General features: G+C 32.1%; 5 protein-coding genes across 8 annotated transcripts; 3 read left to right on the top strand and 2 right to left on the bottom strand.

Annotated features, from left to right (window-relative positions):
- The first annotated feature begins 24,943 nt into the window (after window positions 1-24,943).
- LOC139499926 (thiol S-methyltransferase TMT1A-like) lies at window positions 24,944-33,572 on the top strand. The gene is made up of 2 exons (XM_071288571.1): window positions 24,944-25,539; window positions 32,897-33,572. The coding sequence occupies exons 1-2, from the start codon at window positions 25,012-25,014 to the stop codon at window positions 33,131-33,133; spliced, it is 765 nt and encodes a 254-aa protein (XP_071144672.1). The 5' UTR covers window positions 24,944-25,011; the 3' UTR covers window positions 33,134-33,572.
- Window positions 33,573-36,104: 2,532 nt separating this feature from the next.
- LOC139499918 (uncharacterized) lies at window positions 36,105-46,708 on the bottom strand. The gene is made up of 4 exons (XM_071288558.1): window positions 46,596-46,708; window positions 40,823-41,000; window positions 39,416-39,583; window positions 36,105-38,499 (listed from the first exon to the last, which is right to left on the bottom strand). Exons 2-4 carry the CDS (start codon window positions 40,986-40,988, stop codon window positions 37,502-37,504), a joined length of 1,332 nt encoding a protein of 443 aa, XP_071144659.1. The 5' UTR covers window positions 40,989-41,000; window positions 46,596-46,708; the 3' UTR covers window positions 36,105-37,501.
- Window positions 46,709-54,478: 7,770 nt separating this feature from the next.
- Window positions 54,479-56,221, bottom strand: LOC139499911 (transcription factor Jun-like). Its single transcript, XM_071288548.1, has one exon. It carries the CDS (start codon window positions 55,695-55,697, stop codon window positions 54,822-54,824), a length of 876 nt encoding a protein of 291 aa, XP_071144649.1. The 5' UTR covers window positions 55,698-56,221; the 3' UTR covers window positions 54,479-54,821.
- Window positions 56,186-95,118, top strand: LOC139499885 (mutS protein homolog 5-like). Of its 4 annotated transcripts, none has more exons than XM_071288529.1 (28): window positions 56,186-56,273; window positions 61,698-61,899; window positions 67,689-67,812; window positions 69,575-69,655; window positions 72,168-72,230; window positions 72,722-72,843; window positions 73,365-73,474; window positions 73,742-73,777; window positions 74,303-74,388; window positions 75,084-75,129; window positions 76,342-76,480; window positions 77,471-77,533; window positions 78,058-78,129; window positions 81,715-81,771; window positions 82,247-82,319; window positions 83,058-83,167; window positions 83,691-83,768; window positions 84,388-84,433; window positions 85,768-85,809; window positions 87,044-87,140; window positions 88,091-88,180; window positions 88,641-88,767; window positions 89,301-89,450; window positions 89,964-90,038; window positions 90,331-90,474; window positions 91,780-91,917; window positions 92,485-92,558; window positions 93,584-95,118. In XM_071288529.1, exons 2-28 carry the CDS (start codon window positions 61,708-61,710, stop codon window positions 93,687-93,689), a joined length of 2,541 nt encoding a protein of 846 aa, XP_071144630.1. In that variant the 5' UTR covers window positions 56,186-56,273; window positions 61,698-61,707; the 3' UTR covers window positions 93,690-95,118. The 4 variants fall into 4 exon arrangements, with proteins under 4 accessions (XP_071144630.1, XP_071144624.1, XP_071144617.1 ...); XM_071288523.1 differs by lacking the exon at window positions 56,186-56,273 and adding an exon at window positions 56,298-56,431 and having other exon boundaries at window positions 61,701-61,899; XM_071288516.1 differs by lacking the exon at window positions 56,186-56,273 and adding an exon at window positions 56,300-56,431.
- Window positions 95,119-105,853: 10,735 nt separating this feature from the next.
- On the top strand, window positions 105,854-132,215 carry LOC139518458 (hippocampus abundant transcript 1 protein-like). Its single transcript, XM_071309993.1, has 13 exons — window positions 105,854-106,033; window positions 110,782-110,877; window positions 111,157-111,219; window positions 112,570-112,697; window positions 113,231-113,345; window positions 115,781-115,999; window positions 117,538-117,651; window positions 120,351-120,422; window positions 120,891-121,003; window positions 121,657-121,754; window positions 125,046-125,200; window positions 127,104-127,257; window positions 128,094-132,215. Exons 1-13 carry the CDS (start codon window positions 105,962-105,964, stop codon window positions 128,144-128,146), a joined length of 1,452 nt encoding a protein of 483 aa, XP_071166094.1. The 5' UTR covers window positions 105,854-105,961; the 3' UTR covers window positions 128,147-132,215.
- Window positions 132,216-144,179: the final 11,964 nt, after the last annotated feature.

Here is a 144,179-nt window from a genome sequence, read left to right as displayed (position 1 = left end):
AACCATCAAGAAGTGCTTACGAATCTTGAATATTAATTTTCAAAGTCTGAGGAAGAAAGGAAAACTATTATATTATGAGCTTATCATTATAGATACAGATCCCGATATCATACTGGGAACAGAAACTTGGCTAGACGACACCATATCATCAAGCGAAATACTATCAAATGACCTTGATTATATTATCCAACGCAGAGATAGACCAACCGATCGACATGGGGGTGTTCTCATCGCAGCCAAAAAACATCGACAATAACAAAATGTATATAAAAGTAAAAATATTGAAATGATCAGTGGAGTAATAACAACTAACTCGAAGAAAAAAACATTGGCATCATACTATAGACCGCCAAATAGAACAGACAATGAGTACCTAGAATATACCCAAAATGAATTCAACTGCCTTAAAAATAGCACCAAAAAGAACATCCTTATTATTGGTGGAGACTTTAACATTCCAGACATCACTAGTAATTGGGAACACAATATCCAACCAAAGTGAACCAAACCTTCTTGGACATAGTAGCAGGCATTAATCTTAAGCAAATATTGGACTTTCCTTCAAGAAAAGAAAAAAAACTCTAGATTTAATCTCGACTAGCCACCTAAGTTCTAAGCAGAGATGTAAACCGATTCCAGATATTGGTAACAGCGACCATGACATTGTCCTTCTTGATACCTCAATTAAAGCACAGAAACCTAAACCGGTTAAACTTGAAATACAACTATGTAAAATAACCAACATAGATGAAATACAAAATGAGGTGAGGTTATTTGCTGAAATTTTTAACCAGAAGACCTTCAGTAATACTGAAAACATGTGGAAATATTTCAAAGAAATCATAAAAATTATTGATCAGAAAGTACCAACAAAGATGACAACTACAAAATTCACCCGTCCTTGGATCAATACCAACATCAAGCGTCTAATAAGAAGGAAACAAAAAGCTTACAAGAAATCAAGGAAAACAAGGAAAAAGAGAGACAGAGATAGATATAAATACCTCCAACAACAAACACAAATGGAAATAAGAAAAGCACGCAAAGTGTATGAATGACATCATTAGTCTCAGTTACACTGAGAAACCGAAAGATTTTGGTCATTCTTGAAGAGCAAAGGACATGACTCTGTTGGAGTTGCACCACTCAAAAACAAGGAAGGCTTCCTTAAAAGCGACAGCGAGAGAAAAGCCAATATCTTAAATGAGTTTTCACCAAAGAAAATGGAAGCACCATTCCCGATAAAGGTCCCAGTAACATCAATTCAATGAATGACATCAAAGTAACTGAAAATGGGGTATTCAAACTGCTAAAAACCTTATCACCATCAAAGCAGCAGGACCAGATGAAATACCAACCAAAATACTGCAAATAACTGCTGCAGAATTATCACCAATTCTGACAAGAATCTTTTAGCTTTCACTTGACACAGGAGAAATTCCACAAGATTGGAGAGATGCCAACATAGTACCACTATACAAGAAAGGGGATAATCACCTAGCGGCCAATTATCGTCCAGTCTCCCTTACCATCCATCACGTGTAAGCTGTTAGAGAATATAGTTCACATCAGCATAATGAAACATTTTGGTCAACAAAATACACTCTGTGACAGCCAACATGGTTTCAGGGAACGCAGATCATGCGAAAGCCAGCTTATCATCACCATCGATCATATAGCCAAATACATTTCAAATGGAACCCAGATTGACATCATACTCCTGGACTTTGAAAAGGTATTTGACAAGGTTCCTCATTCAAGACTACTGTACAAACTCCAATTTTATGGAGTTAGGGGCCGGACAAACTCCTGAATCAGTTCATTCCTATCAAACAGGAAACAACCGGTAGTATTGGAAGGGGTTAGATCTCAACAAGACGATGTTCTGTCAGGAGTGCCACAGGGCACAGTGCTAGGTCCTTTATTGTTCCTAACATACATCAATGACATGCCCGGTTATACTAATTAGTTATCTAAGATACCAGGATTATAATTTAGTACGCCAGACGCGCGTTTCGTCTACATAAGACTCATCAGTGACGCTCATATCAAAATAGTTATAAGGCCAAACAAGTATAAAGTTGAAGAGCATTGAGGATTCAAAATTACAAAAAGTTGTGCCAAATACGGCTAAGGTAATCTATTCCTGGGATAAGAAAATCCTTAGTTTTTACGATAAATTCAAAGTTTTGTATACAGGAAATTTATAAAAATGACCATATAATTGATATTCATGTCAACACCGAAGTGCTGACTACTGGGCTGGTGATACCCTCGGGGACGAAACGTCCACCAGCAGTGGCATCGACCCAGTGGTGTAAATAGTTATCAAAGGTACCAGGATTATAATTTAGTGCGCCATACTAAATCAGACTTCCGCCTCTTTGCTGATGACAGTCTACTGTACAGGGAAATAAGTAACGCCAAAGATACAGATCAACTGCAGAAAGACCTAGAAGCGTTAGAAAATTGGGAAAAATATGGATGATGAGATTCAATCCAACAAAATGCAATGGTATCCGCATACCACCAAAGAACAAAGAACCTATGCAATACCCATACACTCTACATGGACACATACTCGAACCAGTAGATAGTGCCAAGTACTTGGGAGTTTAAATATCAAAAAAACTCTCATGGAACAAACAGCGTTACAGCAAAGGGTAACCGAACACTTGGGTTTGTTAGACGAAACCTAAAAGAATGTTCAAGGAAAGTAAAGGCCGCTGGTTATACAACTCTCGTGCGACCTGTCATAGACAATACTTCTACTACTAGAATATGGGACCCAACTAACCAAGCTAGCATAAACACACTACAACTCATACAGAGGAGAGCTGCTAGATTTGTCTGTAATGACTACACATCACGCACACCAGGGTGTGTCACTACAATGTTAGAAGATCTAAAATGGGACACATTGAAGACAAGACGCCGTGACAACAGGCTATACATGCTCTATCGTATCCAGAATGAGCTGATAGACATCAACAAGAGTACTTACCTCAAAGGTGGCGACAGTATAACTCGTGGAGGACACAAGTTTTACCAACAGAGGGTCACCAGTGATGTCTACAGGAACTCCTTCTTTCCATCTGAGAACAATCATGGAATAGAATAGAATACATGACCTGCCAAGGTTGTTGAAATGGGATCAGTTGAATATTTCCGCTCAGGGCTCCAGACAACACATTAATACCAGACTGAACGATTGCACATAATTTTAACCGTAACAACCTGATTTTATTGTAAATACTGTATATAACCTTTAATAGTGGACTAGATATGTAATGTAACCATGCAAAGTCCTGAAGAGTTTAAACGTTTCATTCAAGGAACCCAACTCTTACATGGAAGATGATACACAGTGGGGGATCCAGGGGGGGGGGGGGGGGTCAACTATAATGCTTTTGAATGGTGAATTGTTGAACCCCCCTCCCTTGTGACCTGTGACCTGTGGGTGGTATCCCCTTTTAATTGCTGGTTATGCGCCTGATATAAGGAATTCGGTTTTATATATTATGATGACTGTCTATCCTGCCACCATGCATATTTAGACGCAAAGTGAGCGATACCACTCGCACGAGATTTTTTGTTTGTTGAGCAATAAAAGTTCCAATCGCTCAAAATTCAACATGAATTAATATATGAATAAAATATAAATCCAAATATTTTAAATCACGGTTAACGAGTATGTAAAAAGGTCATACAAGGAAAAAGTAATGTTAAATTTCAATTAAATCTGTAAAGTTAGCGAAACGAAAATTTTATTTGAATGTTGAGTGTATACGTCTTTATACCTTAGATAAATTTATTGGTCGATTAAAGAAACATATAAATATATTTCTTTAAGGGTATACCTGATTCTATTTACATTTTAACTATATTTTACTTCCAGATGAAAATATCACAATTAAAATTTTAAAGATAAAATAAATCATTGGCACCCATACCACATCTTCTTATATCTACTTATATATTTAAATCATGACTGTCACGAGTAGGAATTATATAGTAACAAATGTATAAATACATGTAACATAAAATTATTCAGGTTGAGGCTAAGAATAACAATCGTTATAACCCATACTGTTATGACTAATACTAAGGTCCGTATGAAAGAAGGCTAAAATGACAGTCCTCATAGCTATTACCCATGCTGATTATTCCATGAATAAAAATCGTTATAGCAAGTGCATATGCTGTTAATGTCTAAGAGTAACAGTCGTTTTAGCAGGTATTTATGAAGTTAATAACTAGGAATCATAGCAGTTATAGCAGATATTCCTACTGGTTATGACTAAGAATCATAGTTGTTATAGCAGATATTCCAACTGGTTATGACTAAGAATCATAGTTGTTATAGCAGCTATTCCTATTGGTTATGACTAAGAATCATAGTTGTTATAGCAGCTATTCCTATTGGTTATGACTAAGAATCATATTTGTTATACGATATTCCTACTGATCATGGCTAAGAATCATAGTTGTTCTAGCAACTATTTCTATTGGTTATGACTAAGAATCATAGTTGTTATACGATATTCCTACTGGTCATGGCTAAGAATCATAGTTGTTGTAGCAGCTATTTCTCCTTGCTATGACTAAGAATCATAGTTGGTATAGCAGATATTCATACTGATTATGACTAAGAATCATATTTGTTTCAGCTGATATTCCTACTGTTTATGACTAAGAATGACAGTCGTTGTGGTAGATAGTCCTCCCAGTTATTCAGTCGTCATTGCAGATACTCATGCTGGATATGGCTAAGAATGACAATCGTTATGATAGATACTCATGCTGGCTATGACTAAGAATGACAGTCATTATAACAGATACTCATGCAGGTAAGGAATAAGAATGAAAGTTGTTATGACAGATACTCGTGTTCATCTTTGCTAGCAAAGGGTTACGATCCACTCCCAAGAGCGGGAGTGGATCGTAACCCTTGGCTAGCGAAGATGACTCGTGCTGGATATGACTAAGAATAACAGTCGGTATGACAGATGTTCATGCTGGTTAGGACCAAGAATGACAGTCGTTATGACAGATACTCATGCTGATTAGGACTAAGAATGCCAGTGGAAATGACAGATATTTTTGCTGGTTATGGCTAAGAATGACAGTTGTTATGACAGATAGTCTTACTGGTTATGATTAAGGATGTCAGTCGTTATGACAGATAGTCCTAGACGTTATGACTAAGAATGTCAGTGGTCATGACGGATATTTATGCTGGTTATGGCTAAGAATGAAAGTCGTCATGACAAATGTTCATACTGGTTAGGACCAAGAATGACAGTCGTTATGACAGATACTCATGCTGGTTAGGACTAAGAATGACAGTAGTTATGAGACTCTCATACTGGTTAGGACTAAGAATGACAATCGTTCTGAAAGATATGCATGCTGGGTATGACTAAGAATGACAGCCGTTTTGATAGATATTCCTCCCGGGTATGACTAATAAAATTGAGAATGGAAATGGGGAATGTGCCAAAGAGACAACAACCCGACCATAGAGCAGACAACAGCAGAAGGTCACCAACAGGTCTTCAATGCAACGAGAAATTCTCGCACCCGGAGGCGTCCTTCAGCTGGCAGAATGCCAGTGGTCATGACATATATTTATGCTGGTTATGGCTAAGAATGACAGTCGTTAAGACAGATACTCATGCTAAGTATGGCTAAGAATGACAGTCGTTTTAACCGATACTCATGCTGGTTATGGCTAAGAATGACAGTCTTTTTAACTGATACTCATGCTGGTTATGGCTAAGAATGACAGTCGTTATAAATGATACTCATGCTGGTTATGGCTTAGAATGACAGTCGTCATGGCAGATACTCATGCTGGTTATGACTAAGAATGACAGTCGTTATGACAGATACTCATGCTGGTTATGACTAAGAATCATCAGTGGGCTGTAAATGTGACATTTTATCGGACGACATAAAACCATATAAACGAAAGGAAGTAGACAGTTTTAACTGTGAAAATCAATTTTACTAATGGGTTCTGTGTTTTATTTCTTTTTCGTTGACTTTATAAAACGATAGAAATATTAATTGAAAGTGAATAACTTTGGTTACCCATTAATTATAATGAAGGGAATGCGTTTCTGCTAGAGGCAATTGGTGTAGGTAAATAATGTCGTAATGAAGGGGACCCTTTTGTTAACTACAAGCTTTGGTATAGTTAAACCACTATAATGTAGACCTAATTATTAAAAGGAAATATTAAATATTGATCTTTCATTTCATGTTATGTCTTAATAGCATTATCTGCTATATGAAATTTTCTACTGTTTATTGTGGGTCATTTAAATGTAACGAATGTTGATCATGTACTTCTTGAAACATAATTATGTACTATACAGATCTATACAAGTACGAAATCGAAAGTTCATTTCACAACAAATTCCAAATGTCGTTTAACAGGATCAAAATAATACCAGTGATAGTTTCTTTGCCCTTTTAATCAAATCTATGTCTTTTGCAGTGCTCTATTGCGACGTCAACCTTGTCTGAAAATATACAGAGATGGGAAAATATGGGATATTTCTGATTCATTACATAAAACCATATATCAAATAAACATGATAAAGAAACGGTGGGTACGTTTTATTGTTGGTCTTCTTTACATGTATTGCCACACTTATCCATAGGGTAAACTCCAGCCCCTACCCAATTTCAAGTGTAAAGTGTCCGTTTATATTTTTGGCAGTTAATGGTGTAATCTCGGGTGTAATACTTAATCTCTGGAACAAAGCAGCAGTGGTGTTGTCCCCTATATAAAGTCATTTTGAAATATGTGTTATAGGTTAAATATATTCGTTTTAGTGTAACTCAAATGGCTTTATATACGTTTTCATAAGTTATTATAGTATATCTTTCTAATTGGCTTTCTTATCTAGTTTATTTTTTTATTTGTTTGATATTAACAAATATAGGTAAGCTTATTATATAAACTTGACAATGGAACGTTGGTCGGTGTTGATATTCACTTGATTATGATACAATATATCACCATCCACCACTGAATTTTAAATTTAAATGTACATATGATAGGATATTTTCTCATAATGACATTGATACCAATTCAAACATCCTTCTTTACAAAGTTCGATCTCCCATGTCATGCGCAGAAATGTTTTTAATATCAGAATACAATATTACCCATTTGTCAGCTACCCAGTGATAAGGTAACAAGTCCTAACCTAGATATGAAGGATTTATAGACTTTTAACACAGAAGCCAAGGTGGAAAGTAAATATTTAAACCGATCTTTACCGCAATATGAGACGACGGACTTTTAAATTAAATTTCAAATTTAAACTGTAAGTGGCATTAGATTACTACAGGATTCAATTTGTCTGTATCAATTAGTTTAGTATATATCTCGCTATTGTATGGGATAGTGTAAAGTTTGTTTTTATTGATACTTAAATGTCGCACAAGATATATGGATCTGGATGATATGGACAATTGTCTTTGAAACAGTCGTTTATTGGAATAGCTATAAATGTGGATACTGACAGACTATAAAAGTAGTGATTTATAAGTATGGAGTATCAGAAACAGTTGTGATATAAAAGCGTTTTCCAAAGAGGAAGGATGGAAAAGGTATATATTAGGATATATAAATAGTGATATTTTAATCCAAATGAGATTCTCTGATTTAGACGTTTTAAGTTCATTGGATGTTGGTAAACCAAATACCATGGGTGATTCTCAACAAACAAAGAATTGGGTAGATGTAAACTGCAATGAAGACGGTGATGTAATAGATAATTTTTCTATGAGTGACGGGGAGTGTAGTACAGAAAGGAGCGATAACTCTGTTTATAACATCAAAACAAAAGACCATCAAAGAACTAACAAGCCCAAGAAACGGGTAATGTTCAAATGTGGTGACAATTTAGTAATGATTCGGGAAATACCTCCTCGGGATCCTTCACCAGACTTGATAAACACGGAAGAATCATCTTCGTATTCCGAAAGTGAATCAACAGATTCCGAAAGTGAAGATAGCGATGAAGACAGCAATAACAAAGTAAATATAAATACCGAGATAAAACCTGTAAAGAGACCAAATTCAAGAGTTGCAAGAATAATTCGTGAAGCTCCTATTGACTTCAGACCGAAAGACGCACCTGTCAGAAAACCGACCAAAAAACGTGTTATCAGAAAACCTAAGAGAGAATCTATTCCGAAAGAGAGCTCGATTAATAAAAGTGTGGAAAAAATCAGCATTAAACCGAAACAAATTCAATTGAAAGCACCAGAGAAAGAAGTCCCAAAAGTGCAGGAAACTAAACATAACAAATCTCACATCAAAAGAAAAAAGATCACCATTAACAGAACAGAAAGTCCAGCACCAAAGACAAATTTAGATTGTAGAAACTCTAAAATAATTCTGTCAGAACGTTCGAAACAAAAACCGAATAAAGTTTTATTAGATAAACGAGAAAAACAGACAGGTTCGCCTGGAATTTTTACTAATACTGAAAATTGTTCAGAGCATTGTGTTATTACAGACATTTATCAAGGTACGGACCAAAGACCAACTTCTCAAAGTGATAAACGATTATATAGTTGGTTACTGGCTAATGGTCGAATACCCGGCCCCGAACAACAGTCTCCTTGTATATCACCAATGTATGACACAAAGCAAGTAGGATTTACAATATGGGAAAATAAACAAACAGAATTTTCGAACAAAAGTGTAGTTAAAGCGCCAACATAGTAAGGTAGCTTTTACCTTAAGTACTTATATATATAATCCGTAGTTGTCATAAATGAAATCAGTGCAATTAAAAATTTTGTTATTGTTATACTTACATCATTATTTTGAATCCAACTTTTGGACTCTTTATGTCTAATTGACAGGTTTAAAAAAAATACTAAGTAATTTAAAGCGTGAATTGTATACGAAATATTTGAACATGTTGTATACAGAAATTAAGGACAAGGTTCTTTTGTTACCAAAATGTGGCCTTGAATTTCAACTTTATCCTCAATTATCAAAAAGGTTATAATTTGGATCTAACATTTTTTTTAAAGCTCGGAATAATAAGTTTCTTTTGGCTCTAAAGTTTGCACATTTGTTAAAATACGATGATTTCGTGCATTTTTGGACCTAAACCGTGTAGAAAAACTTTAGCCACAACATGCCATCCAAATTGTTCGTTAATCAGAAGGTAACAATAATTGATTGTTGGTGTTTCTACGCCACTTTTAAGCGCCACGTTTGACTGTTTCGTGGCAGCTAGTTCTTCTTGGTGAAGGAAGTCGGAGTGCCCGATGAAAACCACCGACCTTCGATAGGAAAACTGACCAATGACCGGGGTTTTGTATTGTATTGTATCCCTGGACACAAACATTGTATCAGAAGTTGCGGTCAAAGTAAATTATGCTGAAAACTGTACAATTGGACCAACACTGACGTTACAACTCCTAAAGTATGCATACTTCATGGGTCATTACTCGTTATTTATAATGTGCCAAAAAGTAGTGATTTTCTACAAAAAAAATATATAACAACTATTGTTGTTTGTTTGTATTTTTAGCTGATTTGAAAAAAACAATTAAAATCTAAGGGTCGATTTTTACCCTGCGTTAACCTGCTCCTTTTGCATGGTTTGTACTGTCTGGTGATTTTGGAATGAATCCTCCTTTGTTTTCGGAAATATTATGAAATGCATTTTTTTCTGAAATTGAACTGTATTTCATTTATAAAAAAGATAGTGTAAAAGTATAATCAATAAAATTAATTCCTCGCCTTTCCTTCTTACCCTTTTTTTTCCGTCTTGGAGACATGAATCATATAGTTGGTGTTTTTCAAATTCCATGAATGTTTGACAAATATAAATGATGACTGAAAATTGTATCTAAATGTTAAATATATCAGAAATACAGGGAAAGTAAAATGATTATTTTCATTATTTTGCTCTGGAAACAATATGTTTGTCATAAAAAGCTTCAGTCAGGATAATGTTCCATGAAAAGAAGACTGCATGAAACCCTTAAGCTTAAGCTGTGTCAAATCTATGTTTATATATCAGTAAAATATGGAATAGACAAATAAGTGTCATCTTTTGATCATAAAAAAGCTTTTGTCAAAATTTCATAAATATTCCATAAATGCATGCTTGACCAACTTGGCAAGTTATTGATGTCTAAAAAAAAACTTTCTGACTGAACATAAATGTTGACGATGTCCGGCGATGACGGAATCAAGAATTGCTATATGTCTCGCTTCCAAGACTCGAAAAAAAAAGAGACACGAAAGGTAAAAGGTGGTGTGCGACATTTGGTGAGACAAAGGTATGATGAGAGATTCAATTGTACCGGAAAACGATAGGTCAGGCGGGAAATTCATGTGGAGAATGACATCAAAAAGTGAACAATTTGATTTGCCTATGCTTATAACTTCGTGTTACAAGTATGCGAGTCAAGCTTAATTTTAATCAGATTGGTGAAATATATGCATCCTTTAATATCATTCTCGCTCATAGTACTAAAACTTGTATTTATATGTAAATTTCAAAGAAAAGAGTGTTAAAATACCACGCAATAGATGACGTCTTATTCAGGTGATCTTTCATATATGAGTTAATTAATCATGTTCTCTGCCTTATTAGTTTGAATCGATACCTAGATTGTTGTTTATCTAACAACGGAACTATTAACTTTGTATAAGGTGCGACTTCAGACTACAAATTATCACAGGATTCCAGAAATATGGATTTTTAAACGTTAATTCACACAGTCAACAAGTTTTTGACGAAATAAACGGTATTGCTGCGGCATTAATCTTTAGACATGAAGGAATAATCGATTAACACTCTGGACCCGTTTTTAGAATAGATTGGTTTTCTAAATAACAAATATTATTTTGCAGCATTTTGAAATTAACAAATAAGTTGACAATCTGACAGGTTGACAATACATGTGTATGGTAGAGGCGACTCGTAGTGACATCTTTTAGCGATTCTAAGTAAGTGACTATTATGAAATGGCTGGTCACATATTTTCCTCTATGATAGATGCTTATGTGAGTTATCTCCCTTGTGTGTTATTTCTAAGATTTCTTTGTACAAAAGATTTACAACACACAAATGTGAAAGAAGATTTTTTTTTATTAGTGTATATGAAGAGAAAGTTTGAATTGAATCGTAATATCTCTTAACTCGAGCCCTGTATAATTTCTATTAATCTTGTCTCACAGAAAAACTGTATGCAGCTACTAGTGATAATGCTTGAATGATGTGCGTGTTTCTAATGTTTTATTTGATTTATCCAATCAGCCAAATTTTTGTATTAAGTTCGAAGATCACTAAATGTTTGTTTCCTAGCTGTATAGGGAGGTATGTTGTGGTTGTAAACTGAAAACCCATCACTAAACATAGCTTCTCTCGATAAGTCGTGCTCATGTTGCTGCTCATTTGAAAAAAAGAGGCAAAATATACTAAATGGACATTCAAACTCATAAGTCGAAAATAAACGGACAATGCCAGGCTAAAAAGATAAGGACGAACAGGCAAGCACGAAACACAACATAGAGTTAACAAAACTAAAGACCGAGCAATACGAACTCCATGCAGGTGCCCAGGAAGGGTAAGCAGTTATGATATATATACTGCGCCACCGAGGATCATTGGTCACCCGCCGTGTTGTCCATGATAATAAAAACCCGGTTATATGTCTATTATGTAGGTCACATTCGTAGAAAGGGGAATGGGATTGTAGTTATCACATGCACATTTGAAACATATTCGCTATCATCTGCGAAACGGATATTCCATCGCTGTCATCTGCGAAACGGATATTCCGTCGTATATCAACCACTTGGAATTCTGAGCAGCTACCTTTTACCACGTGCGGAAATCATGATTGGAAATACAAGCCAAATCATCACACATATGATTATGATATTGATAGACTATACATGCAATTGGTTGACTGGTCAAATCAGTTTCACGACTACTCATATTAATATTCCCTTTTTATATGCTAAACAGATCGCTTATCCGTAAAATATAAGAAATTGAAATACATAGTTTTGAAAACTTAAGAAAACTAGTTCTCATGGACTGTCAACATTAAACACCCTTTTCTTGCGGGCATGAACTTCCTAAGTAAAAACATGCAAGTAATCGGATTATTGTAATTGGGTTAAACTTTTAATACTGTGTGTATTCCTATATCTAGCCACAGATTATGAACAGTTAGGTTGAAGCTATAACATAGATGTATTACATCTATGGCTATAGATAATATTATTTAAATTCGATATAATTTTTTGAGACTTTAGAACAGGCTTTTCCTAGTGGGACATCTCATTATCCTAAACTGTGCTTAATACCCTGACATCGGTAAAATTTAAGTAGTCGTGATGTGGTGTCCACGTACATTCGAAGCTTCTCTTGAATCTTTGTTATAAATAATTGTATAAATGGAACACATTATATACCCTTTATCAATTTTTTTTAGGAGAAATACTGTAATGTTTCTTCCAGTGAAAATAAATTTCCAGAATATATTTCTGCCATTTGAACCTTCTTTATAATTAAACTTCTATTCCATGACGGAGTAGAGGGATGGAAATCTCGTGTCTAAAATTTGTGACAGTAGTGGGGATCACTTAAATGAGATATTTTTCGTCGTTAATAGTTATTTAAGTCTTTAAGGTAGAGGATGAACTGATAAGTGACTGTTAAACTCAATCATTTATGAAATTAACACAGTTTCTCTTCTGTCATTCCAGCTTCCTTAACCAATAAAAACTGAACGCCACGAAGTAGCACCATAGTCGTTACACACAAATCAAACAATCAATCAATCCACCTATCGCAATCTACTAACTAACTGACTGTTACCAAAACTTGTATAGCTTGCTATGCGGTATGGATTTTGCTCATTGTTGAAGACTGTATGGTGAAATATAGTTGTTTTTTAATGTCTTTTGGTCTCTAGTCTATGTAGTTACCCCATTGTCAATCATACCACAACTTCCTTTTTTATACTGACTGGCTCATATGGACATATAAGGACGTTTGTTTGTGGTAAAGGCTAAAACTTTGCAATTACGTTCATCTATATTGTATACTATATGAAATTATATTGCAATGTAAAAATATTCTGTAATAAATTGTTTGTTTTTCTTTTTATTGTTTCACAGTTAAAAAAGGTAAAGCCACTTCTTTCTGAATTTATTTCACGCCAGGTCCAGTTTCTATTTTCTAAATGTTCTTCATTTTTTTCTAACAAAACTCAGAGTTTCTTAGATTCAAATGTGTACATGCACCTAAAAGATTTGTGAACACAACATTTTGTTGAGATTTTGAGCATGTGACACCTACAGATGACTTTTATTGCAACGTTGTCATATTTTGGCAAATTTTATGTATTTATCAAAACCAAAACATAAGATAGATACCCTTTACCGAAACTAAAAGTCTGTGGGGGAATGTGCTGTTTATTGTTCTGCAGTATGTTTTGACACACAATGAAATAAAACGTTTATATTTTTTGGAATATTGCTTTCAACAGCAATGTGTATCGCTGAACTACATATCTATTTAATTTAGATATGGTTTGTATGAAATACATCAACTCTTTAATATTCAAATACCAGTAGGGTTTAGAGTTCAACATTCAACTATCAGTTTTTGACCCTATGAGGAACAAATCAGAGGAAATTGGAACTGATCTCAGTCTTTTAAAAAATAAAATAAATGGCCGGTTTAAATACTTATGCTACAATTTAATATTGCAATACTTTACCAGTAGATACTAGAAAATCAAACTGTTTTTGCTATTTAAAACATGTTACAATGATAATTCGCGCCTATTGTATTGTTAAGCAACTGACAATGAATAAATCATTTACGAGGAAATGGTTTAAACATAAAGCATATTTTTTTTATAAGACAACACTAAATTGATTTTCTTCTATTCGCACTTGTTGCTCCTGAGATTTCTTAATTATATAAAGTTTAAAATGTTTTTAAAGTTATTTTTTTTTCAATAGGCCTTTTTTTAAAATACTCACGGTATTTTTTTCAGGAATTTTAACCACCCACTACAATCGAGATTTTTTCCAGGGAAGGCTTTCACTCATAATTATTAGTTATTCAGAGAAATATAAAATATTGCCAAATTTCGCCGATAAACATAGCAAGAAAAAGAACTGTGCATGGGTTCGTTGGTGATCACTACTTTAAATTGGGTTACAATGAATCTTCCTTGTCAACGGTTTTCAATATTCGCGTTTTATATATATATATATATATCCCAGATAAATTGTCTTAGAACAGGGACACAATGATTATTTGAGAATTCAGTGAATGTGCGAAACCAGCCCATGCAGACAGAATCTTATTCAATATGCATAACATTCATTCAGTTGGAATGTTGCAGATACAAAATCAATTTCAATGTTGTTTTCAAATTATTAATTTCACACATCGTCGGACTTATACATGTGCTAATACCTTATGTAGAAACTTCTTTGTTCCATAAGTTAGCTATAATCATTTTATATTTGCATAAACTTTTTTTTTCTTTTATGGGTTTAATTTGATAAACTTGAATGACATATGCTTGAAAATATTATTCTGTTTTTTATAGGTTAGGTACACAAAGACTGTTATATGTATAAATCGTCTTTTATGATAGGATTTTATTTTTTTTAAATCAATATAAAGTTGGATGTAATACTTATAACTTTTTGAAAGAATTACAATACCTAATAGATCATGTATGTGTGCCTAACTAAACAAACTCTTAGATAGTTGTGGGTGTGTTTAATGTCCTACACACCAACTCAAAGCTTTAATTTAGGAGGGTTAATCGATCAGGATGTTCGCTAGCTTGTACATTCTCGGAAACTTTATCCAACTATAGGAAAAGTTTAGAAGAATAGGCTTTGAGGTGGAGACATCAGGAGGATAACAACGCATTAAACCCCACATGATAACTTAAATGACAGCGGAAAAGTAATAAATTCGGATCAGTGGCGGATCAAAGGGGGTATGGAACCCCCACTTTTAACGATCAATGTTTTTGAATGGGGACATATGGTTCGAACCCCCTTTATCCTGGGTCGGAACCCCCTCCCCCACCGTTTTATATCGCTTGATCCGCCTCTGCGTAGGACATAACATAATAAAAAAAAGTCTAAACAAAGAGCAACCAGTTTTGTTATCTGAGTAGACCATCAACAGCAGCATATAATAACTAGTCAACCAGATCATGGAACGAGTATCAAAAAGATTATTAAATGAAACTCTTATGTGATTTAGTAGTCTGAGATAAATCATAGTTTACCGAAATAACCAACAAAATAAACTTTCAAATACAAAGAGAAGTATTCACTTTCGAAGAGTTCAGCTGCATGTAAAGGGTATATACAGAAGGGTATAAATTGATTAGTGACTTCCGTAAAGAAATGGTCAGGAAAAACCAACAAGCAAAATTGTATTAAGTATGGTTTAATACAACAACTGTTCGTTATCTGTATATATCAATTTTACAATTTAACTAATAAATCATAACAAAACCCCTTTCACGAATCTAAGACATGGAAAGCATCATCAAAGAAAATCTGTTTTTATTTTGACTATAAGTATTATTAATCTTGGGAAATATCCAAACTGTAGACTTGCTACAAGTTCCGTTCTTTATTTTTTTTTCACTTATCTATCTTATCTTCATATAATCTCTTTAATACAAATGTATACACTAAAAACTGCTGTCCCACTGCTTGAGTCGATATAATGGCAAATACTTGGTTAAAATATTACATTTTTTGAAGTGGTTTATAAGAACTAAAAAACTTGATAATATGAAATAAAGCCGTCCTACCCTTAATATCAGTAACTGTTCTTCGTAGATTATTTTACACAGCAGCATCATTAACAGTTAGGAAGACATGATAGATATATTGTACAATGACCAAAACATACTAAACTTTACCATGCATATGTTGCTAAACTCAACGTACTTTAGTCTCTGGTGCACGAATCATAGAATATCGCGAGCTCTTTGGCAATAATATGTAAAGACAAATAAAGAAACTTCAGTGTGGCTTCAGACTATAAATATAACCGAATTAATATTTGTCAACTAAGATTTCCAGTTAGTTTTTTGTTTGCATCTTATGTGAGACTATATTAGCACAGTATTTTAGAATAAGGAATGGAACGGGGAATATTTCAAAGAGACAACAACCCGACCAAAGAGCAGAACGAGGCAACCAATTAGTCTTCAATGCAGCGTGAAAATGCCGCACCCAGGGGCGGGCTTTACAAGAATAGTCTCAGATCCAGTTATCTACAAAATTTGACAATTTCAAATTATTTTAAAGTATATTTTGTTTTAATTTGTAAAGGACATAGTTCACATTTGTAAATTATTTTGTAATAATCCTCATTAATATTCTTGAAGTTAATTTTGACAAAAAATTCTGAAAGCAGTTTTAAAAAGTTGAAAAGTCATTGATGATGAAATCTAATATTTAAAAACTACGTGTTTAACACGGATATTGATCACTTTTCCCACGGTCATTAATTGGTACTTAAATATTTAACTTACCTGCTTTTATCATCGCTTTTACATGTAATGTTTTCCATATATAAACAAAGTTTGCCTTTCAATATTCATTTATTATTTTTACGTGTGTTTTTGTGTGTGTGTCAACGATATAGGTCCTCTTATATGAAAAGTAAAATCACAAAAATACTGAACTCCGAGGAAAATTCAAAACGGAAAGTCGCTAATCAAATGGCAAAATCAAAAGCTCAAACGCAAAAAAACAAAAAACAAATGGATACCAACTGCATGTCATATTCCTGACTTGGTACAGGCATTTTCTGATGTAGAAAATGGTGGATTAAACCTGGTTTTTTTTAGCTAGCTTAACCTCTTATTGTATGACAGTCGCATCAAATTCCATTATATTGACAACAATGTGTGGATAAAACAAACTGAATTAGTGGCGGATCCAGAGGGGGCGTAGAGGACGTACGCCCCGCCCCCCCTTTGCTTGGACTTTTTGATTTTGTAAAATGATTAATCAGACTAGACTTTGTGAACTTTGCCATTTCCCGTGTATTCATTTTTTATCCGACAATTCTTTACTTATAATGATATTTTTATGGTATTTACGGATTATATCAAAGTCATGTGATTCGCTATGGTGGAGTTGACCAGTTCGCCGAAAAAACGTCACTCGGTCATATTGAAATTCAAATTACAGTAACATGTGTTCCACAGCAATATTTTTTACCTACAAAAACATGTTTAACCACCAACGCCCCAGCCTATATTAACTAGAAATAACATAGCTGAATAATGGTCCCCAGTCAGTATTAATAGCTCTAGATAGATTTTAAAGTCTACGTACGTATCCATTTTCAATATTCAACATTCGATTTCAACTTTCAACATTCAACATTCAAATTTGTTTTTTTTTTTTTTTTTTTTTTTGTATCCATTTTCAACATTCAACATTCGATTTCAATATTCAACATTCAAATTTTTTTTTTTTTTTTTTTATCTTGCATCCATTTTCAACATTCAACATTGGATTTCAACATTCAACATTGCATTTTTTTTATTTTTTTTTCTTGCATCCATTTTCAACATTCAACATTCGTTTTCAACATTCAACATTCGTTTTCAACATTCAACATTCGTTTTCAACATTCGATTTACAACTTTCAACATTCGTTTTCAACATTCGATTTACAACTTTCAACATTCGTTTTTAACATACAACATTCGTTTTCAATATTCAACATTCGTTTTTAACATACAACATTCGTTTTCAATATTCAACATTCGTTTTCTACATTCAACAGATGTTTTCAACATTCAACATTCGTTTTCAACATTCAACATTCGTTTTCAACATTCAACATTCGTTTTCAACATACGATTTTCAACTTTCAACATTAATGTTGAAAACGAATGTTGAATGTTGAAAACGAATGTTGAAAGTTGAAAATCGAATGTTGAAAACGAATGTTGAATGTTGAAAACGAATGTTGAAAGTTGAAAATCGAATGTTGAAAACGAATGTTGAATGTTGAAAACGAATGTTGAAAGTTGAAAATCGAATGTTGAAAACGAATGTTGAATGTTGAAAACGAATGTTGAAAGTTGAAAATCGAATGTTGAAAACGAATGTTGAATGTTGAAAATAAACTCATGATAGATACCAGATTGAAAATGGATATACAATAAAAAAAAAAAAAAAAAAATTTGAATGCTGAATGTTGAATATTGACATCCGTAACTCAACCGACACATGTACAACAAACGAGAATTTTCCATGTCTTTTCTTTACTGACAAGTCCCACATCAAATATATCAGTACATAGTTTTGGATCCATACTATCATTTTATGATATTAGACAATTAATAGGGAGAATACAGCATAAAAATGTCCAACCCTTACACTTTGCAGCAACTATAAAATATACATGTCCCACGTCAGGAATCGTTTAAAATGTGCATTTTACACTTATTTTATGTTTTTTAGCCCCTAAAAGGTCCCAAACTTTTTTCGCCTGGCTCCGCTCGGCGATCTTTACAAAACTTCGCCCCCCCCCCCCCCCCTTTACAAAATCCTGGATCCGCCCCTGTACATAATAGGTAACAACAAATTAAAAATCGGGATAGAGCAGTCAACATTGTGTTAGAATCTTAATCGCTATAAACATAATAAAAACAAACAAATATGTATTAATTTAAATACTCAAAGAAGCGCAAAAAGGCATATAGACAAAGAACGTTAGCAAAAATGAAAGACAAAAATACAAAAATTTACAATTGAACAATAACATAACGACGGGATGTAAAAGAGCCACGTTCTATGTATCAAAGAAACACAAGAAGGCATAGAGACAACGCACAAAATAAATTCACTAACGGACGTTTTGAGTAATAAATCCAGTCCATTAATTGAATACCGTACTCAGTAGCTCCATTATAAACTTTATTTTTTTAAAGGCGACAATTGTAGAAGTTTAACACTAGATGTAATAGTGTTTTCCGTTAAATAAAGGGGTTTCCCGAATGGATTTTTCTACGTTGTAAATGGTAACGGGAACAAAAACCAACCACGGCTTCAATTTCTAAGTACTATATATACCATTGTTTTTACGAGTTAACATATTTAAACAAACGAATCCGAAGGATGAGTTTGTATAAATATGTTAATGAGTAAGACACATGGTATAAAAAAATTGTAATATAAATAAAATGATTGACAGCTTCAAGACCTTCAACTAATATTGGAAATTGATCACGTTACAGTTTTATCCAATGAAATGGAAGCTCGCGCAAGTCACTTTTGCGCTTCGTGTATCATCGTCTGTGTATTTCATGTAGTAGAAACCCTGAATTTGCAGAAAGTAAAGAAAATGTCGGATTTTCCCGATTTTTTTTTTTTTTTTTTTTGCCCCGTGTATGATTGTAGGCGCAGGTAATTTCATAATGTCGTCAGACTGAGGTAAACAAAAATGTTGGATTCCAGCGACAAGGATTAAATAATTATTCTAACGACGGTAAGAATTGTTTTTTTTTTTTTTTTCAATGTATCATACAAATTAATCATATTTTACAGAATTTTCATCTAATTGAAAAAGGCTTTTCTTCCGTTTTTTTATTAGATTATTTATTAAAACGCAATTTTAATGATAAAACAATATTTTAACAGTGGCGGATCCAGGGTCGTAGATAGTGTACGTCCCCTAATCATGTTTTTCACAGATATTTGTAGCCGATATTTATCACTTTTTGTATAGGTACCCCCTTTTTAAATCGAAATTTAATTGAATTTTCGCAAAAGAAATGATAGTTTTACATTTTATTTTTTTCAAAACTGAAAAAAGAAACATTTAGTAATTGTTTCCAAAATTAAGGGAATTCGTAACAATCCTATATAGTTTGAAAAGGGTTTCTTGAAATGTGGTACACATAATTCGTTGCTTTTTCTTATAAAATGAAAACAAATGAAGATCTTGACCTTTTAGTACGTTTTACAGTTTCCTAAATATTTAAGAGGCGGATACATTTGAAAAAAGGTGTAGCTTCAGCCATGGAATAACATGAAAATGAATATGTTATACCATGGCTGAAGCTCCGCCTTTTTTCCTTTGGATTCTAGTCGAGTTGCATATTTAATTAGCAAAGTATGGTACAACATAAATTTGCATATCATATACCATGGTTTTCCCTCACCACACTTTTTAAGCAAATTATTTCATAAAAACATCAAAGGAAAAAATCCAATTTATGTTACAATAATGTTTTAAGACATATATTGTATCACATGTCACTAATATTGCATCAATTATTACCGGAACTTTTATCGATTCAGTGTTGTATTGTTTACTTATTTTAGCAAAATTGTATATAAAATGCTTTTTCTTACAATTGATGTGCTCCAGACTTATTCTTGGTAGTCACTTGATTTGTGGATACTTTATTTCAAATGCCAAGAACAGTATTATTCCATTTCGAGTACTGGGACATTGTTCATTATTGTTCCATTGCAAGTCCTGGGATGAGATCGCAACACTCGCGTAACGGGCACTGAGTCTAGAAACAAATCGACTTTTACAAATGTATAGTTGTTAAAGTAGTTATAAATTATACATGTTGTATGTTAGTGTGTTAGGTGATTTTTTACTACAGTTGTCAGTTGAGACAATTTTAGTGGTAAGTATTCTAATACAAGTGTTTTGGAACAAAATATTCAATTTCTTGCATTAACTTGCCGAAGCGTGCAGTGCTAATTTTCATGTCCAGGTGAAACAACTTCTAATATTGTGTTCTGTGAGCAGTTCATTTTTAAATAGTGTCAAAAGTTTTAATGTGAATAAATAGAAGAATCATGACTTGATAAATACAGTAGCAGCATGTTATCATGACCTTGGTTATACCAGTTGTATATAAATCTCTACATGTTATCATTTGTGTAATCTACATGCCGGGGAAGTTTCATTTACATGATTTCAACTGAATACAAAGAAACATTTGGATCCTAAGAATTTATTTTCCTACACCCATATTACAACCGTTTATTTTGTGGTCGTGCCAAGTAAGATAAGGGTGTATATAAATAAGGTAATGTCGTTTAATCCTACTTAAGGACGCAATAAGTCCTTTCATTTTACACTATATCTATTAAATTCCGTTTATCAATTCAATTCTAGGGCTAAAGGCGGGAAGGTCAATCACTTCTAATACACGAATAAAGGAACACTAATCACAAGGGATGGAAACGACTCTTACGCATGGAAAATAAGCACTGATTTAAAATTCATAACACAATGGTGTAATACCGTAATTATTGAAATCATGATTTATCAGTCAACAAAAAGTTTATAAACTTTTACTGAACTCTGTATAACCTATGTCTAATTTGACACTTGAAAAGCGGAGATTTTCCATATTCTGAGTCCGTCGTGATGGAAACACATCTTCTTCAGATAAAAAGATGTAGATGAAATTATGTGACATTTGATTTTGCTTTTCTAATGTAAAAATGTTATTTAATGTGTGACTTTTTTTATTGATGTTTGGTGTGACAATGTGTTTTCACTTCTGTACTGGTACTGTGAGCGACGAATTTATATTGATTTTGTAAATGGTGTAACACTGTTTGCTTCTTTGCGCATAACGGCAAAATTATTGTGTCCAGTGGGTTTGCCTGTGTGTGTTGTTTTGTTTGGCGTCCGTTTCCCCCAGGTTGAAGTTGTCTTTTGGCACTCTTGTTGAGCTTTTTTTGTTGCCTGTGGCGTCTGTTTAATATAGGCACCTGAGGTTTGTTATTGTATTTTTTTGTTCGTAGGTCAAGCATGTTCGTTCAGTATGCATCTGCGTGTTTTTGAGTGTCTTTCTGATCGAGTTTTTATTGATATTTCATAGAGTTGGTGTCTGTAAAAACGTTTAGACCCGTTGCATTTTTGTGCAACTGTCCTGGGTCAGGAGCCTGTTGTTCAGTGGTTGTCGTTTGTTAGTGTGGTTCATGTGTGTTTCTCGTTTTTATATAGATAAGACCGTTTGTTTTCATGTTTGAATTGTTATACACGAGCTATTACGGGGCCCTTAATAGCTTGCTTTTCGATGTGAGCAAAGACTCCGTGTTGAAGGCCATACTTTGACCTATATCTGTTAAATGTTTATACATTGTGAATTAAATGAAGAGTTGTCTCATCGACACTCATACCACATCTTCTATTTACAGTTAAGCCAGCTCATTTTGTTTATATAAATATCCAATGTTATATTCTTGAAAGCGGTAACAAACCGATCTTTGACCAATGAACCATGAAAATGATATCGAGGTCAGGCGGACATGTACACCTTAGAATCAATCTATACACCCAATTGTCATATAATTAACTTGTGTAGTATCTGAGAAACGAACATATACACGTACCATGCTTCATGAAAGTTAAACAAAAACATAAAATTATATCAAGGTAGAGCGAATCATGTCTTGTTAGATAATATATTTAAAAGTGCCATTCGTTTGATGTGTTTGAGCTTTTGATTTTGACATTTGATAAGGGTCTTTCCGATTTGAATTTTCCTTGGAGTTGTTACTGACCTAAACGTTCAGACTGACAACTGTTTGGTTATGATTCCGAGGTGAAGTAAATTGAGAAGAAATTACAACAGCATCTGTTGGTTTACGCAGTTTTATATTTGTCTGCTTGCAATGGGCATCCACCATCCATTGACGTGGTCTTATATACCTTAAATGCATATTCCAACAAAAACAAATAATCATCCCCTTTTTTCCTTTTAATCAAAAGTTCTTTTATATATATGTCATATTTTGTGTAAGTCTATTTAATACTGAAGGCATACCATCGATTTCAGATGAATGAATCATTGCAGCAGCCGGGTCTGTATTATTGTGATATGAACTTTACCAGTAGAAAGTTACTACACTGCAGCACCCGGGTCTGTATCATTGTGATATGAATTTTATCAGTAGAGAAGTTACTACACTTCAGCACCCGTGTCTGTATCATTGTGATATGAATTTTATCAGTAGAAAGTTACTACACTGCAGCACCCGGGTCTGTATTATTGAGATATGAACTTTATCAGTAGAAAGTTACTACACTCCCCAATCAGGATAATCGATTGGTGTTAGAATGATCAAAGTTTCACCTTCCTTTGATGTCAAGCAACAGAGGTTATCAAACACAGGAAAGTGGTTTTATAGATTGACGTTTTCCCTTTATACCAGTGCACTTGTATATATCAATAGGTTTGTTTAAGAAGTGCAAATAACATCGGTCTATTAAGAATTCGTTTTGTGATTGTGTGACTTAGATTAGTCTCTGACACGTAATAGTTTTCGAATGTCTTCTTAAACGTGACCAAATATAAAACAAAAAGAAGCACAGTACAAACAAACCATTCAAAAGTGTGAATAGTAAAGAAAAACTTGTTAAATTCGACCTAAAGCAATGTCTAAAATACATCTTACCAACACTGATTATTATTTTCGGTCCGTGCAATCGTCCGCCCGTATAACGTTAATGTTTATAAATAGTAGGTGTGATCACGTCAATTCGAAACGACGAGTTCATTTGAAACTCTCGAATTAACTTTACTTACTCGGGTTTCAACAATCCGAGTTTGCCAGAGCCTACCGAGTTTACCCATCGTATCCGGGTTCCAACTGAGCCAGGGTTTAACTCGAGAAAACCTTGAATGACGTCATACCAATCTGATTTTTTATTTTTGTATGCTTGTTCAGGACCTTGTCTTCGTGTTACCTAGGTCGAGTTCACTTGAAACTCTAGAGTAAACGTTACTAACTCAGGTTTCAACAATCCGAGTTTACTCGAACCTCTCGAGTTAACCCCTCTCACCCCCTGAGCCAGGGTTAAACTCGAGAAACCCTTGGATGACGTCAAACCAATCAGATTTTTTTCTTTTTTTATGCTTCGTCAGGGCCTTACTAGAGTTACTTAATATTTGTTCCGAATAGCAACTCGAGTGCGTTCACGTGATATATATAGTTTTGAAACTCTCTAGTTAACTTTACTTACTCGGGTTTCAACAATACGATTTTAAATGAACCACTCGAGTTAACCCCGGCCGCGTACCCTGGTTCCAACCCTCACCGAACCAGGGTTAAACTCGTGAAACTCTTGAATGACGTCAAACCAATGAGAATATTTTATTTTTTATGCTAGCTTGGACAGGGCCTTACCCCAGAGTTACTTAGAGTTGTTCCGAATATCAACTCTGGTGCGTTCACGTGATAATCTTTTAACTCTGAAGTCGATTGTAGAGTTTCAAGTGAACTCGGCCTAGAGTTTCAAGTGAAGTCGGCCCATGAGTTGTTCCGAATAGCAACTCGAGTGAGTTCACTTGAAACTCCAGAGTCGACTTTGAGTAGATTTTCAAGAGTATAACGTCGCCACACTCGATTTGCTATTCGGAACAACTCTATAAGTAACACTAGGACAAGGCCTTTTATTTGACAGATAGACTCAGGTAAGGACGGTGGTTATCTCTTGGAACTCTGGCTTTCTCCACTAATAAAATCTGACCGATAGTGCTGAAAGTGGCATTAAGCAACAAGTTAACAGTCAATCAATCTTAAAAATTCACGGTTGATATCCTCAAACCTTCCTTTCGGGAGCTGAGACGGATTTATAAACGTTTTTTCCAAACTTGTTGCCGACTACTACTGTATTGTTATAAATGTTCATTAATAAATACTGTAACTTTTACCTTCCGTCATTATTTTTTGTATCACACTCAAACTCATTAATAAACTCAGTGACAACGCCATGGCTAAAAAGAATTTTGAGCTTTATAAACATTGCGTATTCTTTGAGCCTCACTTTGGTCTCACTAAAAAAATATACATATCATTTTATATTGCAAATTTTATCATTATTGGTATACAAAGCGACATAACTCTGAACAGGTCAATATTTAGACCGAGTGGCAATGGCGATAGAAGATGTCGATGTTCGAAGATTTGTAACTTGGAAGATATTTCCAGTTGCATTAGTAGTAGGGACAATATGGTATTACAGGCAGAAAGGTGTGACATTTAAAAGCTTAAACAGAAAGCTAACTGCGTTCGCTATAGTCAAGGTAATGGCCAGGATTAACAAAAGCAAGGACATTGTGGCTACGAAAAAAAGGTTGTTTTCTAATCTAGAAGAGCAAAAAACGAATAGAAGCCAGACACTGCAAATACTGGAGATCGGTGTTGGTGGTGGGGCTAATTTTACATTTTATCCGCCAGGCAGTCAGGTTGTATGTTTGGACCCGAACCCAAATTTCAAAAGTTACATACAGCAAAGCATAGAAGAAAGCAATGTCGAGATGAAGCGTTTTATCCAAGGCTTTGCCGAGAAACTGGAAACTGTAGAGGACGATAGTGTCGACTCTGTAGTGAGTTCTATGGTATTATGTTCTGTACGTGACTTGGACAAAACTATGTCAGAAGTTCGCCGTGTATTGAAACCAGTAAGTATTCGTTTATACTAATTCTTGTCAGTATTTGAGACCGTATTATATATATATGTTTTTAAAGTCAATATTTAATAATAAAATACGTCAGGTGTCCTTGAAAAGAACATTAAGGACCAACACAAAAATGTACGTTTATATTAAAATGAAATCCAATAAACTAATCATAGACATACAGATACCAGGATTAAGAATGTCTACCTAATACTCATCAGTAATGCTCGAATAATAAAAAGGAAGGGCCAAAAATAAAGTATGAAATTGAAGAGCATTGAGGGCCAAACATTCCAAAACTTCAAAGATAATAAACATGTTTAACCAGGTTTGTTTCTGCGTAAACAGTGTTTTGGTCTGTTACTAATATCTACTGGCTCGGTACTGCTACTGCCTGAGTACTGGTTGAAATTCTGTCCCGAATGATATCCGATGATTATACTATTACTAAAGGGTCAGTACTAAGCTGCTGGTGTAATCTCTGTCTCATTTGATTTGAGATGAATTGACTATAACTAATGGGTCTGTTGTAAGCTACTAGTTAAATATATGTTCCTTATGATATCATATAATTAGACTATTACTAAATAGGTCAGTACTAAGCTACTGTTTGAATCTCTGTCCCTTATGATATCAGATGATTAGACTATAACTAATGGGTCAGTACTAAGCTGATGGTTAAATCTCTGTCCCGTATGATATCCGATGATTAGACAATAACTTATGGGTCAGTACTAAGCTACTGTTTGAATTTATGTCCCTTATGATATTCGATGATAGACTATAACTAATGGGTCAATACTAAGCTACTGGTTGAATCTCTGTCCCTTGTGATATTCGATGATTAGACAATAACTTATGGGTCAGTACTAAGCTACTGTTTGAATTTATGTCCCTTATGATATTCGATGATAGACTATAACTAATGAGTCAATAGCTACTGGTTAAATCTCTGTTCCTTATGATATCAGATGATTAGACTATTACTAATGGGTCAGTACTAAGCTTCCGGTTAAATCTCTGTTCCTTATGATATCAGATGATTAGACTACAACTAATGGGTCGATACTAAGCTACTGGTTAAATCTCTGTTCCTTATGATATCAGATGATTAGACTATTACTAATGAGTCAGTACTAAGCTGCTGGTTGAATCTCTGTCCCTTATGATATCAGATGATTAGACTATAACTATTAGATCAGTACTAAGCTACTGGTTGAATCTCTGTTCCTTATGATATCAGATGATTAGACTATAACTAATGGGTCAATACTAAGCTACTGGTTGAATCTGTCCCTTGTGATATTCGATGATTATACTTTAACTAATGGATCAGTACTAAGCTATTGTTTGAATCTCTGTCCCTTATGATATTCGATGATTAGACTTTATATAATGGTTCAGTACTAAGCTACTGATTGAATCTCTGTCTATTGTGATATCCAATGATTAGACTATAACTTAAAACTAATGGGTCAGTACTAAGCTACTGGTTGAATCTCTGTCCCTTGTGATATCCAATGATTAGACTATAACTAATGGATCAGTACTAAGCTATTGTTTGAATCTCTGTCCCTTATGATATTCAATGATTAGACTTTATATAATGGGTCAGTACTAAGCTACTGATTGAATCTCTGTCTATTGTGATATTCGATGATTATACTTTAACTAATGGGTCAGTACTAAGATACTGGTTGTATCTCTGTTCCTTGTGATATCAGATGATTATACTATAACTAATGGGTCAGTACTAAGCTAATGTTTGAATCTCTGTCCCTTGGGATATTCGATGATAAGACTATAACTAAAAGTTCAGTACTAAGCTACTGGTTAAATCTCTGTTCCTTATGATATCAAATGATTAGACTATAACTAATGGGTCGATACTAAGCTATTGGTTAAATTTCTGTTCCTTATGATATCAGATGATAAGACTTTAACTAATGGGTCAGTACTAAGCTACTGTTTGAATCTCTGTCCCTTATGATATTCAATGATTATACTATTACTAATGGGTCAGTACTAAGCTACTGGTTGAATCTCTGTCCATTGTGATATTCGATGATTATACTTTAACGAATGGGTCAGTACTAAGCTACTGTTTGAATCTCTGTTCCTTGCGATATCCAATGATTAGACTATAACTAATGGGTCAGTACTAAGCTGATGGTTAAATCTCTGTCCCTTATGATATCAGATGATTATACTATAACTAATGGGTCAGTACTAAGCTAATGTTTGAATCTCTGTCCCTTGGGATATTCGATGATAAGACTATAACTAAAAGTTCAGTACTAAGCTACTGGTTAAATCTCTGTTCCTTATGATATCAAATGATTAGACTATAACTAATGGGTCGATACTAAGCTACTGGTTAAATCTCTGTTCCTTATGATATCAGATGATTAGACTTTAACTAATGGGTCAGTACTAAGCTACTGTTTGAATTTATGTCCCTTATGATATTCGATGATAGACTATAACTAATGAGTCAATAGCTACTGGTTAAATCTCTGTTCCTTATGATATCAGATGATTAGACTATTACTAATGGGTCAGTACTAAGCTTCCGGTTAAATCTCTGTTCCTTATGATATCAGATGATTAGACTACAACTAATGGGTCGATACTAAGCTACTGGTTAAATCTCTGTTCCTTATGATATCAGATGATTAGACTATTACTAATGAGTCAGTACTAAGCTGCTGGTTGAATCTCTGTCCCTTATGATATCAGATGATTAGACTATAACTATTAGATCAGTACTAAGCTACTGGTTGAATCTCTGTTCCTTATGATATCAGATGATTAGACTATAACTAATGGGTCAATACTAAGCTACTGGTTGAATCTGTCCCTTGTGATATTCGATGATTATACTTTAACTAATGGATCAGTACTAAGCTATTGTTTGAATCTCTGTCCCTTATGATATTCGATGATTAGACTTTATATAATGGTTCAGTACTAAGCTACTGATTGAATCTCTGTCTATTGTGATATCCAATGATTAGACTATAACTTAAAACTAATGGGTCAGTACTAAGCTACTGGTTGAATCTCTGTCCCTTGTGATATCCAATGATTAGACTATAACTAATGGATCAGTACTAAGCTATTGTTTGAATCTCTGTCCCTTATGATATTCAATGATTAGACTTTATATAATGGGTCAGTACTAAGCTACTGATTGAATCTCTGTCTATTGTGATATTCGATGATTATACTTTAACTAATGGGTCAGTACTAAGATACTGGTTGTATCTCTGTTCCTTGTGATATCAGATGATTATACTATAACTAATGGGTCAGTACTAAGCTAATGTTTGAATCTCTGTCCCTTGGGATATTCGATGATAAGACTATAACTAAAAGTTCAGTACTAAGCTACTGGTTAAATCTCTGTTCCTTATGATATCAAATGATTAGACTATAACTAATGGGTCGATACTAAGCTATTGGTTAAATTTCTGTTCCTTATGATATCAGATGATAAGACTTTAACTAATGGGTCAGTACTAAGCTACTGTTTGAATCTCTGTCCCTTATGATATTCAATGATTATACTATTACTAATGGGTCAGTACTAAGCTACTGGTTGAATCTCTGTCCATTGTGATATTCGATGATTATACTTTAACGAATGGGTCAGTACTAAGCTACTGTTTGAATCTCTGTTCCTTGCGATATCCAATGATTAGACTATAACTAATGGGTCAGTACTAAGCTGATGGTTAAATCTCTGTCCCTTATGATATCAGATGATTATACTATAACTAATGGGTCAGTACTAAGCTAATGTTTGAATCTCTGTCCCTTGGGATATTCGATGATAAGACTATAACTAAAAGTTCAGTACTAAGCTACTGGTTAAATCTCTGTTCCTTATGATATCAAATGATTAGACTATAACTAATGGGTCGATACTAAGCTACTGGTTAAATCTCTGTTCCTTATGATATCAGATGATTAGACTTTAACTAATGGGTCAGTACTAAGCTACTGGTTGAATCTCTGTCCATTGTGATATTCGATGATTATACTTTAACGAATGGGTCAGTACTAAGCTACTGTTTGAATCTCTGTTCCTTGCGATATCAAATGATTAGACTATAACTAATGGGTCAGTACTAAGCTGATAGTTAAATCTCTGTTCCTTATGATATCAGATGATTATACTATAACTAATGGGTCAGTACTAAGCTACTGTTTGAATCTCTGTTCCTTATGATATCAGATGATTATACTATAACTAATGGGTCAGTACTAAGCGAATGTTTGAATCTCTGGTCCTTATGATATCATCAGATGATTAGACTATAACTAATGGGTCGATACTAAGCTACTGGTTAAATCTCTGTTCTTTATGATATCAGATGATTAGACTATAACTAATGCGTCAGTACTAAGCTACTGGTTGAACACGTGTCCCTTGTGATATCAGATGATTAGACTATAACTAATAGATCAGTACTAAGCTACTGTTTGAATCTCTGTCCCTTATGATATCAGATGATTAGACTATAACTAATAGGTCAGTACTAAGTTTTCTATCTCTGTTCTATATGATATCAGATGATTAGACTATAACTAATGGGTCAGTACTAACCTACTGGTTGAGTCTCTGTCCCTTGTGATATTCGATGATTATACTTTAACTTATGGGTCAGTACTAAGCTACTGTTTGAATCTCTGTCCATTATGATATTCGATGATTAGACTATAACTAATGGGTCAGTACTAAGCTACTGGTTGTATCTCTGTCCCTTGGGATATTCGATGATTAGACTTCAACTAATGGGTCAGTACTAAGCTGATGGTTAAATCTCTGTCCATTGTGATATCAGATGATTAGACTATAACTAATGGGCCAGTACTAAGCTACTGATTGAACATCTGTCCCTTGTGATATTCAATGAGTAGACTATTACGAATGGATTAGTACTCAACTACTTGTTGAATCTCTGTCTCTTGGGATATATACGATTATTAGACTATTACTAATAGATCAGTACTAAGCTTCTGGTTAAATCTCTGTCCATTGTGATAGTCGATGATTATACGATTACTAATGGGTCAGTACTAGGCTACTAGTTGATAATCTGTCCATTATGTTATCTGATTATTAGTCTATTACAAATGGTTTAGTACCGAGCTACTAGTTGAATTTGTCTCTTGGGATATATTCGATTATTAGACTATTACTAATAGATCGGTACTAAAAGAGGGACAAAAGATACCAAAGGGACAGTCAAACTCATACTAAGCTACTCACTGGTTAAATCTCTGTCCCTTATGATATTCGATGAGTAGACTATAACTAATTGGTCAGTACTTAGCTGCTGGTGGATTCCCTGTCCCTTATGATATCCAATGACTTGACTATTACTAATGGATCAGTACTAAGTTACTGGTGGATTCTCTGTCCCTTATGATATCCGATGATTTGACTAAAACTAATGGGTCAGTACTAAGCTGATGACGGATTCTCTCTCCCTTATGATAGCCGATGTTTGACTAAAACTAATGGGTCAGTACTAAGCTACTGTTTGAATCTCTGTCCCTTATGCTATCAGATGATAAGACTATAACTAATGGGTCAGTACTAAGCTGATGGCGGATTCTCTCTCCCTTATGATATCCGATGATTATACTATTACTAAAGGGTCAGTACTAAGCTGCTGGTGTTATCTCTGTCTCATTTGATCTGAGATGAATTGACTATAACTAATGGGTCTGTTGTAAGCTACTAGTTGAATATTTGTTCCTTATGATATCAGATGATTAGACTATTACTAATGAGTCAGTACTAAGCTACTGTTTGAATTTCTGTCCCTTATGATATCAGATGATTAGACTCGTACTAATGGGTCGATACTAAGCTACTGGTTAAATCTCTGTTCCTTATGATATCAGATAGTTAGACTATAACTAATGGGTCGATACTAAGCTACTGGTTAAATCTCTGTTCCTTATGATATCAGATGATTAGACTATAACTAATGGGTCAGTACTAAGCTACTGGTCGAACATCTGTCTCTTATGATATCAGATGATTAGACTATTACTAATGGGTCGACACTAAGCTGCTGGTTTAATCTCTTTCCCTTATGATATTCTATGATTAAACTATAACTAATGGGTCAGTAGTAAGCTGGTTAAATCTCTGTCCCTTATGATATCAGATTATTAGACTATAACTAATGGGTCGATACTAAGCTGCTGGTTGAATCTCTGTCCCTTATGATATCAGATGATTAGACAATTACTAATAGGTCAGTGCTAAGCTAGTTTGAATCTCTGTCCTTTATGATATCAGATGATTAGACTATTACTAATGGATCAGTACTAAGCTACTGGTTAAATCTCTGTTCCTTATGATATCAGATGATTAGACTACAACTAATGGGTCAGTACTAAGCTACTGGTTGAATCTCTGTTCCTTATGATATCAGATGATTTCACTATAACTAATTGGGCAGTTCTAAGATCCTGGTGAACTCTCTGTCCCTTATGATATCCGATGATTTGACTATTACAAATGGGTCTGTACTAAGCTTCTGGTTAAATCTCTGTTATATATGATATTGACTGACCCGGTTTTTGCTTTACTTTTTGTATATTTTGGAGTATAGCTCCATTTTTTTTTATAAGCTTTTGATTTTCAAACTTTTGGCTTCGAGCATCACTGAACATGCTGAAGAGAAGTTTATTATTGAAAATTTGATGCAGAAAAATTGGTAGCTTTATTGTTATGTTTTGACTATTTGTTTTTAGAACTGATTTGTGAAACTTACCAGTAATCAAGAATGCATCCTTTAATTTGGCAATTTCCACTCATTTAACTTAAATTTATTTATATATTGCTTTGATTTTGGGGATTGCAATTTATGGTGCATTTATTTTGTTGTGTGTTAATTCTCACTAAAATCACGATCATTTGAATAGATATACTATATAGAAATCTATTTAGGTGTGGTATGAGTGACAATGAGACAACTCTCCACCCAAGTAACAATTTATGAAAGTAAACCATTATAGGTCAAAGTACGGCTTTGACACGGAGCATTGGCTCACAGCGAACAGCAAGTTTTAAGGGGCCCCAAAAATTACTAGTGTAAAACCTTTCAAACGGGAAAACCAACGGTATAAACTATATAAAAACGAGAAACAAGAAACATGTATGAACTACATAAACAGATGTCCTGATTGAATGTCTGATTTTGAAAATTGTGTTTCAACATGTGCAGGTAAGGTCTTTTTGCAAAATAGCTTCTTTTCTAAGCACATTGTTTAACAATAATTGACAAATCAATAAGTTTAAGTGTAAACAATTTACTCTATCCTTTTTTTTTAGGATGGAACATTTTACTTCATAGAACATGTAGCAGCAAAACGAGGGACATGTTTAAATAGAGTGCAGCGCTGGTTAAACCCAATATGGTATTGTTTATCTGGAGATTGTCAAATCAACAAAGAAACCGGCAAGGCTATAGATAGAGCTGGATTTTCCCAAACTTCACTTAATTATTTGAAATTAAATACTTATGTGTTTATGATCAGACCAATACTATGGGGAACAGCTACAAAGTAGACTAGTCTACTATCTTGTCTTCCTACTCAAAAAGGATAACAAGCAAGATATACGTAAAGATGTACAATATTGTTTTTTAAATATAGTGAGAATGAAATGTTTAATTTTATTTTACCATTAGTGGTGTCTGTAATGTAGAGTTTGTAAAATTGAGCTGTCGAAAAGAAGTGATCATTTATCTTTTAAATAATGTCTTAACTTTAATGAAGTTTGTGCAACACAGTCCTGAATATTGTTGTGTAACAAATAAAACAATAGGAATAAGGAAATATCATTGAAATACAACCTTGGTTACAAAAAGACATGGAAACAAAATGAAAATTTCAATCTGAAGTCAATCAGATTTAAAATAAAGGTCAGAATGTCTAAAAGTATACTAGGATGTTATTTGCCATATTATAATTTGAGAAATAAAAGAACAAACACAAACTCTACCAAAGTTCCTTCAGTCTGAAATATAAATTTGTATTACATCATTCCCAAAAAAAGAAACCCTAAAAGTGCAATTTTTATCAATAAAACATAGACCAATTATTTGCAGTCATGCACCATCAGATTGTTGAATGCTCCAAAACAACGTTAACCATGTATATAATTATTTATCATTGCTTGCTTTACATCCAGTGTCAACTATCAGTATGTCATGTATTTTCAAGATAAAAACTAAAAAATAAATAATTTAAAAAAAAAAAAGACCCTTTTGTTTTCCACATAATTAATATTGCCAATAATTAACAAAGTTCTGGGTTGAATCCGATACCGATACCAATAGTATATTCACCTGTTACCTTATCTGTACGTTCCACATCTGACAGGCACACCACCAAACATATTGGACAATGCTGTTGGTAAAAATTTCTCAATTCCAGGCCTTTTGTTTTTCAAATAATTAATATTACCAATAATTGATAAGTTCCAGGTCAAAGGTTTCAAACAGAAAGATTTTGAAAGTAGAGAAAACTGTGCATCTTATAATTAGCAAGACTTCATCAGATGACAATATCAATACTAAATATCCAGGCTAAAATAAGGCTTACACATAGTTATATACTTTAATTCAATCACGGACCAGAGATTTCACGGGTGTGTTCTAGTGGTTAGAAAAAGACCAACTTAACCATATTTCTGTATCACAGTCTCCCTAAGGGTTACCAGAAATGTACATGTAGTAAGCTATGTCAAAGAATTATATGTTTTAATAGCAAAAAAAAAACTCTATAAAGATTGCATGATATGCATAATCAGAACACAATAAATCTCATGTGTGAAACTCTTTGTAAAAATCAAAATAACCATATACAAAACATTGTATATGTAATCAGAATTACCATATACATGTATATGTGAAACTCTTTGTAAAAATCAAAATAACCATATACAAAACATTGTATATAAAATCAGAATAACAGTATATATGTGAAACTCTGTAAAAATCAAAATAACCATAGAAACATTTATCACAGTAAACATGTTAAATGCATTTGTACTGGGACTACCATGACTAATACATTAATCTATTGGTCCCAGATTTGTATCACAGTAGAAAATGTTAGAGTATGATATACCAGTTAGTCTGTTTTCCTTAATTCCTTCATAACTATATCAACCTTATTTCCTTCATAACAAAATAACAAAATTAAAAACTGTGGAAAGCAACTGAAAATTGTAAAAACTCAGAAGAGAGGTAGCTTCCTTTGGTTATAAAATTGTAAAACTTATTAGAATTACCAATTTAGGGACTAAAAGAAAGCAGAACGTATAGTCACAGTACTGTCACACTAATAATTCCTTAGATTTTGACAAATGAAGTCCAATAAAATAGTTATTGCTAATCCAGTTATCAATTTTAGAAACATTGACAGCCATATCAATTCTCTTTGAAAATCAATAATATTCTGAAAACTTTTCATAGAAATCTGATTTGGGACAAGTTTTGACTAGAAGACTCCAATCTTTTTCTGTAGATAAAATATTCACTGAAATTGCCTGTAGAATTGAACTGCTGGTTTAGGAGAAATTCCAAATACAAAGTGCACACAGATGAAGGAACTTGGAACAAACAGACATCCTAGCAGTACACAACAATCAATATATTTCAAAAACTTCATAAATATATCTCAAACATAATAAACATGAATTTATGTAAAACCTTCAAATACATTTTGAAAAAGATTAACAGGTATTTATTTGTAATATACATCTAACAATATATTGCAATAATGAATGTGTACAAAGCCACAAATATAGGAAATATCGGGTAAATCAAGAAAGTAATCAAAGTGCTTGTATGCAGAGAAGGGTAAAGATTACCTTAATTTATCAGTGGAAAATAAAAATTAAATGTTGCATTGTCAATTAATTGATTCAACTACAATTCTAGACAATGGGAGATAACTCTTTTCTTTTAAAGACGACATCATTTATATTTTTAGAATAGATATTAGATTCCTGCACCTTTTCAAAAGTAATGCAATTTTCTTGACAGGTATAGCACTGAGTTTTGACTTGAATATCTGAGCATATATTACATTGTTCATGGATAGGATGTATAGAATGTTATGATCAATGCACTTTATTTTGTGTATCAAAAAGGTAGTGATAAGCCTTGGAAGATTTAGATATCAAGTCAGTAATATAGGGTTTGGATTGCATTGCATGCAATCTTTACCCAAAAATAAATAAAAATTCAATTGTCCTGTATAAAAAAAATTGTCATCATGAAGACAGAACTCTTGGATGTAATACAGTAACATGTATGTGTAGAATACTAGATGCACAGAAATTTCTTAATACTGCAGTTACAAGTATAATTAACAAGAATGTGTCCAAAGTACACGGATGCCCCACTCGCATTATCATTTTCCATGTTCAATTGACCGTGAAATTGGGTAAAAAATCTAATTTGGCCTTAAAAGTAAATTGATCAACCAAAAGGGAACATGTGTACTAAGTTTCAAGTTGATTGGACTTTAACTTCATTGAAAACTACCTTGACCAAAAGCTTTAACCTGAAACTCACACTTTTAATTTCTATGTTCAGTGGACCATGAAAATGGGGTCAAAAGATTAATTTTGTTTTAAAATAAGAAAGATCATATCATAAGGAACATGTGTACTAAGTTTCAAGTTGATTGGACTTTAGCTTCTTCAAAAACTACCTTGACCAAAAACTTTAACCTGAAATGGGACGGACGGACGAACAGACGGAAGAACAGACGGAAGGACGCACAGACCAGAAAACATAATGCCCCTCTACTATCGTAGGTGGGGCATAAAAACAGTACATTTCAGAAATTAGTGAGTTAAGCAGCAATAGGGGTAATGGATATTGTTTGCAGTGCATGAGCTAAAACTTTTATGAAATACTAGGAAATAATCTTCTATGCTTTCATTGATATTCTTCATCCTTGAAATACTTCAATGGGTTATTAAATTCACATCTTAAAATTGACATTGAAGAGAAATATGCTAGAGTAAATAATAAATTGCATATACCTGCTAATGTCATCCTACTAACATGACTAAAACTATGCTTTTATTGCTATTCTGTATAAACTTGTCATCATCAAGATGATTGCACAATTGATCTAACAACAAAAAACAAAACAAGAATGTGTCCAAAGTAAACGGATGCCCCACTCGCACTATCCTTTTCCATGTTCCATGGACCGTGAAATTGGGTAATAATCTAATTTGGTATCAAAATTAGAAAGATTATACTATAGGGAACATATGTACTAAGTTTCAAGTTGATTGGACTTCAATTTTATCAAAAACTACCTTGACCAAAAACTTTAACCTAAAACTCCCACTTTCATTTTCTATGTTTAGTGGACCGTGAAATTGGTGTCAAAAGTCTAAATTGGCTTCAAAATTAAAAAGATTATATCATAAGCAACAAGTTTAATAAGTTTCAAGTTGATTGGACTTCAGCTTCACCAAAAACTACCTTGACCAAAAACTTTAACCTGAAACTCCCACTTTCATTTTCTATGTTCAGTGGACCGTGAAAATGGGGTCAAAAGTCTAATTTGGCTTTAAAATTAGAAAGATCATATCATAATCAACAAGTCTAATAAGTTTTAAGTTGATTGGACTTCAGCTTCATCAAAAACTACCTTGACCAAAAACTTTAACCTGAACGGATGCACAGATGGACGAACAGATGCACAGACGGACGAACAGACGCACAGACGGACGAACGGAGCCACAGACCAGAAAACATAATGCCCCTCTACTATCGTAGGTGGGGCATAACAAACACTGGACAGGATTTCTACTTATTACCCTGAACCAAAACTCAGAAATCAAGATCTGAATTTATAACATCACTAGATTTAATTATCTACATGTAATTGACTATAACTGTTAAGAAGATGTGGGAAATGGTAATAAATAATCCTTAAGAGAATGAGGTAGTGGAAGATTCTTAATATCACCCTGAAAAACTAAACTCAGTATTCTTAATTTACATATAAATTTAAGATTCAACTTAGTAGGGAGTTGCCAAACTCTGATATTCCCATCAGAACAACATGTAGCTACCTGTTCTCCAGATCTTGTCATATCCATTGAGGTAATAAATGGGTAATTACCAGATGACAGAATAGAATCCAGTTCTGGACATGAATCTATCATGTTAATTGTATACACCAAGTCACATGTATAAGAGTTGTATAGATGAAGTGAGAAGCTGTGTAAGGCAACAACCAAAATGTTGCCCTCAGGTGTGTACATAACAATATCAATGCTATCCTGTTTATAACAATCTGATTTGCATATAATGTCTTTGTCTTCAATGTTGACAATACAAAGGTATCCATCTGAAGTCCCTACTGCCATTATCTGGCAACAAGATCGAGGATCAAAATCAAAAGCCGAGACATTGCTCAAATCACAGTCATCCAAAATATCTTGGAATATATTGCACACAATATCCTTAGATGAGATATCTATTATCATCACACAACCTGTTGATATACTAACGGCAACTTTATGACTATCATGTGACCATTTACAATCCACAAGGTCTGTCCTTGTAGGTATTCCACGGAAATCTTTATTGATCTTACTACACTGTATTGTACAATCAGGATGGGAATACACATTTACACCATATATCACAAGGTCATAGTCTATTTTTCCATTACGGGCCAGTATACACATTTGTCGACCATTTGGTGATAGAGCGAAGGACCTATACTGTCTGAAGTGAGGGTCTAAAGCCTTACTAGAGATACCTGAATCTGTGATAGAATGGAAGAACTTCACTTGATGGAGATCTAAATAACCGATATAAAATGAGTCGGGATGTACCTGTAACTTAGGCCATGTTCCGCTACCTGTCGTTTTAATTAGCTCACATCCTGAAAAACAGTGATCAAAATTAATTAACTTGCAAAAATATTCAAAAAGCAATATATGAGTCTACAGTGTTTTTGGTAAACATGTGCATGTCAAAAAGAATATGTTCAACAGTAGCTCCTGATTAAAATATTTTAAAAGATACACTTTGAATTTCTGACCATGACGGTAACTGGTACTGGACCAGTCTTGTGTTTTTCTTCCCAATATATATATCTAACCAACACTAGATTATGACACTGAAAATGTATAAATATTGAATAATAATACATTTATTAGTAAATTAACAGTTTCTTCATTGGAGAGAATTATTACTATTATTGCCATGTTATTGGTACAAATTTTTATCAAAAGATTTAATGCAGATTTTAAAACAGGACTATCTGGACAAGTTGAAAAAATAATAAATTATTGTAAACTTCAAGACTTCCAAGTAAATTGCAAGATTAGTAGTTATCTCATTTTTTTTATTTTTCTTATAGGCCTTCTGCAGACATTTATAAATCATTACACTGTCATAAAAAATCTAAGAGTTATCTTTCTTTCGTTGTTACTATTTAATAATTTAATTTAAAATATAATGTTGGTATAAAACAAGTCTGTGGTGCCAACTTATTCATTTTTACTATCTGGTTACCTCAATTTACTAAATGTTTATAGAATTGCTGTTTAGAAATCACAATTCTTCAACAACAAAATTTTACTGATTATTCTTTCTGGGTAATAAGTGGATGCATGGAGAGTTGTCTAATTGGCATTCATACCACATCTTATTTCTATTATGTTTTACAAAAATGTAACTAAAACATGAATATGATCAACCTTACTGATGACATGACCTAAGAAACCAATACTTCAATAACCAATGCTTTATTTTGTTCAATTGATATATAAGAGTTTAAAGAACATTGCACTTACTTATTCCATTAGGTTCCAGGGAAAATTTACATACTTTTCCTGCTGGAATGTTTCTAACCTGGACATTAGACATACCACCCCGTAGAATATACACACTACTAGTAACCATCAGTGTGGTATCATCGTTAGGTACAAACTGACAATTTATCCACCAGTAATTGTCACTTCCTATTAAAGATAAATCAAGAAATATGCTTATAAATGTGAAAGAGTCAACAAACATTAATTCTTAAAATGGCGGGAGTGTATTTCATTCTCAAGCAGGAGGCACATTTTAAATATTCTATCGGTACTCAGTATTTTATAATAATGAACTTTCTCTATTTCTAGATTATGGTAGGGCAGGGGAGAATTTTTTTCTCGTAGAGAAGTCATAAGTTCCAAATAAAATTTCGCTAAAAAGGCTTTGTTTTGAATTAGCTGTATCTTATTGAAGTCAAAATGCTATGTATGCTTAATGTTAAATGATAAACAAGTTTTTATGCCCACCTACGATAGTAGAGGGGCATTATGTTTTCTGGTCTGTGCGTCTGTCCGTCCGTCTGTCCGTTTGTTCGTCCGTCTGTCCCGCTTCAGGTTAAAGTTTTTGGTCAAGGTAGTTTTTGATGAAGTTTAAGTCCAATCGACTTCAAACTTAGTACACATGTCCCCTATGATATGATCTTTCTAATTTTAATGCCAAATTAGAGTTTTTACCCCAATTTCACGGTCCACTGAACATGGAAAATGATAGTGCGAGTGGGGCATTCGTGTACTGAGGACACATTCTTGTTTTAAATATACGCTTCTGATAAAATGCATTCAATTTGATAAATGACAGAATTTTAAAATGTTCAGCTTTTACCTTTGATTTTTTATTCCCATGCAGCAGGACTGAAAAATATTTTTGGTATCTGATTGAAGCTATATATATATGTTAATGCAAATTCTTATTTTGTAGAAAGGAAGAGTTGTAAGCTGTCTCCCTGGCTTGGTCAAACCAGACTTTAAAACTTGTATTTGCTGCTTCTTCTAAATTACAGGCATTAATGGGTAGACAAAGACTGCTTGACTCTTAGTCAAATTAATAAGTCAGGGAGGATGACATGTCTGCCTGAGAACTGTACCTTGTCAGCTGGCACATTTAAATCTGACTTGGCATGCATGTTAGTCCTTGTACAAAGCACTAAATATATTTATATCTTACTAAACAAGTTATCTGTAATTGTGGAAATTGACATTAAGCAGCTATCTATCATTCGAGGAATATCAGACATTAGATATACTGTTCCTAGATCTTCTAAATCTGGTGGACCGAATACTAGCCTGAACAGTATCATAAGGATTTTTTTTGAAAAAAATCTTTGTCCAGGAATTTTGTTTGCATAGCAGTATTCAATAGTTAGTAGTTAAAAAGATCAAAATTACCTGTAGCATTTGCAGTTGGTAGTGCTTTGAAAGCTACAATTAGTTCACCTGCACCTTTTTTCCTACTGACTGAAAATGGTTTATATTTGGTAAAAGGGACACATTTTGACACACCATTCCCATTTTTAATAGTACAACCACTTGGTCCTGACATAGACAACCCCATTGATGTTTATTTCTGAAATGACAAAGCTAAATATAAAAGAACAGAAAATAATATTTTTATTTTTCAAATACAGTGCCCATAAAGGGCATAAAATCAGTTACAATTGATTGACATAATTATTATTACAACAAACAGTACAGTGTACATTGGAGTGTATATTTAGTACATTAGCATTAGTTGGAATCAGAGACAACAACAAAATATTTTCTGCAACTAAAATAATAAAATTGCATCATATGCATTCATTTTCAAAATATTTACTAGACTTACATGACTTATAGAGACAGTTTGTGTCAATATTCATACCTGGCCTTGAAGGCATAAAACTTTGCTCAGTGCTCGGAGCACAAAAATCATGCTCGAAACATGAAATCCAGCAATTTGATTGGTTGATTTTCGAATCTGAATTCAAAACAGTCTCCAATATAACAGCCCTTTTTTTTCATAAATGATACATATCTTGGGTAAAGAGCCATTCAAATTTGGAGGATTTATCTAAGTTTTTAAAATTTTAACAAATGTTAGAAATGTATTAAAAAATATCTTCCCTTTTGACCTATCAAGTGGATTCCAGGCTTTACAACTTTTCAAACTACACAGGTTAGTCTGTACTTAAAGTAGTATTTGAGGTGTAAATTTTTTTTAGAAACAGATTATTTTGCCGGTACCGGCACAATAACCACTGCCTAATATAAATGTTCCAAAAATAATTGTATATCATCACATTATTCTATTTGTGCACAGTTGCTTGTCCAAATAATTATGACCTCTTGAAAGGTAATTTAAATTGTTTCTTTGAAGCCTGAGTTACAGAGTACATGGACAGAAAGCAAAAATTTAGAATAGCCATCCTAGACATCATACAGTCATTCCCAAATAATGGGTACAATTCGAATGTAGACACTGTTAAAAAAATAAATTTCAGCTGAGCAGAGAGAGCATGCTGTTTTCTTCTGTGTCTATATCTAGTCTGTCACTTTTTTAAGTTTTACTTACACCATTTTACTTGTTTTCAAGTTTTAGCATTTTTTGTAAGACAAGGTAAGTATGAAAGTATCGGAGGTTAGTGTTGTATAAAGTCACCTTAAAAATTGCATTAGAGAAAAACACAAGATGTAAATCAAGGCTCATGTGAAATGGGTTACATTTACCACCATAACAAAATGATTTATACCTTTTATTCTGAAAATATTGAATGCAAATACCAATTTTAAGGTCTGAATTAATATAGCGTTTACAAAATATTCAAATTAGTTATTTTCACGACTTATTAAGTAATGAATTTAAACTAATGAAATGTTATGTCGTATAATATTCTAATTTCATAATACAGCTTTCCAGGAAAAACTCTATTACTGTATATATGTTTTGAATCACTGGTATGTATTTGTTTATGCTTGTAAATCCACACCCCCATCTTTGTTACGAAGGTTAATATCAAACCAGTACCTAAATGCTGATACATAGTTACACTCAACTCTTTAATGCTAGCTTACAATTTATTGACATTACAAACTTAAAAACTATCAAGTTATATGTTTCTTTTAGTCAAATGGACTTGTTCTTGTCAAAATCTCCGAAACGATTCATGAACTTTCACTCAGAAATATTTTTACCTAAACCGAATAATGTTACCCTTAATTTTATATTACAAGTTACCAAAAAGTATAAAGTATTTACCATATTAGAACAAAAATATAATTGTTCACTGCCATTATATTATACTCGACTATGAAGTTTTGAAGTCAATTAGTTTCATTTCGAAAATTTCTATGCTCTGTAACTACAATTAAAACCTCCATAACGGACAATTCCAGTTCTTACCAACACCAAACATATAAATGAATGTAAATATTGGAATTAAATGCCAAACAAGACAACAGAATTAAACATTTTTCTTAGTAAATCCTTAACGAAGAAGAGTAAAGTCCTGTTGGAGAAATAAACTTTTTTTCCCTTAAATTTCTATCCTCCGTAACGTATATCAATGATGTCGTCTATGATTGACATCACCTTTTGATATTTATTAGTGATAATTGATGGACTGATTTGGTATCTATAACAATGTACAAGAATTTCAATTGTAATAGTCGTGTTTACATGCCTGTTTGGATTTTTTTTTATTTGCATAACCTCCGTTACATTGATGAGTCCTAAATAATCTTGAAAATGTTTGCTATAAACAGCTGTTAAAGTTATGATTGTCGTCGTATTTACACAAGTTGTGTTGTAGACTATTTTATATCTAAGAAAATGGCTGAAATAACGTTTATTAAACGTTATAATGTTGCTCACATAATAGGGAAAAATAAGTTAACCTACCTTTCTCAAAACAATAAAATTTTTCTCAATATCTGTATTTTTTTTGTATGTTTCCTTTATAATACATGCTGTCTGCCACAAAAATGACTTTTGGCAGTGTCAGCAACTGCTGATACTGATAAAAAAAAGTCTGACAGCGTAACTGTAAATAACTGTGTCACAGAGGTTATTTAAATGGAGGTTAGTTTTATTTTCATTATACATGGAAATATGTAACATGATTATTGTTGAGTTGCTTTCTCAAAAAGCATTATGGGTGCTTTCAATGAAATAATCATAATTTTGAGTTGTACTTGGTTAGTACGTTCCAAAATACGTGTTACGGAGGTTACATTCTTATATGTGACAATCGAAAAAAAGAGAAAAAGAATATTTTTTTTTGATTTTTCGTTTCATTGCAATAAAAGTTAAAGGCAGGATTTTAAAATTTGTTGTATCAACTTTGCTTAAAGTCACTTTGGGAATGTTTTCCAATCATATAAATATGTTTTGACTCACAGTACCTAAAGATACGTTACAGTAGGTTATACGTTTATCAGTGACATTGGTTAAATGGGTAAATCAAAGTGTATATTATAACTTTTGATTCTAAAATATTTTTGTGGTTAAAAATCAATATAGTGTCAAATAAAAAGCGTTAATCTAATCATGATTCAGATGAAATTAAGTATTTTAATTCACACCGATATTTGGAGTTTTTCTTTGCGACATTCGGAATTCGTGTGATTTCCGTATTTTGAATAGAAAATCACACAAATATATTTACGATTTACATCACAAAAGAATATGATTTTATTTTAGTATACATATAAATCACTTAAAACATGAAAAAGATTATCTGTGACATATATTAAGCTTGCATTTTGAGGTTATTTGCCGGCGACACTGTAATTTTGTAATTGTACCCATTTTTTAGGAATGACTGCATAATTATTTGGGCAGGAGGATTTGTTTTGGATCGGTTATTTATCTTTGTAAATTAAGAGGACAGATTATCTATTTTCTGCACTAATGATGCAAGATTTTTCATTTTCATTTAAGCAAGGAACTGATTATTTATTTTTCACAACTACTAGAACACACCCGTGATATCGCGGGTCCGTGGCTGAATTAAAGTATATAACTATGCGCAAGCCTTATTTTAATATTAGTATCAGGGGCATAGCTACCCGGAGGCACGACAGCACGTGCATCCACGTCGTTTTCACAAAAAAAAAAAAAAAAAAAAAAAAAACAGAAGAGAGAGATGAGTTGCATGGTCAATCGGAATCAGACAGCGTGATGCATGTATTATCATGATTATGATATTTGTTTAACGTTTGGAGACTGTTAGTGTTGGTGTCTTCTCCGTCTATCCTGGATATTAGTTTGACAACCTAGATACAAGTGTTGATGAAGCAGAAAAGATCGTAGCTCCGCAGTTGCGTGCACATTGATTCGGCATGCAAAAAAGAAATGGCAAAATATTTTTTTTTTATAATATTGAATGCTAAAGGAAACACCTATGTTGTCATTTTTTTAATTGATGAAATATTGAATTTGTAATACTCAGTCTAAGCTATGTAGTTTTGGGGCACATTTTACAGTGTACAGTTCATCAGTTTGCAGTTTGGAATGAGATGTACCAATCGACATTAGAATTATCAGATCCCTTCGATATCGTTGAAAATATGCCGAGGCGATGTGGACAGACTACCGGAGCCAATCACCCTGCAACCGTGCTGCAACCACGCCAAAACAGTATTGGAAAGTCTAATTATGTTTTGCGTTCATAGACCATATGATAAGGGAACTGGAGAGTGGAGTCGCGTCAAGTTATCAGAAAATCGCTTCTTTGCGCTGTATCTGCTTCATCGTGTTGTAGGAAATATCACAAACGAACAAATCTCAATATTGTCTGAGACATACGAAACTGACCTCTGCTATGTAATTTTGACGAATTCAATTTGGAGTTCGCTCGATTCCGAACAAGTACGCTGGTTTATAACATCTCGCGAGTGCTACCATGCCATGATGGCCCTGAGATCTATCAGTCACGGTACTACGTATGTAATTGAAAACAAATGTACGATCAACAATGAACAACGAAATTTACATAGCATTACTACAAATTCATCGGGATTTCAGTGTGAATGTTGACAATAGAGAAGTTTGTTTCTGCCCAGACCCGAAGAGCAGATTTTGGACAATTTTGAATAATTTCTGTATCACAAATATGTGTTGTTTATGTATTACTATTTTCAGAAGATTTATTAATAGTTTTACATTCATAAATTTTTATCTACATATAGCTCCTCTTTTGACCGTCCTATTACCGAAAACAGAAGAAAAAAAAAATTCTGCATAATAGGGTCCCCAAATTTTGTCGCCTCCCTCCGCTCGGCGGTACTTGCTTCCACATCGTTTCATTCTAGCTACGCCCCTGAGTATTGCAATCTGATAAAGTCATGCCGATTTATATAAGATACAAATTGAAAACTGTACCTATACGCCTTATTTTAGTCCAGATTTTTAGTATTCGTATTGTTGTCTTAGAAAGTTTTACTGATTAAAATGCTACAATAGGTAACAATTTGACAATCTAGTAGTGTCAACCCTGTGAATACGACCCGTGTATATAGCATATTAATCCTGAATACACTGTTTGGTGGTGCGCCTGTCAGATGCGGAACGTACAAATAAGGTAATAGGCAACAGGTGAATATACTATTGGTATCGGTATCGGACTCAACCCGGAACTTCTTAATTATTGGCAAAATTAATTACGTGGAAAACAAAAGGGCCTGTAGTGGTGTAATTTTTAATCTACACCTTTGTACTACATTAGTTATATATAAAGTTGAATTCTTTGATTCGTCATTTTTACGTGATGACGGCTGACAAATTGGACCTCGTAATTTTAGTATTATAGATATTTATAATATTCGAAATCATACAATTTTTTAATATTTGTTTTTTATAAATAATACATGTATAGTCAAGTCATTATGTACCATTTAATCAGAATTCATCACCATCCTCTGCAGAAATGAATATTCTTTATTCCCAACTGCATATACATGTATTGCATACATACACAGTATTAAAGTTTGGTTGTAACTAATCTCATTTAAAAGTATAGGGAAACAAGTTTTGCCGAGCGGAGCGAGTCATTATTTTTTTTTTAAGGGTTTTGGAACTGCTGATAGCCAAAGAAGCTATTGAATGCTGCAAAATCATGCATTCTGGGTGTTCCCCAGATCCTTTCTTAATCTGAAAATTGACATTGGATTTATGGTGACTTACAAGTTATAGGTTACGTCAACGACTTCATATGCGACATAAAGTGTACTTTTTTAATTCATGTGTCCACATTGTACATTGTTGTATAATGTTGTCAGGTTCTCTAATTACCTCCCTTGATTCTTTTGAAGGGAGATAATAATTTTCCCGCGAATTCTAAATTTCTGATTTTCTTTTATTCTATGATCTCGACTTTTAGTAATGGATTCGATATTCCTAGAATTTACTTTAAGCGACAATGTTCATAAAAGGATATTTCTCGTATTTTTTATATAGGAAAAATATGGATACGTTTAATAAAATTGTTTGGTACTACCAGAGACATATATACACACATGTCTCTGGTACTACATTAGTGTATATGTCTCTGGTACATGACGAGATCAGTTTTTCATTTTCCAAATTAGGGCCCCACGGGGACATATTCATATAACATATATAATTGATAGAACATACAGTATTTTACATGACATTCATATAATAAACTTTAACTATTGAAATAAAGTCATACAGTTATATATGTTGAATGAAAAAGTATTTAAGAGTTGCTACTCCAAAGATGTGGCAAACATTTTTTCTCACTTGATTTTATAATATTTTGCTGGAAATGTATAAATATAAATGATTGTTTGGCTGCAACAGACACCAAGGGGCGATGCTCTAGGATTGTGAGCTTGAAAGCTTTAGGGCACTCCTTCAAGTAACAATCCTCCTCGTATCTGATACAGAAAAGCAAACACAATTATTGTAAAAAAAGTCATATAATACAAGAGTTGTATTATACGTCTCTGATGATCTCTGATTAGTTAGCAGATTAAAGTATTATCTATCAAATTTTTTTATAACTTTTCTGTATTTCCTGTCTCCTTGTAGTTTTTACATTGCCATCGTTTTTCAGCTCTAAATTTGGATTGTGATTAAATAGTTGACACAGCATAGGTTTCTGACACAGAATGAATGTGGTCTAATGAACTTAATTTATTTTTTTTGCCTTTGAGCAATTCACTATGCTGTTGAATATTAATCCTCTCAAAAAAATGTTTGAAGAAATTTTCTTTTTATTTATGAAATCTGAAATGAGAAAAATTGACCCCCCCCCCCCAATTTTTTTTCACATCCCCTTTTCCCTTATTCCAAAACTGATCTCAATTCAAATTTCTAATGAGTTTGCAACAATAACTACTCATTTAAATACATCATAAAATATTAAAATGTAAAAAAAGTGCTTGTTATTAATGAATGGTAAAGATTGTTTTAATTTATCAGTTAGTAGTAAAAGTGAATCTACATTGTATATTGTATAAAACAATGATTTAAAGTGATTCAACTACTATTCTGGACAAAGAAAGATAACTCCAACTGAAAATTTCTTGCTATTGCGCAATATTATGCAATTAGATATTTCTTGCTATTGCGCAATATAGTGCAATTAGATATTTCTTGCTATTGCGCAATATTGTGCAATTAGATATTTCTTGCTATTGCGCAATACTGTGCAATTGAAAATACTTGCTATTGCACAATACTGTGCAATTGAAAATTTCTTGCTTTTGCACAATACTGTGCAATTGAAGATTTCTTGCTTTTGCTGAATACTGTGCAATTAAAAATTTCTTGCTATTGCACAATACTTAATATATTAATTTTGGATCCTGATTTGGACCAACTTGAAAACTGGGCCCATAATAAAAAATCTAAGTACATGTTTAGATTCAGCATATCAAAGAAGCCCAAGGATTCAATTTTTGTTAAAATCAAACCGTTAGTTTAATTTTGGACCCTTTGGACTTTAATGTAGACCAATTTGAAAGCGGGACCAAAAATTCAGAATCTACATACACAGTTATATTTGGCATATCAAAGAACCCCAATTATTCAATTTTTGATGAATTCAAACAAAGTTTAATTTTGGACCCCGATTTGGACCAACTTGAAAACTGGGCCAACAATAAAAAATATAAGTACACTTTTAGATTCAGCATATCCCAAGGATTCGATTTTTGTTAAAATCAAATTAAGTTTAATTTTGGACCCTTTGGACCTTAATGTAGATCTAGACCAATTTGAAAACGGGATCAAAAATTAAGAATCTACATACACAGTTAGATTCGGCATATGAAGAACCCCAATTATTCAATTTTTGATGAAATCAAGTTTAATGTTGGACCCTTCGGGCCCCTTATTCCTAAACTGTTGGGACCAAAACTCCCAAAATCAATCCCAACCTTCCTTTTATGGTCATAAACCTTGTGTTTAAATTTCATAGATTTCTATTTACTAATATTAAAGTTATGGTGCGAAAACCAAGAAAAATGTTTATTTGGGCCCCTTTTTGGTCCCTTTTTCCTAAACTGTTGGGACCTCAACTCCCAAAATCAATCCCAACCTTCCTTTTGTGGTCATAAACCTTTTGTTTAAATTTCATTGATTTCTATTGACTTATGCTAAAGTTATTGTGCGAAAACCAAGAAGCCAAGAATAATGCTTATGTGGGCCCTCTTTTGGCCCCTTACTCCTAAACTGTTGGGACCAAAACTCCCAAAATCAATCCCAACCTTCCTTTTGTGGTCATAAACCTTGTGTTAAAATTTCATAGATTTCTATTTACTTATACTAAAGTTGTAGTGCGAAAACCAAATGTCTTCGGACGACGACGACGACGCAGACGACGACGCTAACGTGATACCAATATACGACCACATTTTTTTTAATATTTGCGGTCGTATAATACGTTAATAGTGTAATACAAATTGACAGAAATACAAATTTTTTTTTTACTGAAAAACATTTATAAATAAAATTTTAATCTGCTAACAGAGTGGCAGTCCCTGTGATCCTGCTCTACGTTGTTGTTTGGGAGAGTTTAAATAAACTTGTGAAAATATGGTCTATTAACTTCAGATAAATGTGTTGCCTTTGATATATGTTTTGGTTGTTTCCCGGTTAAAGTTATCACAGCTTTCGGTACTCTGTCCCGTCTTGACCTTCGGCAACATCTCTACTTTTCCTGTGTACTTCATTGAAGTCAACTCAACTAAGCCCAATAACCTTGTTAGCAATATTTAAAAGTATGTAAAAAAAAAAGGAGAGAGAAAACAATAGCACGCCAAAATCACAAAACAAATTAAATATTATGTTTAAAAGGTCAAAAACTCGTTTGAGGAGAAATTGGTGTTTTGGGCAAATTGACTTTGACCAATTTGCAGATTTGTCCTTCAAGCAGACCATTTTTGCTATTTAAAGTTTCCGTCCATATACTGTAGTCTACACAATGCCCGGGAAACTTTCACAAACATGCCATGAGTAAATATCTTCGTTTAAGGACATTAGGAGTCAAAAGTACAAATGTATATTTCAGCTATGCTGACTTTGGAGGCATTTGTAGCCCTGTAGATAATCTATTTTTTTTTAGGTTTAACCTCTTGGTCTATTAAAGTTTATTCGATGAAATAAAATTATGTTAAAATCGTTAATCAAAGAAATAAACTCCCATAAGGTGTCAATTGAGGATTTTGGCAAAGTTGATTTTTTGTGATTTGGTTCATCAGATCATTTTTGCTATAATTAAGTTTCTTCTAATGATTAATCTAATAGTATTTTTTCCACTAAATATAAAACCCAAAACTGCAAACCGTTGGTAAGGACATGGTCATGTGAAGGCAATAACTTCTAGAAGTCATCTGTGAATTTCATACCAAAATGAACAGTAGGCAATTATTGACACAGGCACTTGTCTTTGTGTTTCCCCCCCCCCCCCCCCCATATATACATGTACCTTAACATAATATGTTATATTTTAAAGGAATATAGGAATATTTTTTTCTGAGACAAGTGCCTGTGGGTTCAAGTTATGTTCAAAGAAGCTCAGGATTTAGTGGTGTAGAGCCACTGTATAATACCATAGGTAATTAAATCTATGATTATATACATGGAAGATTTTATTCCTTTCAATAACAGATACTTCTACAGCAATACCAATAGTCCAGGACTTCGTTTCTCTCATCTTAAGGAAAAAGCAATAATACTTTTATACATTATTGCTAATGTCATGATTTTACTTTAATTACAGCTATATTGTACCATCTGTTGATACATCCCATCATTGTATTATTGTGCTTTTGTCAAATTATTTTAGGAACTTTTTCAAGTGGGGTGTACCCGAGAAAATATCTTCATCTATATGCCTTTTAAGTTTCTTTGTTACATTTAGTTAGGGTGTGGCTTGAGCTCTGTACTTTTACATCCAGTCATTGCGTTATTGTGCTCTGGTAAGTTTTTGTTTTCTTGTCTTTATTTTTTGCTACTGTACTTTGTCTATATTTAACTAGAGGCTCTAAAGAGCCTGTGTCGCTCACCTTGGTCTATGTGAGTATTAAACAATGGACACAGATGGATTCATGACAAAATTGTGTTTTGGTGATGGTGATGTGTTTGTAGATCTTACTTTACTAAACATTCTTGCTGCTTACAATTATCTCTATTTATAACAGTACTTTCTGTGGAAAATGTTATTGAAAATCTTCAAATTTTAAGAAAATTGTTAAAAATTGACTATGAAGGGTCATAACTCCTTAGGGGGTCAATTGACTATTTTGGTCAAACTGACTTATTTTTAGTTCTTACTTTGCTGTACATTATTGCTGTTTACAGTTTATCTCTATCTATAATAATATTCAAGATAATAACAAAAAAAACAGTAAAATTTCCTCAAAATTACCAATTCAGGGGCAGCAACCTAACAACCGATTCATCTGAAAATTCCAGGGCAGATAGATCGTGACCTGATCAACAATTTTACTTCCTGTCAGATTTGCTCTTAATGCTTTGGTTTTTGAGTTATAAGCCAAAAACTCCATTTTACCCCATGTTCTATTTTTAGCTATGGCGGCCATCTTGGTTTGTTGGCCGAGTTACCGGACATATTTTTTTAACTATATACCCCAATGATGATTATGGCTAAGTTTGGTTAAATTTGGCCCAGTAGTTTCAGAGGAGAAGATTTTTCTAAAAGATTACTAAGATTTACGAAAAATGGTTAAAAATTGACTATAAAGGGCAATTACTCCTAAAGTGGTCAACTGACCATTTTGGTCATGTTGACTTATTTGTAGATCTTACTTTGCTGAACATTATTGCTGTTTACAGTTTATCTCTATCTATAATAACATTCTAAATAATAACCAAAAACAGCAAAATTTCCTTAAAATTACCATTTCAGGAGCAGCAACCCAACAACGGAATGTCCGATTCATCTGAAAATTTCAGGGCAGATATATCTTGACCTGATGAACAATTTTACCCCCATGTCAGATTTGCTCTAAATGCTTTGGTTTTTGAGTTATAAGCCAAAAACTGCATTTTACCCCTATGTTCTATTTTTAGCCATGGCGGCCATCTTAGTTGGTTGGGTGGGTCAGGGGACACACTTTTAAACTAGATACCCCAATGATGATTATGGCCAAGTTTGGTTAAATTTGGCCCAGTAGTTTTAGAGGAGAAGATTTTTCTAAAAGATTACTAAGATTTACGAAAAATTGTTAAAAATTGACTATAAAGGGCAATAACTCCTAAAGTGGTCAACTGACCATTTTGGTCATGTTGACTTATTTGTAGATCTTACTTTGGTGAACAGTATTGCTGTTTACAGTTTATTTCTATCTATAATAATATTCAAGATAATAACCAAAAACAGCAAAATTTCCTTAAAATTACCATTTCAGGGGCAGCAACCCAACAACGGAATGTCCGATTCATCTGAAAATTTCACGGCAGATAGATCTTGACCTGATGAACAATTTTACCCCCATGTCAGATTTGCTCTAAATGCTTTGGTTTTTGAGTTATAAGCCAAAAACTGCATTTTACCCCTATGTTCTATTTTTAGCCATGGCGGCCATCTTGGTTGGTTGGGCGGTTCACCGGACACATTTTTTAAACTAGATACCCAAATGATGATTATGGCCAAGTTTGGTTAAATTTGGCCCAGTAGTTTCAGAGGAGAAGATTTTTCTAAAAGATTACTAAGATTTACGAAAAATGGTTAAAAATTGACTATAAAGGGCAATAACTTCTAAAGTGGTCAACTGACCATTTTGGTCATGTTGACTTATTTGTAGATCTTACTTTGCTGAACATTATTGCTGTTTACAGTTTATCTCTATCTATAATAACATTCAAGATAATAACCAAAAACAGCAAAATTTCCTTAAAATTACCATTTCAGGGGCAGCAACCCAACAACGAAATGTCCGATCATCTGAAAATTTCAGGGCGGACAGATCTTGACCCGATGAACAATATTACCCCGTCAGATTTGCTCTAAATGCTTTGGTTTTTGAGTTATAAGCCAAAAACTGCATTTTACCCCTATGTTCTATTTTTAGCCATGGCGGCCATCTTGGTTGGTTGGCCGGGTCACCGGACACATTTTTTAAACTAAATACCCCAATGATGATTGTGGCCAAGTTTGGTTAAATTTGGCCCAGTAGTTTCAGAGGAGAAGATTTTTCTAAAAGATTACTAAGATTTACGAAAAATGGTTAAAAATTGACTATAAAGGGCAATAACTCCTAAAGTGGTCAACTGACCATTTTGGTCATGTTGACTTATTTGTAGATCTTACTTTGCTGAACATTATTGCTGTTTACAGTTTATCTCTATCTATAATAATATTCAAGATAATAACCAAAAACAGCAAAATTTCCTTAAAATTACCATTTCAGGGGCAGCAACCCAACAACGAAATGTCCGATTCATCTGAAAATTTCAGGGCAGACAGATCTTGACCCGATGAACAATATTACCCCATGTCAGATTTGCTCTAAATGCTTTGGTTTTTGAGTTATAAGCCAAAAACTGCATTTTACCCCTATGTTCTATTTTTAGCCATGGCGGCCATCTTGGTTGGTTGGCCGGGTCACCGGACACATTTTTTAAACTAGATACCCCAATGATGATTGTGGCCAAGTTTGGTTAAATTTGGCCCAGTAGTTTCAGAGGAGAAGATTTTTGTAAAAGTTAACGACGCCAGACGACGGACGACAGACGACGGACGCCGGACGCCAAGTGCTGAGAAAAGCTCACTTGGCCCTTTGGGCCAGGTGAGCTAAAAAAGAAGATGTGGTATGATTGCCAATGGGACAACCGTCCACAATATATGCCTTTTTCAACATATATATATTAGATGATGTGGCTCTGTGCTCTGTGCTTGTAGCCGTTTACATCCTGTCATTGTGTTGTTGTGCTATGTTTGATTTTTGTATTCTTGTCCTTCATTTGCAAATGTGCTTGATCTATATGCCTATTTGTGATCCTTTGTAACATATATATGTATAGGTTTCTTTTATAGTGATTACTACACGTTGACTGCTATGCAGGTCAGGAATATGACAGATGTTATCCATTCATTTGATGTGTTTGAGCTTTAGATTTTGTCATTTGATATTACAGACTTTCTGTTCTGAAATTTCCTTAGAGTTCAAACTCTGTATTTTTGTTGTTTTACATTTTGATAGTTTTAGGTACATCTTTTCACAAGAAATTCAGAAATCTGGTGGTCCCTTAAACCAGAAGCAAAATAGTCTATGAACATTCAAGACAAACATGAGTATGATTAGATTATTTTGTTTCAATACCATACATTTTGTACATAAACAAAAGTATCAAAACCCTACAAAAGCAAAACCAAAGTAACTTTAGAGGTAGAAAATGTAGAAACCATACTTGTAACAACAGAGCACACAAGACATTTACAAGTAGACCTGTAGATATGTTTTTGTTTGTGTTTGTAGTCTCGTTGCATTGGCATCCATACCTCTGTAAACCTGTATTATGTTTTACAATGTAAGGGGAATAACTCTAATTTACAAACATGACATACAAGAAAATTAAATTTTTAACTTTTTATTCATGGTTTTTTTCTTTTTTTTTTTCAAAATATAAATAACAGCATCCACTGGTGCTTACAAAGACCAGAGATGTTTTGTAGAAAATAATATATATATAAAATTATGACATTTGCATGATAACCTCAGAAATAATGACTAAATGAAATTATCACATTTAAACATGCAAGATAGAAATTTTGTTGCAGAAGACAAAATGTTAAAATTGCGGAATGTCAGCAACAAAATTATCATCAAAACATGCAAAAACAATACGTGATTGGCACTTATACATAAAACATCCTTATGAACACATTGTCAAGGCACAGATCATTTCATTCAAATGTTATGAGAATATATTTGTACTTGAAATCATGATTTGACAGCCACTGTTCACATGGTCTATAATTTTTTTCTTTAGTTTACAGACTTGGTCCCTGAGAGAATTTGCTGTTGCTGTTAAATCACAGTTTTGTCCTTTCAAGTCATCTACTCTATCTTCTAATCGGGAGATTCTTTCAAGTTTACGCGTTCTGCACTTTCTTGCAGCTACACGGTTTCTGGCACGTTTTCTTTCAAGTTTGATAACTTCTTGATTTTCCATGTTTATTGGCGACACTGAAAAACTGTCAGTTGTACTAGTTGCTATTGAAGGAACGGTCTGTGGTTCTTCATCCTGTCGTAATAAACTGATTCTTTGGGAAGGCATAGATTTAACTGAATGATTTCCTGCAGAAGATGTGTTAGTTGTGAATAAACCACCAGGGAGGGTTGTAGTAGCTGAGGTAAGAACATAGTCTGGAGGTACATACGTGTAACTGGCATTAGACACAGAGTCACTTTGGCTTTCACAATCCGAAGAGGATTCACCCTTTAAACATTGTCCTGTTTTTCCATGAAGATTGTTCAATGCCTCCACAAATCCTTTAGCAAATGATTCCTGTTCGTCTGTCACGAATTTTGGAAATATGAATTGTGTTGGTGTCGGCGTTGTTGTAACAAATCCATTTGCTTGAATTATAAACTTTTCTAACTCTGGCGATGCCAACTTCAGCATGTTCAAATCAGGAGAAGCAAGCAGATTTTGGATCTTCTGTTGTTTTGTTTTTCCTGATGAATTAAAGTCTAATGTCATCTTTCTTTTCAAACTATTCACGTTTGGGTCTCCGGCTTTGTTCATGATCCCTTCTGGATAAAATGTCCGCTCGGACAAAACTTCCATTGTCTAAAAAGTTTGTTATAGTATAAAGTCTAAAAACTTTTTCAACTTCAGTTGATAACTTGTGATGACTAATCCCAACGAAGGTCGATGTAAAAATGGTGGAAATATGAGTCACCTCTCTATATTTCTTTTCGTGTGAGGCTTGCACTGTAGTAAGTTTTCAAGACGTATGCTTTGTCCAACGTATTTCACTCCTTTTTATATGAAATGAGTCAGTTTTCTAAATATAGCATGACATCACTTTGGATAGCTCTCATTGGTTCTCAATGCGATCATCGACTATGTTGTCATTGTTCCTTCGGAGTTCTCGGACATTTTTTCTTTCATGTATCGGTTAAACCTAAAAATGATATCGTTGGTTCGAGAAAATGTTTTGATTTTGATTGGACGATTCTCTCGGGTGTGACTTGATTTGAACTCTGGAAAAGGGCACTTTCTGTAAAAGGAAATATTGACTGTGACGTCAGGATATTTACAACCCATATTTGGAAAACATTAAATTCTTAAACTTTATTGAGAACTGTTTTGATATTGCGAGTAACCGTTACCTTAGAAACTCTAAAGAAGATTATAAACGTAATATTCTCTAAAATCTAACCTAAAATATTTTTTGAAAGTGGTTTAACAAACACATGTTACTGAAACTTTCGGCGCCAAACCATGCTCTCAGAAGGGGATTTCCAAATATGAATCATCACTATTAACACGTGGAAGTTTTGAGACTAATAATAAAGGTAACGAAAGTCGATAAAGACGAAGTCGAAAGCAAAGAACTAGAATTTATTTTAAATACGCTTGACCATGGCGAGGAGTTAAAGTTTCAGATTAGATAGGAGATTAGAGATGGCCTGTGATCTGATAAATTATTTTTTACATACAAAACAACTTCAAAATAAGAGCTATTGCTCAAAAAGCCTAAACTTCCAAAGGAGCTAACCATTCAATAGGAGTTTTATTTCCAGAAGTTCAACAACTTCTCTAATTAATGGACCACACCTTCCTACATGTATATCTATGGTGGTTGAATATTGAACCACTTCATTAATTCATACATGTACATCACAAAAAAGATAATCTAGTGGCAAAGATCTTAGCTGAATATGTAAGGCAAAATAGTGTCCTGGGAAATAGTGTCCACATGGACACTATTTCCTAGAATTTAGGTATTAAATAATGTCCATTGCCATGGAATATTGTCCCCAAAGTGGACAGATTGTCATAGCAATATCTATGAAATAGTGTCCACTTGACTACAGAATGTTATGAAATAGAGGACATTATTAAATCCTACTATTATTAACAAATTATGTCCTCCAAGGGAAGTACATGTAAGGAATACTAAGGTGGACATCTTATCACTGAAATATAGTATTTTTAAATGTGTCCACTTTCAGGGACACTTTTTCATACCGGAGGACAGTTTTTCATAGAAAAATGTGTCCAGGACACATATAAATAAGTGAATATCGTCCTGAGACCGTATTTACTAGGAAATAATGTCCCGTGGACACTATTTCATTAGGGACATTATCAAATCCTACAAATACATACACTTTTTTACTAAATTTTGGAGAACTTTATAAAAATATTTTTACAACCAGTGTCAAAAAGAAAACTTGTAGCTTTTGATAGACCTATTATTTGGTCATGGAATAATTTATTCAACCTTCTGTGGCAAGCATATTTAAATTTATACCTTTCTATTTTTAAAGGATATTTGTTGAACTGTAGATTTTTTTTAGTTTGTGTCATATGGTTGCTGTCTGGTTGCAATTTACACTGTATCAACTTTTATACGCCTCTGGCCTTTTACCTAACGACTAAAAATTGAAAAAAGGGATTATGATAATTGTTACATTTGTAGTCCTAGTTGGCTGCATTTTTTCTTAAAATTTTTTAATAATAAATTATGCCCTCTGTGTCTAAAAAATTATAAATTTTGATTCACATTTTTATCTATTTCACTTGAATAGCTTTTTAATATGTGAATCTTTTTTTATACCAAAAATTATACCTAAATCCAATGAAATAAAATTTGTTGTTGTCTTTAAACAAGTTAAAAATCCAAAACGTTTTTAAACCTTTTGAATATTTAAATTTTTAAAGTAATACATCCCCCCCTTTTCTCTGTTGATGTCTGAACATGTTTGTTGACAATCCTCCAAATGAACTTTGTGTGTTGGCATTGCATGGGTATTTCCCACTGTGAGTAGATTTTCTATATTTATCTGATGATTCACCACAACAGTAGGTTAGTAGGTGTTTGTTTATTGTTTTTCCATGGCTTACCTGTGAGGGAACATATCAAAATAGAAAATGCAATATCACATATTTTATGCATTTAGTTTTTCTCTAGTTTTTCTCCTAAAAAAAGATTTGAATGTTTTTAAAGTATACTGTTCGTATAAGATAAAGAAATCAAGAATTGATAGTAAATGTAATTATTTTATTAAATATGTGTTAAAACATTAAATATAAGCATATTTGACATATAAATTAACTTGCAAAATTGTTTTCATTAAAACAAAAAAATGAAGATATTTAATTGTTTTGCACAAAGTACATTTAGATTTAGGTTCAATTAAAATATTTTAAAGATTTTGACCTTTTTTAATTTTTAAATTGAACTTTAGTTCAATTGACCTGACAAAATAACATTGAAAACTTCTTAAACACTGACACAAATATTGTTTTTTTTTAGATATATAGAACCAAGGTGTTCCAAGTTAAATTATTACTACTTTTATGCAAATGTCTGTTTTAAGTGAGGTCTACAAATCAACTTTTTAAAACTTCTCATGACTTTCTTTTAGGAAAAAAGGGGGTGGTTGGTTCTCAGTGGCGGATCCAGAAGGGGGGGGGGGGGGTTTCCGGGGGTTAGAACCCCCTCTTTTTTTGGCCGATCAATGCATTTGAATGGGAGCATATATTTGGACCCCCCCCTTTACTCTGGGTTGGGAACCCCCCCTTTTTAAAATGGCTGGATCCGCGCCTGGTTCTAGAGAATTAAATCAAAATGAAAACGATGGTCTACATTTGATGAAATATATCAATTAATATTTTAAGTAAAAGATAATATAAAGGTTACTAACTAAAGTTGAAGTTATCTATGGTTGAACTTTTGTGAAAGAATAGACAGGTGGTTTGAAATTTATGATTTTGAGATTTTCCAGATTTGTGTATTGGCATCAGGCCATCACATGACCTTACTATTGTCTGTAAATTTTCGATCACATGATTGTTTTATTTAAGGATAATATAAAATAACAGTTGTCCCCAATTACGAAATAGTCTGTTAATCATAGTATGGATGATAAGATGATAAACAATAACAGATAGTTATTTTTAATATAAATGAAATTTTAATGTCCAAAAAGATAAAAATAAACCATATATAGATATACTTATATAAATCATATATATATAGATACATAAATATAGATTTATACCCAACTATTTCCAAGCAGCAATTTTTTTCAATAATACATATTTTGTTTGTAAAACAGTGGCGGATCCAGAAATATTTTTTGGGGTGAGGGGCTGACTGACCTGAGTGTTTTTATTATATATATATATTGTGATTTTTTTTTTTTGTTTGAAAATCTACTATTTTATATGAAGATTATTATTGTTTTTTTTCTTTTATTCCCCTGCCTTTTTGGAATTTTTAATTAGAATAAAAGCTAGTATTGTCATTGTGTTAAAAAGCTATATTTATAATAAGTTATGTATTATAAGAAATGGCTAAGTCACAGTTGTTGAAACACTATAATCTCTATTAGCCATAATTTTGCATCATAATCCATAAATTTTGGTCTCAATCACAAAATTGAACTTTGTCTATTTTAGTATGCTGCATGTTTGATTAACAAGAAGTAAGTTTAACTATGTGAAATGTGAAGTTTTTTATTTGATTGATTGATTATACAGTGTTTAACACTTTCAGTACTGTTTTTTTTTTTGTGGCAGTCTGTTTTTATTGGTGGAGAAAGAAACTTGAGAACCACCAATTTTTGGCAGGAAAACTGGAATCCTAGTCAATTGATATTGGAGTTGAATGTACCTGCCATGTGTGGGGTTTGAAACCTGCAACCTCAGTGATAACAGTCTGATACAGTATATGAACTACTAAGGCCACTGAGCCACCTACTAGGTAGCCACTTACTAGGTAGCCACTTACTAGGTTCTCTTTTTATTGAATGAGAGGGTTGAATGTCTTTTATGATGAAGTACTTATAATACACCAGCGATAGTTGTTGTGATGTTGCATCATTATCATTTCAGTTTTCTACACATATCAGTGGCGGATAAGGGGGGGATAGGGGTTCTTGGGTTGGAACATCCTCTTTGTTTTGATAATGCGATTTGATTGGGAAATAAAGTTTGAACACCCATCCCCCTGGTGTTTTCTTTAAACGGCTGGATCTGCCCCTGCATATTAACTGCTCTTATAGTTAATAAGCTTAATTGACTGTTAAAATGTGAAAGACTTAAGTTTGCTTAAAAAAATATGAGATGGACTCTTAGAACCCTTGAATTCAAAGCAGGATTTTACTAAAACTTTATTTATGCAGCTATTGTAAAAATTTGTGTATGAATAATTTACAGAAGGACTGTACCATAAGATGTAGAGCACATGATTGACCCATATTTTATAATTTAGTGGCTCAAAGTTTTAAACTTCGTTATTACCTATATAGGTCTTGTATTATTGAGTGACCATCAATCATATGACTTGGTTTAAGAATACATCTAGGTAAGGGACGACATAAAAAAATCAATGAAGGATAAAAACTTAATTCAAATAGTTTGGGGGTGGGGTCAAAATTGCTGCAAGTTTTGTTTAATTGACATCGATTTTATATATATACTTATTGGTCAATCCATTTTTCCCAAATTAAATTAAGAGGGGGTTAAGGGGGTCAGTGAAAAAACTATATGAATTAAGTTCTTATGCCCCACCTACGATAGTAGAGGGGCATAATGTTTTCTGGTCTGTGCGTCCGTTCGTCTGTCCGTCTGTTCGTCCGTTCGTTCGTCCGTCTGTCCTGCTTCAGGTTAAAGTTTTTGGTCAAGGTAGTTTTTGATGAAGTTGAAGTCCAATCAACTTGAAACTTAGTATACATGTGCCCTATGATATGATCTTTCTAATTTAAATGCCAAATTATAGTTTTGACCCCAATTTTACGGTTCACTGAACATAGAAAATGATAGTGCAAATTTCAGGTTAAAGTTTTTGGTCAAGGTAGTTTTTGATGAAGTTGAAGTCCAATCAACTTGAAACTTAGTATACATGTGCCCTATGATATGATCTTTCTAATTTAAATGCCAAATTATAGTTTTGACCCCAATTTTACGGTTCACTGAACATAGAAAATGATAGTGCAAATTTCAGGTTAAAGTTTTTGGTCAAGGTAGTTTTTGATAAAGTAGAAGTCCAATCAACTTGAAACTTAGTATACATGTTCCCTTTGATAAGATCATTCTAATTTTAATGCCAAATTAGAGAATTTATTCCAATTTCACGGTCCACTAAACATAGAAAATGATAGTGCGAGTGGGGCATCCGTGTACTGTGGACACATTCTTGTTTATCCTACATTGAACTTTTGATGTCGTGCCTAAGTATAGCAGCGTCTTAAAAAATTGGGTCAATTTGACCTACATTTTAATAATTGATAGTATTTTGTTAAACATTTGGGTTCAGACGTCTGGTAGTAAGAAACCTAAACATACACCTTGATACATGTATAAGATACATCTGGGGACTATAACAACTTCTTTAAAGAGGGAAGTCACACTGACCTACATTATATGCTTCACTGCCTAAGTATAATAAAAATAAAAAAAGTTACTTAAAATTTTGCATAAGAGTTGCCTTTGGTATAAGTTCCATAGATGGGGATAAATACCCATCTATGAGTATTGTTTACAACCTGATGAAGTCTGTAGAGTTCTAAACTTTTTCTACTTTAATTCTCATAAAAACTTTTTTTTTAGCAGTAACACGATGTCCACCAGTAGAATTTTATCATCAGGACAAGGCATACCAAACAGAACTGTTACATCATCAGGGGCAGCATCATTTTATACCAGTGATGGGGATAGCATCATTGGAGCAGATGATGAAGATGAAAGTTTACATGAAAATCATATTAATCCTGTACGACAGAGAGCTGAAAGTTCTACAATTAATGACCAGGTAAGGTAACATAAAGTGGAGGACAAGACCAAGAGACCATGGAGACAATGATCATACATTATCTTAAGACTAAGAGCATAGAGACAATGATCATACATTATCTTAAGACTAGGAGCATAGAGACAATGATCATACATTATCTTAAGACTAGGAGCATAGAGACAATGATCATACATTATCTTAAGACTAAGAGCATAGAGACAATGATCATACATTATCTTAAGACTAAGAGCATAGAGACAATGATCATACATTATCTTAAGACTAAGAGCATAGAGACAATGATCATACATTATCTTAAGACTAAGAGCAAAGAGACAATGATCATACATTATCTTAAGACTAAGAGCATAGAGACAATGATCATACATTATCTTAAGACTAGGAGCATAGAGACAATGATCATACATTATCTTAAGACTAGGAGCATAGAGACAATGATCATACATTATCTTAAGACTAAGAGCATAGAGACAATGATCATACATTATCTTAAGACTAAGAGCATAGAGACAATGATCATACATTATCTTAAGACTAAGAGCATAGAGACAATGATCATACATTATCTTAAGACTAAGAGCATAGAGACAATGATCATACATTATCTTAAGACTAGGAGCATAGAGACAATGATCATACATTATCTTAAGACTAAGAGCATAGAGACAATGATCATACATTATCTTAAGACTAAGAGGTTGGATTGGGACAGGCAGAAAATTTCTAAAGGATAGATGATGGGATAAGGATTTATTTTTGGACAAATAATGCAAGTCATTCAAAAAATTAAACATTCAATTAGTAAAATCATGTGTTAAAAAAATTTGAGACAAGTGATTCCCCATTTACTTATGACTGAGTTAATCATCCACTTCTAAACTATATATACTTATTCATCTGTCATCTCTATAAGGGAGGTAATAGGTAGGCATACTATAAATGGAGCTAGAAAGCACTTGTTCATGACAACACAGAAACTCTTTTTGTAAGAACAGTTTTACACATTATGAATTACAGCATGAAAGTTAATTTAAATGCGAAAACGTAATATTTGTTTCAAATGTACCTTAATATCAATATTACCAAGAAAAATTCTCAGAAAAAATATTTTTACTGAAGATTGCTATATTTCGATGATACTTATAAAAACCTTGTTACATTATTTTAAAAATATTTATACTTTGAATACTGAAGATCCTTGAGAAACAATACAAAATTGAAAATTAAAATAAACTATTTGTTGATCAAATTTTAAGCCTTTCCTGTCGATATCCTGGCCATAAGTTCCTGAACAGAAGTAGTGTTTATACTGATAGATAAACGTCAGGAAACATATGTTGTCACGAACTTTGTTTATTTACAGTAGTAACATAACTTATTTACCGGTCGTTGGTTCTATTTTATAAGGCAAAGAGTACAATAAGAGTAAACATACTTCTTTTACCTTTTTTTCTTTGCAATAGAAATAAGTGTTACAAGTTCTCATGTACAGCAACTCAAATAAATCGGTACCTGTTCTATTATATTTGGAGGGCAGAAGGGCGGGGTAAGGACACCAAGGGCAGGCCACCCTTCTATGTAGGGCAGGCAGGAACACTGATATAAAAAATTGGGTGGGATTAAAAATTTGTTGAAAGCCTTTTGAATTAATGTACTCATCATAGATACCAGGATTGAAATTTTGTATTTATGCCAGACGCATGTTTCATCTACTAAAGTCTCATCAGTGACGCTCGAATAAAAAAAAGTCTCAAAGGCCAAATAAAGTAAGAACTTGAAGAGCTTTGAGGACCAAATATTTCTAAGGGTTTTGTATGTATAATTATCATTCATGTCTGTTGACCCCAACATTATAAATAAAAAACAGAAAAAAAAGTTAAGTATTTTTATTAACCTGGGAGGTTGTTAACACTTACAAACCTTTTAAGTTTTGAGGTATTTTATGATTGAATTTATTCTACTGGAAATTTTAATAATTTCAACAAATAAATATAAATGAAAATTTATTTAATTTTTGTACAATTAAGAATTAACCACTACTATGTTTATAGATATAATTATAGGTCTATGTAAGTTTAAACAAGATGATAATACTGTGATAACTATACAAATATTGTTGTATTATTATATTACGTAGTACCTTGAGGTCAAATATTGTAGGGAGGATTTTGTTTAATTATACTTATTAAAAACAACAAACAGTTAAAGTACTGTTGTGATTGTAAAAGTGTCCATAACCTTTTTTGACAAACCAGTATTTATCCTATTTATTATGGCAAACATAATTATAAAGACTGGTTCATAAAATAAAGAATACTAGTTCACATCTGGCTAATACTTATACAATATTATATACTTATAAGAAAAAAGTAAATATGTGTATTCTATCACTAAAGGCAAAGTTACTTTACATTTTCTACAAAGTAATCATTTCCCATTCTTTTTGATGCAAAATTTTCATAGTATGCATTATTTTCTTCTTCATGAAAAGATACTTATTTTAATCATCATCTAGCATTTTTTGCATTAAAAGAGACCAAATGACTAAGATATAAGTAACTAGAGGTCATCATTAAATTGTAATGTACACATGCCTTCCACAATGAGCAAAATCCACACTGCATATGAAGTATATGTTATGAAACCCCTGACATGTCAAAATGTAAAACAATTCAAATTAGAAACGAACAGCCTGATTTTTGTATAAACCATTGAAAGAAAATAAAAGAAAACAGACATCAACCATCAACGTTCTGGTTATTACATACAAGGAAAATAGTATGGAGCATGTTCATCCATAAATATATAAGGATGTTTTTATAGTTCTATAGTTACTATTGATGATTTTTGTCTAGCCTGTGAATTCTGTCGCAGAAAGCTAGACTTGGGTATAGTGGGGATAGTTTCATAGCATATGTGCATACCTTGCAAGGTCATTTAAAACGGTTAAGTTTTCGTGGTCAAGTCCATATCTCGGATACTATTAGCAATAAGGTCTACTATAATTGGTGTATGAAATTATATTAATGTGTGCATGCCCAACTGACAAATGTCATTTGACCTTGACCTCATTGTCTTGTTTATTTTGAAAAGCTTTCAGAAATAGTAATTAAACAATAGTTCCATAGGAAATACAAGACGAGTAAAGTTTCAAGGACAACAGGACAGTGTCCAGAATATGTATTTCCATGAAATATCAAAAGTTACTTTGAATATACTTTTATCATGGATATAAAAGTATATTTTGAGGAATTAGCCAACTATCTCAAATTTATGTTGTGACAGTGTGAAGTTACTGACTACAATATGCAGAATAAAAAACTTTTTGGTCAAGCAACTTAAGAAACTTTTCTGTTTGTCAAATCTAATACAAACATAAAATTTACCACATCAAAACCTAAACTGGATAGACAAGTCGCATAACAAATCTTGATTATACATTTCAAGTATTGTACAGAAATATTTGTGCATAGCTAATCTACTTATTATTTAATTGATGCAGAAAAGAACAAAACACCCACACACATTTCACATCTGCCAAATCTTGGACCAACATCGTAAAGTTATAAAGCTCTACATAAAAACAGTTTAAAGTTTTGAAGTGTACTGACCCTTTACTGTATTTAAAAACAAGCATTTAAATGTATAAATAGAGCCACTAAAAGGATTAATTGTTTGAAATAAGAGTATGGGGATGACAATCCTTGTGTTCTAAGAGATGTTTGAATATAGCCTTTATTAGTTGGATTAAATAGGAAATCTGCACTTTGATAGAGAGGGTATTAACAGTGCAAACATTAAGTCAACACATAGTAGTAGATATCTAACAGACAACAAATTGACAAGGTTGTCAGATTTGACGTCACTGTGGTGAAACAGTTTGATGTAATGTTGATAACTGTTTTGATAGTGTCAATCAAAAATTGTCATAAATAAAAACAATTTTTTCATATAAAAGTTTTATGATCTGTTATAGTCATAAAGTTTTTTAAGGGGTTAATGCTAAAAATCACACCTTTTTAACTTGAGGGTAAATTAAAAAAAAATAAAAAAAATATTTAGTAATTTTAGAGTCTATTACTTAAAGCCATAACATAATGTTTCTTGATTTTTAAAAAGTATAACCCTTTCTTTATCTAGTAACATCAAAATAAAGAATATTAAAATTTACAAAACCCATTTACATTTCTTATGATGGAGGGCTATATGTTTGCATATACATTGTATTAAAATGAAATTGATTGAATAGTATAACAAATGAAAGTAATAGTAAACAACCAAATATTTTTTTATTTATTCCTAAATTATCATTGCCACTAAAAATTATAGATAAAAAAGCTAAAATTCCTGACCAGGCAAGACTAGGAAAAACAATTTTGTTGAAAATCTGATAAAATGAAATTTAATTACAACTGAAAAAAGATAGGAAGGAAAATAAACAAAACCTGATCCTGTTTACTTGGTATAAATTATTTCAAAGTTTTTTAAATTTTGAAACTTATAATTTAGTGTTTGTGACAATTTAAAAGTATTATGAGTTTAACTTTATATGGAGCATAAGTAATGCTCTAGTAAGTCCCAGTAGGTGATTTCATTGCTGAATAAATGTTCTGAAGCTCATTTTAAATATCTCGCTGCGATATAGCCTTGTTGTGCTAATGCGGCGTAAAGCAACCAACAATTAATTATTTTAAATACATATTAGTTTTTATCTGTAAACCTATTGACAGGAATGTAAAAGTTTATATTTTTATGCCTTTCTTATAGTGAAAATTTTGTATTAGATTTTATAGTTTTTTCCTCCATGTTAGAGAATGTTCAAGCTATTTAAAGGAACACTTCCAGGTCAATAAAAAGGATGTTTAAAGAAGAAAGCCTTAGATTCTAACATTTCACCTGTTCTTACAAAAGTTAAAGGTACAATTCCATCCCATCCCAATTGAAGAAGACCTTAGATATTAACATTTCACCTGTTTTTACATAAGTTAAAGGTACAATTTTATCCCATCCAAATTTAAAAAGACCTCAGATAGTAACATTTCACCTGTTTTTTTACAAAAGTTATAAGTACAATTCCATCCTTCCACACTTTAAAAAGACCTCAGATTTTAAAATTTCACCTCTTCTTACAAGAGTCTAAGGTATCACTCCATCCCACTACAATAAATAAAAAAAAACAACAATTTAGAATAATTGTTCAGTGCAATACATAAAGTATAATAAACAATACACCTTTTAACATATGTTACAAGTTAATGTTTTACTGTCTATTGCCCAGTATAGAAGATTGATTAACACTAAAATTGATACACTCCATTAAATAATCCCACATTCACAACTAGGGAAGTTTTCTGTAATTTACAGCCGATTTATTATTGTATCAAAATGTGGCTCAAACATCTTTCCATGTCTGTAATGAGAAAATGTTCAACAGATAACATAGATACTCATTTTAAGCCTAATAAGAAAAGAAAAGATCTACTTGACCTACATAATTCTTTTTCTCTCTATTATGAAAAGGCTTTGTTAAATCCTTTTAAAGTAGATCATACAAGTTAAAATTATGTTTGAACTGCTCTGGTGTACATGTATATTTTTTATGTATTTAGAAAAGTATGTTTGGCAATATACTTTTTTGTACAAATGTTCTTAAAAAAAACAGAGTGATTTAGATTGGCCTCTTGAGGGGGAATTTTAATATTGAAAGATTTTTATAATTAATAAATTTTATGATTTGATTTTGGTGTCATAGATTTTGTTTTAATAATGTATAACTATTTTTGTAGATTTATATGAGTATATTTTGGCAAGGTGGACGACTTGGTCTGGCTTATTACGATATAGAATCAACACAGATACATATGATGATGGACAGTGTCGAACATGACGACTTTTCTCTGTTACAGCGAGGTAACCTACTCATTCAATTAATCCAAACCACTTAAATCTCCACTTTCATCCAGATCATGGATGACCGGCTGCCTATTAAAAGTTCAAATAACTGTATTTAAAAAAAAACCAACATTATATCAAAACTAAAATAGATGGACAGAAACTGTATTAAGCAAAAATGATCAGCAAGACAAAATCTACAAATAAGTTAGTACAAGTGAAATCTATAATTGACTCCTTAATTAAGTTATTGACCTTTAATGACAATTTTTTACCAATTTTTGCCATTATCTTGAAAGCTATAATAGATGAATAGAAACTTTGGAAAGCTAGATAAGATCTTCAAATTCATCAACAGAACTGAAATTGTTAGTTTACTCTTTTAAAGTTTCTCGCCTTTAATGATTATTTTTTCTACAAATGGCCCTTATTAAAGATACAGATGTTTAGATCCTCTAGTTTTATACATAGTGTGAGAGGATAGTGGTCTAACCAACACTATTTCCTAGAGTTTATGTCAATAGTCTTATTCTAATAATCTGACTAAAAGGAATGTAAAGATATAAAGTTAGTTTTCAGTGATATGGTTTCATTACTTCTGGTTTAGTAATCTCTGAAAATGAAATTATTTTTTACTACAACTACAATTAAAAATTTGATATTAGTCAGTCCAATGATAAAATGGTAATTCCAGGGTGGTGCCTTGATCAATTAGATCAGATTTTATTTATAATATAGAAGATTAATGAAGTAGTAAAATCAATTTGTTTGTAAATTACTAATGAATCAGAAATTTCAAGGTAAATTGATTTGTTGACAGATGTCAATGAAGTTATAAGTGATTCATCATCTGATACAAAATATGTTCAGTTTTTTACTAGAAGCAAATTCCTCAAAAACATGTATATGATACTTCATCATTGCCAAGAAAAATGACTGAACTTGAAAATTCTTAGTCACTTGCAATTTTGAAATTTTGTCAAAAAGGGGAAATAACTATGAGTGTTTTTATTACTAATAATTTAAATTGATCATTAGTTATCTCCCATTTGGCTGTACCTGTGGTTGTGTTACATGTTCTTGTTATTTACATATCTATTTGCATCTTTGTGGTTCTTTTTAGAGTTTTGTTTTAAGTATTTTATTTTTCAAAATCATTTTAAAATACATTATGCTGAAATTTTGCAAAAGATTGAATGAAATGAATCAGGAAATTGATGACTTGATTTCACAAAATAAGAACCGCTGTGAACTAGTCACTTTATATGCAGCTTATGTGCAGTTTTTAAGATACATTGAGTACATCACAATTGAAAATCACAAAAGAACAAAAGAATGGTAATGAACTGTTATGAAAGGTCAATATTTTTTGAAAGTTATTCAAACTCCCTCCCAACCGTTTAAATAAATAATTAAAAGCCTCTCAAATATCCTTTCGTGGAATAGCCCCATCTTCTTTTTGGAAGGCTTTCTATTGTAAAAACATTTTGAATTTCAAATAAAACTGTTTTTTCCCACTTGTTTTCCCCCCAAAAAGTCATATTTGAATAAAAGTAAGGATACTATCTAATTTATAATATACCATGAGTTATAGGACATGATGAGTTTGAGATGTATTTCAGTGTACATGTTTTTGTGTTTGTCATTTATATAATATATTATATTCTAGTGTATATATTTTTTTCTTTCATTTATATAACATCATATTCTAGTGTACGGTATATATATTTCCCTCTGTTGTATACATATTACTGTATCTGTTTAACATTTTAACATATAGTGATACAACAGATAAATCCTGTGATCGTTGTACTGAGTTCTAAACAAGATGACAGACTGATTAAAACACTCAAGCCTATAGGTATGTTACAAAGGTGTAGAAAGGGTCAATGTTTTACATTTATATTATGCTTTTACATATAAATTGGAATAACAGGTGCTGCCGTAATGAAAAAGGTAAATTTGAAGTAAGAACTTTCTCCAAATTAGACACTCAGACATGCTAAAATTGATGAATTTAGAATTGATTCTAGTGCCAATTATTTTGGCTGTTAAAAGATCATCAATCATATATACACTTTTTAATTTTTCCTTATTGTTTTTAACAACTTTAAAAGGGAATAGAAACCTAAGGCTATCAGTTTCTGTTTCACAAAGTCTGAAGGCTACAATAATCAAGTTCCTGTAATAGATTTAACAACTACAGGCTACAATAATTAAGTTCCTCTAATAGATTGACAAACTTCAAAGGAAAGTTTATTTCCCTATATATGTAATTGGTTGTTGTAAATCAATATACTGACTTCCTTATATGTATGTAAAACTGGTTTTGTTTTACATACGTTAACATCTACGTATGCAAAATTTACAATTAAAAATTCAATGTATCTGTCTTCAGGTCATCTATCAAACTGTAAAACACATTCATATTGGATAATTTCTGCCCGAATTTAAAAAAAAGAAATAATCAAAGAAATAATGAACTACCAATAGCAGAGCTGTTTTTAAGTAGAAATAAAATAGATTGATTCCTAAATTGTTAAAATTTCCTAATTGTAGGTTATTTGAAATTTTGAATGTAAACTTCTATTAAATGGCCAATAGAAAACTAGATTTATTTATTATATGGTTTCACTTAGAAACAAAAACATTTATGAAAAAATATATTTTAATTGTGTTAATGTTATGCTTTTCATTTAACTCCCAGCACTTATTATGTAAACATAAAATGATATTTGAGAAAGGAAGTCACAATACTAAAAAAATTAGTTCAAAAATTTCAAATACTGCTGAAATTTTTACCTTTGAACTGAAATAAATGTATTTTAATATTCATATTTTAGTTTATTTGATTGATTGTTGACTTTTGATTATCATCACTTAGCATAAGTTTACAAAAATCTCAAGCTCTTTTATAACTAAGTGAATCAAAATCAAACTTGACCTACATCTGCATATATGCATTTATTGCCCTGACTTTTTCTTGGAAATAAGGAATATGTCAAAGAGACAACAACCCAGACCCAAAGAGCAGATAACAGCCGAAGGCTACCAATGGGTCCTCAACACAGAAAGAAAATCCTGCACCCTAAGGTTGGTCTCACCTGAACCCTAACTCTGACAAATTTTTGTCTTTATTTAGGAGTTTTTGGCACTAAATATAAAAAAGAAGATGTGGTATGATTGCCAATGAGACAACTATCCACAAAAGACCAAAATGACACAGACATGAACAACTATAGGTCACCGTACGGCCTTCAACAATGAGGAAAGCCCATACCGCATAGTCAGCTATAAAAGGCCCCGATAAGACAATGTAATACAATTAAAACGAGAAAACTAACGGCCTCATTTATGTAAAAAAAATGAACGAAAAACAAATATGTAACACATAAACAAACGAGAACCACTGAATTACAGGCTCCTGACTTGGGACAGGCACATACATAAATAATGTGGTGGGGTTAAAAATGATTATTTTGACCAATTTGCAAAAATGATCAGAAGTAAAAGATTAACAGAATTGTAATCATGGCAGACATTGTCATTCAGCTCCTTGTAAGAGTGGTTAATCTTGATAATGATTAAACGAGGTGAGCCTACATACATGTTATACCCCACGAACCAAGTTTTGTTTTTCTTTATAGGTATTTAGAAAAAAATTTGTCTATCTATTTATTTGACATTTGCCTTGTCAACCCAACTCCTCAACAGCTAGACAGATATTGATGAAGTTTTATTCATTTGAAGAACACTTTTTTGGGATGTGCATACAAAAATATAATGTCAGTCCTACATGTTCAAGGGGAGGTAATAGAATTATATACATATTGCAACATACTAATAGTATACTGCAATGTGTAGAACGCCACATGCGGGGTGTCAGCTATGTTTGACACGGGGTGGCAATTTCGAAGCGAAGAAAAACAACGGGGTGGCAATTTCGAAGCGAAGAAAAACAATCTAAGTAAGTTCAAGTATCAAAATTTCTTATTTTAGAATTCTCAGTATCATATAATGTATTGCATGGAAGGAACTGAAACATAACTAATTTCCTGCAAGCAGAAGCAGTCGTTTTCAGTGCTCTGTTTTCTCAAACACCTCTCCCTAGTTTTCTGTGTTGCAGATTTTGAGACTTCATATGCTAATTTCTGGATAAAAAACTACCGTACAACTATTTAGCAATACATTATATGGTTCTAAGAGTTCTAAAAAAGAAATTTTGATACTTAAACTTTGATAGTTTTTCTTCGCTTAGAAATTGCCATCCTGTGTCACACAAAGCCGACACCCCGCATGTTGCATTCGACAAGGTGATACTAGGACAGAGGATTTAAGATCACTCATATTTCTATTTTATTTTATTATTATAGTTACTGTGGAAACAGATGACGAAACTGAAGATGTTTTACAGTTTTTGCCCAGCATTGATTTCAGTATGTAATTTTATTATGGCAAAGTAGCTTTGCATTAAGTTAATAATATATATTTTATTTTTTTGGAAAGCCAGTAAATGTTAACATTCATCTTAGATTAACTGAATACACTTCCACTTATGCTGGTAATTTTATAATGAAATGATGTTCTGGAAATTAATATGGTACATACAACAATATCTTATATATGTGTGAACTTTCCTGAAGAATTTTATTTTTTACAGATATGGAAGGGAATGTCATAAATTTTTTTAAAGGATGGATGTCTAAATGAACACGTGGTGGACCCAAATACCTAGACCCTCAAATGAAAACACTCTATATAATGTGAATACTTTAAAATATTACCAAATATTTTTTTTTTTTAAAGTTATGTGTTAACTAGGACAATTCTATGATGTAAAAAAAAGTTTATGAGAATTGCATCAACATCAGTATTGAACAAATGTTTAAAATTGATATGGAGCAATAGAATTTTGTTTGAATTTCAGGTGCTGATATTTGCAAGAGAAGAATATTAAATCTAGACTTGCCATCTCTCCCTAAACACTATACAGAGTCAGAGAGAACTTTGTATATATCATCACTAGTACCATTTGATAATCAATGTATGGTATGTTTTACTTATTTCTTTATTGTAGTAAATAAACCATTTTGTAAGAATTTTTGGCCTTTAGCCTTCAGTTTCTTTAAATTTCGTTTAACAACTCCACTACCACTGCTCCCCAGACCCCCATAACAAATGGTAGGGGGTATATATGAATTACTATTTCTGCATTTAATCTCTCTATGTGCCTATAAAATGCAACTACTTTAAACACTTTGATAGATATTTATGTAACTTCACACAGTTGTAGAGCACTAGGACAAACTATAATCTTCATTGTTTATGTTGAAAGGGAGATAAATCAACTTTACTTGCTTCAACTTCCTACTCAAAGGTTAGTGTTTTAAATTTTAAATTTAACTGTCTGTAGAGGAGAAATATAATGTAAAATGGATTGTTGATAGAGAGAACATCTTAAATATATCTATTTACTCTTCTGGTATTGACATGGCAAAAGTTTCCAAGATTTTCTTGACTTTTCTAACAAAGGTCAAATCTGACAATGGGTGAATTTTTTTATTTTACAGATCAGAGCAACAGGAGGCTTGTTAAAATACCTGGAGAAAATGAGAGTTGGTATAGAACTTGAGGATACAGATGTCAGAGTACCTATACTGGACATAAAAACTTTTACTTTGTAAGTATTGAGCTGGCAGATGCTAAGGTACTTGTATTAGACAGGAAAACTGAAACAATACAAAAGTCAAGACTGATCCATTTTTATAGGGGAAAATGTTTGGGTCATTATACTTGATATATTACAAGATCAAAAATAAGTGATGGATGTCAGTAAAAATCCATCTTATTGAGGTCCAAAGATGGCCACAATTTTATACTATCTTAGGTTTATATATTTAGATATAAGAAACAAACCATTGAGATAAATCTTTATTTCTGATTTCAGGGAAGACCAGCTTCTCCTAGATGACATTGCATTTAGGTAAGTGATTTAGGATATGATTGATGCATGTCAAAGAATCAGTATAGGTAGTTTATACATAAAAGCATTTGACAAGAATCAGTATAGGTAGTTTATACATAAAAGCATTTGACAAGAATCAGTATAGGTAGTTTATACATAAAAGCATTTGACAAGAATCAGTATAGGTAGTTTATACATAAAAGCATTTGACAGTATGGGAATCATGAATACAAACATTAGTAATTGTTTAATTTATTCACACCTTAAGAAGAATGTGAACACTCATGTTTTTTATTACAGTAAACTTATGATCCTTAATTTTAAAAAGTGTTCAGTAACTGATTTAAAATCACATTTATTACCAGTACAATCTTGACAATTGTCAAAGTATCCTGTATGTTGTAGAATTTACACTTTTCAAAAAATATTCAGTGTAAACAATAATGATCAATAATTTATTGTGAAAATATAAACATAAACCTTACAATAAGGTAGTTTCATTTCGATTATTTATGGTCCATACAAAATACTTTTTTCTTTTAGTGCCTTACAGATTTTCCACAAAGATTTACACCCATCTGTTTATAAATCAGGACAAACTGGTGCAAAAGAGGGACTCAGTCTATTTGGTATTTTCTGATAACATATTTTTGAGTTTTAAGGATCATCAAATTCTACATTGTAGTTATGATAAATTTACATCAACGAATTACAGTTATTTTGTTTTTGTTTTTGCTTTGAATTTTTTACAGTATTTTTATCCTTGATATTTTTAAAGTTGTAGTGTCAACTGCAAACTGGAGACGTGTTTCTTTTAAAAAAGAACAAAACACAGAAAAATGGTACAAATAAAAATTCAACCAATCTGAATAGAATAGACCACGCTTTGATCTATCTCATGTAATAGTTAATTTATTGTATCATTCTGGAATAGCTAATTTTTATGCTCCATTTATGGGAATTATGTTTTTTGGTCTGTGCATCCACCCGTCTGTTCGTTCGTTCGTCAGTCTGTCTGTCCCTCTTCAGGTTAAAGTTTTTGATCAAGGTAGTTTTAGATGAAGTTGAAGTCCAATCAACTTGAAACTTAGTACACATGTTCACCATGATATTATCTTTCTAATTAGAATACCAAATTAGAGTTTTTACCCAAATTACACCGTCCACTGAACACAGAAAATGATAGTGTGAGTTGGGCATCTGTGTACTATGGACACATTCTTGTTTTATATAGTTGTGGACAGATTAATGAATCATAATTTACTGTAATTGAAATAGCCATTCCTATGTATTTTTTAAATGAAATATGTGTTTTATTACACAGGTATATTGAATAGGTGTAGATCACAGATAGGTAGCAGGCAAATGAGGTCAGTTGAATAAAATTAGAGAATAAAGTTTATATCCCATAATTCATCTGGAACGCAAATATTTTTAATTATAATTTCCCAGCATCCAAGAAATAGAAATGTCAGATAGTTAAATTTCAGCATGTGCACTTGTTTTAGTGTTAATCATATTTCGAGTCTGCTTTTTCCAGGAAACAAAGAAATGTTTTCCAGAAGTTATTTTTGCTATATAGATATGAGAAGATGTGATATGAATGCCAATGAGACAAATCTTTATCCAAGTCACAATTTGTTACAGTGAACCATTAAATGTGAAAGTATGGCCTTCAACACGGAGCCTGGACTCTCAACAAACAGCAAGCTATAAAGGGCCCAAAAATGACTTGTGTAAAACCATTCAAAACAGGAAAACCAACATTCTAATCGATATAAAAAAACCAAGAATCACTTATGAACCACATCAACAAACGACAACCACTGAACAACAGGTTCCTGACTTGGGACTGGTCAGTGTTCTAGGATTTTTTTGGCACCTTGACTTACCACGGGTAAGATCAATAAAAAAATTACTTACCCACATCTAAAAGTTAAATCCGCCAACCAATGCGGACGGCGCAAAAAAAAACGATTTCTTACTAAATTTGACAAATATGTTATAGTTATTACTATGTCATTTATTAAGAGCTATAATAAATGCAACTGTAAGTTTATTTTCCTCCGAAGACAAGAAAAAAAATCGTTTATGTCCCGATTTAAGCACCAGTTATCAATCCGGATTTTCCGATTTTACCGACACCGTGACCGACTTTTAGAATGATAGGAGAAGAATGTGGTCTCTTTTGCGCTTGATTACACCTAGTAAACGAGTGTTTGAATAAAAGCGCCGATAGACATCGACAAAATCTTCGACCTTTTATCAAAGTTTTTTCTCGTGATTTAATAAAAATAAAAAGCAGATATGGGAAAATTGAAGAGAACCGGGAAATTTCAAGAGTTTTTCGGCTTCCCCGAACTTGAAAATTGACTTACCACCGGGTGACAAAGGCTAAAAAATGACTTACCCGTTGTCCTAATCCACTTACCCCGGGTAACGGGTAATGGGAATCCTAGAACACTGCTGGTGCAAACAAATGCAGCAGTTTTAAATGTTTTTTAACAGGTTCCAACCTTCACCCTAATGGTTAATTATTTTATTGTTCACTGCTTGAATTTTAATAATTATGTTTATAACAGAGTATGGTTTTTGAGGCCTTTAAGAGATCAGTCTGTATTGAAGCAGCGACATGATGCAGTATCATTCTTCATCACCCCAAGGAACATAGAGATAGTGTCAGCTCTGTCAGATAACCTTAAACATGTCAAAGATATACAGGTAATTACTTATTATATTATATCAAAAAAAGGTATTCATTAAAATACACTCTTTAAGCATCTCTAAGAACATAACAAATTTACAAAGTTATAATATAATTTCAAAGGTTTGTTTATGAATTAGCTATTAGAATTGATAGGATGTACATTGATAAATGATTGTGCTAGAATCAAGATAATGTAACAATTGGTAAAGAATTATGCTTAGTGAGGTCTGCAAAATGTGTTTCTTCACCCCCCAAGTAAATTTAGTTTGTGAAAATGCATTAGTCAGCATCAACATTAAATGGAAATACAATTGACTTAAAAATAATGAAACCGTGATAAAATTTTATGTCAAATAAAGTTTGAATGGAAGGAAATAGAAGTGAAGCCAATCAAGGGGAAATAACTTGAATTTTCACATTGTAAAACCAACATTGCATATTTCATTAATCTGATCATTCACAAGCAAACATGTTGCAGGTTTGTAAGATTGATTGATTTTTGTTTTTTTAACGCCACTTTTAAGCACCACATTTAGGCTATTTCGTGACGGCCAGTTTTTATTGATGGAGGAAGCCAGAGAAGACCACCGACCTTTGATAGGAAAACTGACAATCCTAGTCAATTAAGATTGGAGTCGAGTGCACCTGCATGAGCGGGAGTCAAACTCACAACCTCAGTGTCGACTGGCTAGTGATTACAGTAGTAACTACTTAGACCACTTGGCCACCGAGGCCCCTAGGTTTGTAAGAGGACATTATGAAGTGTATGACAAATTGAAAAAAAAAACCTCTTTTTTATATTACAAATATTCATATATTTGAGAATTATCTATTTCTTAAAAATCTTCCTTTGTAACAAAAAATATAATGAATCAGGGAAAACAACTTACCATTTAAACTTATCCATTTTGAATGCAGATTTATTCCATTTTCATAGTGGGTTATGAGATTATGTTTTACGTTGATATAGACCAGGATTAATTAGTTAAATTTTATATTTCCAGAAGGTTCTCTCAAGAATGCAACAGTCTCAGGCTTCAATTGGTGATTGGCAGGCTCTCTATAGAGTATGTATAGACTATTCAAATTCTAGCATGTTATCACATTGAATTGACCAACTGTTAATAGACAAAACTTTATTGTCATTCTCCTCAAATCTGAGTGGGAGCATAAAATTACTCTAGATACTCCTTTGTCTGCATTTTCTCGGACAAGTTAAAAAGTCAGTTATTTTTACTAGTTATGCCCCTTAGAAACATAAATTATATGGGAAATGCTGAATTTGTAGGGCCATTCCTTTGTTTAGGGAATTAGATTAAGAAATTTTAATGCTGAAAAATTTAAACAAATGAAAACCATACTATCACTAAAAAATAAAACAATATTAAAGTAAACTTAATTTTTGAAAGCTTATAGGTACTGAAGTTAAAAAAAAATCTTTACTTGTTATTCGTATTGTCAATACCGTAGTTGTATGTCAGATTTCTGTTATGCCTCAAAAATAAGCACTTATTGTCAGTTTTTTATCTAACAAATTATTTCCATTTTGTATATACTGTTCTTTTAATAGTCCACATGTTTATCTTTTCAGACCACATACCATGCAATTAGTATAGGAGACTTATGTAAAAGTCAGTCACAGTCCATTGATATATTTAAAAAAGTAAGTTATATTTAAAGGGAAAATTCACGATTTTTTACTTATGGTTTAAATATGTTCATTATGACATAATATATATATTCACAAAGTTTTATCGCTATATGTGCAGTAATAAAGGAGAAATTCAATAATTAATGAAAAAATATCAACTACTTCCTGTAGGTCGTGACGTTTTCTCCTGATTTTTGCATGCCGGGATTTAAAATACAATCATTAAAAGTCTTGGTTTTTAATCATATTTTAACGTAATCGTAAGCGCGCCGATGACTTATGCTTTATCTAATAACCATCCGATAATAAGAAGATAAAACGCACAGACGTTCAATTGTACTCATTCGTGAGATAAATTATCTATGTTAAACGTATATATTCGAATAATTTTTGTAGACAATACAAAAAGTTATAAATTTATTTTTAATAAATGCATTTTCGGACTGATAAGGTGAACAAATTAAAGTACAATAATCTGTAAAGACAATATGTTGGTGTACTATTATTGACCTTTTACTATCTCTGCTATGGCTAGGTTTATACGATGTGTGTATTCACGGCTCTGTGGCAATACTCGTAGATGGCTTATTGAAAGGTAAATTGTTATTTGCACTTCGGTATTTAACTACGCCTCTAGGGCACACCTTGCCAGGTGTGACTGTCTATTCGGATCAGTGGTAGCATTTAATACACACCGGCATTAAAAATACATATTCAAGTTGGTGACAAATAAAAATTGGTCGCCGTGGAATTATTTAATTATATTTGGTGCTATTATTTATTTGAATTCAAATAAGTTAATTTACTAAGAAATACACAATTTTCGGTTAAAGACGGGAAACTTAATTCATATGTCAGAATGAAATGATATACAAGTCTTGTCCTTGATTTATGTCTCATAAAAAGGGGGACTTAGAAATTAGAAATAGCTTTACTAAATCATTTTTATTTGTCTTTATTAGGCGAAAAAATGTACGAGAACACTTACATTTAGACTTTTGAAAGCCATGTATTAATTAATATATGAAACTATCTGAAGATAACTCTACCGAAGCGGAATATAATATGTACGAATAAAGAAAAAAAATATTTTTGTAATGGAATCGAAAAATTACGAATAGATATTCTTTTCAAGTGTGATAAACGTCAACCAAATTTATTCATAATGGGGAACGTCCTTATTAAAATCTGAGACAACTATAATAATCGTCGTCTCCCAACGTATATATATATACTTAAATAACTATTTGATCAACGATGTTTAAAATTAAAAAGACAACGAATTTAATGTTATCTTTCCCTATTTTTGAATGTTATTATAAGTCTGTTCAACTTGCAAGAATACCCCTAAAGCGGACAAATATCCGACAAGCAGTTTATTCTTTAAATTGCTGTCATTGAATATCAAGAAAGAAAATAAATCCCGAAATTGATACTCAATAGTTTTCCTAGAAAATATTCACATTCCTTGGGGATTATTAGTGTACGTCCAGTTGCATATATTTTACATGAATGTTGGAACAATTGTGATGATGACGAATTTCGTCCTTTATTCGAGAACAATTTAATTGATATATAAATCTGTGAGTTTACTATGTTCTTAACTTCGATGAACCAAAGCAAGTTATAAATTGACCTGTATTTAAATCAAATTGTTTCTTTTTTTTCTTCTTCTTCTTTTGGTATACAATAGTCTATCGAATTCGTTGATTACATACTGTTGGCATACATGGACTAGTCTATTTACAAAACTTTTACCACAATTTACACAAAATGTATGTTTCTTTCTTATGTTCAATGTATACATGTATACATATTTTAAATTGCGCTACTGACTATAGTTCCGTAACTTTCTACCAGGCGTATGTATACACGAATCGTCGACAAGTGCGCACATTTTTTTTAGATCAATAATTCTGGTATGTTCCAATCTGTCCTAAACTATTGACAACGAGTATATATTACATTTTCCCAAATTAACCCTTGGAAAAATATGTAAATAGATTTGTATTTCTTCAATTATTTTTTTTGGTATTATTTTTTTTTTTATAAATAATATTCTTTACACCAGAAATGTTATTTATAAACAAGCGTATGAGTTCAGTAATGACTAGTATATTATATCACTTTCGGACACGCAAGACAAAAATGTATATTATACATGCACCTGATAGTTCAAAATGGAAAGTTATAAGTAACGATCGTGTACACTGATCAATACCTACAAAAGTGAAACGATGCATGAACTTGCAAGCCCGCCGGACAGGAAATCGATTGAATACCTGGACGTGTCACCTTACACCCCTTCCAATACCTTTGGGAGTAATACCTTTAGCCATGCTGGTGATCAGATAAGGGAAGATCCGAATTTATTTAAATAAAGTTTATTACTTGAAAGAATTATGAACGAATTAGATTTTCGAAAACAATTTCCACGGAACACTTATTTATCATTTTATGATTTGAACTTTGACTTTTTAACTAATTACAATATTATCAGTTTAAAAATAACAGACTATATGGTTATTTAAAAATATAAGACAATTTTCCGTATCAAGTTAGTCAGTCAGATAAAACAACGGTACGATTGACAAGATATCGACACGCAATTACGACTACATCGTTTACTGTAGTTTTGTTCCTTTGTGGTTTATTGACATATCGGGATTTTTCATCGGAGAAGGTGACAAGATGGCGGAGAGTAGAGAACTGATACTCAAAATTTAAAATCGATGGTGATCTCTTATTTAGCGGAATAAAACTTTAATATCTATAAATTTGAGCATTTTTATACAGAATGGACATAATATCAATTTTTGATTTTTTTGCGAAGTTTCCCTTTAAATATATGGCTTTCTATGTTACAGCCCACTCCATGTACATGAAAGGAGTCATCTGTGCATCAATATATGTATTTATCCTGCAAGTGACCTTTCTGTTATATACAGATAACATGAAGTGATATACCTATACTAGACGTATAGTCTACTGGTATCCTGATTCTGCATGAAGGTCAAAGTCAATGTCAAATTACTGTTTTTAAAGTTACAGTTCAATTTTGAGTCCTAATGGCTGTTTCGTGTTTTAGTCATGTCAATTTCTTTCAAAAACAAATTCAAGGATTGGGATTTAAAATAAACTGCAAAATTATATTGCAGAATAAAGACAAGAACTGTTTAGCGTCTTTAAATATCAGTTGTATTTGTACCCGGCTCGAAAACTTGCTAAAGCTAGCATCACACCTGTTTCTAGGCCTCGTACAAATACAGCTGATATTTAAAGACAATAAGAAGTTAATGTCTATATATTTGTATAGAAATTTTATCTGAATAAAAAGAAAAGTTGTTTCAATGAGACAGCAAGCAACCCACTGACAAAATCAACTGTGGTCATTTTACTGTCTTCACAAAAGATTGTTATCTATACAATGTTAAAAGCTTCAGGTTGTCCTGAGTCTATGAACTTCTCAATAAATTGAACAATAACCGTGAAATTTCTAACATATTAGCTAAGGAAACAAATTGATGGTCAAATTAATAAAAAAAAAATTCTCTAGCCAAGGATAACTAAATCTATCTTAACCTTTTGATATTACAGGTGTCTCTTAAATTTGGAGAGGAACTACACAGAATTGCAAATCTGATAAGTAAAATTGTAAGTTAAATCAATTGATGCATGATACAGCTAAAATGCATTGGGGAAATAAACTGCTTATTTAATGCAAATCGACAGATTCAATAGGTCAGAGTTCTTTGTTATAGCTTTTCTAAGTATTTTGCAATATTATTTAAAGCTTCATTTTATATGTGCCCTGGAATATACACTTGTAATGATGAATGGCTGCTTTGGTGAAATTGTGCAGATTTTGTCACTGCTTTTTGTACCATTACAAATCACCTGAAAGAGACACAAAGCATAGTTCAGTTTAGACCTGCAACTATTATGACACTTTAAAAAAAGAAAATTGGCTTATATTGCTCAAGTATGTACTTATTTTCCTTTATTCGCTATAAACTGAATATGTAAGAATGTGTGACAATTACATATATCAAATGAAGTAATTATAGAGTAAACTATTAGCAAAGTCTGATTTAAAGAAATCATTTTTACATATCAAGTTTTAATTTAGGTAGATTTTGATGAGATGAGTGTGCAGAACAGATTTGTTGTCAATCCTAATGTAGATGAAGATTTGGATGAAAGTATGTTAATATTATGTTTTGTAAATGGATCTTTGTTTCAAACTATAAGAAGATTATAAAAAATGACACAATAAAGTGATTGTCACATTTATTTGTTCCGCCTAACAGAAGCTCCAATGGAAACTTTGTAATAAACATTGTCATAATATCTATTCCTAATGGAACAAATATTCTTTACCATTTATTCCTAATGGAACAAATATTCTTTACCATTTATTCCGTTAGGAACATATACTGTAATATTTATTCCTGTGGAAATAATATTCCAGAATATTTTTTTCCTTTTGGAACTTATATTATGAAGGATATATATTTGTTAAAGCATCTTGTCAAATACAGAACGGTTAAACACAACTTCAAACCCCTAAAAATAAAGTGATGTCGTTAAATAGATGTAAATAAAGTACAGATTATAAAAGATCTTTTAACATCGTAAGAATTCTCATAACTAAATGACACTTTTTGAGAAATAATTCTTGCAAGCCAAAGATTTGGTGGACATTTTCACCTGCACTGAGCGGTTATTTTCAAATTTGACTCCCAAGCATTAGGGAGGAATAATGTTGCATTGGGCCAGGTCATGTAAAAGTGATAACAAACCTAAGGATTACTAAATGAAAGTAGCATGTCATATTGAAATTAACATATCAAATAATTTTTGTGCATAACTTAAATTGAATTTTAAATGATTGCACTGTATTTATAATGTAGAAGTAATTATGCGGGCTTTTTTTCTAGAGAAGAGACGATACAATGGTTTACCAGATTTTATGACACAAGTGGCTAAGGAGGAGTTAAACAGATTGAGTGAAGATATAACAGAATGCAATGTTATTTATCTACCTCAGGTATTTTATCCTCAATTTTAACAGGTATTATTGAACCCATGTCCACTTCTATATATGTTTGTATATTCATTATGTATCAGAATCATATGTTTCAAACAGTTTTTTTCATCTATTATTGTAATAACAGGTTAACAGAGGTTAGGGTCACATGTTTCATTTAAGCAACTGCTTGTTTGATTTTATTTGTTGTTCTATTTGTTTTTCTAACCCTTTAATACCCCAAATCATTTGTATATCAGCTGATCAGTTTAAACTGAACTAGATGAAAGTAGAACTTTTTTTACTATTTTACTTCTTATTAAATATGTTGTCTTCATTAAGCTCAGTGTATAAACCCTGAAGGTAGGTTAAGCTAGGTTTTTGAATTATTTTATTGACCCTTAGTACCTATAACTTTTAATAATCTGAAATTAAATAATTTATTTATGATCTATAAAAGAAATGTTTCATGTGTTTGAATTGATTTTACTTGTCTTTAGCAAAACTTGAAACTGTAAATTTTATAAACTTTGATATTTTGAAGCTTGGATATTTGCTAGCAATCCCCAAACCCAGTGATGGTTCAGATGATCAGTATGCCATGGAAGATCTAGAATTTGTGGTTAGTATTCTGTTATAGATACAGATTACACAGATTTAAGTCAGAAAATACTTAATGGAATTCATTTAGATGTATTCTTTTTATGCCCCATCTTCAATAGTAGAGGGGCATTATGTTTTCTGGTCTGTACGTCTGTTTGTTCGTCTGTCTGTTTATTCATTGTCCCGCTTCAGGTTAAAGTTTTTGATCAAGGTAGTTTTTGATGAAGTTGGAGTCCAATCAACTTGAAACTTAGTAAACATGTTCCTTGTGATATGATCTTTCTAATTTTAATGCCAAATAAAAGTTTTGACCCCAATTTCAAGGTCCACTGAACATAAAAATGATAGTTTGAGTGGGGCATCCGTGTACTGGGGACACATTCTTGTTTTCATAATGGTTAAACCATTAGGTTGTGTTTAATTTTGATTGTTTAATTGTTAATAAGGTATAAACACAGATCCTAACAGAAATATATTATAATTGCCTCCCTTCAAAATTGAGGCAGGGGCTAAATTAGAGGCTTAGTCAGTAACTGGAAATATAAGATTTTCTTTTCACAATGTTTGAGAACATCACCACTGCATCGGGTATACTGTGCTTTACATGAGAACTTATTAGTATAAAACTCTTTTATTAGTTTATGTCCAACAATATGTTGCACTATAGAAGTGCTAGAACAAGAGGTAACTAAACCTTGCTGTCTCAATTATCAGATTTTATACAATACAATATATTGAGTACACCAAAGTACCTGAGGTTGCAGTGAAACTTCTCTAAACTGGTCCCTCTGAATACCTGTTCTCCCCTAATACTGGCCAAATCAAATATACTCAACCACACACACACATTTAAGGGAAGTAACTCTTGGTGGTTTCAATTTTCAGAAAATCTGCTGACTGCCATAGTCCTATGGGCAGCTGGTTTTGAGAAGTTTCCCTTTATCACTAACCCTTTAATGAAAAAGTCTTTCACATACATGTTATACCGTATCTATAGCTACAAGAGCAGGTAAAAAACTGTAACAATACTTTATTTTAAGAGGGTTACGCAGTTAGCTATATAACTAGTCCACCCTGAGGCCCTCATCAAAACATCAACCTTGTCAATCCATTTGTTTAAAATAAAACTTTCTATTTTTCAATACTATATTATGAGTGGATATGCCAAGGAGGACCCTATGTGTGTAAAATCCTGTCATATTTACAAATGCAATAATTCTCTGTCTACCATACCATGGTTCATTGGATCACTTTTTTCGACGGAATTAAGGTGACAAGTCTTCCTGTGGATTGTTACCATGTGTACTGGCATGTTTATAATCTGGATCAGGGTGTTAGTCAATTACAAAGCAGGACTTCATATTCATATCACATCTCATCAACACATTCTCATTCCAATATGCATGTAATATTTACCACTGGATGTTATATATAAATCCATATTATCAGAATTGTGTGGTTTAATTTTGAATAGTAGAGGTATAATTGTTTATGTGTAATCTGTTTATATTGAGACAGCAAGGTATTGCAGTTTATTTTCTAATTCAATTTTCATTATATTTTTTAGATCATTTGATTTACATGCTCATTTTTGAATAAATTGTTGGTTTTTATCTTTTAAAATGATGAATATGATTTAGAAAAGTTAGAATCTGCATGCCTTTCTTTTTTATTTTTTTAGAGTTGATTTTTTTTCTCTGTTTTTACTTTCACTGGATTAATATACTCAATTACAACAAATGAACAAAGAATTTTAAACGAAAGTAACATAGTATTCATGAACAACTGTAAATCACTATAAAATGATGGTCAACTCTGTCAGAAAATTATAGCAGATTGAATACTTTATTTACATATCCTTTGTCTTACTTGTGAAATAATGAAATAAATTTGACATGCTTATATTTTGATGAATATTTGAGCAGTTATGTCTGACTGATATTGGACTATATCTCTATAAAAAAATTTAATATATTTTCATTAACATAATTCATTTCTTTATTGCCATTTTGTTTCAGAGCTTGACAGGTTACTAGGAGATACTCAGTGTGATATACAAGGTAAAAGAAAACATATGTTTATTAAAAATGAAGATGCGGTAAGATTGTCAACAAGACCACTCTTTAAAAGAGACCATACGAGACAGAAATTAACTATAGGTCATCGTACATCTTTCAACAATGAGCAAAGCCAATATTGTATAGTCAGCTATAAAAGGCACTGAAATGACAAATGTAAAACATTTCAAAGGAGAAAACTGAAGGACCTAACTTATCATAAATTATTTATGTACAAAATATTGAATGAAAAACAAATATATTACACAGCAACAAATGACAAACACTGAATTACAGGCTCCTGTTTGGGACAGGCACATATAGAATGTGCTTTGTTAAACATGATAGTAGATCCCCATCCTGGGACAGGGGTGTAACAGTTCAGTACAAGAGCAAACTATAAAAATCTGTTGAGAAAGGCTTAACTCATCAGATAGATACAAATAGAAATACCTCAAACAAAAACACATATTGGATGTGAACAGTACTTGTACATCCCACAACAAAAAGACCTTAAGTACAGATCTGAGAGTACTATAGGGTTATTGCATGAATATTGAGGAATATTGTCCCGAGTAGAATTTTATATTGCATGAGCTTGCGAGTGCAATATATGTTCTAGGAGGGACAATATTCCCCAATATTCATGCAATAACCCTTTTATTGTATAGCAATATAATATTTGAAAGTAAAAATTGGTTTGAACTAAGATTTTGTCGTTGATGACGTCATGAATTTTGAAGATTTATTGCACTAGTGCAATATTGGAATTTATTGCACGCTAACTTTTTGTTACTTTCTGTGGGAAATATTATATTGCTATTCAATAATCTCTGTTATTGACAGCCAGCTTAAGTCAATAACAACTAACACAAAAAATGATATGTTTAAGACTAAATTATCAATTTAGTTAAGTACCGGTAGGTGAAAAAATCATAAGTTTTATTTTCCTTTTAGTGTGATGCACATTTAAGTGTGATATACAATGTAATCAAACTCAATTTTATGGCAGGTGTCTTTCAAATCAAATCTGAAGTCAATTCTGTGCAGAGGTTCGTTTAATCCCTCACTTCTGTTGATGGTCACCACGTAATTGTCCATCTTCCATTGGATGAAATCATGTTTAAATTATAAAAAAGATTACTTTAGATAAGGTTATTTCTATATTGCATAATTTCATTGCAAGGGGAATCAACTTAGACTATGATACATGACATTGATATACATTTTTTGGCAGATCAGGAGACCAGTATAATGCACAAGTTGCAGAATTCAATCCTTGAACATACAAAAGCTTTGTTGGAAGTTTTGGAGCTATGTGGAGAACTAGACTGGTATGAATGGTTTCATTTGAACACAAAATATCAAGCCTAAATTTTATACCACAAACAAAAATGTGAAACAACTTAAGACTAACTTACATGTGTATTTTTTTTTTTGGGAAATAACCAGCCATATACACAGAGTTTACATAGGAACCATTTATGTTGTATTGCATCATCTTTGTCTCTGTCACACTTTATTTTAATCTGAAACTCATAGATAATAGCACAACAGAAGCCAACCAAAATTCTACAGATTCTTCTACAGAGCACACAGTATTGCACCTGGTAGTTTATTTGTTTATCTTGGTTATTTAGGGGTTTACCTCACCAAAACATGGACTTGGTCAGTTCTGCCAATATTAGTCAGTTTGTTACTACACAACTCTGTGAAACACAGTCAAACCTGTATTAAGCAGTCATTTTGGGGGATGTATCAAAAGTGACTGTGACAGTGTCTAAGAGAGGAAAATTCCACATCCGTCAATACCCGTGGCCTGGATTAGGTAACAATTGTGATGTTTTCAATCAAAAAGGTTGTCCTACTTTCAAACAGTCAAATAAAAAATGGCAGATCCCAGTGAGTTCATTTGAACAAAATGTCGTTATATGTTCATATTCATATCCCATAAGAGGATCAAGGTGACTGTCAAGGCAGGATTTACTGTAGTTGAATAAAATTCAACAAAAACTTTGAACAGCTCTTTCTTCAGGGTATGCAGTTGTGCACCTGCGATTTTAATTTTTTATCTAAATGATTTTTGGGGTTACCCTTAAGTTAACATAAATTAAGCAAACCATTTCTGCTTAGACAACACTTATCACAGGTGTTTCATGGAAACCACATACATTTTTTACTATTAACTTCAAAACAGTGATGCAATACATTTTCCTGCGACTTTCCTATGTTTTTACATGTATTATGTTACAGTTGTACAAACTTTTCCTGATTTCTTTTTCAGTTTATTGGCATTTGCTACTTGTGCTAAAGAGTTCAATTATGTTAAACCCAAGCTGGTACCAGAAAATGTTATAGATATTAAATCAGGCAGGTAAGAAACTGAAATGTAATCTATTGGGATTTGATATTATTCATCCCTTGGATTAAAATGGCTTAAAATCTCATATTTTGTACATGAATTGGTAAAAATAACATATTTTGTAACTTCTAAAGTTTCATCTGCATTTTTAATGCAAGTAAGCTGGAGTTATCTCCCATGTTTAGACAGCGAATTGCATTTAAGTCTCCACCACACAGTTTTCTGACATAACACATGTCTGATTTATGCAGGTTAAATTATTATAGAGAAATTTGTGAAATGAGAAATGGAAATATTGAAATAATTCAAAAAAATATAAAAGTACAGAACATGTAAGATTCGGAAGTTTTCCAGAATTTTGCTGCTAAACAAGAAGCCAAAAACTACAATTTCTTTTGATACTTTCCATTTTCTTTTGTTTGAGGAAAGGCATCTAAATATTTTAAGCATATTTTCTATCATATATTAATAGACATCCACTTCAAGAATTGTGTTGCAGTCCCTTTGTACCAAATGATGTATGCAGCGGCCAAGATTATAGTAATATCAAAATCCTGACTGGACCTAATGCTTGTGGGAAAAGTGTTTACTTAAAACAGGTCAGTTCAATTTCAAGGATAATCATTTACAGGACTTGACATACTGGACATAGCTGATGTTCATATGCCTTTTAAAAAATAAAAACTACTTTGTTATTTGATATAGTGATATGTATATTCAAATATAAATGCAGTTTTTAGAAAGTGTTAACTTTCATTCTAATGCAACAATGTGTGTAACGTTCATTTTGATTGGATAACGTCACTTATTTACATGCCATCAATTGACAATAACAGATTTTAAATACATGTTTTAACGTTGTTTTCTGTCAGTTTCATTAGAATGGAGATAACAATATTGTATTTTAAGCTCCGACGGCATCAATTGGGGATCCGTCAGAGCTTAAAATACAATAGAGTTATCTCCTAAATATTTTGTAAGCAAAGTGACAGAGAAAAATAATACATGGCACAAATATGGTGTTGAAGATGGTGAAACTTCAGTGAAATTTTTTTTAACATTACAAAATCTGAAATACTTTGAAAACTTAGCTAAACCTTTTAATAGAAATTGCAAATTTGACATTCTACAGGTAGCAGTGATAGTATACATGGCCCATATAGGAAGCTTTGTCCCAGCAGAGTCAGCATCAATTGGTCCTATAGAAAGAATATACACTAGAATACAGTCCCTGGACAGTGTGTCTGTTGGACTGTCAACATTTATGATTGACATCAACCAGGTATTTTATTTTTTCATCAAAGGCAAAAATTTTATACCGGTAGGTAAACTATGGGACTAAGCAATTTTGACATCCTTTACTAATTATTTCACTTATGCATTCATAAAAAACAATAGTTTTAGCTATCAAACCAATATAAATATGATTTGCACAACACAAAATAATCCTTATAAAGAACATTTTTGATGGACTTGTCAAACAAAATTTTAGAATGACTTTCTTTTCTGATTTACTGGTAGCACATTCAGATATGCTGGTGTCAAAAACCAATTCTATGTATGGCAGCAAAATGCTGATAAAGAGTCTGTTGTTAGTAAAACAGAATTAAAGTCAGCAGAGTGAGGTTGAACATTTGTAGTATGCAGCAGATTTCTAAATTAACTTTTTTAAGGCTTTATCTGAGGTCCTGATTAGTTGATAGGATCCCTATATATAGCAATCAATTTCATCTATTTAGGTAATGTTTTGTGATGCGACAACTAAATGTGAATTAGTGTGTATTTTATTTTACAGATGTCTCAGGCTTTGAAGAGGGCCACAGAGAGTAGTTTAATTATTATTGATGAGTTTGGTAAAGGCACAGAAATGGTAAGTAAAATGGCCTGCTGTGTTGATAAAAATGGAAAAACTGGTATTGAGATGACTGAATGTGAAAAAAAATCCCTTTTTGAATCTGGCAGGAAATTGTATATAATTTTTTTTAAAAGAGTATGATTAGTGATTTTACATCCCTTTTAATTTCTAACATGCTGCCAATTTCATTTCCTAGAATTTCCTGGAATTTTACATTCACACCTCAAGAATCCAAATAAGTATATTAAAAATTAATTTATTCCTATTGGTAATTGTCATAACTAGGAATTTTGTTTTACTTTATTAGGTGGATGGGATGTCCTTATTGTGTGGATGTCTAACTTATTGGTTAGAGATGGGACAGCATTGTCCACATGTCTTTGTATGTACACACTTCCACAGTTTGATCAACCAACATTTACTACCAAAATCTCCAAAGATTAAATACATGGTGAGTATATAAAGTTATTTTCTCAAATTTCAGTTTCATCTGACGAAAGATTTTGACCACTTTTTAAACACTTAAGTGTCTATTTCATATGATGCAATTAATTTATGTGAAAGATTTTAACTTATTTAGTCATTAAAAACGATCCGATTCTGGCTCAAATATGAGAAATCTACCAAATATGCGAAAAAATGTCACTTTTCAGATGGTTTTTGTCAAAAACGAAAGTGGCCGCATCCGTGTTCATCCTCAATCTTTATATATGTTATGTATTATCATTAAATACAACTTCCATTTCAATATTTTGGATGAACACGAATGTGGCCACTTTCGTTTTACACGGAAACCGTCTAAAATCTAACTAAAATGCTGGAATTGTGAAGATTTCAGTAATTTAGCATGTCTTAATGGTGCTAGTTCTCAATATATATGTATTGTATTGGCAAAAAGAACCCATATTTATGTAGCAGAACCTTTCTACTATCCAATAAATGACTAAAAGTTTACATTTTAACAATTTTGTAAAACTGCTATAGTTTGGGGCCAAAAAGGGGTCTTACTGGACCAACTCCTTTATATTAAGATTCATTTTGTTACATCTTGTGATCAATTTTATTTGGCAATCGGTTCATCCTACATTGACTCTTAAAATTCAAGAGTCTATCTAAAAATGAGGGTACTTTCTCTAAAAATGAGGGTACTTTTTATATGGCCTTCCAAATACCGTTTCGATCCCTAACATCACTGAAGAGACATTTATTGTCGAAATCCGGATCTGGTGTACTAAATAAATATTGACACCGTATGTTTGTGGCATAACATCATGGTCACAAGTTAAAAAGAAAATTTCTGTTTAGTATTAAATTTACATTAAGATCCATTTTGTTACATCTTGTGATCAATTTTATTTGGCAATCGCCAATGGCAGTCAGCAGGGTTAAAGAACATCAGTTGCTTGACCTGTTAGTCAAATGCGTTTTGTTTAAATATACTTTTTCACTTTTTGGGTCTTTTGGAAAATGTTGTTTGTGCTGTTTTTAGACCCTTCTACAACGAAATTTGTTTTACATGCACATGTATAAAAATTGCGGTTTTTATCCAACGTAATCATAGGTTTGAACGTAGTTTTCAATTTAGACTCGTTTATATATATATGTAAAAGTAAAATAGTTTATTGTTTATTTGTGTTGTGAATCTGACTTTGCACTTAACTTTTCAAATCTTGCTATTCATAAGCAAAACAAAATAACATGTAGAAATATAAATGATTTTTGGACCATTTACTGTACTTTTTCCCTATTTATTCAGACATTAGAAACTGTTCATGATGGAGAAGAGTTACTGTTCCTGTATCATTTAGTAGAGGGTCATACAAACTCCAGTTATGCGAGCCATATAGCCCTACAAGCTGGACTGCCACAAGAAATAGTCAAACGTGGAACCGAGGTATGATACAGGGGAGAACCATGAAAGGTTGATAATATTTAACCTACCCGAAGAAATAATTGTTTTATATTTATGGGTTAAAGCATTCAGAAAATAATATAATATATAGAATAGGAGCTATAGAAACGGTAAGAATAATCAGAGCATTCTTTACAATGCATATACAACTGGGTCAATATGTGCAATTGATTTTAGGTAGGCGGTACCATTTGTTATTCCTACATACTTGGATATGTATGATGGCCCCTATATAGCTGATATGTAATATATGGTTTCTATTTTACTACTGGAATATGAGGTAAATTTACCGTAATTACTACAATGTTTCTTGAAATTTAATTCTATGGTCCTCTGCACTTCAAGGCACCACAAGTGGTTAAGCTCAAATCTTTTGTCTCCATAATCTTAGAAATAATGTTGCTCATATTTTTGGTAAAAAGAAATATGTTGATGTACTCAATTCAGGCATCTAGTGAATACATAGAATGTTCAGTGTGTATTTAGTCAAGCAGGAAAACAATTTTGTAGACTTGCAAATACAATATTATTAAAATACTTTTGTTGCAGGTATCCGGGCTGATTAGACAAAACAAACCAATAGAGAAAGTGGATACTGAGGGCACTGATACACAGTATAAAAGGTAGTTTAGACTCTGGTATGAAACAAAAAGAAAATTTGTAAACTGTGTTTAAACTGTATCTGTTCATACAATACTTTTTATAAAATTCCACTCCTTTACCAATTGCTTCTTCGAATCTAACAATACATTAGGGTTATAACTTCTTTTCCACATAAATTGATACCTATTTGAAGGATTGTTACCATCATTTAATAAACTCTGTTATTTAAAGTTCTACAATCAATAAACATGAAATATGGATTTGATTTAGAAACATAGACAATAACTGTTTAGTGTCTTTAAATATCAGCTGTATTTGTACAAGGCTAGGAAACAAGGTGTATGCGAGCTTTTAGCGAGCTACTACACCTGTTTCGAGCCGAGTACAAATACAGCTGATATTTAAAGACACTAAACAGTTATTGTCTTTATCCTGCAATTAATTCTGTATATTGTTTGTGTTTTGAAAGACACAAAAACTAACATATTTAGCATTTATTTTTGATTTGTAATCCCTTGAGGCCCGCGTAGTAATATCAAAATCACACATTTACGCTGAAGACGTGTTCGCAAAAAAAGAATCTTGAATGGTCAACAATAATACATCGCTCAAGGTTAATAATTATCTATTTTAACATAGCAACTAATTTCAACAGTAAAAACAAATAACAAAACATTGTTAAATTTGAAACAGAAGTGTACGAGTTGTAACAAAATCATACACATTCAAGTTTTGAAATCGACAATTGTCATGGTCATTGGAATGCAACTGGAATACACATTCTGAGGTCACACAGGTTCAAACAATACTCAGTCCGGCAGTGGGCGGAGCTTTAAAGCGATATCTGTATAGTATACAGATACAGCATAGCGATATCTGTAGGGCTGTATCTGTATAGTAGGACACCCAATTTGCAGGATAAATTCACAGCATCTGATAGTACATATTAATAATAATAAAAAAGATAGTCAGGGTAGGGGTATTGTATCAAAATTTATTTCTGTTTTTTGTACAACCATTTTGTAATATTGACCTTTTTTTTTAGGAGTAAAATGATAGTAGACAGATTTTTAGAGTTGGATCTGGAAAATGGTGATCTTATTTCTTTCCTTTCAAATGTAGTGTTACCAATTAGTGAAGGACAAATATGATGGGTTAATTTAGATTTATTGTGAACTGTAATAGCAAAACTTGATGATATCAATTTTTTATAATATAATGTGAGTTATAAATATTAATTATGCATTACTTATAATACATTGTCTGCTTCTCCGGACTTCATGTTACAAAAAATATCAACTGATAGCTGCCATTTATTGAGGTCATGAAAATATCATAATATATTCTTATTGTAAGTGTTTTAATTTCCTGTTATATTGCAAATTCGAAAAATAGGAGACTCCCAATTTTAAAACATGATGTGTGTTCAACAATTTACAATATTTCCCCCTTGTCATTTCATTTTTAATCACAGAAATAAAATGGAATACTTTACTAATTTAAGATTACACAACCATATAGAGCAATGGTTGGTAGGTCATGGTCAAAAACAGTTGTTAGAATAATGTGTTGTATTAAATACCTACTATCTACAACATTACAAAATACAAATGTCTAATGAACATTTCCATTCAAAAATTTAAATAAAGTGTACAATCTATTCTTCCTTAAATTCCCAAATTTATTTGGTAATTTGAAAAACCCCAAGATAAAAATTAAAGATTCTATAGATAGGAAGAAAAGGGAAAGCTGTGAATGGATTTTCAAATAAGATTTTTATGGCCCTGCAACGAAGTAGTCGGTGCCATATAATTTTACCCTTGTCCGAAATTCAGAAATTCCGTCATTCCGTCATTCCGTCATTCCACAACAAACCATTTTACAGAGTTTTTTCTAAACGGCTTCAGATATTGGGCTGATTTTTGGTATGTGAGTTAACCATGATGAGTTACAGATCAAGTTTAAGTTTCGTTCCGCTCCACTAATTTTTGCCGAACTTACAGGCTTTGGACTTTGAGAAATTGTTGAAAATCACAGTTATACAGACTTTTTTTCTAAACGCCTTTAGATATTGGGCTGATTCTGGTATGTGAGTTACAGGTCAAGTTTAAGTTTCGTTCTGCTACCCTAATTTTTGCCGAAATTACGGGCTTTGGACTTTGAGAAATTGTTGAAAATCACAGTTACGCAAACTTTTTTCTAAACGCCTTCAGATATTGGGCTGATTTTTGGTATGTGAGTTAACCATGATGAGTTACAGGTCAAGTTTAAGTTTCGTTCTGCTCCGCTAATTTTTGCTGAAATTACGGGCTTTGGACTTTGATAAATTATTGAAAATCACAGTTATACGGAAAAAAAATTCTATACGCCTCCAGATTTTGAGCTGATTTTTGATATATGAGACTACCATCATGTTTGTGTCCACATGTGTTTATATTGAAATTGCAGATTTTCAACTTTTTTGGGACGGGGCCATTCGTCTCGCTTTGACACATATAGTTTTTTTTATGTTCATTTTGATGATACATGTATATTGTATATTGAAGGTATGAAATTTCAATAAATAGATTAATCAATTAATTTGTTGTTTTATTGTATTAATGTGATTTGCTATGTTTAAGTTTGACACTGAAACAGGACATATGATGTCATACTGAGTATAATCAAAAGTCAAGATCAACTATTCACAGAATTTATAATTGACAAAATGAGAGAGTTGCCCATAAGAGAAATAAGTGTAACAACTCCTAAGATGGGATTTTGCTTGATATTAACTCCCCTTATTGTGCTTGATATCAACTCCCCTTATGGAATTCGAATAGTAATGATAAACTTGTCGCAGGCTTGCTTATTATTATATAGAAATTAAATAACTCAAGTTGATATCAAGGGATACCCAGTTCTCACCTGTTATGAAACCTATAGTTATTCACCTTTGTAAGTTTGAAACATGTGATACAAGAGGCAGAGCCAGGGTTTAATCAACAGTAAGTGTAATTGTTCGTAACTAAAAAAATTGAAAAGTAGTAATTTCTAACAATTTGAAGCCAATAAGGATATTGTTACCTGTCAAGGGGAGGTCAGCCCTTCACCACCTTAATTATCCACTGCATACATGTATGAAAGCAGCATTTTAATGATACATACAATAAAAAGATATAGAACTGTACACCTTGCAATAAACAATGCCTATAATGATATTTCTAATTAATTAAAAAATCTTGGCGTGCTTGAAAAGATGCCAATGTGTTTGATCAGCCACTTCATTATGAGTACTATAAATTGAGAAATTATTGTGTTCATTTATTTCTCCATTATTTTGTGTGTAATGTTTGATAAGATAAGAACATTGGGTTAACAGAATTGATTAAATTAATTTGTGTCAGGATTTGCCATGTTAGGATGAAGGCAACTTAAATTACAAACTGCTGCTTCCCCCCAGTGGTTATTGTGATTGTTTATCCATTTACAAAGTGTCTAAAACTCTGGGGATGCTGCACACAGTCAGAATTAAATAATGGGTTCCAAGTATTACATAATAAATGCCCTTACATATTTTTAGGGGCATTTGTAGAGAATAGCAAAAACATGTTAAGTTTAACAAAGTAATTTTAAACCTTGAGGACAGTGTACTCAAACATCTAATATTTGATTTTTAGCTCACCTGGCCCGATGGGCCAAGTGAGCTTTTCTCATCACTTTGCGTCCGTCGTCCGTCGTTAACTTTTACAAAAATCTTCTCCTCTGAAACTACTGGGCCAAATTAAACCAAACTTGTCCACAATCATCATTGGGGTATCTAGTTTAAAAAATGTGTCCGGTGACCCGGCCAACCAACCAAGATGGCCGCTATGGCTAAAAATGGAACATAGGGGTAAAATACAGGTTTTGGCTTATAACTCAAAAACCAAAGCATTTAGAGCAAATCTGACATGTGTAAAATTGTTTATCAGGTAAAGATCTATCTGCCCTGAAATTTTCAGATGAATCGGACAACCCGTTGTTAGGTTGCTGCCCCTGAATTGGTAATTTAAGGAAATTTTGCCGTTTTTTGTTATTATCTTGAATATTATTATAGATAGAGATAAACTGTAAACAGCAATAATGTACAGCAAAGTAAGACCTAAATAAATAAGTCAACATGACCAAAATGGTCAATTGACCCCCTAAGGAGTTATTGTCCTTTATAGTCAATTTTTAATAATTTTCATAAAATTTGTAAATTTTTACTAACATTTTCCACTGAAACTACTGGGTCAAGTTCATTATAGATAGAGATAATTGTAAGCAGCAAGAATGTTCAATAAAGTAAGATGTACAAACACATCACCATCACCAAAACACAATTTTGTCATGAATCCATCTGCGTCCTTTGTTTAATATTTACATAGACCAAAGTGAGAGACACAGGCTCTAAAGAGCCTTTAGTTTTCAAAATGCAGTTATTTCTTGAATTACTATTCATATTCCCCGACTTCTTGGTAAAAAAGGGTTGAACAACAGTAGTATTCAGTCACATAAAGTGATTTGAATAGTACATATTTTTAGTCATTAATAATACATTTTTCAGGTTTGACATTCATCAAATATAGGCACCATTTTCTTTTTAGTGTGATACCAAAGATTACTTACAAGTCCATTCTATACCAACCATACATAATCAATAATAATATGATACATTCATATATAATAAAAATGATGTGCTATTTAAAACTGTCTGTATCACTAAGGTCATGTTTGACTAGACAGAAAAAAAATCTGTTGTAAAAAAACCAATCTGTGTCGAAATTCTGCTCCTCCCCTTAAATCTGCATCCACTTGTATAGCAATTCCTACTACTATTTCCTGATAGAGTACCCTGTAGAGTATTATGAGCTTGTTGCATCTCTCCTCCAATGTTGACCATTCAAGGGGTTGTAGCATAGATATTACCCTATTTTTAGTTTCTAAATGTTCCCATGCCAAATCTGGCTGTCTTCCATTAAAAAAACTGAGCCCCTTCTGATAAGCTAGCTATCTACTATTCTATTCCACATTAGTAGCATTTGCTGATAGTCATTTAGGTGAGAGACTTTAGTAAAGCCTTGAAAAACTTGGGGGAAAAATGCCAATTATTAAGTCCATTTGCTAGTTCCTTGATTATTAGTATTATCTCTCATCGGATATTACTATTATAACTCCATGATTGGATTGAATAAAATACTGCTGGGGCTTCCTCACCAGGTATAATGTGTAACTATAGATGGAAATCTGTCCTGGATGTCAATGACACATGTTTACAGTTGTAATATGCCATTGATACATGTTTAAAGTTGTAATATGTCACTGACAAAGGTTTCTAGTTCGTATGTACTTAGCAGTGACATAGGTTTATAGTTTGTTTTTGTCAATTACACAGGCTTATAGTTGGTAGATAACAATGAAACTGGTTTATAATTTACGGTAAATTAAAAGACACAGGTTCAGGGTTGATAGATGTCAATAACACATGTTTTAAGTTAATGTGTGTCAAAAGGACATGTTTATAGTTGAAGTTCATGGCTGATAAATGTCAAAACGCAGATTTATAGTTGGTAGATGTCAATAACACAGGTTTTTAGTTGGAAGATGTCATTAACACAGGTTTCTCGTTGGTGTATGTCATTAACACAGGTTTCTAATTGGTAGATGTCAATGACGCAGATTTATAGTTGGTATATGTCATTAACACAGGTTTCTAGTTGGAAGATGTCAATGACACAGGTTTCTCGTTGGTATATGTCATTAACACGGGTTTCTAGTTGGTAGATGTCAATGACACAGGTTTCTCATTGTATATGTCATTAACACAGGTTTCTAGTTGGTAGATGTCAATGACACAGGTTTCTAGTTGGTAGATGTCATTAACACAGGTTTCTAGTTGGAATATGTCAATGACACAGGTTTTTAGTTGGTAGATGTCAATGACGCAGATTTCTAGTTGGAAGATGTCAATGACACAGGTTTCTAGTTGGTAGATGTCAATGACACAGGTTTCTAGTTGGTGTATGTCATTAACACAGGTTTCTCGTTGGAAGATGTAATTAACACGGGTTTCTAGTTGGAAGATGTGAATGACACAGGTTTCTCGTTGGTATATGCCATTAACACAGGTTTCTAGTTGATAAATGTCAAAACGCAGATTGATAGTTGGTAGATGTCAATGACACGGGTTTCTAGTTGGGATATGTCATTAACACAGGTTTCTCGTTGGTGTATGTCATTAACACAGGTTTCTAATTGGTAGATGTCAATGACGCAGATTTATAGTTGGTATATGTCATTAACACAGGTTTCTAGTTGGAAGATGTCAATGACACAGGTTTCTCGTTGGTATATGTCATTAACACAGGTTTCTAGTTGGTAGATGTCAATGACACAGGTTTCTCGTTGGTATATGTCATTAACACAGGTTTCTAGTTGATAGATGTCAATGACACAGGTTTCTAGTTGGTAGATGTTATTAACACAGGTTTCTAGTTGGTAGATGTCAATGACGCAGATTTTTAGTTGGAAGATGTCAATGACACAGGTTTCTAGTTGGTAGATGTCAATGACACAGGTTTCTAGTTGGTGTATGTCATTAACACAGGTTTCTCGTTGGTAGATGTAATTAACACAGGTTTCTAGTTGGAAGATGTCAATGACACAGGTTTCTAAGTGGTGTATGTCATTAACACAGGTTTCTCGTTGGTAGATGTCATTGACACATGTTCTTAGTTGGTAGATGTCATTAACACAGGTTTCTAGTTGGCAGATGTCATTGAAACAGATTTATAGTTGGTAGTAATGACACCAGTTTCTAGTTAGTATATGTCAAATAACGGAACATGTTTCTAGTTGGTAGTTGTCCACGACACATATTTATAATTGATAGTTGTCAATAACGCATATTGGTAGTTGTCTATAACACAGTTCTATGGCTGTTACATGTCAATGACACATATTTATAATTGGTAGTTGTTAACAAAGATCTTTAGTTGTTACATGTCAATGACAAATATTAATAATTGGTAGTTAATAATAACGCAGATCGATAGTTGTTACATGTCAATGACACATATTTTTAATTGGTAGTTGTTAATAACACAGCTCTATAGTTGGTACATGTCAATGACTTAGGTTTATAGTTGGTAGATGTAAATGGCATAGATTTATAGTTGGTACATGTCAAGGACACAGGTTTATAGTTGGAAGCTGTCAATGACACATTTGTATGGTTAGTAGACATTAAATGGCACGGGTTTTTAGTTTGAAACTTTGTATATATATTCTCCTCTCTTGAATACTAGTTAGTATTACGCCTGTTTTTCCCACTGGACAGATATTTTGCCTTGTTGTTTGAAGTGTTTGATATAAATGTTAAAGTTGGTGTTGTTTCAGTTGTCAATTCATTAAAGAGTTATCTGAAATCGGGGCTAATCGCTTTATACGGATTTATGCTACACAAAAGTTAAGCGCAACATTTTGATTAGGTCTGTTCCTCTTTTTTTTCAAAGCAATAGCTCAACTCATCTGGTGTATGGAATGATTGCTCGGAGTACAAGCCCATCTGGTATTTTCTGCTGATTTTGGCCTAATCTTCGTGGATTATTGGTCATTATTAAATTCTTGTAATTTGTTCTGTTTCACGGATGCTATAAGCAACAAGTCAACCATATGTCGAGTATGAAAAATGTACATCTGACCTATAGTTGTTAATGTCTGTGTCACTTTGGTCTTTTGTGGACAGTTGTTTCATTGGCAATCATACCACATCTTCTTTTTTATATATTTGATATAGATTATTTTTTTAGAAAACTACGGTTTCAACTCTCTCAGACACAGTTGACCCTAATTACATTTGATTATTATTTTGATGTCCCTTTTTGTTATGAATTTATAGCTTTTCAGTTGTGCCGAATTTTCCCATCCATGGCTTACAACTATTCGGTTTTGAACGTTCTTAATGAGGGTAACACCAGAAAAGCGGTTCGGACTCATGACATTCATTAAGTGTTGTATATACTTTTCATGTTCTAACAGTACAATACATTTTATGAAGAGTAGTTCGAATATGTTACAAAATAATAAGTGGCTCCTGTACCCTTAATAATCAAGCTTTTGTAGAATACTACTCACTTCCTACCTGTTCCAGTTTTGACGAAGAATATATGTATTATTTTTTTTTTAAGTCAAAGTTTAATTGGGGAAAATGCAGTTTTGCATCTTTTGACATTTATAAATAAACTCATCATAGATACTAGGACTACATCTTATATATACGCCAGACGCGCGTTTCGTCTACAAAAGACTAATCAGTGACGCTCAAATCCAAAAAAGTTGAAAAAAGCCAAATAAAGTACGAAGTTGAAGAGCATTGAGATCCAAACTTCCTAAAAGTGTTGCCAAATACAGCTACGGTAATCTATGCCTGAGGTAGAAAAGCCTTAGTATTTTTAAAAAAATCAAAATTTGTAAACAGTTAATTTTTAAAGCTATCTGACCTATAGCATTTGTCTACATCAAAGGAATGATCTTTATGGTATTTTCAATACTTACAAACATCATCAGCAATCAATCAACTCAGGCCAAAACCCACTGATCTGAGGAAAGAAATGCCAACTTTATTACAGGATTTATAAAAAAAAAAAAAAAGACATCGTTCAAAACCATTTAATTACAGACCAGTGTCATTAACATCAGTGGCATCAAAAGTACTGTAACACATTATAGTATCACAAGTTATGGACCATTTAAACAACAAAAATATCCTCAGTGGGTTTAGAGTAAAAAGTGAATGCGAAAGCAAACTCCTGATGGCCACCGACGACATCACCAAAATTGAGGAACAACAATATCCAAGTCGACATAGTCGACAAAGTTGCTCACAAAGACTATCAGAGAAGTTACAATATCATGGCATTGGCGGAACCATCAGAACATGGATTGACACATTCCTCAGCAACAGGATCCAAAATGTAGTTGTAGATGGGTAATCTTCCAGTTGAAACTTTGTAACATCGGGTTTCCATAGGGTACAGACGGCGTGCACAAAGTTGACGGCAATTGTAAAATACGCCTTTTAAATAGTTTTATACAACCGTGTTTAAAATATTTTTGAATAAGAATAGGAATAAGAATTCTTTGATGATAAAATGATGAATGCATGCCATTAAAATCCACATTACTAGTAAGGTAAATTAAAATTTAATCTATAAAGCATGAAACGAGCATATAGAAAACGGCAAAAATACGGTGTAACTTGTAACATTAAATTAGCATAAATTAGAGTTTTTGACCTAAAACTTATACAAATTCAACATATTTTCCTGCATTTTCGTATAATAGAATTGTTCGGATTCGGACTCGGACATCACACGAAATTCATCGCAAAAAAAATCAAAAACGATCATGGTAGATAAGTTTGGAATGGTCTTCATTATGTGTAAGAAGTAGTAATTTGGAAGGACTAATAATCGAAATGGAAGAATCGACAAGACAAATATGTAATTACAATCTTTTTATTTTCAAAATAACTTGGTATTCCAAATGTGCATAACCAGAGGTTTAAAATAATATGCAAAATATGAATGATTCGATAGTCCAGACTGAACACCTGAATTTTTTTAATGTCCAGCTAGTATGTTACAATCTTAAGAAATGACGTTTTAACGCTATTTTCTGAAAAGGGTCCACGACATAATCGCTAATCATTTCCATTCCGCTGCTCTTAGCATATATCTATTTATATTTCCGGAATGTGCATTTGCTGCACTTTTTTGTTCGAAAGAAAAAAGAAATATGGTGAACGTAAATATTTAAAGTTATGTGATAAACTAAGTGTCCAGTGTTTTTGTTACGCGCTTGTTTTCTGGAGGAAAATGCCGACGTCGTAAATGGTTTTAGTAATTTGAAGACGTTACGTTTGTGGACTCAGCTTTGTGCACGCCGTCACAGTACTTGGGTCCACACTATTCCTTGTGTTCATCGATGTCCACGGCCAGATTGTTTGCAGGTGCTTGTATAATTTACAGACCAATACAAACAGAAAAAGATCTAGGTGGAACTAAGCAATAACCTGAAATACATTGTGCACATTCGGACCAAACTGGCAAGATTCCTAGGCTACATTAGGCAGAAATTCCAACACTGTCGTCCATCTAGTGTGAATGGAAGAGCATTTACCAGACTCGTGAGATCAATATTAGAATACTAGAACTGCTCAACAAATTACAATCCTCATACAAAAACCAACTTCAATGAATTAGAATCTGTCAAAAATAACACAGCAAGATTTGGTCCTCAATAAACTTCACGATTATAAAAAAACAAAAAACATACAGCACAGAAGACATGGTAAACAATTTAAATTGGGGAAACATTAGATCAGAGGCGGAAAAAACAGACGTAATCCTCTCTGACCGTAAAGCGATAGTCTACATTATTGTAGTGACTATATATCAGTCAACACTCACCTTACTATGATCTACTATAATAGGGTAGTAACATGTTTTATTAAAATAGAAATGAATACAACAGAAAATACATACACAACAAAATAATAGCAAAATATTATAATTTAATTAATGTTAACATTGAATCAAGTGCATCAGGTTATAGTATTTTTACTATAAAATCAAGAGGCTTATAGTAGTTGCATGCGGAGAAATCTCTACATATAAAAAAATCAAAAACCAAAACAAAACAAAACACATTTGATTATGAGGAATACTGTAAAAAAACTTAGAAGAAAGGATATTCGATATGACTAATGTGCATTCAGCACCTCATAGCTCCCCCTTTTGTGGGAAAAATTTGTTTGATTATATAGGGAATCACTGAAGCATGAATAGAGCGACCCCCCTTTTTAGGTCAGTTAGTTCCCCCCATACACAAAGTTCTGTATCCGCCACTGATGGGGAGAGTCGATGCTTATCTTGATGGGAAGTCTCTACTTGTACTTAACGCAGATGAGTCAAACTCCTAAATGATTGAAAACTATTTTAAAAACATATTTTTACTTGAAATTAGCATAGATTCTCTAGTGTCTAGGCTATCAAACTCATATTATAAAGACTGAGTTTATAAATGATTTAAGGTGGTATGGGAGTCTAAAATAAAAATGATAGAATTTGTTCATACTTTGCCAAAACGTTGTATCTATTGATACATGTTGAAAAATATAATAAAAATGATAGGTCACCGCGCATTTTCTCAAGCTACAGGACCGGACAAAATGACACATTTTGTATGGATTATACAGGAAAAAACACCATTTTGTGATTAGAAACTAAACAAAATGATAGAATTGTTAAATACTTCAGGAAAAGATAGCTTTCAGACACTGCTTTGAGAATATCAAAAGAAAAGATAGGGTCACCGTACGTTTTTTCCGGTTAAAATACAAGATAGGAAAATTCCATACAGAATCCTTCAGAAAATGCACTTTTTTAGAGTTACCTCCCCTTAAAATGCCAATTTAAAAAAAAAATAAAAACAACCCAAAATAGTTAACATTTGCAAAAATATCAATATTTAGAAGTTATATTCTTATAAATTGGTACTTTTAAATGAAAATGTACATTAAACATCTGCATTCCTGCATCAAATTTTGCTAACTTGATGGAAAATCTGGACCTTTGATTCTCTGTTTTTTACAATCCAAGATGGAGGAAGACACCCATACCACCTTAAATTAGTTATTGCAAATATATATATATGTTACAGTGAATTTGTATAATCAGGGATTATGTAGAATCCCTGATTTTTCAGGGAATATGTAGAATCACTAAAATCATTAGTAATTATATATAATCCCTGAAAATGACCAGTGATTTTACATAATCACTGAACATTTTAATAATTATTCTACAAATTCCCTAATATTTTTTTCAGGGATTATGAATAATTTAAGGATCCTTTGTTTGATAAAAAAGAAAAATACATATAGATTAATCATAATTTTTTACTTTCATAGTTTAGTTTAAACATATTTTATTTGCTGAATTAAAGCAAAATTGATTAGACACAAGTAGATCATACTTTCATATTCCTTGTAGATGAAATAATTTTGCTTTTTAACACAGAGGATAATCTTAAAGATACAACCAACTAAAGGTTTAGAGATAAAGTTGAACACTTTCAAAATTAATATTATCAAGATTCACTTTATAGCGATAACTTTACATGTATTGTTTGTTTATTAAAAGCCAGAGTCCAATAGATATTCATGTTTTATTTGTAAATCCACAGAGCATGTTATTTGTGGTACATGGAAAACAAATGGTGAAGACGATTATGGAACATCTGTTTTTTTTTGTCGTTTTTTGTTTGTTTTGTTTTAGTTCAAATGAACAAGAAATTTAACAGAGAGACAGAGAGAACTTACGCATCTAAATGTATAGAAAAATTAAGGATTGACAATTAGAACAAAAGTTTAGAGGAAGTTGGCATTTGGTGTAATATTCTTAGCATGATTCCACAGGGTAAAAAAGGAAAGGGGATACCAAAAAACTTAATGATAATTGTTCACCAAAAGTCTGAAAAAGGATATCGCCTGGCCAAAAAACATGGTTTCTTGCTCGAACAACATCGGTGTTGCTAATTCCCTTTTTGGCGGGTACCTACAGATGTTTTACTAAATACTTTATTTTTCTTGAGCGGGTCATAAAATCTGATTCGATATGTTGTATGAAAATGGTTTCTAAAATGTGGATATTGTGGTAATAACAGATGAGAGGCATTTATTTTAATATATTGTGTTTAACATTTTAATATATTGTGCCTAACATTTAAAAAAAATTGGGTTATCATTTTGATATTTTGTGCTTAACATTTTACAGTTTATGTTTATACAGTGTAATGCTGTTTTATTATGATCATTTATAGCATAAATTATGTGACTTTTATTTATTTTCTTTATAAATTTAAACTATTTCTTCATTTCAGTTATTATGTATAATCCCTGACTTTTTTTCTAGTGATTATACATAATCCCTGAAAATTTTAGTGATTATATATAATCCCTAAACTGGCCAGTGATTCTACATAATCCCTGAAAATTTCAGGGATTCTACATAATCACTGATTATACAAATTCACTGTAACATATATAAGCCACAAAGAGGGCAATGCTTATGTTTATAAAATTGACTGAAATAATCGGAGAAATATCCTCTACCTATTTACTTATTCGATGAAAAATCCACATTAAGAATTTAAGGAGATGAAAATAATGATTTCAAGAATGAACAGTCGAGAAAGTGTGTGGGTGTAAAAAATGGGTCAGTTATTTTCCGGGAAAAGAACCGATTTTGTTCCAGTGCATTAGTCATTCGAAGGTGAAGGTCGATTTTTAGAGAGACGACAGCTTTTACTTTTCTAAAAAATGAACAAAAAGAATTGTGAATATTATACCTAAATCATGGCAAAGAAAAGAACAGTAGGAAAGATAACATGGGCTCCCCGGAAACATCACTTAAAAGAGAATGGGGCGGTAAATAATACGAATTATTCAAAGTTGTTTTGTCAGTTGTCACGCCATCTCGTAATTTGACATAACATTTTGTCAGGTTTCTAGTCAGTACCTACACAACAATTAGTAACTTTGTCTCGTAGGAAATAATCCTAGAGTGTTTGTTTGCTATTCTTACTTGCCCATGTTGTCAATAGGCTATGATACATTCAAATTTGTTGAAGCTAGTGATCATATTATTTTTATCCTTATCCTTATCTTGTACAGTAGATTCCTCATACGGCGCACCATTTCTCCTGATAATTTCTCATGTAGTACTTTGAAAATTAGTTTAGGTGCAGGATTGGTTATCAGGACTTGCTAGATATTAATTTTTTAAAGGTAAAATTGACCGACCATAGGTCAAAACATAAACACCACCACTTATCTATTAATAGTAGTTTGTTTCATCTTGTTCAGGGGTAGGAACTGGATTCAGTGCTCGTTAGATCTTCAAATGGCCCAGCTTTATAAATCTAACAACCTTGCTCATCTGGAAACTGAAGAAGTGTTCTTAGGGGTAACACAAATGACCGAATAACACCGTTATTATCTGAATAACACTTGTAATGACCAAATAACGCTTGAAATTTTCATATTAGCACATATTGGTGACTTTTAAACGTTGAATATACATAATATTATATTATAATTGTATTTGATAACTTAAAAATGATTAACAGCAAGTGTAAAGCAAAATTATATCTGGGTGAAATTTGATCCAGTGGAAAAAATGTCACAGTAGTTTTTTATTGGGAGGAAAAAATTTTGCCATGACATTTTTCCCTTTGCCATGAAATTCCATCTTGGCAGTTAAACAAGATATTGAATAGTTAATTAAAAAACCTTAATCTATACAAATACTATGAAATAATAATAGTGTATTTGAATTTAAGCTAAATTGGTAAAAAAAAGTTTTAAAATTGGTAATAATTATCAGATTATCATTGAAAATAATATCCTTAAATATTCGAAAAAAACCATTCTTTTAAAAAGACAATTATCATGAAACACATAAAAGAAAACCAGAAGTATTTCAAAGATCTTTTAAAAATGTGAAATAATATCATGATTCAGGGATCTCCATGGCCTGTTTAACGATGGCGCCCCGCCATCGTTTAAATGTCTTGCGCCATCGTCAAATGACTCGCGCCATCGTTAAATTGTCTTGCGCCATCGTAAATTGTCTTCCGCCATCGTTCAAAACTTCATCGTTTTTTGTAGCCCGACACCATTTTTTTTATCAATTATAATCAAATGCATGTAATTGCATAACCCTTAGGCTTTTTATGTTATAATCCAATACAGTTCTAACGCCTGGGGGATATCCGGATTAAGATCGCTAATCACTTGTACCTGAGCTTGTACAGGTAGATCAACAAACCAGACAGGAGAATACTATTTGAGGATAGACGATCCATTTGTCGAATTAATCAACTAAGTTTCAGCAAATGATTATGATATTTTAGATTAAATAAATAAATTAATAATCCAGTTACAAAGAAAACAGTTTAACAAGTCGAACACATGCTTTATTTTGACTTACGTAATCAGCATCCCCCTTTTTCAAGAAGTACATGTACAAAATAAGACCCAAAACAGTAAATATTATTTCATCGCAAATAACTCGAGTACTGCTGTAACGATAATTTAGAATAACTTTAAAAGTTAAAAGTAAAAAACTTAAATATTTCCTGTAAAAAAATATCGTATCGTAATTCTGAATTCATTTCGTATATTACAATCAAATTGATACATCCGCGTTTCCGGTTTCTATTCAGACTCGAAAGATGCATGTTGCACAGCATCAATTTGCCAGATAAAGTCATTAAAAACCTTTTCATTTGTCAACGTATGCTTTACAAATCTCTTTAACCTTTTACATAACCCGTACGAATCGTTTTGTTGTTGCTGCAAATCAGCCATACCGGTAATGGGTTCTGAATTTGACAGTGTCCATGAAAAATAAGCTCCACATCATATGATTTTTAACCCCCATAACAATCACCAAAAATACAAGAAATCTACATGGGGACCTTCATGACAGCTTTTGGTCATTCTCGACTAAGGGGGACCATGCATGAAGACTTGGCATTTGAATGGTTAAAAACGGCAATAAATGAAAATATTGATACTTCTAATTCTATTATGAAAATTCAAATAAATATAATTTAAATAAGCAATGAATTAGCATGTTCACCATTCCTTGTATGGAGGGATAAAATACTTCCGATCGCGCTACACTGTACAGCATAGACACGGTTTGTAATGGTGAAAGTTCCTCCATTGTTCAATTTTCATCCATGGAGATACCTGATGATTAATATATATAAAATAAGGTAAGCGAAATACAGGTTAAAGTGAGTTGTTTTTAGATCTCAGTACAAATATAAAAAGTAAAGGTAAAAATACAGTTGCATTACTAGTGTAAATGTAAAGCAAAATTATATCCGGGTGAAATTTGATCCGGAGGAAAAAATGTCATTGTAGTTGTTGTTATATTTTTATCCGGAGGAAAATATAGTACGGCAAATATTATATACCGGTACATACTATCCGCATAACACTCCTTTGGAAAAAATCTACCTGTGAAATACCATGCCTGGAAAAAAATTACCGTGACAAATTATCCTCAGGATAAAATATCACAGAGGAAGAAATAAACTGTTACATAAACAGGAAACAGTAATGGCAGAATCTGAGTATGATGATATCTTTAACTATATAAATACACAAGAATACTGCACTGGAGCAAGTGACAACTCAAAAAGAAAAGTATGAAACAAAGTGAAAGATTTTATGATAAAACATGGAAAACTTTATAATGTCAAAGGATAAGGGGGGGGGGGGGGGGGCTAGGGTCCAGCCATATGTCCCCATTCAAATGCATTTATCGTCCCAAAAAGAACCCTTCCCTGGATCCGCTACTGAATTTGCATAGCTGAAAGACATGTCATCTGCAAAAAGTCTGCATTGAGAAAAAAGTGTTTCTGCAATACCATTTATGTAAATTATAAAAAGCAAGGGTCTGGGGAACAAAAACAATTTCAACAGCTGGATAGTGTTTACATTGTACCTGTGAAATATTATCTGTCTTATTAAATCATGTTTTGAATCATCTTTTTATATAAATGAATATAATAAATAAGATTCAAGGAAAAATTTCACTATGAAATAGATTCAGGAATATATTAATATCTTTAAAATATAGATTACTCATAATTACCTCCCTTTGATTTATAAATTATGCAAATTTGTTCTACCTTTCGTGAAACATTTATAATTTTGGTCAGGTATATATTGATTGCGAGTAATTTACATTGTAGTCAATGGGACTCTATTTCACAAGGTTTTGTGAAATATGGAACAGAAAATATAAACTGGTACATACTATCCGCATAACTCAGAATGATTTTCACTCCTCTGGAAAATATCTACCTGAGAAATACCATATCTGGAAAAAAATTACTGTGACAAATTATCCCCTGGATAATATATCACAGAGGAAGGAATAAACCGTTACACAAGCAGGTAAGTTCTTAAAGATCGTTATAAATTTAGTGTCAATAAGTGTGTACATCCAACATGGCGACATGTCACATGGTACATTTGTATATATGCGTTATCCTTGGTCGCCATGTTGGATGTAAACACTATATTTATAACGATCTTTATGAACTTATCTGCTTATTATATATCATTTTGAAGTTATAAAAACCTTTATAATATACTATTATTGAATAATCAGTTTGAAAGTCCCTTATATGTGCTAATATTAAAATTTGAAGTGTAATTCGGTCATTACAAGTGTTATTCAGATTATAACAGTGTTATTTGGTAAGGTACAGGTGTTCTTAATGTGAATCCTGGTTTACTAATGATCTTAATGTGTTTTTGTGCCTTTATTTCTGCCTCATGAAATATGTTGACATAAAATCACAATCTGTTGCTTGTTACTGTTACTTAACATTTTCAGCTCCCAAATGGCCATGTAAGCTTTTCTCATCACTTGGCATTCGGCATCTTTTACAAAGTCTTCTCCTCTAGAACTTTTTGTCTTTTAAAAAATATTCTGTGAAGTAATGTACTTAATGTAAAAAAAAAACATAAAATAAAAAAAAATCCCTACCTACATTTGTACCTATTCTAACTTTTTTTCAGATGTAACTGGAACCACACATACTTTTTTATTTGGCCTTCCCATGATTTTTGAATTACATGACATAACTAGTTTATATAATTTGTTCTATGACATGTTTTATTATACATTACACCTGAAATAAGCTTCAGATGGATATTTGGAACACAGTTGCTGTGTACATGATGAAAAAAAAAAAACTTTATAAAAAATCATTTACGGTCGTAGACAGGCCAATCATTAGGAGGCGGTACCCGGTACTTTTACCCTCTTATGCTATTGATAGGTAATGCCTTAATGAAGGAATTTTTAATTAAGATGTTAATTAAATATATTGAAAAGTACCACCTACAATGAAGGAATATGTCAATCAACATAAAAGATGACGAAACCCCTACGGTCACATTACATGAGATAATGTTGAGAAAGGATAAGAATGTTTTGTTCAGTGTAGAATAGTCTCAACCAATCAAATATCTTTTTCCAGCTATCAATGTTTTCATACATTGGAATAATAAATAATGGTTCAAATGAAATACAATGTAGAAGTTTATCACCATTTTTACCATGATTTTTTTCTATTTTTTAACAGAACTCTGGTTTTGGTTCTCCAAGTGTCTACCATGCGCTGATAATCATATTTTTAGAATTTTTTGCCTGGGGATTGTTGACATCTCCTATCATTATGGTAAGTTAATAACTTATAGTTGTGTTATATTTTAAAAGAATTATATTTCCTACTCAATGGTACATGTAATAATAATACTGATGATATATGTACCAGCATATACCACCTCCTGATCACCAAAAATCATATTTTCTTGGAGGTTAAATAAAACTTGTTTTAATTTGTTACCACTGTGACACAAATGATAACTTTATATATTTTTGATGTGATATAGTAAATTTATTGTACATTATTAATGTAAGAAGTTGATATTGCTTTAATTATGTTTTTTTTTGACAGGTATTAAATCAGACATTTCCTAACCATACGTTCCTGTTGAATGGATTAATACAAGGTGTAAAGGTTGGTAAAATTGTAATAACTTGAAATATATGTAGTAGTTTTAATGTATCTTGGTGATTCCTTATTTTAAATTCCAGATGATTGTTTGACTCACTATAGCAAGTTACTTTTATAAATTGTTATTTGGATGGAGAGTTGTCTCATTGGCACTCACACCACATCTTCCTATATCACTAGAAAACACTCATTTGGAAAAGAAAGGATACATGGTGTATGAAATCTATACAATACTAGCGATTGAATACAAAAAACAGAGTCGTCTTACTGACATTTAAAGGATTTATAGGTTTAATTACATGTACAATCTCTTTTATATTACTAAGACACCTTGTCACACTTTGTGACAACTTTCACTTAGCACAACTGCGTATCCAGTTGGCTTTAGTGGGTGAATCATATACTGGATAATAAATTTTGTCAATCTGCAAATTTAGAAATTATGTAAATGTGCCTTTGAAGGGAACTAAATGAACCAATGAAAACTTGAAGATGATGATCTTTGTTTTATAACTAAATGTATCTATTGTTATGCTGACAATTGCTTCATGTTTATTGTTATTTAAATGGCATCATTTATAAATTGAATGTAACCATTATATAGTAACTTGATATTTGTGTGACATGTCAGATACACTTTGTTTGCTTATCACAAAAGTAGCATGTAATTTATTGGATGTTCAGATTTACCACCTATTTTTACCTTAATAACGGCTGTACGAATGCATGAAGCCTTGAAGGTCTGACAAGGCCTAAAATAAAATATTGTTTGTTTCCCCAATCCAGACCCACCCTCCAAAAACAGCGACTCATAATATTTTATTGTCAAAACTCTGTCAAATAATATTTTATTCATTTCTGATTTTCAGGCTTGCAGGATCGACCAATATACATTGTTCAACCTTTATGGAAAAAATAAAATTATTTCCCTACCTACCTTCCCACATCTGGCTTGGCAGTGTCGGGATTGGGGAAACAAACAATATATTAATATAGGCCCCAAACTAACTTGATATTTATATGTATATATGTAAAGGTCCAAACAGTATGCATTAAAAGTTTAATTAATATAATACAAGTTTGTTTAGATGTTTATTCAGTGGTTGAAGTTAAAATTTTGACATGTTAGCCCACAGCTTAAATTTTGGTAGCCAATATAGTTCTATACAAGAAATTTTAGTAGCACACACCAAATTTTAGGGGCCGTTGGCGAGTGGGCCCTTGCTTATTTCAAACGGACTGAGTACTACAATTTATGCTTATATTAAATATAAAACCCAAGGTGAAGATTTATGCATACTTCTTGTACATATGTTGAATGAATCTAATTGGTAAAATTGTTTTTATTTTCAGGGAATGTTGTCATTTTTAAGTGCTCCATTAATTGGTGCTTTATCTGACGTTTGGGGAAGGAAGATATTTCTTCTGTTAACAGTGACATTTACGTGTCTCCCTATACCACTGATCTCTATTAGTCCCATGTAAGTATCAATAAGTTCAAAACATTTACGTGTCTCCCTATACCACTGATCTCTATTAGTCCCATGTACATGTAAGTATCAATAAGTCAAAAAATTGCAATAAAAAGCATATGAAAAAAAGATTAGATAAGGGATTATATGACCATATAGTCAACAGTGATCTTATATCAGGTGTGACAGTTGAATTAATCTGTTTTTTTCTATTATGTACTTTTGATAACTCAAAACATCAGTTATATGATACTTTTAAACTTTTAACCTAAGAAATATGACATACTGTTTTTTGTGTGTATAGCAAATGGTGAACATGCAGAAAGATGAGTAGATGAAATCTAATTTTAAAAAAAAAGAAATTTAAAAGTAAAAAAAGTAATTTTAATGTTTTTTTAAATAAATATGCACAAAGTATTTTTTCTGGATCTGTTTAAAAAATAATTTGGCAAGTTACACAACTAGAAAATTGAAATAAAATTCTTTACAAACAGTCATGACCTTTTGCAGATTTAGTAATGCTATTTTGTTTTATGTTTTAGGTGGTATTTCACTATGTTGTCTTTGTCAGGCTTATTCTCTGTAACATTTAGTGTTGTATTTGCATATGTGGCAGATATCACATCAGATGAGGAGAGAGGTCAAGCATACGGACTGGTAGGTCATAAAATACAATTAGGTCTTGAAGCGATTAAATAAAAATATTATTAAAAAGAATAATAATTTATGAATTTGTTAATGCTAGTCAGCCAACTCCTTCAGTTTTAATTTTATATCCCTGAAACTTCTCAAAAAAAAAATTGTTCACTTATTGAAGCTGTTCACAAAAATGATTTGAGGATTTTCTCAAAGATTGAGGTTGAGTAACTTTTCAGCAATATTTTTTTATATTATCCTTCCATAGAATGTGTATCTTGAAAGACTTCATGGATTTGCTGAAGTCTTCACACCATCCTAAGAAAATTTGTTCTATGTTGAACTTTTAAATTTGGGGTTCACCTTTACCTATGAAATCCATGAAAAATGGTACCAATTTTGATGGATTAAGGAAAACTTGCCTGTTCATGGATATTTGGTTTTGTGGTTTTGCCGAAGTCTGCGTACAGGCCTATTGAAAATTTCATAATTTGTTGTACATTTAATTTTGTGGTTCATATGTACCCACGCAAGCCACGAAAAGTGGTATCCATCGAATAAAAATGAATCCACAGTATGCCACAAATGATTATGAATCCACAGTAGTGATTTTTCATCAGAAGTTTAAAAAGATGTAACTGATTCTTTTAACCACCTTTAGTTTAGATGCAGATCCTTAAACCTTTACAGAAATTTACACACTTATTTAAATTGTACTCCTCCCTTTATAGAATTGTTGACAACCTCCCTCTTTTTCTCCCATTTAGAGATTTTACATGTCAATTGAATAATCAAAAATTAATCTTTGAATGTTCTTTATCACCTTTTCTCCATCATTAAGAAACATTTCATTTTATGCCAGCCAACCAGCCATTTAAGTCTTTTGATCTGTTATGCAGGGGAGATCAGTCTATACATCATTTCCCTTAAATTTTAACACAGAGTGTCTTTAATATTATATTAGTTTTCAATATACCAAAAAATAAAACTTAAGACTTGAGATAAAACTGTATTCAAATTATCTACATATATTCTCTTTTGCTTTTTAACATATACAGATCTGAAATCAGTAGAGAATAATATAGCTATAATTAAACAAATATAAAAGGCAATTTAATGTAATTATCTGGTCCGAGACCACCATTGTCGTCCCTTGATTTTCGTTGTTTACAAATATAGTCCCTAGTGTTGACAGTGGGTTACTTGCCATTAATTTTTATACCCCCTCCAAATTTATTTCTCCATGTTTAATGCCTCAAATTGCAAGAAGGGGGGGTGAAATTACACTGTAAAAAAATTTGGGTCCAGAATTTTAAAGGAAAGTAGTGATTTGGTCCAGCTGAAAAAGGTTTAAAATTAGCACTTTCAGCTGTCAAAAGATTTCAAGACGCCCTAAACATAAAATTGTCCATATTTTGAGTTAGAGGCGATGAAGTTTTCTATAATTTTGATATAATTTGTCCCAAAAGTAGTACAACACACTGTAAAAGTTTCTTTGAGAAAGCGCAGGTGGGATTTTTTTTATTTTCATTTATGTTCTAAAAGAAATGCACTACGAAATAATTGTGGTCTCGGACCATCTGGCTTAATTCTTTGACAAATCTCCAGTGTCAGCTGTTTTTTTTGTCTGAGACCTAAGGGTATATTTATCAGACAATTAACAGGAAACTTGTCATTAAAAGTGTAGTGACCAAGAAATTGAAGATCCATCAGCACATTGATGACTATATGTCGGCGCATCGCTAACAGACACTTAATAAAATATAATAACCAATGAGTGAAATAAAATACCTTCTCTGACATCTCTCACTCTGAGTCAGTCAGTGACTGCTGTGGAAAGTAAACTTGGTATTGATAGTACAAAAATAAAACACAATAGACCTAATTACATTGTTCATACATTTTTATCCGGGTTTGGCTATTTTGTAACTATTTTACATGTCTGTTTGTCATTTGAATTAGTTTTGAAAATAATATTATCCAGCTACATGCATACATGTGTCAATAAAACAATGGCAATTGTATCCCTCAGAGCAATCTGCTCTTTGATTGTTCTCTAACATTAGTTTGCCTCAACCAAATGTTATGAAACTTATACACAATGATTATTACCACAAAACTCAGATCAAGTTTGAATTTTGGTGGCATCACTTTTATCTTTCTAAAGTCAAACCCCTTTACAAGTGCAAAAATTGCTGATTTTTTTTAATTTTTATTCTGCTCCAACCAAATGTTATGAAACTTGTATACACAATGCTTATTACCTCAAATCTCAGATAAAGTAGGAATTTGGGTAGCGTCACTTGTACCTTTCTTTGAGTTATGTCCCTTTATAACCTTATGTTGAAGCATGTGTCCCATTAGACACATTCCCCATTTTATTTATTTGCAAAGAAGTTAGTGTCATATACAAGAAAATTTCTTAACTGAACTATGTCATGTGATTTGTATTACAGGTATCAGCTACATTTGCTGCCAGTTTAGTAACCAGTCCAGCATTAGGAGCTTACCTAGAGAATGCCTATAGTGATAATTTAGTTGTATGGCTAGCCACAGCTGTTGCCGTATTAGATGTATTGTTTATATTATTGTTTGTACCAGAATCTTTACCAGAGAAGATTAGACCAGTTAGTTATGGTTCTCAGATCTCATGGGAGCAGGCTGATCCATTTGGTGTAAGTCAAAATTTATAAAACAAATTGTATGATTAGATTTTGTGCAAATGGACCTTTTTAGGTTTTACTCAAGAAGTTGACATTTTAAACTTGTTCAATTATATCTCTGTCACAAGATCCTTATTAAGGAAAGATAAAAGAAATTATATGATTTAAAAATGTCACAGGTAATGAAAATTATTCCTTGTTGCTATACTACCTTTATAGACAATGTTTTAGATTTTAACGAGAGAAATTTATGTATTACTGAAAAATTATTACACCAGGGTTTTCGATATCACAAACTAGTCAAAACATTTACTAAATTTTATCATCGGTATAAAGACATCATTCGTAAATATAGCTCAACATGCAGACTTCTAATACGTTCAGGTATTTCACATCCAATTTTTTATGGTAACAAAGGTGTCAGTATTCACCTCAGAAACTTACAAAACCTTTGAATAGACTTATTAAGAAGGGATATAATTACGATACTGTTGTCAAGTCATTAAAGATTGCATATTTTGGCGTTAATATTGAGTCACTGATAAGGTCTTTGCATCGGAACTAAACACATTTATTCTAATTCTAAAAACAGTTGTTGGCATGACACGGGTTATGTTCTTCTCATATATGTTATGATGGTATGATACTAAACCCCTAACGGGAAGGATTGTGCCTGATGTTCATATGATGAAATCTTAATCTTTCAGTCAGTTTAGTTGAAGTCTGGAGCTGGCATGTCAGTTAACTGCTAGTAGTCTGTTGTTATTTATGTATTATTGTCATTTTGTTGATTTTCTTTGGTTACATCTTCTGACATCAGACTCGGATTTCTCTTGAACTGAATTTTAATGTGTGTATTGTTATGCGTTTACTTTACTACATTGGTTAGAGGTATAGGGGGAGGGTTGAGATCTCACAAACATGTTTAACCCCGCCGCATTTTTGCGCCTGTCCCAAGTCAGGAGCCTCTGGCCTTTGTTAGTCTTGTATTATTTTAATTTTAGTTTCTTGTGTACAATTTGGAAATTAGTATGGCGTTCATTATCACTGGACTAGTATATATTTGTTTAGGGGCCAGCTGAAGAACGCCTCCGGGTGCAGGAATTTCTCGCTTCATTGAAGACCTGTTGGTGACCCTCTGCTGTTGTTTTTTATTTGGGCGGGTTGTTGTCTCTTTGACACATTCCCCATTTCCATTCTCAATTTTATTAATACATCTAACTGGCTAAATAAATTGTTAATAAGGCCAAATACACTATAAATTTGATTTTGAAGAAGTTGACAGTGTATTACCATGATAGGAATACCTTTATGTTATGCATTTTTAAAGATAAAAAATTATTCAATCATGGAGTATTTAACGTGTAAGCAATAAATCACAAAAATTCTATTAACTTTTATTTTTATTGACAATACTAATAAAGATTTTACATTTTTACATGGATCAGAATGAAATAAAATTGTATGTTAGATTTTGAATTAAAAAAGGTTTTTTAAACTATTCTTTCTGTTTTGTTGACTTTTAAAGAATAATAATTTGTTTATTTCAGGCATTAAAGAGAATAGGTGCAGACAAGTTAATATTATTATTATGTTGTACAGTATTTTTATCATATTTACCAGAAGCAGGGGAATACTCATCATTTTTTGTTTATTTACGATTAGTAAGTATTAAATCATTTTCTTATTCATTATATGATGTTATATATTTAGTAAAGTTGTCTAATGCTTTGTGAACAATTTTCCATAAAAAGTGATCCCAGGAAAGAATTGTTGAAGTTGCACATATTTCCATGACATTTGAAACAAATATTTAAGTCAAGAGGCCAAATGAACTACACAACAACACTTAAGTTCATGTAAAAACCAATTGTCTACAAGAATACAATAGACTAGAAACAAATAAATCAAACACCTATATAGCAGGAACAATTTTATTTATGAACATGGAGGTTAGCTGGTTTTATGATGACCTTAACCTTGCTCTTTTAACCTGGACTACATACATATTGCAAAGTAGTAAAAACTGTTTGTATTTTTATTTAACTTGTGCAGGCAGCTTTGCAACATATATCAATTTTTACTATATGCTTGACTAAAAAATGCAATTTTAATTTTAATCTTGATCTTAATTAAATTTGATACATTGAAGTTTGTAAATAAAGGTCTATCAATTCATACTATCCACAACATTAAATACAAACTATGCTTCAGATACTTCAAATGTTTTTTGATTTGTATATGGTGGAAAGAATTGCACACAATTTAATCTTAATTTTGGGAAAGAACAGGAAGTAATGGAGCATATTCAGGAAAAAATAAGATTCTTGTTTTAGTATCCATTTTGCATCTTCTTTAATAACTCTCTAATTTCTACACTATAATTATATCTTGATTATCTTTTTCAATGTTCATTAATAGTGTAAATTAAAGATAAAAAATAATCCTAGTCTGTTTATGATGCGAGCAACTTAAAAAAAAAACTGAAGGGAAATAGCAACCAAATAAACAAAATCTTTTGTTAAAAATTTCATTCTAATGTAATTAGTTTGTAACGATAATTTTCATTGGACATTGACAAATATTTTGAGGGTTTAGATTCCACGTTCTACCAGTCCATAACTAAGAAAGCCAACATTTTGACTTCTGATTTTTTTGGGGTATGTAATTTCTCAAAAAATAAACAAGATAGTCACATTTTGAGCCTCAAAATCTTCTTAATGTCTATATTAAAACCATTTTGAAGCGTACGAAAAGTAAAAATATGTTTAGAATTCATGTTTGACATCCAGAACATACATATGACGTCACATTGTTTAGATGCTAAAGACGATGCAACAGTTTCACAGACTTTTTCATTTATGCCATTTTTAAGCCAAAAAATTTATTAAATGACATTTATTTTAATATGTTGCATTAGAATGGAGATAACTGTATTGTATTTTAAGCTTGGCCATCGTAAAACTTGATTTTACTGTCGCAAATATCTGTTTCCCTATCTCTGCTCTGCGTCTCTAGGTAAACTCAATTTGCCACAGTAAAATCTATGTTTTACGAAGGCCAAGCTTAAAATACAATACAGTTATCTCCTAATTTAGTAGCCTCCCTTTGTACTAAAAATATGCTTTAAAAGAATGAATAAAAATTGAACAAAAAATGGGTCCAAATTATAACAAATATAACAAAAACATAATTTAACGTAAAATGATAGCTTTTTAATAAGTTTTCTTCATTAAACAATGTGTGTTTAGTAAGGGGATATCTCTTTGTTTGTCCTTTAGCAACTCCCATGCATAATTTGGATGATTTGAATGGATTTTTGACAGGATTTTCTATCCTCAATACTATTGTGTCTAGTTATTATTTTTTTATTTCAAGAAACTGACTTTTTATAATTATCTTCTACAGTTGTCTGTTCCATTTGCAACTAGACTTTTTTTTTCTTTTTCGGGTAAAGAAATGCAATCAAAACCCTATGTTACTGACTTGATATCTATACCTTCTAAGGATCATCACTACTTTTTATGGTATAATGCATTGATCAAAACATTTTATAAATCCTATTTATGAACTTTTCCAGGAGTTTACCAATGAAATATATGATCAGTAATTCATGTAACAAATTGATGGTATTTGTCACAAACATTACATAATTTGTGCAAGGTGCAGGAATCTAATATCTAATCTAAGAGTATCAATACTTTTATTGTTAAAATCATCTTTAAGATTGGAGTTATCTTCCTTTGTCCATGATTGTAGTTGAATCAACTGCAACATATGCTTTATACAATGCATTATTTAATTTTTCTTCCCGCTGATAAATTTAAGCAATCTTTACCATTCAGTGCTTTAAAGCACTTTGATTGATATCCAGTATCTACCAATCATTATATATTTACTTACTGAAGGTAAGCCCATCACATGAACTATAAGATTCTACCTGATGATTAATAATTGTATTACAGCGGATTCCATTGAGTGTGTAGCCAAAGGGAATATCTTTGGTTAGCTTGTTTGTTACCATGAAGTCTTTATTAGGTCAGGTATACTACCCTCCTTTAGAAGTAGCATAGTCCAACAGACAGATTGGTTTTCTATCGGACTAGTCTATCTATTCTTAAAGTAGGGAAGTTTACCTAACCTAGCAATGACTTCACGGTTCAGCTAACAAGCAAGCCAACCAAAGATACTACTGTTGGCTACACACTCAATGGAATGCGCTGTAACAGATTTCTGTAGTTGTAACTAGGCGTTTGATGTTTCCTGAATTTGTGCACCCCTAAAGTCTTAATAACTTATGATTCATTGTTATATGTAACATCTCTATGAAATGGTAGAATATATTTTTTTCTTCATTTTTCAGGTAATGAATTTTTCTGCGGAAGAAGTTGCATCATACATTGCTTTAGTTGGTGTTTTATCTGTTATTGCTCAAGTAAGCTATATTGTCATTAATTAATTCATATTTTACTACCTTTATTTTATGAAAGATTTATTACGGGTCTGGTTGCTAAATGCTCAGTGGAAAATATTTTGTAGTTAAACGATAAATTAAAGATTTAAGATTGGGAGTTGAATAACCATATTAATCTAATAAAAAAGATTTATTTTTAAGAATACGTTTCTATTCTGGATAGGTCAAATTAGTCTGATCAGTTTGGCATTGATGAGTAAATTGACATTTTTGCATGATCAATAAAACAAATTTCAAGAAGTTTTAAATTTATTAAATGATGGATAGATAAATCAGTTAAAATATTGATGTAAATTGAATGTCAAACAATTTTAATGGCTTCTTTTGATAAGAATGGAAATAAAGAGATTACATATAAGATTTCTAGACAGTTTTATGTCTCATTTCATTGTTGATAAATTTGAGCTGACAGTTTCATTTTTCTTTCAGACATTAATATTGACATTTTTAATGAGATATTTAGGCCATAAAGCTTCTATCATGTTTGGTTTGGTGTTTGAAATATCACAGTTAATCTGTTATGGTTTTGGCTCACAAACATGGTAAGTGTTATTAATCTTCTTATTGGTTGAACAAAATAACATTGAGGTTCAGATGTAATAGAAAAAATTTGATTATATAAGAAATATATTATTTTTCTATAAATAAGGAAATATTGTGTAAAAAATTTAAAGACAGAAAAAATAGATAATTCTGTACATGTAACAATATATGCAAAGATGTGGTATGAGTGCCAATGAGACAACTCTCCATCCAATTGGTGTTGAAATCTAATTGATTCAATTTCTCATATTTCTGTGTCAACAGTTTATTTTTAATAAGACAGTTAATTATGATCAGCAGTATATTTTTATTTATGTCATGGAGAAAATGTTATCAAGATAATCGAGCATTTCTATCATGTTATAGTACAAAAAACAGTAACATATCACAATTGAAATTATATCTACTAAAACAATATAACCAAAGCAACCTGAAAAAAATCAAGTTTAAATCTTGATTTATTTTATTTTTCTACTTTAGATCTTTTAATTGCATTGCAGTTATATGACGTTTTTAAGATGATCTATAGTCCTCTTGCATAATATTTCAACCTTTAATCCTCTTGTGTAATATTGCATGTATTAATACATCATCTTAATGACGTACTATTGTATAATCAATTTCTTATCTCAATAAAATGATTTATTTGTAGGATAATCTGGATGGCTGGTTGTATTGCTGCTATGTCCAGTGTAACTTATCCGGCCATCAGTGCGTTTGCATCAGAACATGCTGCTCCTGACCAACAGGGTAAGATAATTAGAAAAGTTACCATCATATGGTGTGTCTGATAGAGTTTGAAGTCGACCAAACTTGACACCTTATTTGCCCTTAGAGCTCATTATACAAATCAAAGAAATAGATATTATGTAAGAAATGATTGAATATGGCATGTTAAAAGTCTTATCTTTGACAGACTGTCGGAATGCTTTTTGTTCTTAATGTATTACAGATATAGCTAAAAGTTTATCTGTAAAATCCAATAATTTCTTATTTTTTTCTCAAATTCTGAGACAGTAAGAAAGGTTTATGGTACACTTGGGAGAGAAGTATATCTGAAATATATTGTAGTGTTGTTATCAAATTATTAAGTCCAAGTTTTCAGTCAAGTTTATCTTTTGTCTGAACAGATATCATGTTTTATTGACATTAAGTTTTTACATGAAAAATGTGTATTTTCTGTTTATTAGAAGTGCATTTGTAGTTCATTTGGTAAAACAATAATATAAAGTTTAACCTCATGGCTAAACAAGATCAATAGATATGGGTGTGAAATGTATTAAAAAATACTAGTGGCTTTTCCTAAAAAGATACATTGTACACAGGGAATGTACTATTGATTATAGATATACCACCCAAAGAAGCATTTCTAGAGACGTGCATACATTTTAAACATGTTCATCATATTATTTCAAACCAAATCATAGAGGCACATCCAACTTCCCTTCCCTTCATCTGATGTTTGTATCTATATGCCTAAACTTAAACTTGTGTTTCTTGAGAAAAATAAGGTTACATCAAAATAAAAACTTTTACGCAAGTAAAATAGTTCAAAAAGACGTATTGAAAAAGAAAGCAAACAAAAGAATTTTTTTCCCATAGTGTGAAAAATGAGAAATTTGCTGTGACAGATTATTTTTTAAGGTACATTCAATCCCCACTGCATACACTGAAAGGATTGCAAAGGAAATTTCATAGTAGTAGTACCTAATGATATTGGGCACATTCTATTCTGATTTATTTTATCCCAATGATCTTTTGGGTTTCCCATATCAAAATATGGACTTCAATTTGCTTATATGGGTTTCCAATTTCAAAGTTTGGACTTTGTCATATCTGTACAGTTGGTTGGGATAGAGTTATGAATTCATAGCTTCTCTTGGGTTCTTTTACGTTAAGTAACTGTTGACATCATTTTTGGTGAGATTGTCCTGTTTAAGTGACTTCTTCAGTGCATATGTATCCACCAAAAATATCCTCATACTTTAAATTTATCTAGGAAATTGTTGTTCTAAATATTTCATGATAATAATTATTAATTTCCATGCTTTAGTATGACTTTTTATACGACCGCAAACATTTTAAGTTTTCGTCGTATATTGCTATCACGTTGGCGTCGTCGTCCTGCGTCGTCGTTGTCCGAATACTTTAAGTTTTCGCACTCTAACTTTAGTAAAAGTGAATAGAAATCTATGAAATTTTAACACAAGGTTTATGACCACAAAAGGAAGGTTGGGGTTGGTTTTGGGAGTTTTGATCCCAACATTTTAGGAATTAGGGCCCAAATAAGCATTTTCTTGGTTTTCGCACTATAACTTTAGTTTAAGTAAATAGAAATTTATGAAATTTTGACACAAGGTTTATGATCACAAAAGGAAGGTCCGAATTGATTTTGGGAGTTTTGGTTCCAACAGTTTAGGAATTAGGGGCCAAAAAAGGGCCCAAATAAGCATTATTCTTGGTTTTCACACAATAACTTTAGTATAAGTAAATAGAAATCAATGAAATTTAAACACAAGGTTAATGAACACAAAAGGAAGGTTGGGATGGATTTTGGGAGTTGAGGTCCGAACAGTTTAGGAATTAGGGGCCAAAAAGGGGCCCAAATAAGCATTTTTCTTGGTTTTTGCACCATAACTTTAGTATAAGTAAATAGAAATCTATGAAATTTGAACACAAGGTTTATGACCATAAAAGGAAGGTTGGGATTGATTTTGGGAGTTTTGGTCCCAACAGTTTAGGAATAAGGGGCCCAAAGGGTCCAAAATTAAACTTTGTTTGATTTCATCAAAAATTGAATAATTGGGGTTCTTTGATATGCTGAATCTAACTGTGTATGTAGATTCTTAATTTTTGGTCCCGTTTTCAAATTGGTTTTTGCACCATAACTTTAGTATAAGTAAATAGAAATCTATAAAATTTGAACACAAGGTTTATGACCATAAAAGGAAGGTTGGGATTGATTTTGGGAGTTTCGGTCCCAACAGTTTAGGAATAAGGGGCCCAAAGGGTCCAAAATTGAACTTTATTTGATTTCATAAAAAAATGAATAATTGGGGTTCTTTGATATGCTGAATCTAACTGTGTATGTAGATTCTCAATTTTTGGTCCCAACAGTTTAGGAATAAGGGGTCCAAAGGGTCCAAAATTAAACTTTGTTTGATTTTAACAAAAATTGAATCCTTGGGGTTCTTTGATATGCTGAATCTAAAAATGTACTTAGATTTTTTATTATGGGCCCAGTTTTTAAGTTGGTCCAAATCAGGATCCAAAATTATTATATTAAGTATTGTGCAATAGCAAGAAATTTTCAATTGCAGAGTATTCAGCAATAACAAGAAATCTTCAATTGCACAGTATTGTGCAATAGCAAGAAATTTTTAATTACACAGTATTGAGCAATAACAAGAAATCTTCAATTGCACAGTATTGTGCAATAGCAAATATTTTCAATTGCACAGTATTGCGCAATAGCAAGAAATATCTAATTGCACAATATTGTGCAATAGCAAGAAATTTTCAATTGATTGGAGTTATCTTTCTTTGTCCAGAACAGAAGTTGAATCAACTTAAATCATTGTTTTATACAATATACAATGTATATTCCCTTTTACTACCAACTGATAAATTAAAACAATCTTTACCATTCAGTGATAAAAAGCACTTTTTTTACATTTTAATATTTTATGATGTATTTAATTGAGTAGTTATTGCTATTTCTTCAATTTTTTTGAGAGGATTAATATTCAACAGCATAGTGAATTGCTCAAAGGCAAAACAAACATTTTAAGTTCATTAGACCACATTCATTCTGTGTCAGAAACCTATGCTATGTCAACTATTTAATCACAGTCCAAATTTAGAGCTGAATCCAGCTTGAAAGTTGTATCTATACTTGCCCCAACCGTTCAGGGTTCAACCTCTGCGGTCGTATAAAGCTGCGCCCTGTGGAGCATCTGGTTTAACAGATGATATGATTATAAGTTTTCACAGAAGAGTTGAATACAGTAATATTGACCAGATGTATTGATTTGTTTGTAGGTGCAGCACAAGGACTTATAACTGGAATTAGAGGGTTATGTAATGGACTTGGTCCAGCAGTGTTTGGATGTATTTTCTATTTGTTTGGAGTAGATTTAAATGAAGAGAATGGCACTAAATCAGCAAATACATCTCATGTTCATGATGCTTTTAGGGTAAGTCAAAAATAACAAGGCTTCTTTTATCTTTATCTGTACTTAATTTTAGTTCAAATGAATTTTATAAGTATATTGTATATATGAAATATTCTTATGATTGAAATGACCGTTGTTGGTGTTTAGGAAAGACCATTGATACACTGTTCAAGGGAAATTGAAATTTCCTGCCAGTCTATAATTTTTGTAAAACTGGGTCAATGCAAAGGGAGATAACAATAATAACATTTGTAATTAAAAACCGAAGGTCTTTCCACTTGTAACGATTTATTTTGATATGAAAATATTAAAATTTGGTTTAAAATGTCATTCCCAGCGTCAAATGAAAGTTAATTCTTAGCTGATTTCAAAAATATATGGTATCTACATTTTTTCAATGAAATAAGAACAATCAAAAGCTACTTCCGGTTTAAAAAGGTCACTTCCGGTTTTTCAAAGTAATTTGGTTTGTTACCTTAAAACACAAAGTCTAATGGCTTTATCTTGTATAGTTATGAATTTGAAGCAAAGGTCAAAATCTAGAACGTTCAATTGACCTATGACCTTGACCTCAATTTCCAGGTCATTAAACAAGCACTTCAAATCAAAAGACTCTAGGCCTCTACCTTATACTGTTAATGAGTTATATAACCATACAACTATTATTAGGTATAAAAGGGGGGAAAACTCGCCTCAAACGTCTACGTACCATTTCAACTAAAATTTACGTGTTACTACATGTCTCAACTGACAATTGTATGAAAATATTTTGTCAATATCTTATAAGATTTCTGAAAATAAGAAATAACAGGCCAAAATAAAATTTTGAACATGACCTTGACCTTTGACCATGACCTCATTTTACATATTTTTGACCAAGGACCTCAAATTAAAAGACCCTAGGCCTCTATCACTTATGGTTTTCCAGTTAAGAATACATTTCAAATACAAAAGGGGAAATAACACTCATATGGAATCTCTATACGGCTTCGGTCAAAATAAAACCGAACATCCTGAAGATATAACGAGCAATTTGGAAAAATAGATTTGTCAGTTTCTTTTACAGTTGCGAAGCCGTAGAGATAACAAGAAAAACAGTGTTCGGGGAGATAACTCTTATATGGGAAAGTATTCGGTTAAGCAGAGTTGGTTTCAAAAGCGTATAAACTTTTCTATATCATATTCCAAATATCTAAGTGACATCTTGTGAAACAAAAAAACAGAGAAGGAAAAACATTAGGTGGAAGAAAAGAAAAAAAATTGAAAAATAATAATAATCAGAAGAAAAGCAATAGTGGAAAGACCTAATTGAAGAATATCAAAGGGTCTAGATGGGTATAATTTGAAGACTAAACAATTGTAAAACTCAAGTTGATATGTCTATACAACTGTGTACCTAGTTTGATTTTTTTTGACATCAAGGATTCTAGAATTTTCTAGAGTGGGGGGAAAAACTTTATTTCAAAAGTGGAAATGGAAATCTTGTCGAAAAAAGATTGTTTTAAAGACAAATTTAGGAACTGCAAAACACTACATTTATACGTCAGATCTCAAATATTTCATACTTTGTATAGTTTCAAAAGAGATGCAGCTCAATGAATATCTCATCCTTTAGTAGAAGAGATATACAGCATAGGTTTTTCATATGCATGAATTTTTATAGGGTTTACAATCAACTTTCAGAACAGAAGATTTTTTAATCTGATAGTGTGGTTTTTTTTTTAATTGATATCTAGATAACTGGGGGAGATGTTTTTTAAACTCCCTTGTGATCTCCTGTATGTTCCAACTTTTCAGTTATAAATTTCTTTTATGAGAAGTCTTATACTATAGTTATTTTTTGTTACTAATTTATAATTTATTTTTTTAAATAGTTAATACTGTATTTTGCTAGAGTAACATATTGAACTATTGTTTTTTGTAGGAGATGGTTCCAGGACCCCCATTTGCCTTTGGTGCAATATTAGTTATAATGGCCTTTCTTGTGGCCATTTTTATTCCAGAAGATCCACATTCATCATCCATTGCAGGCAGGAAAAAGTCTGCAAAACTAAATGAGTCTTTCAACAATGGTTCAGGTAAGGGGACAATATGTTTGCTTTAGAAAAAAAATAAAATGATAAACTCTGGAGTTGTTGGAATACCTTTTATATAAGTGTATGTAAGGACAAACATTTAAAGCCTGGTGATCCTCCATTTAATTTGAAGAAAATACTTTATATTTTTTTAGATAACAGATAAAAGTTTCTCAAAAATAAAAAAATCCGATTTGAAATTTTGATATCAGTTTTTTATGTAGCATTTGCTGATATCACAATAAAATAATAATTGTATTCATTGCTCAACAATCCAAATAGTATACAATAAAATAATATCCCAATTGTATTCATTGCTCAACAATCCAAATAGTATATACATACACAATAAAAATAATATCCCAATTTATTGCTCAACAATCCAAATAGTATATACATACACAAATTAAAAAATTTTATAGTATGAACACTTTTCCTTTGAATACCTTCAAATGGTCAATACTATTATTTAAAACTTTTCTGATGAATGAGGAAGTAAGGAATTTAGGACGGAAATATAGAATGTGAAAGGATAAATTTGTTTGTGAAGGCTCAACCTTCCCCATAATCTGGGACTTGTGTTACAGCACAACATAAGAAAACAAACTGTTGAAATCTGTTGGAAATGACTTGACTGATATGAGGCAACAGAAAAACAAATGACCTAAACACACAAGGTACTGACCTATGAATACTCACAATTAGTGAAAACTAGGTCATAGCCAACAACAACTATTAAAAAATTATGTTTTCAGGACTAAAGTATCAACCCGTACACATCCAACAGATTTAGTATAAAGATATAAGCCTATGATGAATGATTAAATTGTGTTTTTCAGGTGATGTAAAGATAGAAGCTGAACCCCTATTACTAAATGACAATAATTTATAGCAGTGACCCAAATCCTTGTATGCGATCAAGTGGAATATATGTTGTGATGCTTCAGTGAACTTCAAAATGATTCATCCTTGACATTAGTGATTTTAGTAGCAAGAAGCTGCTTCTGATCATCCCTACATTGTTCAATATAAAGAGACCAATGATCACTTCATTATAATGATGTATTTTTGTAAATTTGTTGATTTTATGACAATCATACCAGCTATAGCTCTCATTGTTTGTAATATGTGAACTGAATGCTTTAAAACATTACACAGAAAAAGATGATGTGTAAAAAAGTGATAAGTCTTCACACATAAAGCTTTACTGGACAAAAGTAAAGGTTGCATTGTTAAATGCTTTAAATGATAGACTGTTGCTTAACTGCATAGTGATACATGCATTATAAATATGACAATTATATTTAAAGCTTCTTATCATTAATGCTTGATTTTAACATTTCATATTATCAACAAGTATGTTTTTTGAAATCGAAAACGTTTCTGCTGTTGATTAAGATAATTTTTTTATTAAATATTGTAATTAAAAATCAAAATGACCTTAATAACATTTGCTGATATTTTTTTCATATTTTTTTTCATTTGACCTAGGACAGGTACACATGATTTTTCATTAGTGCATGTTATACCTGGCTTGATTGTGGTGTGTATATCAGATTTGTTGTATTGTTCTGTGTTCATCTTTCTACCTCTTAGGAAAATATATAAATGAAGAATTACATGAAAATCTCTTGTTTTCTTTACAGTAGAAACTTAATTCATTATAAATAGCAACTTCATTTTGATTTAGTAATTGAAACACATATCTTTCACTCAGTTTCATTGGTGAAGGTTTAATTGTATTTCAAAACTCTAAGGCCTTTCATAACAAGTTCTCTTTAAAAAAAAATCCTTTTAAACCTCCATACATGAGATGCAAACACAATTCATTATTTTTTATGTCCTTACTACATAGGGGACCTAAAGTGATACCCTTGTAAGTCTGTATATCGTCTCCATTTATTTCAAATTATTTTCATAAGTCAGAAATTGATTTCAAGGAAAGCAAACTATTTGCACTGAAATTGTAAATTTGAATGTATGAAACATTATTAGATTTATATTTAAAGTTTTAAAATAAGTTTCTTTGAAATAATGCTGCTTATGTTTGACTTGTAGAATTGTTATTGTCATCAGAAATCTTTAAGATAATAACCAATATAGAAGAAACAGACTGGTTGAAAAAAACAGTTCTATTTCAATCAAAATCATCAGGTTTTAAATGCATATTATTCCTTTTAAAAACATTGGTTTATGTATCTGAGAATACGCATATGAATATTTTTAGTCAGAATTTGTAAACTCATATCATTCTCCACATTTCTGTTTCATCTGTTTCTGTAGCTTTAATATCATTTTCCTATCTGTTGATGTCAACACAGTCGTCATCTGAATGTCATATGTAATTTATCAAATACTCATGCATTTTCTTCCTCAAAAGTATTTTATTAAATGTCTTAAAAATACACTTAGTAGATTTTAAGTTTGATTCAATTAATGGCTATCATGCTGTTTCATCCTTTGGTGATGTTACAATACCAGTGATGGTTGCAAAGGCTGTACCAAACCTGTCTGTATGGGTTCATGCTACCTTTATCACTTATTGTTGTTAAGGCTGTACCAAACCTGTCTGTATGGAGTCATGCTATCTTTATCACTTAAGGCTTTTATCAAACTGCTAATCTGGGTAATAAATGACGTCACTTGAAATCATAACTACTTGAAGTAAATAGAAAATCTTTCTCACTATGTTGAATACCCATTGGTGGCCTTTGACTGTCTGCTCTTCTGTCAGGTTGTTGTCTCTTTGACAAATTCCTGATTTCCATAAATGTTTTCATAGAAACAGCAACCCAACAAGACATAAAATCCTGTCAAGGCCACATGTCAAGCTCTAAATTGCCTAGATGATAGCAAAGTGGCAAATTAACTTAACTGAGACTATAAAAAATCAGAAATCACACCAAAACTCATAAAAGACAAAAATATTAAGAAATCTTATTTTAAACAACCTTTGATAATGATCCTGACTTGACAATTGTCTATTGATCCTTTAATCAAACTTATTTTTAAAATGAGTTTGATACCTCGTAGAAAACAAAACTTTTAAGTAAATAGATACCCATGCCTCTAAATCTTTTGGCGCCATGCCTCGATAGATCTTTATTTTCAATTCATAACACATTATTCTGATAAAAAAAAAAGTATGAGAGAGTTTGGAACAATTTGTAAAATAGTGTAGTTATTACAGATATAGAAATTTTCAATTTACTCAGCCACTTCTGTAATTAGTCACGAAAATTCTTACTTTGTTGTTAAATTACAAGCTTTTAGCCACTTAAAAAATACATTATAGGACAAATTACATCCACACTGTCTGGGATGTTGATACTTGTCATGATTTAACAAATTGTATTGTGTCCAATAAGTCAAAGCAAACATGCAGAAATACCATCTCTCTCTCTCACTGATGTATCTAGTCCAATCACTACTGTAGCTGTGTGAACTAAACTCAGAAAAAAAACAATTTGCCATTTCAGAATTTAAATAAATCTCCACGCAATGATTGATATGTCACAGGTTTGGTTAGTCAATTGAACACTTCAAAACTTTGTAAAAGCTTTATGTAATGTCATTGGGGAGTAAGTCTACACAAAAAAGGAAAGAAAATGTCATATTAGTAGACTGATATATATATATTTGGTGTAAAAAAGCACTTTTCTTTTAAAAAAAAATGCAGAGAAAGCTTTTTCTTGAAAGAGAAATTGAAATGAAGTTTATATGTTATCCAAAGGGTTTAATTAACTTGTGATTGGAATGGTGGCTAATAATTTAATAAATACATGAAATGTATTCAAAAGATATTTTGTGGATTCAGTTATTTTCGTGGGTACCAATTTTTGTGGATTAATGGAAACTTGCATATTCGTGTATATTTAATTTCATGGTTTTGCCAAAGTCTGCATACAAACTATATAAAGTTAGTCATTCATTGAATATTTAATTTCACATGTACAAATGAAATCCATAAAAATTAATATCCCAAGAATAATAATGAATCCACAATTCCACAGTATATATTATATTGAGTATCTTCATAGCACACCACATGATATATAACTTCACATAAGACTTGTTAGATTACACTTGTGCCAAGTTTTATTCTGTAGTATTATATATGTTTATGTATTGTAGGTTAAAATACTGTTAGGTGCTTATGTCTGCCTTATTTATGAATTATAAATTCATTTAATATATTTGTGAAATATAAATTTTTGAAATTAAGTTTTTATTTAATTAAAGAAATGTACATGCAGGTAAGGGGTCATCAGGTTTCTAAGTTCATTGAAAAGTAAGATTTATTCATATTTCTTTGAGCTAGTATCATAATGTAAGGTTTTAATTGTTTAACATTGTGAATGTTTGATGCTGCACTGTGATAATTATCTGGCATTTTATATATAGTTTAGGCAGAGACGTGTACATGTCTCTGGTTTAGGTATTGTTAGATAGTTAGCTTTTTATTACTCATTCAGACCTATTACAAAAAAAAAATGATTTAACAAGAATATTTAATGAATGTTCTCAGCAATCAAGCAAATGAAAGTATACAATCTTTGTCTTCCTGACATTTCGTTTTGTCAGGAGTACAAAAGTGAACAGACATTGCATATAATTTTTCAAGGGTCATATCTTAACACTTGCTGAAAAGTTTATTGTAAAAATGAAGAACTATCTGTTTTATTTTAATATGTTTTAGGTATTATAATAAGATATTTAATATTTGCAACTTTTCCAAGATACGTTTTGTATAACACATATTTTCAGAATTGTCTGATGATACAAGAAACTTACTACATATATATGTTTTTATGGTGATGACAATGAAATTAGCATAGATTAAAACTGTCTTTCTAATTTGTATCATAAGTTTCATTCATTTGTACTCATCAGCATAATTGTTTACTGTTTCTCTGTATGTATAATGGCATCCAGTTCTTAAATAAATTTTACTGATTAAATAATTTTGTCTTATTTCAAATAAATTTCAGATGTATTTTTTTTTATTGTGCAATAATAGTTCACAGCTATTCAGGCATATTAAATCTATTTGTTCAAATCTACAAAAAGTAGAATGATTTCATAATAATTTAGAAATGAGCAACGACGCACATTTTCCTGCAGCATAAACCAAAAGATTAGTTTTTGAGACACGATCCACAATACTAATTTTACATTTTCATTGTAAGGGGGATCCCTTCAAAGATAAAATAGAACAATAGAAAGTATGTATTTCACACATTGGAATGAATAAAACGAAAAACAAAAGCACAACAAAAATGACAGATAGCAAGTATACTTTGAACTAATTGTGTGCAATTTTAACTAACACTTGCACTTTATACACAAATTTTTGCATCATATAATGGTATCATGTCGTCGTCGTCTGTTGTCCGAAGACACATTTAGTTTCCAGACAATAAATTTAGATTTAGTGAATGGATCTCTATAAATTTTTACCAAAAGGTTTAATACCACTAAAGGAAGGTTGGGATTGATTTTGGGGGTTATGGTTCCTATAGTTTAGGAATTAGGGGCCAAAAAGGATGCCCCAAATAAGCATTTTTGTAGTTTTCAAACAATAACTTGTGTTTAAGTGTATGAATCTCTCATAAATTATACAATGAGTTTCCATACAATGAACAGATAGTTAGTAATGACTGTGTGTGTGGGGGGGGGGGGGGGTAATGGCTCAAAATTTTTTGGAATTAGGGGCTAAAAAGGGGGAATAAGGGCCTCAAAGGAGATTAGGGGCAAAAAAAGGGGAAAAACTAGGTTTTCCAGACAATAATTTTAGATTTAGTGTATGGATCTCTATAAATTTTTACCAGAAGGTTCAATACCACTAAAAGAAGGTTGGGATTAATTATGATGGTAATGGTCCCAATATTTTAGGAATAAGGGGCCAAAAAGGGGCCCAAAATAAGCATTTTTGAAGTTTTCAAACAATAACTTGTGTTTACATGTATGAATCTCTCTGAAATTATACTACAAGTTTCCATACCATTATGGGATGGTTAGTAATGACTTTAGGGGTTATTGCTCAAAATGTTTTGGAATTGGGGACAAAAGAAGGGGGAAAAAGGGGGGAAACTAGGTTTTGCTGATCAATGGACAATTAAGACAATTTCAAAGCAGTGTAAGGGAGGTAATTCAAAAACAGTTAACATACAATGTTTGGTATGTTCGGATTTACCTCCCTTACACTACTTGTAAATAATGTATATAGAAATGTAAGGTTTTGGCCTTTTTGCCAAAAAAAAGGGGGAGGGGTGGTAGTAGTTGTCAAATTTCAAGTTTTTGAAAAGTTTGAGGAAGAAATCTTTAATTGCACAATATTGCATAATAGATTTGTTTTGTGTCAGAAACTCAGATAATGGCAAGAATTTGATCACAATCCTAATTCAGAGCTGTATCAAGCTTGAATGTTGTGTCCATACTTGCCCTTACTGTTCAGGGTTCGACCTCTGCAGTCGGTTATTGAGTAGAAATGAAGAGTTGATTTTTGTTGTCACCAACAAAATCAAGCTCTTATTTCTGTAGAAACAGAATATGAAAATGTTACATTTTATACACAGAATTTAGTTGAAAGCATGAAACAGATTTACAGAAGCAGAATTTCAAATTGCCATGTGATAAGATTTTAGTCATTTGCCTGTTAAAACCTCCCCAACCTTTTAGAACTAAGGAATGCTGTGATTGGAAAAATTTATATCCAGCAAGCAACACTATATACATAGCAATCAGCAATTCCATGTGTTCAATAGTCTATCCATAGTAATCAGCAGTTCTATGTGTTCAATAGTCCATTTATAGTAATCAGCAATTCTATGTGTTTAATTGTCCATTTATAGTAATCAGCAATTCTATGTGTTCAATAGTACATTTATAGTAATCAGCAATTTCATGTGTTCAATAGTCCATTTATAGTAATCAGCAATTCTATGTGTTTAATTGTCCATTTATAGTAATCAGCAATTCAATGTGTTCAATAGTACATTTATAGTAATCAGCAATTCTATGTGTTCAATCGTCCATTTATAGTAATCAGCAATTCAATGTGTTCTATAGTACATTTATAGTAATCAGCAATTCAATGTGTTCAATAGTACATTTATAGTAATCAGCAATTCTATGTGTTCAATCGTCCATTTATAGTAATCAGCAATTCAATGTGTTCAATAGTACATTTATAGTAATCAGCAATTCTATGTGTTCAATAGTCCATACATAGTAATCAGCAATTCTATGTGTTTAATCGTCCATTTATAGTAATCCGCATTTCCATGTATTCAATAGTTCATCCATAGTAATCAGCAATTCCATGTGTTCAATAGTGACCACTTTTTACAAATTATCTTCTCAAATACTCAAAAAATATAAGGGACAAGTATCATGAATGGTCACACACAGTTGTCATTCAAATCTTAGAGGAAATCTTACTTCATTTCTGAAACTGCTATACCAGGGGGAAGCAACCTTTGCATTGTAGGTTCTTTATATGAATTATGCACATTTGTAAACCGAGCTATCCGAGCTAGAATTTGTGTGATGTTACTTTGCTAAACAACTAATTGCTATATGTACTAGATCCAGTCAGGCTTCTAGCAGACTTATTGTATAAATCATCGGAAGGCTGTTTGTGTATTGAACTACTCAACGAATTAAATTCAATGTCTTCCAAAAGTTCAGTGACAATCAGATTGGTTATTTGCAATTTGTTCACAAAATGGTTCGGAAAATACTGAATGGAGATCCAAGCTTACTGGGAATACATGTACATCTTTATTGGAGTACATAATATGTATACTATTTTTATTTTTTTAATTTGTATATAAGTAAAAGTTATTAACAACATACATTCAGATTAGATGGGCCTATACGTTTCCCACAGGACGGGGAATAGTATTTACAATACACACTGAATCCCCAATAATATCATAGATATTTGAAATTTCTGAAGTGTTTGCGAAGTTCATCTATAGTTCTTCTGATGTATTCCTATGGTTGTAAGTTAATTGCTGTCAGGAATATCTTCAGTTTCATTTTTGGTTAGGGAAAAAATATCAGCATAATTGGAATATTTTTTTACTCTTATCCAATCAATTATTAAAGAACGTGCGGCTTGGAGCTAAAACTGAAGACAAATGCAAATGTTTACATGCCTTGCATACAATAAATTGAAGAAATAAAGAATGAGCTATTTTAGTTGGTGGATATTATTTTGCAATGCATTAACTTTATTCAGACAATTTTCTTTGGAGAAAAGTCAATATTTAGATATGTGGGATAAGTGCCTCTCTGAGCAATCTATACACATCAATCTGACAGGCAATGGTTTTAATCCGTATATTTCTTACTTCTATCAATTAAAAGGTTTCCTAGTGGACTGCTATACTCCACGATTGTCAATCTATATTACACGGCTTACTTAGAAAACAACCAGTTTAATACAATTTTTTTTAATTCATACAAAGAAAAAAGGAAGATTTTGATGAAAACTTTTATCCATGATACCACTACGCTAGGAGAAAGATATTTGACGTATACAGACTATCGACTGTTTTATTAAAATAATAAAAAATACGAATTATTTTTAGTACGTTCACGTACATATTTTGAATAAACATGCCCACATTATAAAACCTTCATGTATCTACCAGCTTCTCTATCTGACCACTTGATTAACTATGCGTATACAAGGGATATCTTCTCATTTTTATTTGACCAACTTCCATGAATTGCAGATCTTGACCCGTAAATGTGCGTATATATGTATAATACAGCATTTCATTGCATTTCTATAAGTCCATTTCTTTTGAACCTTACGTCCTATCCAGCTTTCCATGTTTGACAAAATGGAAATTTTGATAGATTTTTTGCGATTCAATTATTTAACCTCAAATATCAACAGAAAACGCGAGCCAACCTCCAAATTTGTCGAAGAACACTGCATGCGTGTGATCTTTCATTGTTAATTCATTTGGGTGTCGGGGTTCCTCTAATTAAAAATTTAAAAAATGTATACATATTACGGATGTCCTTGATACAAACAGCAAATTCTAGATATGAACAATATTTGATTTAATCTGTATCTGCAAAAATATATACCAAAGTATAAAGCATTTGTGTTCATCAAATTTCTAGCACTATATATATGTATATGTTCGTGAAACAAATTATTAAATTATCAGGTTTTAGCTTAGTGAAAGGAGGTTCTGTCATAGGTCTTATGACTTTTTTTTTGTACATTTGTACAAGAAACAGTACTGGACGTTTCTGAAAATGTGTGAAGCTAGTATGTTAAAGCCCCTAGCATAACTTTTTTTAGATCGTACAATTTCTTCTCGCATCATTTTGAATTCACCATTTTTTTTGCTCCTTCTTTATTCTCGCTGGATACAGATATTTTTTTGGGGAAAAATAAAACCTATCGAAACCTACAAATGTCATACTTAGTGTCTATACACAGATCAAAATGACAATATTTAACAAGATGATAGTACATATGACTACGTCGTCAATTATCTTCTGAGATATCTGGTGGTTAAGATTTTGTCTTGTCAATTTAAAATATAATGATGTAAAATACTTCGGAACTATTTCAGATTGCAATGCAATCACTAATCCTTTCTATTGATCAGTTAAATTCTTGTGCATTCTTAATTGTTTTTTCTGTTCCGTGGATCAATACCCTGTGCTTAAATGTCAAATGTTTATGACTGAGAATGCGTTTAACTTCTACCATAATTTTCCCCCTTGCTACTTTGTTACAGCTATGCAATAGGCAGTAAATTCACTGTGCAAAGTTTCTATCAACATTTTAAAGCAGTTTCACCTTCTCATTTTGCTTCCTCTGCCTAATAGAATTAAACAAACAATTAGAAATAACATAAACATATAGAATGAAATTCATAACAGTGTGGTCGACGGTAAAACGTTTATTAGTAATTGTACTGAAAAGTTTACCTATAACTTGTTTGTCGTGGGCGATGATTTTTTGCTCACTCAGTCTATCGGAGGCCTTCAAGTGGGGATTTAAATAATCATTTGTTACACATTTTGATACATAAAATGAAACTTTCTTTTCACAAATCATTTAAGGAATTTATTTTAAATAATTGTTATACCATCACTTACAACAGTTTCACTTTTAAGAATATTAATGTCCAGAGCTGATATCAATAAATAATAATAAAAAAAAAAAAGAAGTTTATTCATGGTAAAAAAAAACAAAAAAACTTTTAAGTTAATGGGGACCCGCGTTATTTCAGAAAATATCTTATTGATTAAGAGAACAAAAACTTCTACGTTGTGATCATTTAAGAGTGGCCTTCTATTTATTCAATGCTAACCATGTGGGCTTTGGTTTTTTTTATATACCATAAATCGATTCGTTCATTCATTCAGATATTTGTCAGTTTACCTTGGCTCTTCAAGTCCAACACACAACTTCTCACGAAATTGGTATTTTTCTTACAAAAATTACATCCATGTGATGTATTCTTTTCATGGAGAATGAATGTTGCACCTTATTTTATTTGTTATCGGTTTTTTTGTGTGTATCATTGACGTATAAGACAACCTGAATCTTCTTTATTCAAATTTAAAACATACGAGATGGCAATTATGACACAAAATAACTAAATTAAACTTACAGCAGAAGAAAGATAATGAACATCGCTTTTATAGTCTTCTAAATATCGAAGACACAAAGTCAGTGGTCTTTTTAAAAATGATGTAAATTTATAAGGAAACAACAAACAAAATAGTTCGAATATTTATATTGGAAAAAGTAACGGTGTGTAAATCATAACAATTATTTTATTTCAATGAAAATCAAACTGTTGAATTTTTCCGCTGCGAGCACATTTTTAATTTTGATCGCATTTTTAAAATCAATAAATCTTGTATTCTTGTTGGGAGCTGCACTGTGTAGTTTATACTCGTTTTTTTTTTATGCCACACAAATCCAACACAGACAAAAAAAATGGTAGGTTCAAGAAATAATTGATGCAAACTATACTTTATTGTAGTTTTAACATGGTTAGGCATTATATTCGTGATTATTTTTGCCCGAGCGATATCGAAAAACTATTATAAAAAGTGTCCTAGGTCAGTGAAAATGTACGTCATACTTATTTCCTAAACAAATAAATAAACAAACATTAATTAACATACAACACTACCAAAGGCCAGAGACTCCTCACTTGTATGATTTTGTAAAAAAATGTATCTTTTTAAAATAGTCGAAAACAAAATTGTCTGTCCAATGGAAAAGTCGAAGCCCAAAAAAGATGAACAGTGCATTATAGAAACTTTACATAGAAGCTGGTTGCAAAAGTTGACGACAAGATCTATTTTATAACTTGAGTATGGCCTAATACTATTAACCTGAAATAAATATATTTATAGCAATTCCCTTGATACGAAAGATCTACATGTTGCCTTGGGTTTTTTTTTTCTTTTTTTTTTTTTTGCTCTTTGGTTGGGTTTTTGTCTCAATGACAATTCAATTTTCATTCTTATCATAGATATAACTGCATGTTAAAATAAGAATATGTAGTGTGATAGACAATCAGACACATTCTTTCCAGGGACCAACAGGCGTTATCAAGCTATAGGTCCCCGTATGGCCTTCGACCATTAGCAAAATACACACTTTATAGAATGAAAGCTCCAAGAGGTCTTGGCATGAAAAAAACAAACATAAAAGATGAGCGAGAAAAAAATAGGGATACCGCATGGAAATTGGAAGATGGTCCGCAACATTAATTTAGTCAACTCACTTAGTTGAAATTAAAGACCTGGCGAATTTTAGCCTTTTGCAATGGATGTGATGAATGTTTAAAAAAAAATCATGGTTTGTTTGGACATTTTTATAAATCAAGTCTTGGTTTTAAACCATTTGCAAGGAAGTTTTAAGTCATGAACAAATAATCACTCACAAAAAGACGTCAAATCCATCAACAAAAGAAAAAAAATAATAGACGATGTTTTTCACAAGTATAGTAGCAGTATAGCAGAACGGTTTAAGTTTCCTATATACACCAAATGATACATTTTGCCAATGCAATAACGTAAATGCATGCAAATTTCACAAGGTTTAATCCAAATAGCTTTCTTACTATCCAATAACTTTCAAGTACGAAAAAGACAGGGCAGAAGTATATTTTGTCTTTATGTTTCGTATTTGCACAACTTTTGAAAGTGGATCGATTATGCATTCGTTCTAAAATAAAATTAGACCAGATAAAAGTTAAAAGATAATATAACTCGACAATCGCAATTGTTAAATCGCTTTGACATCCGAAAAAGATAATCAATTAATACATGCATTGCAACTTTTAAAGCCAGTAAGTCATTCTTTTTTCTGAAAGAACATGGCTTTGCGATATCTTATTATGAAAATTGATTGTCGAAACATAACAAAAATACAAGTAAAGGACGTTTAATTAATCAATATAAATCAAAACACAAATTCCTGATTAGTATTTCGAATTATTTTATATAGGCGTTGAGAACCTTTGGTGACCCCACGGTTTAGATGTTTATATTAAGGACGTCGTGAGCAATGGGCGTTATAGACGAACGTTCATCTAATCTGTCCTAGTCAATGGGATATTAAAGTGCGCCAATCAATGTCCACAGCCACACTGTTATGAATTCGATTCTATGCATATTGAAATCAATTAAACATAAAACATGCATGGTACTATTCTCATTACTGACGAAGTTTTTTTTTAATATGAACCTACACCACCAAAATCAATATCTTATTTTAAGAGGGTTACACAATTAGCTATAAAACTAAACTTCCCTGAGGCCCTCATCACAAAAAAGCATAAATAAAAAATCGTTGAAAAAAACATGACAGGTTGATAATTCTTATATTAAAAAGGATGATGTTAAGGTATTTGAACTCCATCTATATGCAAGAAAATTGAAAAAAAGAAAGAATAAAAATGTTTACAATATTTAGGTTTGTTAAAAACGTAGAATGATACTGAGGCTACATACAGTAAAAGACCATTTAAAGAGCGACAGAAAAAAAAACCACTGTAAAAAGAATAGAATAACGAACAGACAAAGTACAATCCACAAAACGCTACACTAACAAACTAGCTGTGGCGAACTCATATGTGCCCCGAAAGGGTTGACCATTTCGGTACCACACATGACATCCATCGCGTTTTGCAATGCTTAAATCAGATACGTTATAGTCAGATATAATGCTATTACCACATTCATAAACCACAATTCTCATTCTCAAATATTATAATACATCATTCCAAAAATACCCCATAAAAAAGAAAAAACAAACCATAAAAAATACAAAAACCAAAGAAACTGGACAAAAAGGAAAGAAGAAAATAAACACAATGAAAATATATCATAAACATCTTTGTTTTTTCTCCCAAAGTTGAAAAAAGCCATGCTCTACAGTCCAAACTCTTACATGCAGACATAAAAAAAAGAACAATACTTCGTAACATTATTCTAAAGCGAGTGAATTAATGACCATTGTTTCTATTCTTATCTAATATAAACGTATTGAACAGTACTGACGTCATCAGACGTGATCTATCTGTTAGAAAAGCTTTTGTATGCATTGGAGATATAAGTCTATTTATTTGTTCAATCAAAGAATACATCGATCAACCAGTAAACACAATCTTACAATGTGGGGTGCTAAATTAAATATCCTCATATGAAATTAGACCAGAATTGTAATCAGACTTAGCCTTCATGACAAAATTATTGCTTGGAGAAATTGATTTCTACAGAAAATGACCTGATCGTCTGATCTGATTATCTCCTATGCCCACGAGACGCTCAGGAAAATTACATGTGGAAATTTCAAATTTGCAAAAAAGGAAAAGGTTAATGTTCTTGATTGTCTAAAGGAGATCAATTTAGGGGGGAGATATATGCAATTGAATTCCCAAAGTGTCCAAATATTCTTCCAGTAATAATGAGAAGAAATCTAAACTGTCTGATCTTAATGACTAACAAGTTAAATGGATCCGTGAAAGAAATTGACGACTTAATTCATATTACCCTGTGGTTGGACCTTACAATGGCAAATCCGAAAAGTGGTTGATGAGCAAAATGAGGGTCCCTGTGGAGTTACATGTAAATTTGTCTTCATTACCATCAAAACATGTGAATATTTTCTTGTCGGCAACAAATTGTTGTCTAATCCTTTGAGACCTATCACTGGTATTGTTTTACTGTGACTGCTACTATCTTTATCGTAACTAAAGTATCATTATTCAGACAAAACCTGATAAGAAACGCAAAGATTTATAACACCTTTTAAAGTCAATATCAGAGAGTCGAAGCGAGGTCAACGAACAAGAGTTTTATTTCAACGTGTTATGCAAATCTCTACTGTGTTGTCCTTTTAAAGACCTCTAGCTAGTCATACATAGCCGACGTGGTCCTTGTGTCGACCTCTAGCAAGTCATTACTGGCTGGCGTGTTTCTTTTATATACCTCTAGCTAGTCATACATGGTCGATGTGTTCCGTTTATAGACCTCTAGCTAGTCATACATGGTCGACGTGGTTCTTTTATAGACCTCTAGCTAGTCATAACTGGCCGACGTGTTCCTTTTATAGACCTCTAGCTAGTCATACATGGCCAACGTGTTCCTTTTATAGACCTCTAGCTAGTCATACATGGTCAATGTTCCTTTTATAGAACTCTAGATAGTCATACATGGCCAACGTGTCCCTTTTATAGAACTCTAGATAGTCATACATGGCCAACGTGTCCCTTTTATAGAACTCTAGATAGTCATACATGGCCGACGTGTCCCTTTTATAGAACTCTAGATAGTCATACATGACCAACGTGTCCCTTTTATAGAACTCTAGATAGTCATACATGGCCGACGTGTTCCTTTTGTAGACCTATAGCTTGTCATACATTGCCGACGTGGTCCTTTTGTAGACCTATAGCTTGTCATACATGGCCGACGTGTTCCTTTTGTAGACCTATAGCTTGTCATACATTGCCGACGTGGTCCTTTTGTAGACCTATAGCTTGTCATACATGGCCGACGTGTTCCTTTTGTAGACCTATAGCTTGTCATACATGGCCGACGTGTTCCTTTTGTAGACCTATAGCTTGTCATACATTGCCGACGTGTTCCTTCTGTAAACTTCTAGCTATAGTCATCCATGAGCGACTTGTTTTGTATGTTTGTTATTTGCGAATTTAAACTTCATATAGAGAAGTAAAATTTAGTAGACTCACATTAGAATAATTGACATATATACATTTTATTAAGTTAACAGTTTCTGTAGTATAACATTACTATAAAATTATTCATTTGTTATGTTATTTTTAATTTTTAATAACATTGGACTTATTATCTTATCTCTATTTGTGTCTACTCTTTTATTAAATCCATTCACAAAAATTCTGTAGACATCTATATTTTTTGTTTTCTGTTCAGATACATAGTATGTCTTATATATAGAAAAACTAAGTATTGTAATTAAAAAAAATATTGAGAAATACATGTTGTCTGTGATTTTGTACCCAAATATTAGGTGTTGTAGTTTTATCACAAAATCTATATTACATCTTATAAGGAGGTCATCTATTTGTTGCCAAAATCTTGTCAAATAAGAACACCTAAAAAAATAATGATTATAGTCTTCTTCTAGGTTACAAAAATTACACATATTATTGTTAGTTATTTTCCATTGTGATAGAAGCTTTTTTGTTGGTACAATAAATTGTAGCAGTTTCCATCTAAAATTTTTTTTATTTATTTTCAGTTAAATGTTTAAAAATAAAATTATACAATGACCTCAAATTTGGAGCTTCTTGCATTGATAAAACTTTAAGCCACTTGTTTATCCCTATTGATGGTTCGTTTATATTGCTCACTAGTGAATCATATGACATTTTATTTAAAAAACATGTAGTCTCAAAATAACGATCTTTCCATGTGATCTTATTTATCTGGACATTTACTGTACTTTTAACAGATTTTTTTTTTTAACAATATGATTCCAATTATGTGGAATAGATTGTTTCAATTTATGAAATTCAGCAATCCAGTTATCTTACACTTTAATTTTTTTTAAATATTAATTTCTGATATTGACATAGTGTCGTGAAGAATGTCATTTAAGTATATCATATCACTCTTTATCCAGTTTTCAAAGATAATTGGTTCATTATGAAATGTAATGAATTTATTTCCCCATATCATTAATTGCTTTCTTATATCTAAACATGTGTCTGCTATATATCAATGAGTGTGATTTTGTTGCATTTTAAGGAATATACTATCGGTGATCTTTGAGAATATCAGATAAATCTTATCGCGACTTTTCTACATAAATATGACGAATTATGTGTGTTTATGTGTTTTATCATGGGTTTTACTATTCTTTTTAGAAACTGTTGAGCATATATAGCTGTGCTTTCCCTTGTTTTTAACTGTTGTCTTTTTTGGACCCCTTTTGGGATTTATCATCTTATCTATTCTTTTTGGGGACCCTTTTTGTTATAATGGTATTCGTTTGTCATGGTTTATACTGCATGTTTTTTAGAATGCATCTCTTTAAAGTGCTGTATATAATCGTTTAGACTACTTTCAAGAAGCCTTTGGTTATATAATTGTATATTCATTCAAATTTTAAAGATGCATCGGTGGCTGAGTGGTCTAAGTTGTCGAAATACCATATGACTAGCCTGTCAATGCTGTGGGGTGGTTGAGTGGTCTAAGTTGTCGAAATACCATATGACTAGCCTGTCAATGCTGTGGGGTGGCTGAGTGGTCTAAGTTGTAGAAATACCATATGATAAGCCTGTCAATGCTGTGGGGTGGCTGAGTGGTCTAAGTTGTAGAAATACCATATGACTAGCCTGTCAATGCTGTGGGGTGGCTGAGTGGTCTAA

This window comes from Mytilus edulis, chromosome 1 (assembly GCF_963676685.1).
Source record: "Mytilus edulis chromosome 1, xbMytEdul2.2, whole genome shotgun sequence".
Taxonomy (NCBI): domain Eukaryota; kingdom Metazoa; phylum Mollusca; class Bivalvia; order Mytilida; family Mytilidae; genus Mytilus; species Mytilus edulis.
The sequence above is the reverse complement of the archived record's forward strand: the minus strand, read 5'-3'. Positions and strand labels throughout refer to the sequence as shown.

Excerpts from the sequence above, each read along its gene's own strand:
- LOC139499885 (XM_071288529.1), top strand. The coding sequence starts at position 61,708 with ATGTCCACCAGTAGAATTTTATCATCAGGACAAGGCATACCAAACAGA. Across the intron at positions 83,168-83,690 it reads ATGTTATTTATCTACCTCAG|CTTGGATATTTGCTAGCAAT; the intron begins GTATTTTATCCT and ends GATATTTTGAAG. Across the intron at positions 85,810-87,043 it reads TACTCAGTGTGATATACAAG|ATCAGGAGACCAGTATAATG; the intron begins GTAAAAGAAAAC and ends ATTTTTTGGCAG.
- LOC139499911 (XM_071288548.1), bottom strand. The coding sequence starts at position 55,697 with ATGGAAGTTTTGTCCGAGCGGACATTTTATCCAGAAGGGATCATGAAC.
- LOC139499926 (XM_071288571.1), top strand. The coding sequence starts at position 25,012 with ATGGCGATAGAAGATGTCGATGTTCGAAGATTTGTAACTTGGAAGATA. Across the intron at positions 25,540-32,896 it reads TTCGCCGTGTATTGAAACCA|GATGGAACATTTTACTTCAT; the intron begins GTAAGTATTCGT and ends CTTTTTTTTTAG.
- LOC139518458 (XM_071309993.1), top strand. The coding sequence starts at position 105,962 with ATGGCAAAGAAAAGAACAGTAGGAAAGATAACATGGGCTCCCCGGAAA. Across the intron at positions 106,034-110,781 it reads ACTTAAAAGAGAATGGGGCG|AACTCTGGTTTTGGTTCTCC; the intron begins GTAAATAATACG and ends ATTTTTTAACAG. Across the intron at positions 117,652-120,350 it reads TTTTTGTTTATTTACGATTA|GTAATGAATTTTTCTGCGGA; the intron begins GTAAGTATTAAA and ends TTCATTTTTCAG.
- LOC139499918 (XM_071288558.1), bottom strand. The coding sequence starts at position 40,988 with ATGGGGTTGTCTATGTCAGGACCAAGTGGTTGTACTATTAAAAATGGG. Across the intron at positions 39,584-40,822 it reads ACCAACTGCAAATGCTACAG|GAAGTGACAATTACTGGTGG; the intron begins GTAATTTTGATC and ends TATCTTTAATAG. Across the intron at positions 38,500-39,415 it reads CCTGGAACCTAATGGAATAA|GATGTGAGCTAATTAAAACG; the intron begins GTAAGTGCAATG and ends ACTGTTTTTCAG.